Consider the following 107,571-nt stretch of genomic DNA (forward strand, 5'->3'; position numbering starts at 1 on the left):
GGAAAAAGGTAGATCACCTGGAATCCTGAACTCGACTGACTTCCCTCGACAGTCAATAGAAGCATAATGGCGTGACAACCAGTCCATCCCCAAGATAACATCAAAAGAAAGAACGTCAAGTACAATCAAATCAGCACATAATTCTCTACCCTGAATAACCACTGGACACGAAGGATAAACAACGTCCACTACTACACCTTCAGACATAGGTGTAGACACAGCTAGAGGTTCACTCAAAACAGATGGTGTCATACCCAATTTCCCAGCAAAACATGTAGATACAAACGAATGGGTTGCACCCGCATCAAATAACACTAAAGCATCTATAAAAGAAATCGGAATGGTACCTTGCACCACAGCATTTGATGCACGCGCATCCTGAGGAGTAAGTGCGAACACTCTGGCCTGACCCTGCGGCTGCTGCTGCGAACTCTGTCCAGTACCATAACCGTTGGAACCTCTACCGCCGTTACCACGGCCACCAAAACCTCTGCCACCAGAACCACGGCCCCGCTGGCCACCAAAAGATGCTGCAGGTTGAGAGTACCCTACAGACTGTGTAAACGCAGGTCTCTGCTGCTGATAAGATGACTGCGCCACACTGGAGTTAGACATCTGCTGCCCAGATGTCGGACACTCCCTAGAAAAATGACCCGGCTGGCCACAAGTGAAACAACCTCCAGGAGCTAACTGGCACTGACCATAATGCCTACGTCTGCAATTCTGGCAGAACGGTATGTTCGATCCACCACTGTACCCGCGTCCTGAACCACGGTTGCTCCCACTGCTACTGGAACTGTACGGAGCACTCCTGGCACTATGCCTCCCTTTGTTGTGAGTCCGTCGACTCCCCCTGTTGGCCTGAGAAGAGCCACTGTAGTAATTCCCACTACTATGCTGCACTGGGGCCTGCTGCCCCCCACTAGGAAGGTCACTCTTTCCCTTCTGATTCTGGAAAGGGTCAGAGATCGTTCCAAACTGAACCATCAAATTCTCCATCCGTCGCGCACTATCCACTAACCGGGCAAACTCCATATTTGTCCCTATCAGCAAAGGGAGAAACTCCGAGCCTAAACCCCTAACATAACGGTCGTTCACTCGCTCTTGATCACCCTGAAGATCTGTAGCAAACCGCCCCAAACGTACAAACTCAGTAGTGTAGTCTGTCACAGATCTATCCCCCTTCTTCAAATTTAGCAGCTTTTCTCTGAAACTCTCAGTAACAGAGAAGGGTAGATAGTAACCTCTGAACCTGACCACAAAATCAGCCCAAGACAAAGTATCCATAACTGGCCTGATGTTATCGCGATACCAGTCCTTAGCTGGACCCTTCAGCGACATCTCCACAAGCATCACTGATTGACGATCAGAAGCTTGAATCCTCTGACTGTTGTACTCAAATTCCTCCAGAAAGTCAAGAGCATCCCCAGTACTATCAAAAGAAGTCGGATTCAACTTCAAGTAGATCATCACCAACTCTCTGTCTGTTGGAATGTGACCGACACCAGCAAGTCCACCAATACCAGCTACAGCACCAACCTGAGGTTGCTGTTGCTGCGCTAGCTGACCCAGTACAGTACACTGGTTCTGCAGAAGAGCCTGGTTGTTCTGCATCTCGACAATCCCAGCTAAGAAGGTAGTGAAGTCGAACGCTTGCATGTTTGGTGCTTGTTGCACCTCTGGTGCCTGCTGCACATTCGGTGCCTGAACACCTGCTGCACCGCGTCCTCTAGCTCCACCTCTACCAGCACCAGCTCCTCTGCCTCTACCAGCACCTCTACCTCTGCCAGCACCTCCACCTCGACCACGTCCAGCATTAGCCTGAACTGGTGGTACGTTCTGATCGACTTCCATGGAAATCGCATCATCAGCCACAGCATCTTGCTCTGCCGCAGCACGAGCACGAGTACGAACAACATTGTCCATATCCTAAGAATTGAACAAAGCAATATAAATAACACATAATTCATACCCAAGTATGAAACAAAACAATTAATAATCAGGATTTCCCGAGAAATCAACAGCAATAAAATACTCACCCAAGTGAAATAGCATTAACAATTAACAGCATCAAATCAACAAATAATGACTGACTCGACGCAATCCTATTGGTATAGGCAGAATGTTTTAAAATCAAAAGATGACGTTTTTAAAGACATGACAGAATCCTATATCCGCAGTAGTTCCTAAGACACAACCATACTTAATAGAGTAAACACATAGCAAGCAAATGGCCTTGGTTTGAAACCAAAGCTCTGATACCAAGTTTGTCACGACCCATTTTCATGAATCGTGACCGGCGCTAGGGTATGGGTAATGTGGTACCGAAACCCGTAGCTAGCCTTTCATTTAATTCATAAACACATAAACCTGCAGAAAACCAATGCTCGGGGGCAACCGAGACTTCAGCCTAAACTAGCAGTTATGATAATCAACAGTTAATATAACATGCTTATTCAATTCCGGGTCTAAAATAGGCATAACATAAATAATCCGAAATAAATACATAACATGCCAGAGCAATATAACCAGTCAGACCAATCCGACAAACAACTGTAACAATAATAAAGACGTCTAGTCAACTACTGCGGTCTAAGAATAAAATAGTTTGACAGTTTATCAAAATAAATGGAACCTCCGGGGAAAAGTAAATGCGGAGATCACCAGACTCTCTCAGATCATAACCTTGGGAAAAATTGGGAAAACAACGGGGTCAGATATACTGAGATGAGTTCATACCACTATTTACATTTATTAAGTGGAAAACCTTTAAAACGTTTAAAACATTTAATAACGATATTACAGATAATAGTTAGAACCCTAATCCACAATTCTAAATAATAATCATAATCCAATAGGTCTGGTCCCGAGAGCTGAGCTACACCGAGTTACCACTGACCACACTTATACCAGAGTCCCGAGAGCTGAGCTACACCGAGTTACTCTACCTGGTCCCGAGAGCTATGCTCACACCGAGTTACCACATTTCCATATATACCTTACCCAGATCAATACCGGTGCGCACGCAGTCCTAATGACGCCCATTAGGTAGCATGTTCCAACTAAGAGCCATAATATAAAAACAGTTCGAAATATACGTACAGTATATATATTTAATATTAAAATAACAATTTACTTAATAAAGCGGTAAATAGTAAATATAAACTCACTGCTTGCTAATCCACGTGAAATACCGGCAAGCAACTAATCCTGGTTCGCCTCTGAAGCACGAACAGTAGACGGGTCTAGACAAATAAAATAATTATTAAAAACAGACCCTAACTCTAGAGAGTACTAGACACCACATAGGACTAGCACAATTAACACGTCGGAAATAAACAAGACAGAACACACAAAAATACCCATTAGGTAATAAAGCCCAATTAATATACGTCTATTGAGTTCTCGCTTAAAATCCAATTTATAATACATTATTTAATAATATTTAAATAATAAATAATTTTTCAATTAGCGGGTTAGCCGAGTTATCTCTAACTACCAAGCTAACCTCCTTGTCGGGTGACCCAAGTCTAACCCGACTCAAAACGTGTATCAAATATAAACCCGAGTTTATATTTACAAAATAATTCCATAAAATAATAAACCATTTTAAAAGCGGAACTCAATGACTTCAAATTCAAGTAACCCAAGTTATAACCCAAAAACTTAATTAAATAAGTCATAAAAAGTTTAGGGACTAAATTGTACTTTAGCCAATTAGTGACTAAACTGTACTTTTGTCAAAAAAATATCCAAGATCAATTTAATTGCTTTTGTTTACAATTTAAAACAAATTATAACGTTACTAATTAAAAATCCACCTAATTAGGTTTATAAAATAAGTTCAGTGGCTAAATTGTAATTTAGCCACTTTAATCTTTCGGAAACAAAAATAATTATAAAACATTTATTGTTTTTGCTTTACTAATTTAAATTAATCGAGATTCAAAATTTATAATTAAAACAAAATCAAATTTGAAATCAGTTAATAAATAGCTTAAGGAATCAATATGTTTTAAGTCAATTAATCCAAGGACTAGAAAGGGATTTTGGCCAAACAGAATTCAAACAAACCAATTAGGCCATGACACCTAGTCATCTCCCTTAACTAAACAACATAACAGAACACCATTCTCAAACCAAAAAGGAACAGAGCTTCAAAACAAAACCCGAAGCTTAAGCCATTGATTCTCAATCATAAGAAAACCCCAACAATCAACAAGAACACTTCCACACAACAACCAAAACTTATAATATCATCAAACAATCTCATCACCGAAAACAGTGACCATTTCCAAGGTTCAAGGAAAAACCGACGACCAAGAACAAGCGCGAACTCGAGAAATTCGTGACCATTCTCAAACGAAACCAAAAACAAGTAACAACACAAGAGATTAAGGTCAGCAAACAACCAAACTCAAGCCCTAAACGTAATCAAAAACAAGGAACAAGATCACTCAGGTTTGACAGTAGCTTTTAAGGAGGAACCGAATTAAATATCAAAACAATACGATGAGACGGCGGCGACTCAAACGAGAAAATTAACGTACCGTTTTGCGAAAACGAAATTGGAAATCGTAGAGATGTGAGTCTAGAATCTTTAGGAGGAAACGGAATCAATTTCGATCTACAAACGAACAAGAACGATTCAATTAACGGAGTTGCCGTTTTAAAGCTTAAACTGAATTTAATGAAGAAGAACTTACCGAAAGATCACCAAAGTTTTGGAGAAAATTGGCAGCGATTTTAACTCAGGAAATCACAAGTATATGACGGCTAAGGTTATCTGGAAATAGGGTTTAAATCAAAGAATGAAGAAACGTGAAACACCACGTATTTAAAGGACTGAAAAAGGGCGATGTTGTGCAAATCATACAAGGGTCTTCGGGTGCACTGTTGGTCTCAGGTGGTTCTTATATTGAAGTTAAAAAAAGACAAGATTATGGGCTTGTTAAGTTAATAAAGACATGGGCTAATTATGTATTACAAAAGGAGAAAATGGACACGTAAATGCATGATTCATGCATAATTCACATTTCATTTTAATTATCTATTCCTTTTGCTTTTTTTTTTTATATTTTTTTTAAGGTTTAATAATACTAACCCAATATGAATCGAATCACGACCGAATCAACGGGCGATTCTAATAAAATTAAATAAATATATTTAATAAAAATAATAATAAATTACCAAAAGCTTGATGGAACGCAAAGATAAAATAAAATAAAATTTAAAATAATGAAAGAAAAATACGGGATATTACAACGTTATACAAAACTAGTTATATATAAAAGCACGGAGGGGGGAACATGCACTTTTACCTAAAAATCCTTTCTAATCCATTAATTAATTACTGGTTATATGGCCATTATCTAATTAATTATAAAGTTAAATTATTAATTCAATTATTAAAAGTAACGGATTTTAACTAAAACTTTAAATGGAAGAAAATCTAATTACAGCACTAATTGGTATAATCCTATTGTAATCGAAATAGGAATTTCACTTTTCCCACTATTCTCCCCCAGTCCTCCTTACATATTTCTCTCTCAAACACTTGAGTACCTTTGTTTAACCTTTCTTCCTCTAAAATCAATCTCAATGTCTTCCAAGATTAGTTGCTTGAAGTGGGACACGAATTAATTCTATCCAAACAATTAATTTCTTTTCACCGACTAACATAATAGTATTACTATTCGGTCTACCACGTCATCCGTAAACCAAACATATCACATTATGACACATCATTAGAATGATGGCAATCTTATAATATTACTATTCAAAGGTGTAAATAAGTAAAAAATGAATTTACAAGATTGCCATCATTTTAATGACGTGTCATAATGTGATATGTAGTCTACGGATGACGTGGTAAACCAAGTCTACATAAGAATTTCTATCATCATATATTTCAACTGTAATAGGAGTAGATTAGTTTAGTTAATACTCTAAATAAATAGTATATTTTAATTATAATTTAATCTATATAGTAGTAAAATCTAATTACAGCACTAATACACCTTTGTTTTATAATCATTTGTTGTTTAATAAAAAATTAATACTTATATATATTTATTTTTCTTTTTTATATTTATTATTATAAATAAACTATACATTCATATACTGAGTTACATTACGAGCCACGTGTGTGGCACGTAATGCGAGACTAATATATATATATATATATATATATATATATATATATATATATATATATATATATATATATATATATATATATATATATATATATATATATATATATATATATATATATTGAGTTTCCATATATCATACCAAATATATACAATTAATTATCAAAATAAAGTATTTTTTTATACATTAGTCATACAAACATTGATACCAACTTTAGTCCAGTTTTAAAAATTATTTACTCATTAAATTATGATGCATTAAAAAATGTCCATATCACCCTAAAAACTCATGCCCAACATTTAAATTGCAGATGTTATACTCCAAATTTTATTATTTTGTTTCAAAAAATATCTAAATCTGAAAGGTGTTGAGTCTTTGAATTTTTATTTTTATTTTGTTTTTTAAATTATATCTTCACATTCTAAATTGGTGAAATTCATTTCCTAATTTTTTTTAAAATAGCAATAATTTCTTTATTGAATTATTATCGATTATGCGTCCTATCCATCTTCAATCGAATTTATCGATAACTATCAACAATATTAACTAAAGAATATAAAGAAAAAGGACAATAATCAAACAAAATAATATAAAGCCAAATGTAATAAATAATTATCATATATAGTAGCTTTTTTATTCACTTAAATTGTGAAAACACAAACTAAAACACATATAATTAGCTAGGTATAAATCTCACTTGGGATTCCAAGGAAAACAAATATCAAACTTGCTAGTAGCTTCATTAAGCATACAAGGCCCTGGAGATTCAATATTCCAATAACAAATAGTACCCCGTTCCTTATCCCTCTCATCAATATAAATATCAAACCACTCCGTTCGATTTTTATTATTTTCTTCCCATTTAAAGAAGCAAAAAAACTGACTTGTTCTCCAATAATCCGGCCGGAACGTAAACGAATAAGAATCTTTATAAACCAGTTCATGTTCGCCCAGATCGTCATTCTTTGATTTGCAATGCAATATTAAATCCTTGAAATCACCGATATCTAAATCGTTTGTGATGTTCACTGTTTTTTTATGTCGAATGAGGCGAAATGCGTCGCTAAAACTCACCAAGAACATCAACAATGTTATTAGCAGCGACAGTTTTGTAAGCAAATGATGATTCATGTTTGATTGTTTAGGTTGTGTAGTAGATGTGAAGAGAAAATGTCTTTGTTTATTTATATAGGTCTTGATGATATATATGCTATGGCCTATTGTTTCCAAATTAGTTCATGTTTATCCTAGAGTTAAGGTGTTACTTAATTGGGTTCATACGTTAAAAATAAGTGTATTAGATGATCTTAATTGTGTTTGAAATTCTTAATTTTGATGTTTTTCAAAAGATAAAACCAGTTAAATACCCATTAAATTAGGCATAATAGTTAAAAAATTATTCGATTTTTAAGTTGCGACTTAAACCAAACCTTTTAATTGTTTTTGATAATATCCCCATTTCATCATTTCGCTGCAATTCTAACCTTCTTTCCAGTCTTTTACTTTAATACAATATCAATTTACTTTATTTGGCCGATCTTCAAACTTGTTTGTTTTACTACAACCACCTAAAATTAAAGAATTTAAAATTAAAATTTACCGTTTTATTTAGTTCAAATGGTATAAGCGCTAGGCAGAAAACTGCTAGCTCGTGGGTTCAATTCTACTCACAAGCGTTTACCCTCCCAATTATATATAAAAAAAATTTAATATTTGATATATTTATTTAGATTATAAATTAACTTTTAAAATTATAAAAAATGAATTTTGCTTATTACAATGTTAATATATAAATACATTGAAAGTAAAACATTTAAATTGATTAAAAAACTAGTTCGCTTGAATTACAGAGAAATGATAAAATTAGGACAATACTATATAAAATAAAAGGTCATTTAAATTGCAACATTCAAATGTTTGGAATTTTTTATCAATTAGGCCAGTAAATTACCACCTAATGGCAATAACGATGCCAATTTAATTAATTAAGCAAAATAAATTTATATAACAACAACTATATAACTCCTTTGTCAAATATATATATGATTCTACGGTTAAAACTTAAAACTATCCTAATAAGCCTGTGATTTCTAACGCTTATAAAGGATTTAATCCTACAATTTCATAACAGAAATTTTTATGACGTGCTACTATAAGTACATGAATTAGGTAATAAACAATTTAGAAAGGATTAAAATTTTATAATATTAAACTCAAGTCGCAGATGAGTTAGTAAATCTCTCTCCTTGCTTAAGTGAAATTGCGGGTTCCAACCATATTCATGTAAGTAGCCGTTTAAATTTGAAGTCAGAGTCTGCTTTCCGCAAGAAACCTACACTATTTGAATAGATTAGTCTGAACGTGAAAAGTTTAAAAGATGGCATCTCATAATTGAGATCCATTTTATGAATCATATAACAGAAAAAGAACTTTATTATATTAACCATATTTTATTCCATTACAAGGAGAATTAAAATTAACGATTCCAAGGTATAAATATCGAACCACCGGACTTGACCTGGCCATGCCATTTTACAAAAAAATAGCGTAGTCCCCCAAAAATTAGGCCAAAAACTAAATTGATAAAATGAATTGTAACCGACCAATTTTGCCCCTTAAATCAGTATCTTTAGATTTGCAGTGCAGAATTAGATTCGTCGCGACTTCCATACCATTAGTGACGCGAACATGAGTTTGATGAACACCGCCACCATATGTTGTCATTAATAGCACCAACAATTTTACAAGATATTGTCTGGTTAAAGTAACCATTGTTTAGTAGTACTTAATTGTATATATATGTTGATTTTAATTGTTAGGATTGGTTGATTTATTTTATAACTATAGTGTTAAAGAAAAACAGTTTTCTACAAATTTACTTCATATATTCTTATTTGTAGAAATGAGACTTCTTTTTTTTTTAAATGGACTAATTGCACTTTCTATTTAATTGCAAATTGTTTAAAATCTGAATTCCATAAAGAAAAATCCATTTGGATTTCTTTTTTGTCCTATTATTTTATTAAAGAAAATGTGTTTATTATATAAATTTCAATCCACGTAGTAATTAAATAATAAATCCAAACACATTTCATGACAAATAATTTAATGAAAAATCATAAAAGTTTATAAAATTATCTATCCACTTTTTTTATGTATTATTATTAAAATAATTTTGTTTTTATAAAAAATTTGATAAAAAAAATTTCAATAAAATTTATCATAAATTAATATAAGATATGAAACATATATTATTTTTATTTAATAGAGTACTCTTATTATTTTTATTTGCTTCTTGGAGATAATTGTCATAACTCGTAAAATGGATGGTTGGTTAGTAAACTTTAATGTCATTTTAAAAAAAACAATTCAGCGAAATGTAAACGTGTGCCGGCCGAATTTTGCCACATGGTAATGTTTTTTGTTTGTATCTTTTTGAAAACCTGTGAGGTATGGAATTTCATTTCATAGGAAAGTTTTAAGGTCAAATTATGCATACATAACAAGTTTTTAGACAAATATGTAAGCATTTTTCCTGAGATAAAATTAAAGTCTAGTAACCAAACTCAAAAAAAAAATTAAAATTTAACAAATAATTGGAACGAATTACAGTTCGGTCATCACAGTCTAAAAAAAGATCAATTACCCTATACATGTGAGTCAAACTTACCAAGTTAATTGGTCTGATTAGTTTTTCAGATCAATTACCCTATACATGTGAGTCAAACTTACCAAGTTAATTGGTCTGATTAGTTTTTCAGTTATTACCCGTTAAGTAGTTTATTTTATTTTATAATAATCGCAAATTTATATAATCACGAGTTTAAATCAAAGTTAGAGCAAATTTATTTTTAAACAAGATAGTTAGATACTAATGACTAATATCTCAAAAGTATCGAATGCTGAAATTGATCTGGATTTCATGTATATTTTTTCATTTCAGTTGAAGATTTAAAAAGATAACATATATGTAAAAGAACAACTTAATAAAAAATAGAAGTTGATGGAATTTATTGATAATGTTTTATTAATAAGTATATGATAAAAGAAAATAATTAAGATTTCCAAGGATAACAAGTTTGCTTGTCCTTAGGATACAACATACAAGGGCCAGTAGGTTTAACAACCCAAAAACAATTATATCCACATTTATCATTATCTCTATGAGCTATGTAAATATCAATATAATGAGATTGTTGACCCCATCCCATTCTACAAAAGAAGAGTGTACTTAGCATAAAATTAGGCCAAAAACTAAATTCATATGATCCTTTAGGATGAAGTATTTTCATTCCTAAATCGTCATCTTTTGACTTGCAATGCACGGTAAGATCCGAACCCACTTCATTGGTCACACGAACCAAAGTTTTGTGCTTAAGTTGCCCTAAACTTGATGTTGCCATTAGCAACATATAAAACATTGCAAGAAATGATTGTTTGGTGAAGGATTCCATTTAATTTTTGCTTTGAGTTGTTGTGGATTTTATGAGGGAAATGTTATTTGTATTTACTATTTATATAATATTATGGTATGGTGGTAAAATGTGATTTGTGACTTAAAAAGGATTAAGGTTTTATGATTATGGATTTGTTGAGATTTCCTACTAGATTTTTTTACTAATTTTTGGGTTATAGGAATCAATGAGGAACCTTGTATAGACTTTATGTGCAATCCTCAATATATCCTTAAAATCCATTAGATAATTACATTGTTTTTAAAATCGGACCGGCGATTGAAACGGGATAAAAAGAATTCGGCCAGTTGTTCGGCCCAGTTAGATATAGAAACTAAAAAGATAAAAAAATGGCAGAAGGTACAAAAAACTCTCGTAGTTTTCAAAAAAGTACAAGACTGATGTTTAACTTTTTATAGGTACAAATCGACCTGTTAATTTTCTTTTTGAATAAAAAGATTCTTCCGTCCAAAATTTTCGTTAACCAGTCACATGGAACATAATGAAAAAATTCAAAGACATTTTTAATGTTTAAAAAACTTACCAAGTTTATACTTATATATTCTTTTAGCACATTTCAGTCTCTTCTTCATTTAAATATTAATAATTAATAATATATAAAATTGAAATATTTAATAAAACAAATCAAAACTCAATTAAACCAATCGAAATCTAATTAAACACTTTAAAACCCAATTAAATCAACCGGAATCTAATTAAACATATCAAATTTCATCTTCTCCGCCTATTGGCTCCACTGCTGGCCGCCAGAGACATCTACGGAGACAGACCAACAATTTGTTCTTCAAAATGAGAACGTTGTTCAATAACAAACCGTCGAAACTGTTCTCAGAGAACATATTCGGCAAGTTTGTTCTTGAAGAACGGACTAGAGATTTCTTCGGCCGACAACTAGAGATTTCTCTTCCAGATGAGGTTTAAAAAAAATTGAATTCAGATTGGGTTTCGATGTGTTTAATTAGATTTCGAGTGGTTTAACTATTTTAAACACATCAAAATCCAATTAAAAGAATATAATTTTTTTTTAATTGTATTTCGAAGTGTTTAATTAGATTTTGATTGATTTAATTAAATTTTGATTGGTTTAATTTATTATTTTATTTAATTATAGATATTTCAATGAAAAAGAGGGTGAAATGACTAAAAAATTCATAAATATAAATTTAGTAAGTATTTAAACATTAAAGTTGTTTTTAAACTTTTTCTCTATATGTCACGTCATCGTAAACATAGATTTTGGACGGAATGATTTTTTTCTCCAATTTTAAAAGTTCGAGGGTTGATTTGTACCAGTTAAAGGAATGTCTTTTACTTTCTAGAAAAGTTCAAGAGTTTTTTTTTTACTTTCGGCCTAAAAAATTCAGTTTAAACCAAATTGAATCGGTAAAATCTGATTTCAGTTTAACCATACAAATCCGCTTTTCTAATAATAACTCAAAATTAGAAAAGCGGTGAAAGATAAGATTGGAAAACTGAAAAGTCTCTCTCATCTCTCTAAACTCTCTCTTTCTTTTGAGAAACCCTAGCCGCAACAAGAGGGAGGTGATTTTGGCCATTGTTTGGTTCAAAATCACCTCCCTACCTTCTCGTTTTCTCTTTAAATCTCGTATTTAGTTTATTTTACGTCAATAATCACAGATCTGAGATCTGTTGGTTTTTTCTTTCTTTCTTTATGGATGTTTTGTCTTCCTTAGTGGAGTTCTGACTCTTACCCTTTATGGGTTTTGCTATTTCCTTGATGGAATTATCTACGGAACATAGATCTGAAGTGCTATCAGTAGAAATCTTATTTCTAATATTCTCTCAATCGGACTCATTCAAAGACCAAAGAGTCGATTTGTGGTTTAAAATAACCTTCGAGTGGAGCGGACGGATCGCCGAGTTGCACATTCAAAGAGCTCCGTCAATGCGATTGAAGAAATTAGATATAATTTTTTGTTATTTTACTGATATTCTATTATTGTACCTCTTGAATATATTGATATATTCAATATTTGATCAAGTTGTATTTTTATTTCTCTATTAATGAAATGTTCATTATTCTCAAAAAAAAAAAAAAATAACTCAAAATTGATACCATGCGGCTAAATCACTCACCACAAGAAAAATAAATACAACACAATCAGAATAAAGACAACAATAACAATTACTATAAACTTTTTTATCAACAGTTTTCAATATAATTCATCTTTATAAATCATATTCATTGTCCATTTTATAAATTTATTCCTTTTCTTTTTCTCTCTTGAAAAGACGACCTCGTCTTTTAAGGCCATCCGAGAAGAATTGATCAAGAATAAGAAAACCAAACGAACATTTTTAGTTACCGTCAGTCCCACTCATAACAGTAAGCCACCTCACCCTTATCACTCTTAAGATGAAAGGATTTGTGGGAAAAATTGAACACACGACATATCAAAATTTGTTCAGCGCTTATACCATTCGAGTTACTGCTCATTGGTAATTCACATCATAAGTTGCATGTGCCTTTTATTTCATATGTAGAATTAATCAAGAAATAACAACCAACTAAACATATTTACTTAGTGCCCCACTTTAAACATTTACCAACCTCACCATAATTATCCTTGAGCAAGCACAGCCCGTCAGCATGTACCATCCAGAAGCAATCTCTGCAGAAAGTAGTATAAAAGCCCGGGTTATAAATAGTAAAATATTTGAACTGATCTGCCTATGCAAAACTACAAAAAAACAACGTAGTTCCCCAAATATTAGGTTTAAATGAGAACTCATAAATTTCTTGGGGATGAAGTAAGTGATAGCCTAGGTCGTCGTTTTTGGACTTGCAGTGCACTGTTAGGTCTATATTTGCACCAATGTCGTTTCTGATATGAATATGTTGTCTGCCTTCGGATACAGTCACTGTCACTAGTAGACATAGAACTAAGATTGATTGTTTAAAATACTCATGATTTTGTTTGTAATTTGAGTGATTTTTTATAGTATGTTTTGAGCAAAATTTGGAGTTTTATAGCTGACATTGTATTAATATATATATATGGAAATACATTTAGTGAGAATAAGAAAAAGGTAATGAACAACTATAGCCATGATTTTGTTATCAAACAATTTGAATTTATTCAAATTTGTACAATCATGATCACTGTCCTAATATATATATACACACTTGGCGAAAAAGTAAATTGTTTGATCAAATAGAAGTAACATTTTTAAAAAATTTAGTTTAAACTGTATTGAACTGATAAAATCAGATTTTCCGTTTAACCATACAAATCCGCTTTTCAAAAAATGACTCAAAATTGATACTTCATGCGGCTAAATCACTCACCTCAACAAAAATAAATACAACACAATCAGAATAAAGACAACAATAACAATTACTATAAACTTATTTATTAACTGTTTTTAATATAATTCATCTTTATAAATCATATTCCTTGTTCATTTTATCAAGAATAAGAAAACCAAATGAACATTTTTAGTTACCGTCAGTCCCACTCATAACAGTAAGCTATCTCACCCTTATCACTCTTAAGCAAACAAGGTCCGTCAGCTTGTGCCACCCAGAAACAATCTCTGCACATACTCTTATACATACGGTCTTCATAAATAGTAAAATACTTGAAATTTTTTGGCCATGCAAAGCTACAAGAGAACAACGTAGTTCCCCAAATATTAGGTTTAAATGAAAACTCATAAGTTTCTTGGGGGTGAAGTAAGTGGAACCCTAGGTCGTCGTTCTTGGACTTGCAGTGCACTATTAGATCTGTATTTGCGCCAATGTCGTTTCTGATATGAATATGTTGTCTGGCTTCGGATACAATCAACAGCAGTAGTAGATAAGGAACCAGGACTGATTTTTTATTTCTTGTAAAACTGTTCATTTTTTCTGATTGATTTTGTTTATTTGAGTGAATTTTGATGGTAATTTTTGAGCAATATATGGAGTTTTATATATATCTGGCACTATAATATATTTATGGAAACAAATTTGGTGAGCATCAAAAAAGGTAATGAACAGCTAGTTGAGATTTTGCTATCAAATAATTTTGTTTTAGTCAGATTTGTATAATCATAACTATCCTATTATATATTTATATATTGGGAATTTATATTATATATCCTTTTTTTTGAAATTTTAGAAAACTACTTAATTTTTGACAAAATTAGACTTCTTTTAAAAAATAATTACAAAAATATGCTTCTTAAAAAGTATAACAATTTTTGACAAAAAAAAAGAGTATAATACAAAAAATTTAATAATGATACAAAGCGTATTTAAAAAAAATACAATTTTGCAAAAAGATAAACAAGGCGTTTTTTTGCAAAATAGTTTGCCAAAATTAGGAATTTTTATATACATACTTGGTGAAAAAAGCATTTCTCGGTGAACTATTTTGCAAAAATAGATTAAAAGGGTCACAATGCAAAAATACTGCTCAAAAGATTTAGGATTCCATCAAGTTCACTTCAACTTGAAGAGTTAAAATTAATGAATCTGCACCATTCAGTATAATAGTGCAGATAAAAGATGTACAATTTTAATTAGATTAATCTGCACTACTTGAAATCAGTGAGGGCAAGATTTTCGTGACATATTATTACCTGTCACTAATTTTTACTATTAGAAAGAATCATTAACGGATGACGGATTAATGTGGAAAAAAATTAAAAATTAAATTAGTAATTACTGATAATTTCAGGTTAAATTGGACGGATTGTTTCCATCTTTAATTATGTTGCCTAATAGGATTAGAGATGGTTTTTTTTTCCTTTCAGCGACGAAACAATCCGTCCCTCGAAGGCAATTTTCAAGTAGTGATTACACTAAGAGAAAATTGCAAGTAGCGACTATAATAGCCAATGGCGTGTAAAGTCATCGCGGTTTAAAAACTACTCGCTCATTATAATCTATGTGGATTTTATAAATTTAGCACAATTTCAAATCATTTTATATATAGTTTCTACATAACACGTCAGTTTTAGTCCAGATTAAGTTGCAGATATTGGCACAATTATTTTGATCAACCATTATATATATTTATAACTAATGCAAATTAATTAGAAAATTACTCCAAATGAACATACTCCTTATTTAAAATTATTCAGGAAATAACAACCAAATGAACATATTTAGTTACTGTCCCACTTTAAACATGCACCAGGCGCACCGGAATTCTCCTTGAGCAAGCACAGCCCGTCAACATGTACCATCCAGAAACAATCTTGGCAAAAACTAGTATAAAAGCCCCCTTTAAAAATAGTAAAATATTTGAACTGATCTGCCCATGCAAAACTACAAAAAAACAACGTACTTCCCCAAATATTAGGTTTAAATGAAAACTCAAAAATTTCTTGGGGATGAAGTAAGTGGTAGCCTAGGTCGTCGTTTTTGGACTTGCAGTGCACGGTTAGGTCTATATTTGCACCAATGTCGTTTCTGATATGAACGTGATGTCTGGCTTCGGATACGATCACCGACGCTAGGAGACATAGAACCAAAATTGATTGTTTAAAATTACTCAGTATCATTTTTATAATTTGAGTGATTTTTGATAGTATGTTTTGAGCAGTATATGAAGTTTTATAGCTGACATTGTATTATATTTATGGAAATACATTTGGTGAGAATAAAAAAATGGTAATGAACAGCTAGCTATGATTTTGTTATCCAACAATTTGATTTTATTCAAATTTGTACAAATATATAGAAGTAATTAATATTCTTTTTAAATAATTTGTTTCCTTATAAACCGAGTTTTCCCCTGAAACTCCAACAAAAAAAACTAACCGTTTGGATTGAGGGTTTTTACAATCCATGGATTTTAGCAAAATCGATGGATTTTAAATCAATGGAATTTAAATCCATAGATTTTAAAATTCCATCGTTTGGATTGAATATAATATTATTTATGGAAAATAATAAATAGTATAACAATCCATCATCTATAAAAAATGGTGGATTTGAAATCCCACCTAGTAGGTGGGAAATCAAAACCCTCAAAAATGATGGATTGTAGAAAATGAGGGAATTTATAAATCCATGGATTCTATTAATGTTTTTTCTAGGCAAACGATGGATTTTGTCCAAATCCATGGATTGTTTAAAATCCATCGTTTAGAATCCATCAATCCAAACGGTAAAATTTTTTAAGGCGGGTTTTAATAGAATTTTTTTTAGGAAATCTTGAATAAAAACATGAATGCATATGAAAAAAAAAGGATAAAAAGGAATTTGAGAATCCATATTAGTTATTACGATAATTTACATCAATGTAATATTATGAGTTACAATCTTAGCAACTCTATTAATTAATTTACGGGTGATCGTTGATTAGTAGAGTAAATTAGTGAACTTTTTTATTTTTAACATGTGAGAGCCATTTTTCATTTTTGATAACTACTCAAGCCGATTCATAGATTATTTAGAATTGACATTAAGATATTTAAAGTCAATTCTATGTAAATCAAATGGAGCTAGAATTTAAGCTACTCGAATAAACTGCCAATTCAAGAATGAATATGAAATAATCAATCAAACAACGCACATATCCAATCGAGGTTTGATTAATTTTATTTTTATTTTTATAATTTTTATATATTATTCTTATTTTGAATTAAATTTTAAAATAATTATACATGTTATTGAATCGAACCGAATCTAATTTAATTTTAAATTATTTTACCAAATTCGAGCTCAAATTCTTTAAATAAAACTCGATCTAGTTCGAGTCTTTCATACAACCAGTCCTTCCAAAGCTAAAATTGTGGGGAAAGGGCAATGCTCTAATAATAGTATTATCTTAACATGTACACTCCATGCAAAATGCTCATCAGATTTGAAGCATGAACAAACGAACATACCTCACTTATATTTAATTATTTTAATTAACTAAATGGATTAACGTTGCCAAAGATCGAGCTATAGACCTTTTAATCGTAGAGAATTTAAATTATGTCAAACAACCAATTCACTCAATAGATTAAAATGTTGGGCGAGGCTAACAATGTTAACATTATCTTAATGGAGTCGGGTTTTAAACTTCAAACTTTAAAATCGAGTCTAGCTTGAACTCGACACTGTTTCGACTCGACCTAAATAGATTACACCCTTATTTCTCTCTATTGTAATAAAAAAAACACATGTTATTATTTGCAAGCGCCTTTCAACACAAAAACAAAAATCACTCAGTTTGCCAAGTAGCTCTTTGAACCCAAGTGGAATTATCCAAGCTATGATAAAATCCATCTTCTTTCACCATCCAAAACACTTCATGATGATTCTCATCTCTGTCCGGCTGATAAGCATTCCAAATTTGAAATTTATTGTTCCAAAAACAATAGCATTTATAGATTATTTTTTTATCATGTCTTACTCTAAAATCGTAGTACTTACCATAACCAAGTTGTTGCAACTTCGGATCTTTAGTTTTGGAGGAGCAGCTAATCTTCATAACTTTTGATGAGATTCTTGGCAAATCATTGAATATATGAAGAAAAGTTGTATTTTCTTGATTAGGGTTTGTTTTTGCTATAGTAGTTAAAATTGTAAGACTAATGCAGATCAGAAGAAGTGGGTTCCTAGAACTAGTCATATTTTTTTTCAATATTAGAATGGTGGATCCTTTGCTTGACCGATCTTTGCGCTTAAATAAGTCGACTAATGGACTAGAAAATTTATTTATTTTTGACTTTTTGTAGTTTTAACAAATTGAGTTCCAATTGTTTTCATGGATAGCCGATTCGCCCCAATTATTAAAATGTGTTTAATTTCACGTGACATCTATGCAATAAAAAAGATGCCGACGTGGAAATCTATGAATCATAAATTTGGCTAAATTGTAAATATTTTAAAATTTTGGTTAGAAACGGAAGAGGTTGAAAATGTTTGAATTTTTCGGTCCATTAAATCTTGCCATGTCATTTTTTGATTCTTTGACAACGTGGAGGTCACACGTTATTAAAGTTGATTTGAGAGTTGATTAAAACTGTTGTGAACGTTTGAAAATAAATTAAAATTGTAAGCTTTTAAAGCTTTTTTTATATATAATTTGGGAAAGAGAATCTTTGTGGGTGAAATTGAACTCACAATTTTTAACAAACCATATGTAATCAGCTGCTGACTTCATCAAGGCTGCTCTCCGGCTCTAAGATAAATTGATATGCTGACTTGACAATCCAGCTGTATAACAACTCATATCACAGTTGTAATCCAGCTGAATTATAACTGAATGTTTAGTGAGCGTTAAGTGTTAGTTTTTAGCATTAATAGGTAGAATGCATTGTTAATTTTTCAAGTTTTTTAATCTACAAATCTCAATAAAGCTTTGTTACTCTGTCAAAATGTTGATAATTTTTGCATAATGTTATTTAGCGTCTATACTTTTTGGCATTTTAGCTATAATTTATTGGTATAAACCTTTAAAGCTTTAGTTAAAATTATAAAACGTTAAAAAAGTTTAGATGTTCTAATACAAGACTTTATAAGTCAAAGAAGTAGTAGGTTTATTTAGATTATTATCTTAATCAACATCAATTAAGAAGTCAATCTCTGACTAACAAAATATATATACAAAATTGTTTAATAAGCTAAATACTCTAGAAAACATGTTGACGTTTGATAGAGTAATTATTTGAGAAAAGAAAAGTTTAGTTTAAGGGAGATAATTAAATGGCAAAAAGTTTATGGATACAAATATTATAGAGGCACGATCACCACCTAACACCAAGAACTAACTGGGGTCTATTCAACAAAAGAATAAAATAAATGAATAAAAGACGAGAAAGTTAATTAATTAAGGAAATCTTTTTTCACTGGAAATTTAATGAATTATTTTATTATTTTCTGAATTATAGAATTCACTATAAGAATGAGAATTTATAGTAAGTAGAATTGTCCTTATCTTTTGAATAGATATATGCAAATTTGCATGATTTTCTGATTTTGAGGGATTGTTACTATATATTGTATTGGAGCAAAAAGAACTTCGCACAAAATATTAAAAAAATTATTTTAATTTTTTAGATTAAATTACAATTTTATATGTCAAAGTGTATTAAATCAGTCCTTTCTTCATTCTCGCCCACTCTCAACCAGAATTTGAGACATACTCTTTGTAAAAAAAAATTGGTAAATAATTTAAAATAATTTTTAATGTTTTTTAATTTTTTAAATTAGTATTTGAAGATTTTTAAAAAATATTTTTTTTTACAAATTTAGAGATTTTATTGTAATTTTTTTATCCATCCATACCACAAATCCACCGCCGTCGGCAAACAATTCTGGCAGCCACCACTATGAAGTATAAAGTATAAATTCAAAAACTTATAAATTTGAATTTATTTTTAATTTTTTTATTTTTCCTATATTTTTAATTTAGCCCATTTGACCCTTTTTTTTTTGAGTTTGGTAATATATCTAGATAGGTGGCAGCTTAGTCGGTATTTTTTTTTGCCACATCAGAGCATTTGTTTTCACTCTCTTTTCCAGAGGTTAAATAAGAAAACAATATAAGTTGAGATGTCAGATAGATTAAACGGAAAATTAAGGGGTTAAATGAATAATGGATACGATTTCGGTTGTCAAACTATGTATTATGCGAATAGTATATATTTTGGTATAAAAAGCATAAAAATAAATAATATATCGTTCAAGGCCAAAAAAAAATTACATACAATTAGCTGAAAATGTCCGGATTTTAAATGTAATTAAGTTTTTACTACTTAGTTAGTACATAGGCTGGTATGTTTTAGCATAAGATCATAGATCCCTTCATCTAATTGTATGATTCCTAGTTTATTTATATAATTAGGGTATTGCTATTCGCCGCCCCCTTTTGCTTACCACCGCACAGGCAAAAGACATTTTCTGCCCTTTTAGAAAAATTTCCAAAAAAAAAAAACCAAGATTCTCTCAACTTATTCGAACACATTCGGAAAAATATGTAAAAAGCCGAGTAAAATGACGGATAACGAGTATAATTCGTCGGGAAACGAGTATCGACATTCGGAAACAAGTTTTTCCGGCTTTTCTGGGGTAATAATTAAATTTTTTAAATATTTTTTTAAATTTTTTCAAGGGGGACGATTGGATTTCACGTTCCCTCCAGAGGAGGGGACGATTGGATTTCACGTTCCCTCCAGAGGAGAGGACGTGAAATTCAACGTCCTCTCCTCTAGAGGGGACGCCAATTTTGAGCGTCCTCTCTAGAAGAGGGGACGCCCAAAATTGGCGTCCCCTCTAGAGGAGGGGACGCCCAACTCCACGTCCCCTCTTCTAGAGGGGACGTGGAGCTGGGCGTCCCCTCCTCTAGAGGGGACGCCCAACGCCGGCGTCCTCTCCTCTGGAGAGGACGCCGGCGTCCCCTTTTCCGGCCGCGACCGAAACGTCGCGGCCGGAAATTAATTAATGCTAAAAAAAACGTTGAAATTAACTTTTAATAATTACAGTAATTTTTTATTCCATATTATTACGACTTTTTATTACATATTATTTCGATTTGTTAAACGTAAGTATTTATGTTTTGCAGGTTGATTTAGAAGATTATGGCGGTGATGGAATTGATTACAGCGATTGGTTTAAGCTAGATCATGGGTTTGATAGTGATGTTGAAGCAATTACTTGGGCTAAGAGTACTGCTATAAAGATTGGATTTGAATTAGTCATTTCGTCACATAAGAACGAGGGGAAAAAGAAGCTTCTACGATGTGCTCGGGGCGAGCGTTACAGAGGTTCATTCACAGATTCTGATTCCTTCGTACGGAAAAATACGAAGACAAAAGCGTGTAAGTGCAAATTTAAAATTATTGTCAAATTAGGAAAGACTGCATGGTTTATACTTACAGATCCTGGTATTTCGAGTACACACAACCATGCTCTAGCTGTGTATCCTGAAGGATACCGTCAGATGAGTGGGCTGAGTGGCGAGGCGAAAGAAATTGTGCGAGATATGACTGCGGCACAAGCGAAGCCGTGTTCTATCATGGCAGCTTTAAAAGAAAAAGTACCATCTGACAACCCTAGAATAAAGCAAGTGTACAACTATAGAGAGACTTTGAGAAAGTCTAGCTTTGAGGGTAGAGATGTGGTTGGGCAATTTTATCACATGGCTCAGCAAAATGATTATGTACATTGGACTCTTGCTGAGGAGGATACAGGTGTGTTGACCCATATTTTCATGGCTCATCCTGATTCAGTGAGACTACTTCGTACGTACTACTGGATCATCGGCATGGACTCCACGTACAAGACGAACAAGTACAAGCTGCCTTTTTTTGAGATTATTGGAATGACTCCTTGCAACAAGAACTTCATAATTGCATATGCAATTATGAAGGATGAGACTGAAGGGAGCTACAGATGGGTATTGGAGAGACTGAGGTATTTAATTATAATTATGTTATTTGATATTTTAATGATATTCAAATTCAAATTACTTATTAAATCATCGGGCAATAATGCAGGTGCTTGATTGGGGAACATATTCATCCGAGCGCTATTCTTACTGATCGAGAATTGGGGCTTATGAGACCAGTGTCAGAGGTTTTCCCACGTTCTTCTCATCTACTATGTACGTGGCACATAAATAAGGACGTAGAAGATAGAGTGTACAGAATTAGTGGGAAAAACCAAGAGTTTGCTGAAATTTTCAAGAATAGTACATGGAAGAAAATTATCAGAGCGCCAAGTTTTGATCAATATAACATAGCTGTGGAGCACTTCAGAGATCGGTTTAAAGGTTTTCCAGGGTTGATACAGTACATTGAGGGGACTTGGCTGGGACACAGAGAGAAGTTCGTATCTTGCTGGACGGACTTAGTCCTACATTTTGGAAACACCACCACATGTAGAGTCGAGAGCGCACATGCTCAGCTTAAGCAGTGGCTCAACTCTAGCACCGGTGCTCTGGACACAGTCTGGACGAAGGTCGACAAAGTTATACAGTCGCAGCTGATAGATATCCGGTAACATTCTTCTCGAGTAATATTAGTACTTATACAAACTATGTGGACATTGTTATTAACATAAATGTTTTAAAATTACTGCAGCAAAACACTTGAGGACTCCAGACGGACTATTGGCGTACATCGACGCGGTTTTCCATTTGACAAGCTCTCATGCAGAGTGTCGCATTACTGTCTGGATTTAATATCGAAAGAACTAAGGCGTATGCGAGAATTGAGTACCGATGTCTACGATCGCTGTGGTTGTGTGGTTAGATCAACACATCAGATCCCCTGTGCATGTGAGCTGCGAGCGGTGGTCGATTCAGGTATCACGCACCACTTTCATTGAATACTAATATTAAAAATATTAATATTGTTATTGAAAGCTAATATGTGTTATTTGTAGGTAACCCGATCAGCCTTGACAGTATACACCCGTTTTGGACGAAACTTGTTATTCTCGGCGATGGGTTGGACACATATGCGCAACCCGATTTTGCTGGTTTTCAGACTGAGGAACATCAGTATTTTCACGAGGTCGCCGACGAGGTCATGACTAAGGATCCTTCAGTGTTGCGTGATATTTCTCGTATTGTTCGAGAGCGACTTCACCCCGAAGACTTAGGCTACATGGAACCAGAAGTTAAAACAAATGTCAGAGGTCGACCAAAGGGGAGCAAATCAACGAAGCGGGATCCGAGTCGTCATGAGTACAAGGACCGTGTACCTGGTCGTCCTAAATCTTCCAAAGCTCAGAAAAATCGTACATCCGCGTCAGGTAATTATCATCCACTAATATTCGTTATGTACGTCTACTGTAGTAGTATCCTTGTTATTTATAATAATATTTTTTTTATTTCCCGCAGCTGGTTTGCAAAATGCGGAGGTTATTCCAGGATTCCTTTTACCATTCGTTGACGAGCTTGTGGACGTGCGTGGAGACGGCAACTGTGGATTTCGCGTGGTGGCAGACCACATATATGGTGACGAGAAGATGTGGGGAATGACTAGAATGAACATTGCAAACGAAATCTCCGCCCACCCTTATCGATACGAAGGTATTTTCATTGATGGGTTGCAAGCGGCCATTACACGTATTAGCTGGGAAGGCGGCGAGTGTGGCCCTAGCTACTGGATGCAGGTATTTAATTGAATTATATAAATTTATCACAAAGTTATTATATTTTTTTTAAGAAATGATATTTATATTCTGACTTATTAAATGGATGCAGGTATTGGATGACTTGTTCCCTATTGCCACTATCTTCAATGCAGCTGTTATTTACATACAAGGCGGGACGCTACAACAGACGCGGTTCTCTTCGTTTACTGTTCTGCCTTTGCATTCCTCTGAGGTTCACTCACGACCATCGAAGGAGATAGTGATATTGTATATTAGTGGACGCGCACATTTTGTTAGGTTGAATTTGCAGGATAATTTTCCTGTCCCACCAATTCCCACCCTGTGGTTCCAGCACAGGGACCATACTGTTCAGTCTTGGCATACTTTATATGCTAATAGGAGAGAGCAATGGGATAGTTTGATAGGTATGGCAGATTGAGTTGATTGTAAAATGTTTATTCGGTAATTATGCTGATTGTGTGTTTTATTATTATACGTGTAATATTTTTGAACTCCACAGTACGTAATATTTAAAAATGTTCATGAAATTGCATAAAAACAAACACGTACATAATATAAAAAAATTCTCTAGAAACTAACATCTAAAGAAAACAAGTCCATAATCAGAAAAAAGTACTAATATTATAAACATACAACATATACTAACAACACTCAGTCAGCAATGCGCCAAGCGGCAATGATTCTCTCCAAGTCCGTGCTGGCCTCCTCCGTCTCAGTCTCCAACTCCGGAATGCCGTCAAAGTCGCAGTGCTGTCTATGTTGGCCGGTAATCGTGCTGACTTTTTGGATGAAATGCTCGTACCTCGTGGTCACCAGTGTCATCCACTGTAATACCACAAATAGACAAGTAAATTCAATATGTTAAATATATGTAATATTCACTAAATTATAAAATGAAAACTTACATAATCGTTGTTGCTGCGGGGAGGATGTCGTCGTGGAACATCTCTGCCAGGAAGGACACGGGGGTGCGAATGGCGCTCGAACCAGTCCAGGTAAGCTGGATGGCATCCTCCAGCAATAACGTGGGCTTCCTCAAATCCCATTAACGGCAGCTTGTACATGACCGGAAAAGCGTTCCACATGTCAACCGCAATCGTCACACTCATGTCCACAGAGTACTTGATTGACTTCCAGGACCTAACAGCCCCTATTGGCCGACAAATTGGCACAGGTACAGTCTGCACATAACCCAGCTGTCGCAGCACCCTAGACGGCATGTACGGCTCGACAATGTCCCGGTACGCTATCCAGCCATAATATGCAGTGTGCTCTACGGTGGCAGCAGGCTCGCCGCCAAAAGGGAGCCATGTGATCTGTTAAAAAATTACAAAACAAAAATTAAAATATAGCGATCGTAATAAAATAAAATTTAACTAATAGATTAACAAATTTACATACCTCCTCAGCAGTCAGCGTGTCCAAACGAGCTCGCAAGGACCGAAGTCGGGTGGCTGAGCAATCAGACGCAATAGCACTCCAGCTAGAAGCTCGAGGAAGATGAGACTCGATCAACAACCGCTCTCGCTGGGGCCGGAAGCATGGAAAGTACTCATAAATCCATGTCTGCAGCAGTGTCAGACAGCCAGTCAAACCGGAGCAGTCTCCTCTCGATGAGATTCCAAGCTGCCGATAGAGATAAGCTAGTGTAGCTGATCCCCAGGAAACTGTACTCGTATCTGTGACTCCTTCCCGCACCTCCCATATGGTTGCAGGTCTAATCCGATGGCCACTCTTGTCAGTGAATAGAGTGCAACCTAACGTCAACCAGATCCAGGCTATTGCCTCCACCTCTGCAGTACGGTCACGCCTACATAAGCTGATGATCGACTCAATCAGCACACCTCCCTGGGCAAAATGCTTGCTCGTCTTACTCACAAGATCCTCTGGTGAAATACCTAAAATCTGTACGCAGTAAGCCATCAGCTGAGCCTTGTTCGGCTGACCTGAAAACATAATTTCGCAATTTAAATTAATATCACGCAATAGGTACAGTAAATTTCTAGAAAAAATTGGGCAGCACTTCCCCTAAAAATGAGCATCACCCATTTTTCAGGGAAGTCCTGCAAAGAAATTACAATTGGCAAACCAAAACACAATCCACATTAAACAACTAATTTGTCTAAATATTTTATTAAATAACCTAAAACAATTAACTTATTCTAAATAACATTAAATGTAAAAAATATAACAGAATATCGCACCTGAAACCATAGCCCCAGCAACTGGAATCCGAAGAATATGCCACACGTCATGTAATGTGATGGTCATCTCCCCGAATGGCATGTGAAAAGAGTTTGTATCTGGCTGCCATCGCTCCACAAATGCAGAAAGGAGCGGGATATCCAGATGATCAAACATGATAAACGGGAGATGTGATATCTCAGTCCCGTCTATCAGCACCTTAACCTCCTCTGAGGCCGTCTCATACCACTGTCTCAGCTTCTTCAGAGCTCCATGTCTAGTCTGACACTTCAGCACGCCTCTGTCCGCCCCATCCCATAGCCGAGAAGCGACATGCCCGAGAAAACTAGGAATAACAGTGTCATCCTCGGGTCCACCAGGTACTGGACCAGTAACGGTCCACACGTCAACCTCTTCAGGTCGTCTGTTCGACCCTGAAAGTAACAGTAAACATAATTAAATTACATTTAATTTTTTAACAATATTATTAAATTAATTATAATCATTTAATTATATTTACCTGATGACGAGTCGCCAACGAACCGACCACCTGCACCCTTTTTCCGTTTAGAAATGTAAATTTTTTCACTTGGCTCGTCCTCTGGCTCGTCCTCTGAGCTCACAAAATCATCAGACTCTCTAAGATCCTCAACAGAAATGCGGACCTCATCGGGAGAAGTATGCGCTTGTTTCTTCCGTCGAGCCGAGGCAGAAACTTTACGCGTCGTAACGTGACGGGCTCCCGATCCCCCTAATTCTGGGGCCAAAAACGTCTTCCCCATACGCTTTCTGCCCTGCAATTATAATAATTTAAATTATAGAAATAATATATATTAAATTAAATAAATTTGTAAAATTATTTAATTTATTTCAAATAATTATTTATTTTAAATTTTTTTTTTTTTTTTTAAAAAAAATAAATTATATTAAATTACGGAACGGGCGTCCGGCGTCCCCTCCGGAAGAGGGGACGCCGGACGCCCACGTCTCCTCCGGAAGGGGGGACGCCGTTTCCGGCGTCCCCTCTTTCGGAGGGGACGCCGTTCGTCCCCTCCGGAAGGGGGGACGCCGAAAACGGCGTCCTCCCTTCCGGAGGGGACGCCAGCGTCCCCTGTCCCCTCCGGAAGGGGGGACGCCGTTTCCGGCGTCCCCCCTTCCGGAGGGGACGAATGGCGTCCCCTCCGGAAAGGGGGACGCCGTTTTCGGCGTCTCCCCTTCCGGAGGGGACGCCGCACGTTCCCTCCGGAAGAGGGAACGTGGGAAATCCACGTTCCCTCTTTCGGAGGGAACGTGGGATTTCACGTCCCCTCCGGAAGAGGGGACGCCGGTTTCCGGCGTCCCCTCCTCCGGAGGGGACGTGAAATCCCGTTTTCTATTTTTTTAATTGTTTTTTTAAAAAAAAAACCGAAATTAATAAAAAAAAATACTTACCGGAGGTTGTCGATTTCTATCTCGTTCCAAATCCGACATTTTCGTAAAATATGAATTTGTGAAAAGTTGAATGAGTTGAGAGGATTTAGTTTTTTTTTTATGAATTGGTTATCTATTGAAAATGTGAAAAGGGTAAAATTGTCCTTCGCCTGTGCGGTGCTAAGTAAAAAGGGGCGGCGAATAGCAATCCAGTATAATTATACTATTTAGAAAAAGATCATTTGTAATTTTTAAATATAATATTAGTTATATTTTCATTTTAATATTATTTATTTAGATGAATTACCTAATGAGTACAGGGGTTGAGATAGCAATGGCAGTGATAAGATTTGCCAGGCACAGTGGAAACACTATGTATTGGAACATTGCAGAGATTTAACACATCCTTGTTTCCTACACTTTAATTAAAAAATTATACTGCATATCATGATTTCCTCTTTCAGATTTGTCGTGTATGCTTACTAATATATATATATATATATATATATATATATATATATATATATATATATATATATATATATATATATATATATATATATATATTAGAGGTGTTGAAACGGGTTTAAGGATCATGTTTGTGTCATATCGACTTATTTTGTTGATATAGAGTTAATATGAATACGATTCATTCAGTTATCGTATCAACACGAATATAACACGGAAAAAAATATGTGTCAACACATATGATATATTTAAACTGGTCGAATTTAAAATTATACTAACACAACATTGTTAATTTATTTATTTAAATAGATAGAATATGAGTAACACAAATACAATATATTTAACATATTTATTAATGTGTTGGGTCGGGTTGATAAGACACTACACGGTATATGATATGTCTTCAGTTGTATTATAAATAGATTTGAGTATTTATTTCCACACGAAACATTTTAAATCGGTTGGATCGGTTTTTCATCTTGATTCAATTATTTCAGTTTGATTTTTATTGAAACTTAACTGAGTATTTTTATATTCAAAATCGAACAGAACTGGACTTATACTATAATTTATAATATCAAACTAGACCGATCTAAAGTTATCGGTTTATTTTTTTTGGATCGGTTTTTGCACACCTCTAATTATATTGCTTTGGAGTGATTTGTCTATATCTTTGAAAGGTACAATTGGAGAGAGTGAGTGTGCTTTTGGTTTGATGGAAAATGCTTTATATAATAATAACAGATAAATAGTAAAATGGTGACACTTGTTTTATCATCAATTTATTGCGTCCATGGTGCTTCATGACTGACTCAAATCAATTGACCCACCACTCATATTTTGTTTTGGATTGAGACCAACTTGATCAACAAAATTAATTTCATTGCCTATCTCTTACAATGTCACCAAATTTGGATAATAGACACTGAAAATATTCAAATTATTATATTTTTTTTACTTTAGCGACCAATTTTAATTCGTTTTAATTTAATTATTAATTTTAATCTCTATTTAGTTTTATTATTAAATTAAATTTAATTTTAACACGAGGGTTTTCTGTAAAATGCTATAAAGCGATAGTAGAGCACCGACCCCAATTTTATTTTTTAAGACGTTGGGAGCATATTTGAATCTTTCTTGAGGCTCACTTGATCATATAGACAAATCTTAGGGGTATCAATACCCTTTTCCCTATTTTTAACTTCAAAAAATAAGTTTGATTTTTTTTTCATTTGTTGAGTATGATTCCTTGATCTTTGGTCTCATGACCGTACAGAGATGGCTGTTAAAACCCTGGCCAAGAAGCAAAACAAGTTGATGCTTGATCTTGACCTAACAAATAAAGTTAGAACGATATATATGAGACCAGACCAAGTTCATGTGCAATAGTTGCACCAGATTTTTACTGATACTGACTACTCAATTGCCTGGATTAATATGTGGGATCAAACTCAATGCTTTAATTAATAATTTTTGTTGGTATATATCGCTCGGAACCGAACATAGGATTACATAGAATAACAAAAGAACTTCAGAAAGTTTTTAGAAAATACTTCATATTTATGGTTCGCAACCAAAATATCTAATTAAAGAACGAGTCTTTGGATTTAACCACATTGTAGTCGGTTGAATTAATTATGCTAAAGTTTAAATTTTGGGGTTTCTAATTAATATGATACTTCCAGCAAAAAAAAATTAATATGGTGCGGTATATAGTCAAAAATATTTTTTTTAATGAATGAGTGTATGTATTAGATAAAAAAAATAAGTGGTAAATATATAAGAAACTTCACTACTCTGGGTGACAGAATACAATCTGAATTTCTTCAAAAACCGGCCAAGAATAAGGGGTGTTTCTACCATTATTTTGTTTTTTATAAAGTAAATCTTACTTGATCTATTCATCATCGTCAGATGAATATTATCTATCATCTTCATCCAATGGTGAAATTAATAAAGTAGACTAAAAACAAAGTAACCGTAGAAAACGCCAAGAATAAGTATAAGTTATTAGTTCGTTTCTAAAAAGATCCGACCAACAACATGCAATAGCAAAAAAAAAAAATTTAAAAGACATCAATAAAGATAAAATTATATTAATCAAAAACATTGTTTTTCATGTAGCAAACAAACCAAACATGACCTAATTATACTTTTCTTATCTTACAAAGTACAACTCATCATTTTTCCTCCAACAACTTTGCATGAAAACCACTATAACATAAACTAATATATATTAAAAGTAGTACAAAGTTTTAATTATTTTTTTAATTTTAAAATTAAAAAAAAATAGAAAAAAATAAATTAGGACCAAGAAAAATCTTTCTTCCAATTTACTTCATCGTTACTGAAATAAAAACCATCTTCAGTGACCAACCAAGAACATTTCTTGAAAAGACTGCACCGATAAATATCCCTAGGGACCTTAAAGGCGTCAAATTTTCGTCGCCTTTCATCCCATTTCATGGTGCATAAATAATGATTCGTCCCCCAAAAATTGGTCTTAAAACTCCAACTGAAATCGTCACCCTCCTGAAGAGCCCGCCCGCCGAGTTCGTCGCCATTGCTGCTGCACCAAATTACTAGCGGCAACGATGAGTTGTTTCTGAAGCCATTGACGACGCGGACGTCGTATTCTATACCCGCAAAACGTTCTGGTTGATTTAGTGACATGAAAATGATACATATGGCGACGAAAAATATTAGAATTAGAATTTGAGTTCTTTTTCTCATCTTGATAGGTTTTTTGTTGTTGTTGTTTTGAAGGAAATGAATTAGAGAGTGAAGTGTGGGGTTTTGACCTATTTTTATAATTTATTTTCTTCTGTTTTTGTCAAAAGGATCGTTTATATTTTGTACTATGTTTGTATATAAAAGGCAAAAAAGGAAAACAAAAAATATGATCTTTTTTGGATGCTAAATTATTGATTGAATCTGTACAGATATTTTGGGTTGTTTCAAGGATTTTAATTCCGAATTTAATTTTATGTAATTAATAATATTAATTACATTACCTTGCCATGTTTCGGTAATAGTTTGTTTTGGCAAAACCCTATTTGGATCCATGTACTTGTCCATTTTTGGCATTAAATTCTTGTATTTTTAATTGACAACATTCAGTCCTAACATTTCTATTTTTGTAAACATTAGGTACCTTTGTCCTGTAAATTAAGCGTGTGTATTTTACGAGCTGTTAGTGCAACTAGAATAAATTGAATTATTTTTAAAAAAATATATAATTTGATAAAGTAAAGATTAAAAATGTAATTATATAAACATAAAATATATTTGACGGACTTAACTAAATTTTTTTATCTGAATCGACACTTTTAACTCCTTATATGAAGAATGACCTAATCAATGTATATAAAATTAAAAATATAGAAATTGATGGATATAATGTCAAAAATGGGACAAATACAAACCATATATGTATTTTGCCTTTTGTTTTCTATAAAAAGGAGCTATCATAATTTTATTTCAATGGAAATTAATTGCTACAACTATATATTGCAAAATGTTTCCTCTTTCTATAATTTTGTGACGATAGTCTAACAACTTTAATGACGTGTTATAATATGATAAATTTAGTACACGAATAACGCGGTAGACTGGATCTACCAAATAATTTCTCCAAGATAATATCAAATGATTAACTAAAAATAGCACTAATGATTAAATTGGATAAGACCGCTCGTAAAATTCATGAGTATGCAAACTCTATCTCTACTGCATGCATTATTCTTAGGCTAAACATCATAAACTGCATGTATAATCAATTTTAATTTCACTTGGTCCTTCAATAATATTTCACAATTAAATAGTCCTTTAATTATTTATTTTATATATTTATAGTCTTTTTACGGCGGAGCAATATAGAGATTGTAGAATAGGTTTTTACGGTGGAGTAGTAAAGACTTTATGCACTTACTACAATTAGTACCCATATATGGAAATTCCACGTTAGTCGTTGTAATTCTGTTATCCTAATTAAGTAAGTTTTCAAAAAATTATCTGGCTATATTGGATTTAATTTAATGCAAAACTTAAAAAATTAATGTTATATATGGTATATATATATATATATATATATATATAGTTTTAAAATGGCACCGTTTGAATTTAAAAAATTTGAGATCCATGAATAATCCATAGATTTTACAAATTTTTTCTTTTAGATTGAATATGAAATCCATATATTTATAGGAATATTTTTGTAGTATAAAAAAATTAAAACAATCCATTACTATTATTTAACTATTTCAGTTAAATTTTAATATAAATTAAATTCATGAAAAAGTTCCACCGAATCAATTAAGTCGATTTGATTTAATAATCTAAAAGAAATAATTTTAAAAAAGGCTAAACCTATTTTGGGTAGTTAAATTATACAATTTTGGTTTATTAGGTTCCTCAACTTCTATTTAATTTTCTTAGATCCCTAAATTTTTATTTTTTGTTCATTGGGTCCCTAAGGTTTTGTTTTTTTTATTGGATCCCTAAACCTTCATTCTTTAGTTCATTTGATCTTTAAATGGATATCCGTTTAAGTATCTAAAGAATCCAATGAACAAAAAAACGAAATTTAGAGACCACAAAATAGATTTAACCAAAAAAATTTGCTTTCAACAACATGGAGCTAATGCATGAAGATGTGGCCTCAAAGAAAGATAGAATCAAGTGGTTACTAAAATGGAAGCATATCATACAACATTTTTTACTATCTGATAAGGATTTATGATGAATTCCATTTAAAAACATGATCAATTCACTACTTTTTTAGTGCCCACTTTATACAATCAGGATGCATTATTTTTAAATGGCAAAATGCTTTTCTATATATATTCATTAATTGTTAAATATATTTTTAAAATACAATTTAAATTTCTTGGTTTGTTAAATTTTACTAATCGAGACAATATATTTAATTTTTAATTTAAATTTATTTTCAAACACATATATTTATTTCAAATTTAAATAACTTTTTTTAAACTGAAATTCGAAATTAATTGTGTGAAATAATCATTTAAAAAACTATAAATTTATAAAAATATTATAAGTGTTGGGTAACATTCTATCAAGCTCATGTGTTCAATTTCTCTGCAATCTCTTTCTTCGATTATCAAAAATAATATGTTAAAATTGATGAATTAAAATATCCAATTATATTTTATATATTTGATAAAATGGAAAAAATAATAGATATAAATAATTAGTTTTCTTTTTCAATTAAATATAAAATTATAATCCTTTCAAATTAATTGAACATTACATGTTATAAAAATTAATATCCTCTCAAATTAATTGGTCGAACATTGTCTATTGTAATTTGAAAAGTATAAATTGATTAGTTTTTTTTTAGTTTTTTTTATATTTAAATAACAATTTTTCCTCTCAACTTGTAAGAAATGATCAACTAACACATATATTAACTTTATAGAAAATCAATCATAAAATTAATAATTATAGTCAATTAATTCTATTTTGACAAATTAGCTAAACTGTCAAAATGGGATTTGACTATAATGATAATCACTAATTTGATGACCGATTTGTCCATAAAATTAATTTATATGCTAATTACTCATTGCTTATAAATTGAGGGGCAAATTACTACTTAAGTTATTAATTTGCTACAGAGAGCGGAATATTCTATTATTTTTATAGCAAGATTTATATTTTATTTTTATCTTTATTAGTTAATTTATCTACTTATATATGTTGTTGGATCCGGCCCAGCCCAAGAAGAGTTTTATTATCCTAAACTTAATATTCGATCGTCGTCACCATTTAACTGTAACCCCCCACAGAAACTAACTCTAACCGTCATCTTCCTTAAATCAAACAAAACAGTCCTTCAACTCTACTTCAAAACCATTCAACATGACTCGCAAATCCAAAAACTCACGTAAATCTCTTCAACTCTCCTCCAAACACGACTACAATTCCGACAACACTTCCCCATCTCAATCATTCTACGAATCAGACGAAGATTACAACAATTCAGAACCACCCTTAAATATATCAGACTCCGCCGCCAATTCTACTCCCAACACAGACCAATTATCCTTAACCTCTCGTGTCGAAACCCGCCCGGACAACACTTACATCAACGTTGCACCACTGCCAATCTTCCATGGAAATCCAAACGAATGCTGCATATCACACGTAAGCAGGTTCATCAAAGTTTGCAGAGCAAACAATGTTTTTTCCACCGATACAATGACGAGAATCTTCGCAGTCACGCTCGAAAGCGAGGCGGCTTTATGGTACGATCTCAACATAGAACCGTACCCTTCACTTACATGGGAAGAAATCAAGGTATCTTTTCTAGAAGCATATCATAGAGTTGAAGTAGTCGAGCAGTTGAAGTCTGATCTTATGAGTTTGAACCAAGGCGATGAGGAATGCGTACGGTCTTATTTCTTGAGACTACAGTGGATTCTGAAGAGATGGGAGGGTCATGGACTGTCGGATAGTATTCTTAAGGGGGTGTTTGTTGAGGGGCTGAGGGGTTGTTTTAAAGAGTGGGTGATACCGCAGACGCCGGAGTGTTTAAACGAGGCGTTGAGGTTGGCTTTTTATGTTGAGCAGGTTATGAGTGTGAGAGGTGGGGAGAGTGTGAAGTGTGGGTTTTGTGGGGGGTTGCATGAGGAGAGGAGCTGTGTTGTTAGGGAGAAAATGAGGGGTTTGTTTAGGAGAAGTCAGGAGAAGAAGAGGGCGATGATGGGTTCTTTGGAGACTGGGAATGAGAGTGATGAAGTGGTGAAAAGTGAAGGGATTGGGAAGAGTCTGAGGCGGTGTCAGTGTTCGAAGCATCAATGTGGGGTGAAGAAATTTGAGGGGAGTGATAGTGTAAAAACTAGAGATTCTGCTGTAGAATGATGGGTTTGTGTTTATTTTTCTTTGTATTGTTAGCCATTTTTGGTATGTAATGTTTTACTTTTCTTTTCAAATTTTGGAATATTTTGTATGTTTTAATATGAATCTGATAAATTGAAAGGTGTTGATTGCTATTATCGTTTTTGCAATATTTTGTTGATATGAAAGCATAACGATCAATGGATTTCTGAGTTGTACAGCAGTGGTGGCAGATGTACTAAGTAATAATAGTTTCCTAAAAGATCTTGTGGAATTATGGTCTTCAACAAAATGGTCATGGTGAGATGTGAAAATGAGACCACAACTTTTACCAAATTCACATTGAACAGCAGAAATATAATATAACTCACATCAAGTTGTCGTTGTAGTATAGTGGTAAGTATTCCCGCCTGTCACGCGGGTGACCCGGGTTCGATCCCCGGCAACGGCGCATTTTCATTTTTGCTTTCAATTTTTAAAAGCCCATCATGCCTTCCCCCATCAAGTCTATAAGTTAGCTTATGGAAATGAACCTCCTGCAATTTCTATTATAATCACAAAAACGAGTCATCAAATTGGAAAATCACATCTGTTTTTTTTTTTTTGAGAGGGAATATCACATCTGTTAGATTAAGTATTTACTTACATGTACCTATACAATTGAAGTAGTTTTTTTGTTTTTCTAAGCCTCGAAGAACAATACTTCAACATACAAGCGAAAAGTATAACTATTCATCGGTCAAGCTAATAATGCGAGTAATGACATCTTGCAGTTGAGAAAAATGAGTTAAAAACTTATCATGATGTTCAGAGGAATCCATCTGATTCTGCTGCCACTGGGAAAGACCGTCGCCGATCACCTTCAAGCCGCTCTGGAGTATTTCCACTCCTTTGCTGATTCCATCAGGAAGTTTCCTTCTCTTGTTCGATTGGAGGTCGACATCAGTTTCTTCACATTCCATGGCCTCTATCTGAATGCTCGCAACTCTCTGAACCATTTCTTTCAGTACCGCACCTTCTTTCATAAGCAACTCAAGCTGCTCAAAGCTAGGATCAGCGATGAGAAGAGCTGTTTCCTTCTCGAGAAATGATTTTAACTCGGACATAAATCTCTCCACATTTGTGTCATTTCCGGACATAACATCATAACAAAGAGCTGCATTTTGGGGCACAAATCGCCAAAGCTCGTTGCAAGAAGTACGAGCAGCAAAGTATCCAAATGATGCAATTGCGAGATGAACTAGCGCCCAGTGTCGTTCCTTGAATACCATGTGATACAACTCCCACACGGCACAGCTTTTTGCACAATCATCCTTTTCCGATATCTCCATGTCTCCAAGTCCTCCCATGTAAAGCGCCAGATACGGTTTGCATTGATACAACAGAGGATCAGAGGCGGCTGGCCCTGAGATAAACAGGTTTTGAAGCTCCAAGATTACTTCCTCCATCTCATCAGATGTATATAAATGCTTTAAATTCGAGATGATCCCCAGTGTCTCGCTTAAAAGCATGTGATAATGTTGTTTCATTGGTTTATCCACAGCACTTTTCAAGTTGCGAATTGTTGTAACTAAAAAGCTGAGGCTCTTCATGTCAACATCAGATATGCTAACTTGTCTACAAGACATAAAACTTGGCATCAAGAACAAATCATTTGATCTCAGTTATAAAATTGAATAGCCATACAGAAAAGAAGTTGGATACTTACTGTGACTGCAGCGAAGCCGACAGGGCAAAAACTGGAGTCGCCGATAGACTCGAACTGCAGGCAGTCGACAGTTTGTTACCAGAGGTTCCTATGAAGGTAAAATAATCGGTAACGATTTTCTGTTTAGCAACACTCCTCAAGTTATCTGACATTACATTCAGTGGAAAACCTTCCAAGAGCAAGGCTATATACATGACTGATGACAATTGAGATTTGTCATCACCAACGACTGAACGATAGACATGGTCCACCATAGATGAAGACCCATTTGTAAGAAGCAAGCAGATAATTCTTGCTATTTTTCTCAGGGGAGAAGCAGGAATATGAACTGATTCTGGAGATGCCAGTAGCTTCATTAAAGAGAAAAATTTATTGAGAATGTTATTTACCATGTCAGATTCAGCATGACGCAGCAAAAAGCACCAAAGTTCCATTATAACCTCCCAGCAAAGAAAATGTGGATGGAAAAGATTCTCAAGCAGAAAATCCTCCAACTCCATCCAACCAGAAGTTGAAGATACCAAAATCATGAAAGTTTTTATTGCATCCACGACGGAAGAAAAAATAGGCTGCCAAACCAATTCAGCTGTTTTACCAGAACCATATGCTACAGGTATTTGCAAATCAAGAATTGAAGAATACACCTCTTCATTAACTAATACATCCAAAACCCACACAAGCTTTCTTGTTATATTGTTCCGTATGTCTTCCTCGAGACAAACAGAATACCTGAGCAAAGTATGAAATAGTGCAACGCGACCAAGCAGCAATAGCCTATCTTGAGATACAGATTCGGAATTTGCAGAAAATGTTTTATCCACGGAAGTTATCTTATAAAAACTACTTGAATCACCATGACTATAATTTGAGAGGCATTCATCCGTGAACAGCCAGTCCAGAAGTTCAAATTTTTGCTCCTGTTTCACTTCAGCTGAATTCAGTAAAGAAGTAAGGAAATCCATGGAGGTCTTCTCTAGAAGTTCGGAGAACACTTGACTTGCAGTATTCAAAAGCTTTTGAAAGCTTAGTATAATCCTGAAGGTTGAGATCATGAGGACACAATGTGCCACCTCCCTGTAAATGAGTAATGCTTGACATGGATATAAGGTGGATAATTTCATCGCATTAATGAGGTAAAATTTAACTGGAAGAAATGTCCTTCTACAATCAGTTGTAGAAATGGTTTCCTCCACCGAAGACCAAGCCATGGATGTACGTCTAAGAGGTTCCTTGACAAGTGAAATTAGGGTTATAAGAATATCTTGCACGCATACCCTATCAGTTAGCACTTGCTTGCCTTGCTGAAGCAAAGTAACCACACCTTTCCATGACACATTAAGAATCGTTACCAAACTTCCACCGTCATTTGCTGCAAGAATGCCTAGTTTATATAAGTTCTCTATAGTGCATTTTGTGATGTTTATAACATGATTCCTACAGTTGTCCAATATAGGATCTATGCTGCTCTCTTCCTTCCCAGATCTTCCACCGCAGTTATCCCAATTCACAGCTAGGAAATACTCCTTGCACAGTCTGATCACAGCATCAATCACCATTTGTGCAGCCTTCAGTACTTCTGAGCCACAACTGATTCTCTGCTTGGAAAAGTAAAATATACATTATTAATTTATTTAATTCTGCCAACTAAGGAGCGGAAAACTGTTTGAGCAGATGACATGATTATTTATTTCAACAAAAACTTTTTACTTTTCCTGCAAGCTCATCATTCGTAATTTAATAGGTTTACGACCTATATTTTTCATAGCTGTAGAAGATTTATCAATGAGGTTAATCTAGCAAATTCCATTCTTTGTATAATTTTTTTTTAATTATTTGGAAGAGGTTCAAAGAGGTCAGCCTTTATCAGGTCAGAATTAAACAGGGATTAAAAAATTTGAAGCAAAAACAAAGCATGGCTACCTTAGCTTCTGATACTACATCCTTTGTAAAATTTAGCTGCTCCAAAACGAATCTTTCAACAATAACTGCAGAATCAACGTCAGTTGATACAGGGTATCTTGTCAAATTGATCAAAATGGACGCAGAGAGGCTTAGAAATTCCAAAAGCAGCTGCAGGAAAAACAATAATGCTTGTCAAAAAGATAGTAACATCTATCAAAAAGTTGGTGCATTAGTTCTGTGCTTGCTGTTAAATAAAACAAAATCGATCATGGAAATTTAGTTGCAACTTCTCTAACCAAAGATCAGCATATCACAGATTCACAATCCATCAAGACTAAAAAACACTACAATCCTAACAAATTCGCAATAACAGAAAAGCAGGCCGACATAGCATAACAATAATCCTGTTCTAGCAGATCATACATGCCTGAAAGAAAATGCCACTATGTTCTTCTTCTTGAGAATCAGCAGATGACATAAGAGTCATTTTCAAATGCTTCCCGCACCATAGGCTTGCCTAACAAACAAACATTTAGTTTAGAAACTAAACCACACCATTTCACATAATGTAACAATAACAAAATTTTAACCTTAGTGCCAAGATCAGGAAATTGTAGCAGTAAACATCCCGATAAGTCCAAATCTACATATTTCGAAGCCACCTGAATTATAGCTTTGTTTAACAAACACTGTGATACATCCAAGCAAGTAAACTCATCCCAAAGTGTCTTTCACTTATTGTCAAGGAAAAACAACATATTATAGCATATCAAAAACGGTTATTAATTAATCACTTAATCAGGACTGGATGTTTCTGAAAAGTAACTTCACAAAATCTAAATTTAGGTCAATTTGCTAACATTTCTATGTGATTTCATATACTAAACTAGAATTTGATGTTTCTGAAAAACTTCACAAAATCTAAAATTAGGTCAAATTGCTAACATTTCTATGCGATTTTTCTGAATTGAAATGAATAACTACAAAAACTGAATTAGCAAAAGGATACTGTGAGAGAATCAAAAACTAACGCGACGTCGGATTTGTCAGGTAAATCTAACTCAGTGAGTTTAACAATCAGCTGAACCTGGCATTCTACTACCTGTAAACAAAAAAAAGTGCAGGTACTGATTAAATTGAAAAAAAAAACATGCATTGACTGGATTATCTTTCAAAATTTAAGCTGAAACTTACTTCTGAAGATTTGATGGCTTTTAGCAGACTGTGTAAGTCGCTGTTAGAGTTCGGTCTCTCCATTTTTGCTGAATATTTTTTTCTGTTTTAGTCCCTGCGTTATGATTTTTGATTTCCCGCGTCTTGGAGGAGGGATTAAGCTGAGATTTGGATTTCGGGGTTCCAATTATGGGCTACAATTTTTGTGGGCTTTAAGACCTTGCCGAATCCTTCTGTTTCGAAGTTATAACTGATCCAACTAAATTAAAATTTTATTTGTTTAGTTTTCTTTATTCGGTTTGATTTTGATCAATAATTTATAATAATTTGTTGGCAGAAGGTACAAAAAAACCCTCGACTTTTTCTCAAAAGTACAAATCAGTCTTTTTACTTTTTTTGGGCACAATTAAACCCTCATATTTTTAAAATTGAACAATTAAATCCTTGTTATTATAAAATCGATCAAATAAACCCTTTTAGTTTACTTCTGGGACACTTACGCCCTCAAATATTCAGTAAATATTTTAAACATTAAAATTATTTTTGAATTTTTTCCCTATTTGATTATGAGAGACATGTTAGCCATTAACGAGTGTTTCCAATGATGCTGGATGAAAGGGGTTATCTGTTCTTTTTGAAAACAAAACGGATTTAATTATACCTAAAAAAATGGCTGATTTGTACTTTTATGAAAACTACAAGGGTTTTTTATATCTTCTGTCTAATTTGTTTAATTAATTATGTTCATTTTAATTTTTACAAAATTTATAAACAATAATTATTTTTCTTAAACTGTGTGATAAAGGAAAAGTAGACAACTCTATTAGAACGTAGGGAGTAATTAGATTGTTGGAAAAAGAGGAACATTTATCGTAGAAATTGAACCCGGCCTAGAAGGATACTATTTCACGTCATTCGACCTAGAAAAATGTTGTTTAGCGTTCATTGGTATATGTTTAGCACATTTAGTTAAATAAATTATATTAAATATGAACAATTAAATTCTAAAAAGTAATGCAATCGGTAATGTTTTGAATTGTTTTGTTTATAACATGCACTCGTTTAGTTGAAACATTTGCATATTACCATAATTCATTTTAAACATTGGTAGTTTTTTCAAAAGATTTAAAAATATAATACTAATATATTAATAAAATAACATGAGGTGCTTATTTATATTATTGATATGAAAACAATTAGAATTTACTTTTATTAATGTACCTCATGGCCTACATAACATATAACAGAAGAGTTAAACATTATAAAAAATTAAAAGGTGAATTTACTTACCTAAAAAAATTAAAAAGTGTGGTCCAATTGAGGCCAACCCATGGAGCCATATTGAGCACAAGTGACAACTAGCCTGTAATCCATCCACTGTCAAGAGCGGGAGGTGAACGCTGCTCTGTGAAACCAGCCTCACGCAGTACCCTCCGATTTAGGAGCAGAATGGCCCAAGCCTTCGCTCGGACCATAAGGCTCAACTCTCGGCTTGGATTGGGCAAGCCAGTGTCTAGCCACTTGAACCCGACCCAATGGATCGATACAATGTCCCGACACTTCAAAGCCCTCACTTGAGTTACAAGCCCACGCTACCAGGCTCAGCTGAAACATTAGACTTCCTTACGCATATAACAAGTACAAAATTTAGTTGTGTTTTTTCGATGTGGGATAATGTGCTATAGATTTTTTTTTTATTCACGAGATTTTTACAGACATTGGATACCAATTTTCAGAATCACATGAACTATAAAACGTGAAAGTTTTTTGTTATTTTCCTTAAGAAAGTTATGAAATTCTTTATTTCCTGCACTATAAATATAAATGAATGTGTGTGGAGTTATTTCAAACTAATTCATTTTTATATCAGCGAAAAACTAATTAATGGAAACTATGAAGCAAAAGTTCTGCTCTATGGTATTTGTGGTGCTTTTGTTAATGGTGGTGTCCATTTTATTTTTTAAAGCTGATGGGTGTGAAGGGAATGATGATGATGATAGTTATGGCGGTGGACAGAGTAATTGTTTCAATGATGGTGATTCTGGTGTTGGAGCTGGCGGGGGTGGAGGTGGAGGCGGAGGTGGAGGAGGGTCCGGTGGATATGGTGGAGGCTATGGCTATGGAGGTGGCAATGCTGGTGGAGGAGGAGGAGGAGGTGGTGGTGGTGGAGGAAATGATGGTGGGTGAGTTTTAGGTTATTTTAAATTTAAGAATGAGAAAGGTGGCGAAGATTAGTTATCTTTTTTGAATTGCATGCCACTTAAATGTATCGATCCTTAACATCTGCAATGTTTGGTTCGTCTCTTTGCCGTAATAAATTTCATTGAATGCATGAAAAGACAAAATTTTATTCTTATTAGTACTTGTTTTTAATTATCGTATGCATTTTTTTCGTTAATCGGAGATTTCTATTTCTCGTAAATAACTATTTAACTCAAACGATAGAAATATGAGAAAAATATCATTAGGGTTCCTGAATTTGTTGGGTTAAACCATAAAAGAACAAATCGCAATCTGGCGGTCATTCAATGTTGCATGACATCAGGTGGTAGCTACTCATGCAGAAGTTCAGATTTACTCAACACATGGGAATATTGGAAATTTGGAATCTCTTAATAATAGTAAGATTAATTACCTGTAGACTAGACACAATTTACCAAAATAAATATTTTTTTATCATTACATAAATTTACATTTTTTTATCATTTATACAAATTTATAATTTATAACTACTCCTTTGCGTTCTACTCTAATTGATCACATTTTTTTAGTATTCATTTCCCCAGTTGTATTCATTTCCACAATTGGTAAAATTTATAAAATAGAATACTCCATGAGAGTCAGTAAAATTCATTGGACCACTCCATACAGAGTCTTCTATCGTACTTTGTTTTTACATGGTTTATACTTCATAAAATTTAGTAAATCTGTTATTTTTGTTTAAAAAAAAATAAAAATTAACCCAAATGTTGTTAAACAAAATTTGAAATGAGAATTTAAATTATTTTGTATCTGAATATAATTAACTAAATTAAATGAAAAAGACAATTCAATGAAGGAAAACGTACAACGACTAATAACATTAAAACATGAAAGAACATTACATAGCAACAGATAAAAATAAACTCTACCATGTACTCCTCAGTAGAGACTACTAATTCATGACTTAAACATAAATTTATGGACAGTACTTGCCATATAAAACAATACGCTAAAACATTAATACCAACTAATTTAAACCACTGCCTCAATATTGACCCAATTAAGGACATGGCAAAATCCCACCACCAGCACCCCCAGCTGCGCCACCGGCAGCACCACCACCCGCTCCACCGCCAAGACCACCACCAAGGCCACCAAGTCCCCCAAGACCACCACCAGCACCGCCAAGGCCACCTCCAACTCCGGCAACTCCGCCAATTCCACCATACTTGCCAATTCCACCAACTCCACCAATAAGAGGCAAACCCCCAACCATGCCGGCGTAGCCGCCCATTCCAGCAAAGCCACCAACACCGCCGTAAATGAAATTCTTCTTGTCTTTAAGACCAGTACCGGCTGGTGACTCAGCTGCCGGTGCAACAGCATCATTATTTTTCAGTACAGTTTGCTGATGATCGGTAACGCCACCAGCATGATCATCATCAGAAGGCAAATTACGTGCATTTGCATGCAAAAATGCAAACACAACAAGAACAAGAATCAAACACCAAAACTTACCCATTATTTCTTGAATATGCGATGAAATTTACGAAATGTGAGGTGGTGGTGTAGGGTTTGCATGGGGTTTGCATGTATATTTATAAAGAGAATGAAGGGTAGATAACAGTTGAGAGTAGTAAATAAAGATCTCGAGAAGGGAAAGTCTTTGAATTTAGGATCAGAGAGTTAGGTGGGAAATCAAAAGACGTGAGATTTAAGGAAGTCATATGTCAATATCAATTTCATTTATTGAAGTGCATGTGTAAGAATTTATATTATGTCGCGACTTGCATGTCTATTAAACCTTCATTAAACTTGCTAAAAACAATCATAATTACAGTGTTTGATCAGAATTAGGGTTGAGATTGGTTTGACAAAGTTGACTTTGATGAGCTAATTAATGGAGATAAGGATTAAAGAGCTTGCATGGATGCGTTGTTCGATGTGTGGTAAATAAATAGCAGTAGTAATGGCAGCTCTCGTGTCTTGATCACAGCAATAACAGCTGGGGCGGAGGAGGATCCTGTTCAGCCTTATCATCACTTCCACCACTCTGTACCCTGCAGATGAACACAGAGTGATTGTGTAAGTAGACATGCAATATTTATATTTTCATGTATTATACTATACATGAAACCAAAGGAACAAACGACATCAGGAACAAACGACAAAAAAATGAAAGCAAAATGGACAAACGGTAAAAAAATGGATATGGTGCACACTTAAAATGGTTGGAAACGACATAGAAATAAGCCATAAAGTCAACATTTCTTTTTCTTTGTCAAAACTAATGCCTAATAAGCCAAAAATAGTGGAAAAGTTAATGTTTTAACTTCTTTAATATAATAAAAGTTACACTTCAGTCCTTAAAATTTATTTTTTAACAAATTAATTATTTTTGGAAAATTAAAAAAAATAAAGTGTAAATCTTTTATGAAATATTATTTTATACAATTTATTTTGTTAATTAGGAAAGAAAAAAAATAAAATAGTGACTATAATTATATTTTAATTATGAAAGTATATATATTTCATTTTGAATTTTATAAATAAATTTGTTATATATAGATGAATTATGTGTATTTGTAATTTAAAGATATATAGTGTAATAAAAATGAATTAAAACTTCATATATATATGTAAAATTTTAAAAATTAAAAATGATAAAGTGGCTTTATAATTTAAATTTTTTTCTTCATAGTAAAATTTAATTATTAACTTAGATATATAAAAAATAAATCAATTTATATGCTACAACTTAAATATAATTTTTTTTCTATTGCTAATATTTTGTCTTATATTACATAAAAAAATTAAATACAATAAAAGATTTGGCTGCATCGTAACATAAAAAAGTTTATAATAAAAGTATCAACATCATTATATAAGTACTACTTAAATTATTATAAAATAATAATATTTTTTATGCCAAAAAAATATATTTTTAATTTTTATATTTAGTAATTTATTTATTTTTTGGAATATAATTATTAAATTTAATTTAGAATTATTTTGGACAAAATTATTTTAAATTTAAATATTTAATGTAAATTAATAATTTTAAACATGATAAATTTAAATTAAATTTATAATCTATATGAATATTCTTAATTTATTTTATATTTTGTACTTTGATAAAATAAATGTTTACTTATATTGATTTTCTTAATAAAATTCCTATTAAGGTACATAATTATAGATTAATTAATTTATAAAATTAATGTTGTGTGATTATTAAAAAAACTGGAATGCTTTTTATTTAAATAACATATTTGTCCAATTTTGATTATTTAATCGATGATAAAAATTAGAAATTAAAAGCAACGCTTCACCATTTTGGGGATGATGTGGTCGGACTTTGCGTATATCTTTATTTCAAAAACTTAGAAGTTGAGGTAATATAAATAAAACAATTTAAAAAAGTAAAGCGAGATTGAAAACAAATATTCGTTCCCACAATAAATTTTAAAATTGTAATTGAATTTAACTTTACTTTTATTTATTTATTGGTGTGACGACTTTCTATTTTTTTTATAATTTTCATCATTATTCATTGTATTTTTTATCATAAATCTTTTAATTTTAAGTAATTAAATTGTTAAATAGATAAATTATTATATATACTTTATCTACTTTTTTGTTTAGATAATTAATAATATTTTATATGTTAAATTAGTTAAGATTAAAAATAACTAGATTATATTAATATTGATATATTCATAATATGATAAAATATTACTTTCTCCGTTTAAAAGTAATAGTATAGTTTTATGTGATAAAATATTCCTACATCACCAATATTTTTTAATTGATGTTAAAGAAAACAACCTTTTGCGCTTTTTTATTTTAAGCATAAATTACAATTTGTCTCATCATTTAACACAACCTTTCTAAACTTTTTATTTTATAGTTTGATATGTATTTTATGCTTTATTTTTTGTAAAATAACATCGTTTTTTGTTGTGTGGATGACCAAAATATAGTCGTTTTAGACATTTATGCTATATATACCACATAACGAAAAGTTGTTCTATTAGATAAAGACGTTTTGTAATTTGTGCTTAAATAAAAAAGTTAAAAACACCATATTATACAGTAACATTAATCAATAAAAATATTATTAAATTTATAATAATAATAATAGTAATAATATAAATTTTAATAAACCGCGGCATCGCGCGGGTAATATGCTAGTATAGCATGGTTTACAAAGGAATGGAAAATTAATAATTCATTTAATTTGAAATAAAATTATAAAAAAATAATTAATCTTTATTTATTTTAATTATTATCAATATCTATCTAATCTTTTGTTTCAAATGTAACTAATAGCATTATTATACATAGTTTATGATAGCTTAGTTCTAAATTATACTCTAGTTGCCTAATTTGAATTAATAAAGAATTTCAGCAAACACCCAATGAGAAACTAAATTTGTTCAAAAAAATTATAAAATTAAACAATAGAAAATAAAATAAAAATCTAGCAATATTTTAGTACATAATTAATTAGGACAATCATCTGATCAATTGAAATATTTTGAGATTTTATAGTGGGAGTTTCATTTTAATAGACAAATTATATACATTTATTTTTAGGCCTAATTATTTAAAAACCACCCACCTTTTAACTTTTTTTAATTTATACCACGACTTAGGAAAATTTTCATTTGTACCCTATTTTTGATTTTTATGTTTCGTTTGTATCTTAAGAGTAATGTTTTTGATAATTTAATTAATTTAAAGATGAAAATATTAAAAACAAGATACATAAATGATTATCGTTAACGTTTTATTAGAATATAGGTTAAAAATGAAGAACTAATTTAAACTTTTTTTCAAAAGAAAATAGGTCAATTCAACTCATTAGGGTAGAGATGAAACATAAAAATCAAAAATAGGGTACAACTGAAAATTTTTCTAGGTCATGGTATAAATGAAAAAAAATTAGAAGTTGGGTGGTTTTTAAGTAATTAAGCCTTATTTTTATAAACGTAAATTAAAACAATTGTTATTATTTCTGTTCCTATTCACAATGTTGCACATCTATAGTGTGTTTAAGGCGGTTTACACATTACACAGTAACTCTGTTTGGCATTTCAGATTTAATCATTCGAAAATAATAATAACAGTAACAACAACAACAATAAACGATGGTGATGGTGATGATGATGACCACTCCATTTAATTTATTTAAATTTTAAGATTTTTTTGGAGAGAAAAAGAACGTCCACTATATTTACCGTGAAATATTCGTGAGATCAAACTTGACGAGGAACTAGATAAATAATAATTTAAAAATTTCGGACCAAATAAATAGAAATTTAATAATATATGAACCTATTTAATTAAAAACTTAACTCACTTAGTCAAATCCACTTTTTCATTTTTCACGTAATAATAATAGCGAACACGTAAAAATATCCCATAGAAGGACGTATTAAATCAAATCCGTAAAATTCAAGAGTGTAATGAATACAATTTTAAAAAAACAAATAAGTAAAACGGTAAAAGTACAGGGACTTAGCCCGAAGAAAATGATTGGAACTTTCTCATACTCAAGAAGCCCATACTAGATCAGAAGCCCAACTAATGAGATTGGCCTCTTTCTATTTCATTCTTTGATGGGCCAGAAACCCATAAATTGGTGAAGCTCAGAATTCTTTTCGAGAAAATCACACAAAATACCTTCTTAGCCCATATTAATCTCAAACATACGGGTCCAAGTTTCATTTTTGAATATTACGGTGGCCATCTTTTTCCTTGCAAAAATAATCTTTATTATCTCAACTTTATACCCTTTTAATTTGAAAAATATGGTAAAAAGAAATTGGAAAGGATTTTCATATCTTACATTTAGATAGAATTTTAAAGATTCTACCGAGATTTTCGGCATTGATTTCTCCATTTTCTCTAATCCAAAAGAAAAACCTAATACTTATGAACCAATAAACCCTAAAATTCAATTTTGATAAAATCTGCTCTCACTCTTTTTGTCTTTTATCTCGCACCAATAAATTGAACCATTAAGCTGTGGTGACGATGGCGGTCGTGGAAGAGGTGGAAGATTCGATGGCGGACATGGAGGTCGGCGGGAGGTCGTGGCGGTGGTGGGTTATTTTTTTTCTTCTACAATTTATTTTTAAAGTTTTGGAATCGTCTTTATTTTTTTTACATTGAAGTTCATATAGAAGAAAAAGAGGATTTCACTGTCAATGTTGTGAAAAGAACAAACCGATTGCTCCTCCGCCCGTTGATGTCAAGGTAATTGTTCTAAAAATTCCTTATATTAATTGATTTTAGAGTTCATAATTCTGCATCGTATTTAATTAAAATTCCTTTGATCTTATAATAAACAACAACCTTCAACGTTGTCATTGCTGCATTTTTTAAAAATACTTACTGTCAGTATCCATGTTAGTTAACCATTAGATAACTATTAATATACTATTAGTTAATTTATAACAGAAACTTTAATTCTGCAAGCATTTCTAAAGTTTTTGAATCGTCTTTGTTATTTTTTATATTGCAGTTTTTTTCTGTCAAACTGATGAAAAAAACGATGAACGAAGGCGGTTTGAGTTGAACGAAGAAAGTAGTCGTTGGAGTGGGACGAAGATAAGCGAACGATGAACGAAAGCGAATGATGAACGAAGGCGCGGTGGCTGGCAACTGTTGTCTTTTTTATTGTAATTGGGATATTAGCAATGATGTAAAAATAATTAAGGTTAACTATATGTTTTTTAATGGTTAATTAATAGTTAACTAACTTTGTATGATTTTTTATATAAAACATGAATATATATTGATAATTACTTTTTTTAATTACAGTTAACTAATATGTGACTAATAGTTAACTAACAGTGCCTATTTAATGAGTAATAGCATACTATTAGTTAACTGCATATTAATTTCATATTAACTTTATTTTTCAACCTAATGTTAAGTTATTAAGAACAAATTGATATTTTTTAATGATTCGTAGTATACTATTAGTTAACTGAAAAGTAAAATCAATGTCTACATAAAGATCTTCCTTTCATACTCCGTCATATCAGAACTTTCAATGTTGTCATTCTTGCATTTATAAAATAAAAAATTTGTTAATTTTCATATTAGTTAACCATTAGGTAACTATTAGTAAAATTTTATTATTTAAAAAAAAATCAAATCGTTTTTTTGTTGAAAAAAATAATTACAGCTGGTTTAAAAAAATTGTTATTTGTTTTTTAAGAATCATATATTTGAATAATCATGTATTTGCCATTATATATGGGAATTACATTTGAATTTCTTGTTTTGTTGGATTTCTTTTGTTTCTCAAATGCTTGTTGTTTTCATTTTTTTAATTATTTTATTTTTTTTGATTTCCCTTTTGCCGTTTATGGCATATAATTCAAATAATCAGTTGCTATAATTAAGGATTATTAAAGATTCTTGAATATTAATTGCTATATATTTATGCCTTGAGATTTTATAGGAGATTTTGATTCTTATAACCACTTCCTTCCTTTTTTATAGTTGACAGTAATCCTCAAATATCATAAAGTTATTTGTGCAATTTAGAAACTTAAAAAGTATGTCATCAACTTTTTTTTGGTCAACAGTAAAAATCTAATTAAATATAGCCATGTAGGGTACTTATTTAAAGAAGCCATTCTTTTCATCGGAGCAATTTTTCACCGTCTCTGCAATTTCAGACAATACTGGAAGTGAACAAGGTGAGCAAACTTCACCAGAAACACTTTCATTTCTAGTCAGGACCAATAACCTTATAAAACTATGGTCCTTCATAAAATTACTCTTTGTCCAATTGAGTCTTTGTTAAATTTTTGAAAAAATCCTAGGTTATACTCTAGTGTATGAACAGTTAAAATCCAAAATTGGCATGCTTCAGACAAATATTTGGTTAATAAATGAACATGAGTGTAAACTCGCCATATTTCCTTGAGAATTTATTACACGAAGTGGTTAATAAATGAATTTGAGCCTTTTTTTTGAGAGTTTAGGTTTAAACCCTTGTGAGTTTATTCCCTTGCTTCCTAATGATTTGATGTTTTTAAGTGATGATGGTGTGTTATTGGAGAATTATAATGTTTTATGTGATTATTTATGGGGTTCCGAGAAGTAAGATCGGGGGAATTTATAAGGAGGCGTCGGGGCTTTTCGAGTATGATCGTGGCGTTTTTGGTGTTAAAACTTCGAGGTTATGAACAATTGGGGCTTAGTCAGTCTTTTGTTTGTAAGGTTGTTGCTTGTAGTCCTTGTGTTTTGATTGGTGATGTAAATGTAGACTTTGTGGAGGTGATTGAATGGAAGGTTACTATAAGTTACAGCTAGGTTGCCTGTTAAGGAAACATCCCGCGATTTGCTTTGAGTTCTCGGGGGTTTGATTGGTTTTTTGATCAAATCCGTGTCCTCGTTGAGAAATATATGTTCAATGTTTGTGCAGTTTCCTGATATGCAAGTTGGTAAATTTGTCGATAACTTTAGGCGATGCTTTCAGGTGGTGACCGAGATTGAGATGGAGGCAAATGAGGTTGGGAGTATAGTCCGTTCTCACCCGCTTCTGCTCGGTTCATTTACGTTGAAGAAAGCGAATTCTTTGCTAAGTCTTCTGAATGTTGGCAAGAAAAGACTCTGTAAACTCATTCAGGACAACCCACAAGTAATGAAGAAATGGGGATTAGGATCAAGATTCGACAAATTACCTAACCCGTCGGAGGAATCACAAAAGCACAAAACTAACTTTCTGTTGCATACGGGATTAGTTGACAACCCGAACAAAATGAAAGAAGCGCTGAAGATTTTTCGAGGCAGAGGAACAGAGTTCGGAGAAAGATTTGATTGCATCATGAAAGCCGGTTTGAATAGAAAGGATGTTTATAGAATGTGCACTGAGCTCATTACTTACAGTCTCGGAATACTTTTTTGTCGAGCGGTATGTAAAACGACACCCAAAAGGCCTTGAAGTATGGCAGGACTTGAAGAATCAGATTTATCATTAACAAAAGCTATATGTTGCATAAAACGATTTTTTTTTATATAAAAATAGGTTATAAATATATAGTCTCAGAATTCTCAAGATTTTTGTTTCGTTTTTCGGAAATGAAATGTTAAAACATAGTCCTCGAAAAGTTTGTGTAACATAACATTATGGTTCATTTCGAACTACTATGATATTCTTCATATTTAGATTGGAAACAAAATGTCATGCAATTCACCAAAAGACTAGTTCTAGTTGAATCCGCATATTATGCAATTTCCTGATGAAACAAGAGATTATTTTGGAGAAATGACAAGTGTCAAAGTTAACTAAATACCCTCTTACTCAAATTTATACAACTAACAAATGAATTGATCAAAGTTACCCATCAAATAATCAATTATTTGAAAATGACAATTGTAAACATCAGTACGAAGATCTCTAAATTTTTCCTCAATGCCGGACCGGCCGGAGCTGCTTGGAATAGTAGAGCTTTTGTCACTGCTGCTCCTAGACCATTGCAAGTAAGTCGTAGTTACGGCAGGAACGATATATTTTACGAGAATATGTTACAAATATAAAGTCTCGTAGTTTCATAAGAGTTTTAAAAAATAGAAACCAACCCGAAATGTAAAACTCGCGAAAATTTATCGCAAAATTTTGATGAAAATGGAATTGCAGGCTAAAAAAGAAGATAAGGAGACGGCAGAAACATGCCAAAATGTGAAAGAAGCAGCAGAAGCAGTTAAAGAAGGTGCAAGAGAAGTGAGGAAGACCACTGAATTGATTCAAAATTCTGCTGCTTCAGCTGCTGAATCTGTAATAAATTTCTTATCACCTTTTTTTTAATTTCTTATATGGACATATGAATTAAGGATTTAATTTGGTAGATTAATTATAAAATTATTGGTGCATTTTTATAAAAATTTCAGGTTACAAAAATGGCTAAGGATGTGACAGATAAAGTAACAGAAACAGCAGATAACATGACAGAGATTGCTAAAGATTCAGTTTCAGGTGCTTTGGGAACTGCCAAGACAACCACAGAGAAGATCAAAGACAAGATCATGGGCAAGTGAAATGAAGAACACAAAGAGATTTATCTTTGTGTTTATTTTTTTTAATCTATCTTTAATAGCAAGTAAGCATAAACAAACATTATGCTCATGCTTTTCTTAATCTTACCTTGCAACATTAATTGTGATTTTTTCTATTATCCTTCACATTCTTGATTTTCACAGTAAAAACGGGTTAAAAAAATTGCGGTTATCAAACTGTAGTGTTTTTATAGAACATAACTTTCAAATTTTTATGTTTTGGTTACCAAACTTCAATTTAAGCACTAATCGAATCACACGAAAAAAATATTTAATTAAATGGGTTGACGAAAAATCATATGTATTTCTAATCTTGTTATGTCATGTAAAAATCATTATATATTTTGAAGTGAAGTCTATTAGTGTTGTAATCTCAAAGTGAGTAAAAATTCAGCAGAAATCATTTAGTGACCGGCCGTTATTAGTAACATTAAAATTTTATTACCGAATAAAGAATTTAAAAGTCAATAACCGTTCTATAAGAATACTATAGTTTGTTAATTGCAAAGTTGTTAACCACATTAAACTTGATGTTCCACTGCTGGAAGAACATGGGTTAGACTATTATGTGCTGAATCTTAAACTGTATAAAGAACCAAAACACTTGAAAGCTTTTGCTTGTTATGTTATGTCATGTCCTTTTTTTTCTTTGGTTGCAATAAGTTGAAATGTATTAAGATTCAGGAATAGTTTCTGATTAAAGGTCAAGTATCACAAAAACAATACTACATTGGAATAACAAAAAAAGGCAAAACTTATGATCACTTGTAAGAAAATGAAATTTGGGTCCATGTGGAATGAAACTTCAAAATGTGTGAATACTGTTTCATCCACTGTAGGCTTTTGTCTTATTGTTTTAGATCATTTCATTAGGGTTATTACGTACAAATTTACAACTATACGCGTTTTTGCAATTCAATCACGTTTTAAGTCGTTTCTTGGAAAATCGATACAATGATTAAAAATTCGATAAAAACTGATTTGTAGAAGCCGGATTTTGCCACGACATTCACACATCAAAATGTAATGTTTATAAAATTCAGCTCCATATTAGTAATTTTTGTCGAATTTTTAATGGTAGTTGATGTATATATATTAATCAACTTTTATAAAACATGATTAAAGTGTAATAATTGTATATGTAATCCTTATTACTAAAGCACAGTTCATAATAATCAGTCATAAAATGAAATATTCATCAATTATTAGGTCATGCAAACATTATAATTTGGTAAGTACAAGACACATGCTGAGACTTTTCTTACTATTGAAATAGCCTTTTTATAGCAGAAAGTTCTGTGCTTTATAAAGTAGCACAGCAGTCTAAGATTCTTTGGAAAGGTAAAATGAGTTATGCCAATTAGGAATCAATTCTTTCATACTTATTACCCATACTAGGAAAAAATATGCATTCAGTTCGAATCGAACCAAATCAAACTGAATGGATATTAGAATATGTTATCGAATCACTTCGGTTCGGTTTGATTTTTGCACACATCTAAATACGAATACAAGTTTGAAGTCAAAAAAACAGTGACAAATTGTCAAGATCTTACTGTCAAGTTATATGAGAATCAACTTTTTATAAACTTTTGAACAGATTCTTTCTTTACATCCAACCCAAGATTTGCTTTAGTTTGAACAGAGACTAGAAATTAAAGTCCATTATTAATTCTACTTGTTTTGCATTAAGTTAATAACTAAATATATCAAACATTTTTCTTTACATTAAAACCAACAAACACTAACCAAACTGAAGAAACATGTAAGAAAACAAAAAGATTAACACTATGAAACATTTGAAAAAAAGAAAATTTATCACTTGAAACCCAATTTGGCATTAGAAGAGTAAAGTAATGAGGAAGCAGAGAAGCTTGAATTATTGCTTTTAGGATACAAATTTGTGATTACTTGAGACTTTGATGATGATGATGAACTAGTTGCTGAAACTCCATTACTTGAATTCTTGATTTCTGGTGAACCTTTAAGGAGGATCTCAACTTTTGCATACTCTTCATTTTCATGTTTGATCTCTTTGAGCATTGCAGCAACATCTTTCATTGTTGGTCTTTCATCAGGAGATGAGTTTACACATAATAAGGCTATGCCTAGTGCCTGCATAATCTCGTCGATTTCGGGTTCGGGTCTAGTTAGTAGACTTGGATCAAGCACTTCAATGCCTCCTCTCTTTTGTCTAACCCAATCCACTAAATGGACTCCTTCGGGTATCGTTGGATCGATTGGTTGCTTGCCGGTTAAGACTTCTAATACTACTACTCCGTAGCTGTATACGTCGCTCTTTTCCGTGATCTTCATCATATAACCATATTCTGAATACAACAGTTAAGTTAGTTAAGAATTGCTATACAATACATTGAAGTACATAAAAAGGAGAGTTGAATAGTATTTATACCAGGAGCAATATATCCGTAAGATCCTGCGACTGTATTGGACGAACGAGCAAAATCACCATCATCGACGAGCTTAGCAAGGCCGAAATCTGCGATATAAGGCTCGAATTCGAGGCCAATGAGGATGTTATTGGCTTTGATATCTCTATGAACAATTGGAGGAACACAGTCATGGTGTAAATAAGCTAGTCCTTGTGCTGCACCCAACAATATTTGGTACCTAAGATCCCATTCCAATGCATTTCCTGTTCTTTCATGGAGGAGACTACCTAAACTTCCATTCGGCATATAATCATACATGAGAAGTCTCGTGTTTCGATTCCAACAACAACCCAAGAACCTAACTATGTTCTTGTGTCTGATGGAACCTAATGTTTTTATTTCTGCTGAGAAAGAATCACGAACACCGCATTTTTCATCGTTGGGTGATCCGTTGGCTGCAGCCATTGTATTAGGCCAGAGCTTCTTCACAGCAATGACATCACCGTTCTCCATGTCAGCGCGATAAACAACGCCGGAACATCCTTTTCCAATCACATTAGTATCCACAAGAGATCTTAATATCTCATCAACACAAAAATTCAGCTTCTGGAATGGAGTGAATTGCCAGGGCCATGAGTCTCCCAACTCAGACTCATCATCGTCTCGAATGGCTGTTCGCGCACGGATAATTGCAAACGTCCCCATAATCACCATTGACACTGTCAATGTGATGAGCAAAGCAATTGCCAGCTTAAGTTTTCTCGACTGCCTTACGTCATTTTCATTTCTTCCCAATCCCGTTCGGCTAACATCGCTCAAGAAACACGAGTCCTTGAGTGACGAGCATAGCCCTCGGTTACCAGCCAAGTCAGCTGGGGCTAATTGTCTGAACAGCTTATTGTCAGGAAGATAGCCAGTGAAGTTATTGTAAGACACATTGAGAGAAACAAGATTGTCAAGGCTCGAAAGTGAAGTTAAATCTCCGTCGAGCTTGTTATGCGAAAGATCGAGTATAGAGAGCTTAGCGAGCGCAGATATCTGAGGTGGAATCTGCCCTGTTAGTGCATTATAGCTGAGATTGAGTGCAATTTCAAGAGCTTCAATTTCACCCAATTCCATTGGAATGCTGCCAGTGAGATCATTGCTGCTGAGGTCAAGCAGTTGAAGGCTCGAACAGAGGCCAAGGGAAGTAGGTATCGAACCCGAGATTGAATTCCTGCTTAGAATGAGCTTGTTCAGCGAGACAAGGCGTCCAAAACTCGCTGGTATTTCGCCTGAAAACTGATTACCTGAGACATCTAGGACCTGCAGACCACTTAAAGATGACAATGAATTAGGCAGAGGACCCTGTACAGAGTTATTGCTGATGTCTATCATTTGCAACTCTGTGCAGCTTCCTATCTCATCAGGAAAAGACCCGGAAAGGCGATTACTCGAAAGATCAAGAAAATTCAAGCTCTTAAGACCCTTGATTTCCTTAGGAATGCCACCGGCTATCCGGTTGTTACCAAGTCTTAGTCTCACAAGAGAGCTACAGTTGCCGATTTCCGGTGGTATAAACCCTGAAATGTCATTAGATATCAACAGAAGCTTGGTAAGATTCTGAAGCTGAAACAAACCAGGCGGTATGCTTCCGGTGAGCGAATTATGAGACAAGTCTAATGCTTGAAGATTACTACAAGAGCCCAAACTAGAAGGAATGCTTCCTTCGAGCTGATTTTGCCAGGCGAAAAACACGTTAAGCTTCGAAAGCAACCCAATCTCTGGCGGGATTAAGCCCGATATTTGATTAGTATCAAGCTGCAACTGCAAAAGATTAGTTGCATTTGAAAGATTGGATGGAATTGAACCAGACACATTATTATTACTAATCATAAACTCTTCAAGCGCGACAAGACCTCCTATCGAAGACGGTATGATACCAGATAAAGAATTCAATGAAAGATCAATCATTTTCAAGCTAACACAATCCCCAATCTCCTCTGGAATAACACCTACAAGACTGTTCTGCCATAGCAGCAATTGCTCAAGCTTCTTAAGCTTACCAATCTCCGGAGGAATCGAACCAGAGAGACTATTTTCGTAAAGAAACAAGTTGACAAGCTCAGAGCAATTACCTATATCAGGAGGAATCGAACCAGACAGCATAGTTGTATAAATAGACAAAGTTTCAAGCCTTGTCAGCTTACCCAATGAAACAGGTAATGAACCTGAAACCCTTGTATCAGCAAGCCCCAAAACAGTCAAGTTTCTGCAATCTCCAAGCTCATCAGGAATCTTCCCGATAATGTCTTTATTCCCACCAGCTCTAAGAACCTCGAGACTCGACAACTCGCCTAACTCGGTCGGAATATACCCACTCAACCGATTATCAAACAGAACCAGATTCTTTAAACTAATGCAATTCTTCAACTCAACCGGGATTTTCCCAGTTAGTTGATTGGAGTTCAGAATCAAATCCTCAAGAATCCGAAGCCGGCCGATACTCTCAGGAATGGAACCGACAAGACTGTTGGAACTGAGGTCAAGAACAGTGAGTGTAACCGAGTTGCCAATATCAACCGGAATAGTCCCAGTAATATTAGCATCAGAAATCACAAGCTTTTCCAAGAACTGAAATGAAGAGAGATTGAGTGTAAAAGGGAGCTGAAGAGGAACAGACTGGATATTGATTTCAGTAACAAAACCTTGAGAGGAACATGTAATGGAAACCCATCTGCATGGAGATGAATCAAGATTGTTCCAGTTTGTAAACGAATGGAGCCAAGAAAATAGAGCCGAGGCTTCATGGTTTTGGTTCTGTGGTGAAGCTAGAGAATAAGTTGACAGAAAAAGAAAAATAAAGAAGAGGAAACAAGAAGACGGAAGGATTTTTCTCGAGGTGGGGATCGACATTTGCCTCAAATTCCAAAACGGAGATGATCTTCACGGATTTGCATAACTTGGTTTTGCTAAAAACTAAATATTACTTGCTTTTTTTGAACTCCAACTCGAAGAAAAACCCTCAAAACATGAAGAACAAGAAAGTGAAGTGTTTAGTGTTTAGTGCAAGCAAAAATGTTAAAGAAATGTAATACTTAACATTAAAGAAGAGAAAAAACAATTAAAAAAAGACAGTAATTTGCCTAGAGATCGACAAAACTGCACCACCACCACCTCCACCACCACCACCACACCACACCTAGGATCCTGTCTCTCTCTCTTGCTTCTTGTGTTAAATAATGGAAGAAAATACTAGGTGAGTTCACGCGCAGAGAAGAGAGAAAATGTAGACATGAATTATATAATCTTTTTTTTCCTTTAAAAGGAGATAAATTTGTGTTATTTTGTTGTTTCAGCAGAAAACCAGGTTTGTATTATTATAGTTAGGAGTGTGTAAAAACAGAATAAAACATAAAAATCAAACTGAATTGTGAAATTGGGTTCGGTTTAACTTAATATTATAAAATGATTTTGGTTTTTGAATTTGATTCGGCTTTAAATATTGGAAAAAAAATCAGCTAAATATATAATTTTGACTTTTGTATTAAATTTATTTTTAACTTCAATTTTGATGATTTCTTTTAATCGGCTGCATAGATGAATACGATTTGAACTCGCGAACTCACTTAAGTCGGGAGAGTGTCTTACGAACTGACTTACGCCTTGGGGTTTGATAGCCTTGGCGTTTGATTCACAATGTTATTTTTAATGTTAAAAAGGTTGATTTTGTATACAATATTTTAAACTTAAATTTGTTAGATAGAAAATTAAATGTAAAAATTTAATATATTTTATTTTACTATTTAAATTACATATTGAATACATCCAACCTTGATATATTCGGTGTAGATATATTGATACCAAAAAAATAATTATTCAAACAACGGTTACTTCACGTTATTCGTATAATAAATTAATACTAAAACGTTTACAAAATTAAAATATTTTGTGATAAAAAATAAATATAATTAAATATTTTAATATTATAAATATTCATTAATTATTATAAAAATAACATGATACAATCGCCACGTAACTAAAATGAAAGTCTCCTATTTCATTTTTTTTTTTTTTTGGAATCCTATTTTTATTTGGAGTGTTGTATTTTTGGTATGATAATAAATGTGAAACTGATTTGTTCAGAAAAGGAAAAAGAAAGATGACAGAGACAGTGGGCTTACTGTATAATTATTGGACGCTTGTTGGGTTTCGGTTACTTCTCCAAATATTTTTGGCTTCTTTCTCACACTTAGTTATGTGGTGCCACAATTGTTTTAAAGTCTATGTTTGTATCATAAAGTTATATATTTATAAATGAACGACCAAATTTTAAATTTATTAAGTGAAATTTATATAAATTAATTTATAATTTTTTAAAATAAATTTAATCATGTCTACTTGTATAATTTTAGAAAGCGATAAAAAAATAATCATATAAGTATTAAATTCAAGAATTAAAATTATTTTCAAAAGCATTTGAATTATAAATCATACTGATTTAATATCATTTTTCTATAAAATAGAATGTGCATATTAAATTAGTTTAATTTATATTTTTTAACCTATATATTTTATTGCCTAAAAGATAGTTAACATTTTTGTTTAGCATGATCTTTCATGTTTCAAATGCTAAAATTGACATAAAATAATAATTAGTTAGGTTCTTATTTACTTTTCACGTGTTCTCAAAATACATAAATTAATATAATTGGTGTTTTTTGAAAAAATTATAAGTTATATTGTCAAAATAGCCAACTTAATTTGTATAAGTTCATTTAGAAATTGTTCAAGAAAAAACGTTTAACGAAAAATCAAAAAGTGAGATGAAATAACCGTTTCATTTCAATTTTTTAATTTTAAACTTTACTCATGTATGTAGCTATTTAAAATTCCACTTTAAAGTTTTGCTTCCGTAAAATATTTATCTCACTTGAATCAAAATTAATATAAATATAAGATTTAATTGTGTAATTTTATACTCCCTACTAAAAAAAGAGGCATAAGGTAAAAAACCCTCGACTTTTTCTCAAAAGTATAAATAAGTCCTTTTACTTTTTTTGGGCACAATTAAGCCCTCATATTTTTAAAATTGAACAATTAAACTCTTGTTGTTTTAAAATCAAACAAATAAACCCTTTTAGTTTTTTTTGGGACGCTTACCCCCTCAAATTTTTGGTAAATATTTTAAACATTAAAATTATTTTTGAATTTTTTTCCTATATGATTATGAGAGACATGTCAGCCATTAACGAGTGTTTTTAATGATGCTGGATAAAAGGGGTTCTTTGTTCTTTTTGAAAACAAAAAGGGCTTAATTATATCTCAAAAAAGTAAAAGGGCTGATCTGTACTTTTATGAAAACTACAAGGATTTTTTTGTACCTTCTGCCAAAAAAATACTAGCCATTTATTTGCACTGAATTTTGGGGACTGTATGCACGGAATGAAAGGTAAATTATGGGAAGAAAGTTTATTTTATGTATGTATAAGTAATTTAAGTTTATTTTATTTATGTATAAGTAATTTTGTCAGTAGATAAGTTTATGTCCTAAATAAGAGCTACTGAATTTGGAAATACTCCACAAAAGTTACCAATTTAGGCGTTGTTGACAAATATACTACCAAAATCTAAATGTTGTTCATTGAACATCCACCCAACAAAATTGCAATGCATAATTGCCTTAAATATCACGTCTTTTGGGAATTGGAAATGCTGTTAATCAATTGCCATTGTACTAAAAAATTCACTAACCCCGTATGTTACTACTATCAATTACTCTCTCCGGTTCATACTATTTATCATATTTAATAGTAGTAATTTTTTTGGTCCATAATATTTACTATTACATTAGAGTTTCAAAAAAATATTAATTGCTATTTTTTGAATTTATCCTTAACAATAAATAACTTAATAAGGTTAAAAGGACTAGTTAATTATAAAACTAGTGATAATTAATATAAGGATAATTTAATATAAGTATATACAAATTAAGATATATTTATTAGTTTTTTAATCTATGTGAAATGGCTAAATGCGATAAATATTGTGAACCAAATATTTTATAAAATTATGGCATCGCACATATTTAGGTTTCTATATTTATATTGTTTTTGACATTGGATCCATGTACTTTATATATAAATGTTGAGTTTTTATACTTTTAATTTTATAGACATCAAGTCCATCTATTGTAAATATGGTGTCAACTAAGACCCAAAAAGATCAATTTAGAGATTTAATATCAACAAAAATAAAAATGTAGAGACTAATTTATAAAATAAAAATATAAAACGAATAAAAAATGAATCCCGATCGCACTAACAATGGGTGAAGTACTTGTCTTTTCCGTGAATAAGGGACTTAATATCTATAAAATTAAAAATTTAATAACTCAATACTAACAAATAAAAGTGCAGGGATTCAACATCAAGAATACATTAAGTGCTTGTATTCAAATCTGTATTTTGTATAAAATTATATAATCTCATGTTTGCACATATCCTAATGATAGAAACATATTGTTTAAAATTTTATATATTTTATAATATTATATTCATAAATCTCGGTTTACCAACTGAATTATATTTATTTATTTATTTATTTATTTTTATATAAAATAAGTAATGAAAATGTTAAATTAAAACAAAAAATGTTTAAATGTTATCTAGTTATTTACAAAACTGCTTTTGATATATTTGTCAAATAACTAATTTTTCAATGGCTGTGTGCACATGAAAATTTGCTAAGAGCATGATCGGGATTAATTATTAATTAAAAAATAACTCCATGCTTAACTGTTAAATAAGACAACAGTTTGCAGTTAATAATTATAGAGCTGACAAAGCATAATGTTTAAGGCATCCTTCGAACCAAGAGATTAGGTACAGGTCGCTGTTAGATCCAACTTCTGTCTAATTTATATTCTCGAACTCAGCCATTTACCAGAAAATTAATCAAAGAATTTCTTCTAGGCCAAGACATTTTATTAACGTTAATTTTCGTACCATAATGAGACTATTTTAAGGAGAGAATCACTACATTTAAAAATGTAATAACAATATTGTCACGACCCATTTTCATGAATCGTGACCGGCGCTAGGGTATGGGTATGGTTGTACCAAAACCCGTAGCTAGCCTTGCGGATAACCAACTTATAACATTTAAAACAATAAACCTGCAGAAAATCACATGTTCGGGGGCAACCGAGACTTCAACCTAATCTAGCAGTACAATATAACAACATATATTTGAAGTACGCTTATTTCAAAATAATGTCTAACAGCATGGTAATATATATAATTCCATAAACAGTGTAATCATGCCAAATCTGATAAAATAATAGTTGGACAATCCAACAAACAATAGTCTAAAATATAAATAAAAGACTAAGACATGAATAACTGATACTACTACTGCGGTCTAAGAGTTTAAAACAGTTCGACTCTTTTATTCTGAAAATAAAATAAAAACCTCCGAGAATGAAGAAACAGAGATCGACCAAAGCTCAAATCATAAACCTGGAAAATTTGGGAAAACAACGGGGTCAGATTTACTGAGTAGAGTTTATATAACCATTTACATTTATTAAGTTAAAAACCTTTAAAAACGTTTAATAAAACATTTTCATTATGGATTATCAATGAAACCCTAAACCACAATTCTAAATCCATTGTCGTGTCGGTGAGACGTATCTCAATAACCGATCCCCGACTATTACTTAATAAATAGTGAGCCCAGGAGACGTATCTTCCACCGGTGCCCTCACTAAGGTGAGACGTATCTCAAACCTACCTCAATACCATAATCATTACCGGTGCGCACGCAGTCCCAATGATGCCCATCGAGTAGCACGTTCCAAATCAAATCCACAATGCCGAAAACAGTTCAAAAGCTGTTTATACACATATATATATATATACAAAATATAATACTTTCTTAATAAAGAGGTAAATAGAGATATAAACTCACTGCTTGCTAAATCCACGTGACCTTGACAAGCACCTAACTCTGATTCACCTCTGAAGTACGAACAGTCGACGGGTCTAAATAAAATATTAAAATCATAATTAAAATCAGACCCTAACTCTAAAGAGTACTAGACACCACATAGGACTAGTACACACAACAACATGCCAATGTATAATCAAACACATAAGATTAAAACGTATTAAAACTATAACCCGAGTTATAGAAATCAAACCATATAAGTTATATATATTAAATTACAATTCAAGTAATTTATTAAACAATTTAATTTTACTCAAGTTAAAATCCATACCAGTGAGTCAGCCGAGTTATTAAAAACTACCAAGCTTCTTCCCACTTGTCGGGCGACCACAGTCTAACCCAAAATAAAACTTATTACATTTATAAACCCGAGTTTATAGATTAACATAATTTAATAAAATAATTATCCATTTTAAAATAGAATTCAATATCTTGCAAATTAAGTAACCTAAGTTACAAACCAAAACTTGATCAAATAAGTCTTATAAAGTTTAGGGACTAAACTGTACTTTAGCCAATTAGGGACTAAACTGTACTTTAGCCAATTAGGGACTAAACTGTACTTTAGCCAAATTGATACCCGAAATCAAATTAATAACTTTTGTTATAATTAAAACAAGGTATAAAGTTACTAACCCAAAAACTTACTTAATTAAGTTATAAAAAAACGTTCAGGGGTTAAATTGTAATTTAGCCAAATCCATGACAATTCGATATTCGAAATTAATTTAATTATTTATTCTCAATTTACTAAATTACAAATCAAAACAAAGATCCAAAGATAAAACTTATCTTGAATAAGTTTTTTTTTCTTTTTTAAAACTTTAGGGGCTAAATTGTAAATTAGCCAAATTGGCATATTAGTCGAAATTTAATATAATCACCCGAGTAATTATAATTTAAGTTGTAAAATACCTATTGTTAATTATCAAATTCCAATTTCAAAAGTTTAAATTAAAATAATAACATAGATAACACAACTTAAGGAATTCAAATGACTTCAATTAAAACATCCAATGACTATTTTGCCAATTGGCCATCTTCCCCATTAATCATTAACAATTTCCCGCCACCATTCAATTTGAAAGAACAAAAGTAACAAACAGAACCTTTAATTCATGACAAAATCAAACCATAAGCAACTTCAATCTTAAGCTTTTCAAATAACAAACTTCTTGATTCTTAACAACCCATGCTAATAATATCATATTCCACATACCAAAAACAAGAACAACACGGAACCAACGAAATCGAGAACAACAATCAACGATGGATCCGAGTCGACATCGGGCATGGTATACGACTGACGGTGGATATCAAATTAGAGTTTCATATAAGCTAAACTAATAGGAAACAGAAAACGAACAATGGCAGCGACAACTCGAGAATACGGCAGCAACTATAAACGTAGTGACGACGATACGAAACGGCGATAAATGGAGAAATCTTTACGCACCTTTATCGATTCTAATATGTGAGATTCAAAGAGATCGTTGAGTCGATGTGAATCGTCGAAGAACAATCAAGTTAAATCTAAAACAATAAGTTAGAATTCAAGAACCGTATATTGACGATATCGAAACGACGAACAAGTTAACCGTGAACTTACCGATACTAACGAATGAAGGAATTTGATGATTGATGATGGAGTTTCAGATGTCAAGGAGGAATGTCGGCTGATGTTTTATGTAAAAGAGAATGAAATTTTAGGTTAAACGTGATGCAGAAAACAATATATAGGGGGAAAGGAAAGGCTTCATCTGCTGCATTAAAAATGCAACAAAAATATGATGTATTCATATAATAGAAAAGTGGTGGGCTTGATAAAAATATGGGCTTATCATGCATTTGAATTAAAAGCCAACGTAATGGCTTACTATGCATATTTACATTTCAATTTAATATCTCTTTTTCTTTTGCCTTTTCTTTTTCCTTTTTTTTCTTTTAAAATTTAATAATACACACTAAACACGAATCGAATCACGATCGAATTAACGAGTAACTCAAATAAAAATTAAATAAAAATATATAATAATAATAATAAATTACCTAAAACTTATCGGAATGCAAAAATTATAATTAACTTTTTTTTTAAAATACGGGATATTACAAATATATTAGCGGTAATAAACTGTAGAGGCAAATGATTTTTTTTTTCCTTAATCAAAGGTCTTGAATTCGAACTCTATATATGAAGCAACTTTAAAAAATTTATGATAATGCTTCATCGTCTAAATTTGTCCTAAAGCTGAGCAAAAATCAAACTAATTAGATCGAGAAATCAAAGCGAACTGGATCAAAGTTCGTTGTTGATTCGGTAATTCAATGTAAACTTTTCAATTTGGAGATTTTAAATTGAAATAACCGAAAAATCAAAGCAACCGAATTTCTCAAAACTAAGAAGGTTTTTGTTTGATTTTGTATATAAATTTTGGAGTTTTTCTTTTACTTTACTTAAGTTTTTAAGTTTTTTTTTATTTTATAGATCAAAAATTATGAATGGAGTTGAAACCGAGAATAAAAACAAAATCTGAATTAAAGTGATCGAAAAGTTCGTACAATTTTTTTTTTTTAGAGAGAAAGACTGAACTTTATTAAACGAAGAAACGAATTAACAAAGTTCAATGACCGGGAAATGAATTTCACCGTCACTAATACAATCTTTGCCGAAAAAAACGCCCCATTTACCTAAGGCATGAGCCACTTGATTACAATGTCTTCGAATGTGCTGAAAATGAACATCGCGGGAGTCCAATACAGTTGTACAGTCGTCAATTATAGTCTGTATTGGGTCTATGGCGTTATTGGTTTTAGATAACCTGCTGATCACATTTGCTGAATCCGATTCCACATGCAGCAAAGTTCGTACAATTTTATTTGGTGTTCAATAAAAAAATAATGGTTTAGTTGACCGTTTTTAAAATTTCGGCAACCGACCAATGCTCCACCCTAGTGGTCCTACTTGATTCAGTCCAGTACTGATATCAAACATCATTCGATATCCGCTCTACAAAATGTAATAACAATCGGCGAGACTGAAATAAAGCGGCAATTAACGACTCTTTTCCTTTAAATTAGTGGTCTCAAATTCGAATTTTGTTTATGGAGCAATATTAACAAATTTAAATTAGAGTTTTGTAGCTCCGGTTTAGGTAAGGTCTCTGCAGTTTGCAGTGGCATGCATTTTCAACCCTAAAATTAATATTCTGCAAGAAATTTCAGAATTCTATTTAAAAAGTACGTTAGTCACCAACAACTTTCAGTATAGCCTAATGATTTTTAAAAGTCGCTCAGTTTTGATTGGAGGGTCAACAAATTCAAAAACATTAGTACTATTAGATTACTACTTACTACCCATAACCCACTTTTCATTTGTTTTTCAAAATGTTTTATATTGAATATTATAATAAAATGAGTTATTGGTTTGTAAAATTTAGGAGATCTTTTTATAATTATTTGATATGCAGCTTTCTATTAGGGATTATACAAATTTAAATATAATTTAAATTTTAAATTAAATACGACTATACAAAAATTAAAGTTTTATTCTAAGTAAAATTTAATAAAAGTGCATATTTAAAATTTAAATTTAAAATTTATGATTAAAATTAAAAAAAAATTACTTAATTGTTGATTTGACTAATCATCTTAGTGATTTTAAATATTTTAGGAAGAAGTTCTTACGATATATAGACAACCTCAAGATTGGCTAATAATCACCCGTGGCACCTCAACTTTGGGGGTGCGGGCGCTAAACCCCCTGATGTTTAAAAACGGGCAGTAAACTCCCTGAACTTTGAGGCGGCGCTCACAAAACCCCCTAAGACCAAATATCGCCGTTTTTTTCGTTTTCTGTCGACGTGGCATCCAATTTCTCGTCCGGACACCAAATGCCGGCGCCTGTCCCCCCTGCATGCATGTCTGACACCTGCTGCTTGTGTAAGAATGCGTCAGTTGACTTTTTATTAAAAAAAAAAAAAAAAAACTGAAAAGTAACCGCGGTAATTTATTTTTTTCTCTCTCCTACTTTTCCTTTTCCCCACTCGCTCCCCTCACTTCCGTTTCACTATTTTCGTTTCAAATATTTTCGCCACGCTTCGTCTTCTTCCCCTCACTGCCGCTTTTTCGTTTCTTCGCTGACACTGACCTAGGGTTAGTTCCTTTCCCATTTTTCTCTCAATCTTTCTCATTTTTCTCGCATTCTTCCCCATTCTTCCTCCATTGTTCAACATTGTCTTTCATTTACCGAAGTGTTTTTAAATTTTTTTCTTGTCTGTCTCTGTTAATTTTCAGAAAATGGAATCCAAAAAAACGACGAAATTGGGAAAAGAAGAAAGAGAAGGGAAGAAACGAAAAGGTATGATTTTTCTGGTCTCTGTTATTTTTTTTTTATTTTGAATTTTGGGGTTGATTTTTTATGGGATGTTGTTTTTTGCGGGTATTTTGTTTCTAGTTTGTCATTTGATGTTGTTTCAGTTTGGGTTTTACTTGTTCAGTAATTGAAAATTGTTTGTTTGTTTTTAAATTTGTTGGTTTGCGCAGCTACTAGTGAAGAACGTTTTTTTGAGGTCTTTGAAATTATTCTTAACTACAATGGAGACTTTGAATGGTTTGGTTATTTTAATGAGGATGTGGCTGTCAGAAAATTTCATATTGAGGATATAGGATTAAATAGTCTAGATAAGTGGTTACTTGAATTGAAGGTTCAGGGATTGCTAATGTATTATTGGAGGCGGGCTGGCATGTATACTGAAGAATTAATTCCTATGGAAAACGATGACCATGTCATGGACATGGCACTGGCTGGGGCACAAGATGGTAGTGTTGATGTGTATGTTAGGAAGTTAAGCTGTGATGACGTGTGCAACCTAAGGCCTGTATTTGGACAAACATTATTTGAGTTGAAAGAACTTGAAGATGGGGATGATGCATTGGAGCTGCAGGCTGTTGCTGAGGCTGAACCAGTGCAGGTGCTGCAGATTGAAGGTCCCGGTGAACCAGTGGAGGTGCTGCAGATTGAAAGTCCTGGTGAACCAGTGGAGGTGCTGCAAAGTGAAGTTGTTGATGAACCTGAAGTTGTTGATGAACCCCTGGAGAAGCAGCAGTCTGGTGGTTCAGACTGAAGATTGACACACTTGAGTTACCTTTTTTGTGCAAAGTTATGCTTCAACAGTTGTAACCTTTTAGGTTAATATTTATTTTGCAATTAGTATTAATACTGAGAATTTATATTTTTGCACTGGTTGATTAAATGTTGGAGAAGTATTGTTTGTTTGCTTATGATATTCCCGTTTATTATTGTGAATTGGTCGTTATTGTTTGTTTGCTTATGATATTCCCGTTTATTATTTGTGTTTGTACGTGTTGGTTGGTTTGGTTTTTAGGAAGCTAAACTTAACGATCATACGTGGACCCTGAACTTTAGGACCGTGTTCAGTTGTGGACCTTAAACTTTATTTACTTGTTCAACCAAGGACCCTGATCTTGTATTATGTAATCAAGTAAAGACCCTTAAAATAATATGTTAAGAAACATACAATAATTAGTATATTACGTCTATTTTAAAACACATACTGATCAAAAGTCTTACATATTAAACAAACAGAAAAGGTTACTAAAAAAAACTAACTTATATATTCTCAGTTTTCTAAACAAAGTTACGACACAAAAACTTAATACATCATCAAGACCTAGAATTTGACTTCGGGCAGCATCCTTGTCATTAAATGTCATCCTCCGAACCAAACTCCCATGATCGACATACACAAAGCTCCATCTTTACCAACCCGTCAGGAAAAAAATCACGATCACTGCTATCAATAAGTAACCCTGTCAACGAACGGTAGTAACTGTTGGTGTCTTGAAAATTCTTCGTAGAAGAATGAAACCTGTCAATGGAGGATTCAGTAAATTTTATTTCGATGTCATAAGGGCAGCGTCCGTTTGACATTGGTCCCAGACAAAAGACAGTTATAATATTCCCATAAGAAGACGTTGTGTTGTTCAGAACAAACACAGTGTCTGATGTGTCCTCTTGGAGAAGTAAGCCCCTATCATCCAAGTTCAGAGAAACACCGAATCTACGTCCAAAATGAAATGGTATAAAAGAATCTGTATGCATCTCTTTGCAGTGACCATAAATCATTTTGGACGACCCTTTGACGGTGCAGTCTGGAAGCGGGCATGAACACGGTACGAAGGAACAGTACTTCTCGTGTTTTGTCTTTGCGTCGTAACTGAAGCTTTCAGTGCATCCATAAATTTTGTTCTGGCAAAACACTGTAACAGCCTCCACGACCGCTTCCATCGCCCGATTTCTCATTGATCCTATGGGCAAAGTGCAAGAATGGCAATTTTTAACCTTCACAGAGCATGTGCTGCAAGTTGTGTGGCCATTCTCACACTGAAGAAAATAAAATGTTATATGATACACAATAAACTAATCAAAAAATTCAAAAAATGAAAACATATAAATGAAATGTAAAAAACATGAATAATTGGAGGAATTAACGGTTCGCAGCAGATGGGGCAATCCATAACTTCAAGATTAAATGAACGAACTATATTATCAGACATAGCTTTGTTTTTTTTTAATATGAAGAATGATCTTTGTAAGAAGCAAGTCGGTTGTAATTAAGCATGATAACTTGTTTAAATAAGTTGGATACTTGTCTTTTCATATTCAACCTAACCATCGTGTTGTTTCCCAAGTCAGTGGATGTACTTAATGGGGGTAATCAAATGGTATATACTTAATGACCAACGGATGGGTTTGTTGGGTTTCGTAAACATAATTAATGATGAGATAAGTCAGTAGTTATAATAATTACTGTAGTAAATTAATAATTACTGTACAAAATTAATGATAAGACAAGTCAAGTTTTTTTCATTAATAATACGCAACATTACATTAAAGGAAACAACATTACATCTGTTAATATTTTTATCATTTTTTCTTCATGCAATGAAAGGCTACACTGCATCCTGCAACTGCACAAGCAGCACAAAAACCAAACTTCATGATCCTGGTTGACCTCTTCAAGTCTGCGCACTTGACCTCCATGTCCTTGATCTGGCCCTTCAGTATGTCTATCTCCATAAAAAGTAGACCGCTTTCCTCAAACAAGATTCCATTTTCATCGCGATACATCTCAATGGACTCCTTCAATCCCTGATTTTCGTCTATGTACATTTCATGGGACTCCTTCAATCCCTGGAACTCGTCCTTTTTAGCAGCAAGCAAACTTTTGGCCTCCTCCAGTTCAACAGTCATGACATGGAGGTCAAGTTTCAAGTTTCGGACCACCGACATTTGGTAAGGCATGTCATTCTCTAGCCAGGCAAAAAAATCACACTGATTCTGGCAAATTTAGGTCGAAAAAATAAAGGCTTCAGACATGCAACAATTTGAACAAAGAAATAAAGGCTAAGTACATGCAGTAAAGCACATCAATTACTTACAGTTCTGTTTGAACAAGTGTAAAATCTTCTAGTTGGGTTTCTATCCGTTGACGAAATTTGTAAACGACATGGGATGCCGCACTCGCAAACCACTGGTGGAGATACCCGTTCCATTTGCGGACGTGTTAAAATACAGTTCGGAATTTTGCAACCCTAGAAGTCTAAGTAGTAAGCGATGGGTGAGAGATGGAAACGAAGAACGAAATAAGAAAACCAGCTACTTATTGACTATTTATGTGGGGCGCTGTTAAAATTCAAAAGTAGGCCATGCTGATATCAATTAATAACTAAAGGGCCATAGATGATCGTATATCTAAACATTAGGGTCCACGCGTGATGAAACGTATAATATACAGGTCCACGGTGGATAAGTTATATACTATGAGGGATGAACATTTTATTAACCCTCTGATCAAAAGTCTTACAAATAAACTTAAGGGCCATGGATAACAATTTATCAAATCTCAGGGTCCATGATTGATTAGTAATATTTGTTTAGGGTCTGCACTTGAATGGCAGTATTCCTATCTACTCACTAACATCATCATATATCACAAAACGGCAAATTAATAGACAGAAATATAATTTACATAAATAGACAAGAAATTCACAGATGTTCCTTGTATCTTTACATAAATAGACAAGAAATATAATCTACATAAATAGGCAAATTAATAGGCAGTATTCCTATCTACCCACATGTTCAGGACAGATTCAGTTACAGTATCTGGGCACAAAATATAAGGTCCAAAATAAACATTATCTAGGCACAAAATAAATCTAGCCCTGCCTAGGTCTTTTCCTCAGATGTTCCTTGTATCTTTCAGACGCTTCTGTACTACTCTTCTTCTTGCGCTGTCTTTTGGGTGGAGCACCATCATCAACTGCACTCGTTTGGCTGTCAAGATTACAAGCAGCTTCTGTTTCAGATGGCAATGTCTGGTGTGCTGGGGACGCATGCGGCACTTCAGTAGTAGCCTACAACAAAAACACAATTAGAAGGGAGATTGTACTTACACAGGCAACCGAAATTTCAGAAAGTTACTTACTTCACTCTCTGCCATTGGTCCTTCACCTTCATTTACAGATGGCTGCTGTTCACCTCCACCCGAAGCTTGACCTCTTTCCTTTAAATGTTTCCTGATATTGTGCCCAAACTGTCCACATTCGCTACACTTAATTCGCTGACGCCCCTTTCGTGATAACTTGGCCCTCGTCGCTTGTGCGTCGCTTGCTTTCTCGGCAGCCTGCTTTTCAAGCTCCTCAGCCTCCAGTCGCCTTACCGTTGCCTTTCTCCCTCTCTTCTTTTGTTGCACTGGTGAGGGTGGGAGTATGATATTGAAGGGGTTTGGGTCTGTTTCCCACATATCAGCCCCATTCATGGGATTGATAACAAAGCTATAAACTCGCTCGTACACCGCTTTGCTATAACAGTCATCAATGTACCGCCGTGGGTGTTCATTGTTCTCATGAATAGCAGCACAGGCATGGACGCATGGAATCCCAGTCAGGTCCCATCTTCTACAGGTGCAAGTTCTTTCAGGCAAATTCACCACAAACTGCCCCCCGGGACCACTAACTTGAACTTGTGGGCCGCCGGTAGGGGTTGCGGTGTACTTCCATCCCTCATCGATGATCTTGTCAAGCTTCTTTAAAATTTTAGGGCACACATCAGTCTGAAATTTACTCCCCAAAAGTTGCTTGTCAAATATCCGCTTCATGAGCTGGGTTCTGATCATTTCGAACATGGTCAAAATTGGTTTCACTCTGGCAGCCAGGATGTACTTGTTGAACGCCTCGGCCAGATTGTTAAGGAGAATGTCACACTTCACTTCTGTACCAAAATAGTACCTAGACCAATGCTCTCTTGGTCTAGCACTAAACCACGCGTATGCCTCTGCATGGCTGTCTTCCAAAACCTTCATTGCCGCAACAAATTTGGATTTGTAAGAAGCTATCCCAATGTTCCATATCAGAGGCTTCAAGTGTTGATGGTGAAATGTGGACCTATAATTTGACCATAGATGCCTCCAGCAGAACCTATGCTCAGAATAGGGAAACAGCTCCTTCACGGCGTTGACCAACCCCTGCATGTGAACCATCATAACAGAATGATCAACTATGGACCCTGGATTACAAATTTCAAATCAGCAGTGGACACTAAACATTTTAAACTCATTAAGTGTGGACCTTTAACTATGAATATGTCATCTACAAATATCCCTAGAGTTTATCCTAACATCAACTGCACATTATACACCAAAGAGAGCAAGAAACAAAACAAGCTTCTGGATTAAAGAAATTACCTTCTGTTTATCAGACATAAAAACTGTGCTGTTGCCCAAGTGCAGATCTGCCTTCAGCAGCTCCATAAACCACGTCCAAGAATCTGTGTTCTCCACCTTCACCCACGCCATTGCAAGGGGGTACATGCAATCATTCGGGTCAATACCGGTTGCAGAAAGCAACTGACCCCCATACTTTCCCTTGAGCCAACAACCGTCAAGGCACACAATCTCCCTAAGGCCATTCCTGAAAGCCTGCTTCATCGCATCAAAACAGACATACATGCCTTGAAATTTCCCTCTCGGCTCTTTAAACTCGACAGTGCTGCCAGGATTTGTTCTAAGGACCTCCCTCCTGTAGTCATACATCTTCTCATACTGTCCATCTTCATCCCCCTCCAACTTATCCAATGCCTTCCTCTTAGCTCTTCTTGCTTTCTGGATTGGGATGTTCTGTTTCAGCTCTCTTTGGATCTTGCCCTTAAACTGCTCAGGGGTATAGTCGGGATTGTTTCTGAACTCCTCCAAAAAACTATCTGCCAGATACGCACTTGTGACGTGGAAGTTGGTTGTCCTCTTAGGACAAGTGTGTTCCAAGAAAAAGCTCTTCACTTGGAATGTCTCGTCTTCCGGATTTGCCATATCTAGTTTTGAAGCGAAGACGAAAAAACCACACTTGGCATAGCACTTGCACCTAACCCGCGTCTTCTCATTAGTGGGGAACCAAACTTGATACCTGTTGACTATTCCCCACTCCCTGCAGGCCTTCTTGAACTGGTGCCTATTATCAAACAACATTCCTTCGGTGAACGAGGGATTGGCTCTCGCAGCCTGCTCATCGAACCTGTTAAACCGCGCACCCGTTTGACCATCAGAATCAGAGGCTGTGTTGTTGTCATCCGATGCAATATAGTCCGACTCAGCTTCATTCAAATCCGGATTTATGGTTCTTTCTACACCACCTGGCCCAAATTCTGGCTGTGAACTACCCCTTGGTCTGCCACCAGACCTCTGTGTTGATTGAACATCGTGTTCATCCTCATCTTGAACTGGAACTGATGACTCTCCGTGTAGTTGGCCTGTTGATCTCAGCTCTGTCAAGAGATCGTCGTCATCATCCCATATATCGTAGTCGGGGTCAACTATGTAATCATCAATATGCTCTTCATCCCCATGCCCTCCCTCCTCTTCCACATTCTGCTCTGCATCCCCATGCCCCACCTCCTCTTCCACATTCTGCTCTGCATCCCCATGCCCCCCCTCCTCTTCCACATTCTGCTCTGCATCCACATGCCCCCCTTCCTCTTGCACATTCTGTTCTTCATTTACAACTCCCTCAGGAACATCCTTCTCTCTTTCACTGGGCATGTCGAATAGCACCCGAAGCTCAGCTGAAAGGCCATCTAACAACTCATCGAAGTTCCCCCATTTTTGCCACTGGTCCTCAACCTGACTTGGCCTCTCAGGTTCCCATTGCAGATCAGCAGCAGGGCCCCTCTGATTAGCTTCTTGATTGACCTCGCCAAGGTCCCCTTCGTTCCACATCCCATCACTAGCAGGTAACCCATCATAAAGCCCCTCACTAACCTCATCTATTCCCATCTGCCCATGCTCGTCGTCGTTTGGCCCCTCCATTTGGCCCTCACTGACCCCATCTTTCTGCCCCTCGTTCAGCTCCTCATTTAGCCCCTCCTTTAGCCCCTCATTCAGATTTTGATTTTCTCCCTCATTTAGCCCCTCGTTCAGCCCCTCATTTTGCACCTCCTCAAACCTCTCAGCTAGATTTTGCCCCTCACTAGGCCCCGCCCTCATCAGATCTTCCATAGTTTTTTTCATCCACTGGCGAACCTCTGATTCACCAACGGCTGTGTACGGAGGGGGGGTTCAGGTTCCCATTGGCCTTCAATCATTAGTGGTCCTTGACTTGCTGACCTTCTTCTCAACCATGGCCCCTGGCTCCCTTGCGTTTTCACCCCTGGCCCCTGCCTTTGCACCATTCTGATGGCACCTGGCGCCTTTTTTCTGAAGCCACGATCCCCATGCTTCTCCCAATTTTCCTGACTCAACACGAGGCCCAGACTAGGATAACTGAAATTGTCCTTCGGTTCTTCAATTTCCTCTAAGACAACTGCTGATGGAGGGGGAGGACTAGGACTTCTCTTAGGCTGTAATTTCCTAACATCCCCAACGGAGTACTCCCTAACGTACACCTCAACACTCCCCGCCTTTGACCCAGCCCTAGCCATTTCCATAAAATCATCCTCATGGCTGATTGGTTTTATCCCCACGTTATATTCTACGGCTGTCTCTTTCCAATGGTAGTCAACAAGCTTCTTGGGTAACAGTTTTGCCACCCATTTATCAAACTTACCCATTGTAATGACATCAAGGTTATATACCCTACTCTTCACTTCCCCGTTATGATATCCCCACTCCCCAAGTTCCCCACCAATGTGTAAGTTGATGGTAAAACAATTTAATTCTGCAGGGGAAACTGAAAAACAGAAAAAAAAAGCAACACTAAATTCAACCAACAAACCAACCAACCATCATTAAGTACACAAACAATAATACTTAATTATCTAAAACAGCAGTTCCAACACATAAAGACATATTAAAAACTCAACTATCACAATCACCAAGCATAGCAAGCATATTCTATTATTCAAAAAGCATATACAGCCAAAAAGAAATGGTCCCAAACCAATCAACCAATTTATCTCTAAAAAAAACAATTTGACATGTTTGGTAATTAAGTGGTCCTACAAATTTATCAACTTTTACAGTCATCAACCCCCGCCAATTTCTTAGCAAAAATGTCCTATAAAATAGACTACAAGCATACCTTCAACAACATCATCGCTGCTGGAACTATCCATCAAGCCATACCCAGCAGTTCCAGGAGGCCCGCTTCTGTAATCACTCTTTTCTTTTCGTTTTCGTCTACTGAATCCTTTTCTCTTCATTTTTTGCAGCCACACAAACTAAAACCTGCCAACATGTTAGTGGAGTTAACATTTCTAACCAACCCACAAAAAATCAAATAACGAGTAACTTTAAATTTCTAACTTTTAATCACTTTCTTGTTCTTTGTTGCAGAAGTAATGTTCTCTTTTAGTTAGGTTTTTCAGCGATTTTACTTATATTTTTTACACTTCGGTAAATGAAAGACAATGTTGAACAATGGAGGAAGAATGGGGAAGAATGCGAGGAAAATGAGAAAGATTGAACGAAAAATGGGAAAGGAGCAAACCCTAGGTCAGTGTCAGCGAAGAAACGAAAAAACGAGGGGAAGAAGACGAAGCGTGGCGAAAATATTTGAAACGAAAATAGTGAAACGGAAGTGAGGGGAGCGAGTGGGGAAAAGGAAAAGTAGGAGAGAGAAAAAAATAAATTAACGCGGTTACTTTTCAGTTTTTTTTTTTTTTTTAATAAAAAGTCAACTGACGCATTCTTACACAAGCAGCAGGTGTCAGACATGCATGCAGGGGGGACAGGCGCCGCCATTTGGTGTCCGGACGAGAAATTGGATGCCACGTCGACAGAAAACGAAAAAAACGGCGATATTTGGTCTTAGGGGGTTTTGTGAGCGCCGCCTCAAAGTTCAGGGAGTTTACTGCCCGTTTTTAAACATCAGGGGGTTTAGCGCCCGTACCCCCAAAGTTGAGGTGCCATGGGTGATTATTAGCCTCAAGATTGTGACAGTTTATGAAGTTTTATAAGGCAAATAAAATAGAGTAATATATATATTTTCATAAATTTATAAGATTGGACAAGATAAATATTTAAGATGGATAAAATAAAAAAAGATGAGCAAATTATCTTATTATATTTATATCAATAGTACTATTTAAAAAAAAATTATCATGAGCAAGATATAAAAATAAAGACATTTGATATATAAATATATTTACTATGATGTCCATTACTCTCTCTATAGACAAAGTTAATGATAATATAATAAATTATTAGCAATAATTTAATTATATATTTATAATTTTATAAAATTTACATAAGATTGTTTTTGCTAAAAGGGTAACAAACATATGGCTAATAACTACAAATGGGTCAGTAACTATAACTCAAATAATATTTATATTAAACAGCAAACTATAAACTGTTAAGTTATGGGTTTAAAATTCCAAACGCTCTCTTCTTTTCAATTAGTAAAAAAAATACAAATTAGTCAATTTTACATTCCCATAATAATCATAAGAAGGAAATAAAATTTGTCAAAAAAGGACACGAGAGAGAGTGAACAAGGACATTGACATTACGGTTGTGCATTTAGTTTTTTTGTTCATTATGAAAGTATAAATGTGCAAACCGTTCAATTATTTTAAAAAACCAAACTACATTAAAAATTTAGATAAAATTTAGATTGGTTTGTTTTGGTTAAATTGAAATAAACATACAATTGTTAACTTTTTTGTATTTTAAAAATAAAAATAAATAGTAAATAAATAACAGATTTTAAATTTAAAAATAAAATTCAAGTCAAATTATAATGTTATACATTTTAACATTTAAATATATACAAAAAATATTGAAAAATAATGATATTTTAATAAATAAAGGGTTAATGTCAAAAAAAATCATGAACTTTACATGTTTTCTCATTTTAATCACGTAGTTTAAATTTTCTCATTTTTATACACAAACTACCACTTTTTCTCAAATTTATACACGGTGCTGAGTTGACACTCATTCATTGGTGTAAAGTGACATCCACCTCAGCAAATTACACCAATGAAACCGTGACACCTCAGCACCGTGTATAAATTTGAGAAAAAGTGATAGTTCGTGTATAAAAATGAGAAAATATAAACTACGTGATTAAAATGAGAAAACATGTAAAGTTCGTGAATTTTTATGACATTAACCCATAAATAAATGATATAAATATAAAACCAAACTAAACCGATTTATAAAATAGTTTATAATTTATAATTAAAAACCGAATACTTTGTTACTATGGGATTTCACAGTTATATCATAAATTAACAGTTTAATATCTCTTATTTCAAATTTTTACTTAATGGTCCCTCATTTTCAATTTAACAAATAGATTCTTAATCTTCCGTCAAGTTCCACACTTACTTTTCAACGATTTGGTATCCTACTTTCAATTTTATTGATGGTTTGATCTCTTATTTTTAATTTTTTTTAAATGATTTGATATCTCACTCTAAAATAATTTGGTCCTTCACTTTTAATTTTATTAACAGTTTGATACTCTAAATTAATAGAATTGGCTAATAGTTAACGAAATTAAAAATAAAAAATCATTAGTAGGATTTTTAAACTAATTACTAATATATGTGAAAATCCTCGTATGTAATCCTAAACAACATGATCCAATTTACTGGGCTAATAATCACCCACGGACCCTGACTTTAGGGGTACCTTACGCTAAACCCCCTGATAAAAAAAAACGATCAGTAAACCCCCTATTCTTTGTGACGGCTGCACGTAAACCCCCTGAGCCCATTTCTCGCCGATATTTTGGCAAAATGATGACGTGGCACGATATATTCACTGACGGCTCTGCAAGTCACTCTGCATGCATGTCAGACATGTGTAAGAATGTGTAAGGCTGTGTAAGGTTGTGTCGGTTGACTTTTTTAAAAAAAAAAAAAAAAAAAAAAAAAAAATCATTTTTACCGCTCGGTTAAAAATCACTTTCTCTCTCTAACATTTTTAACTTTTCCCTCTTCTTCTCCCTTAGTTTATTTGATTTTATTTCTGTCCCAAAAAAAAACGTCCTTTCTGTTCTTTTCGTGTACCTACTTCGTTTCTTCTTCGCCTTGATCGTTTCTTCGTCGCCTTCTTAGTTTCCTGTTAGGGTTTGGTTTCTTGATCGTCTTCTTGGGTTTTCTTCGTTTCTTAGCAACTGGGTATGTAACATTTTATAATTTCTTGAAAATGGAAATTTTTTTGAATTTTTGAAAATGGGTTTGTGTTTATGTTATTTGGTTCGTGTAATGTATAACTTTAACAGGCTTGTGGTTGGCAGGTGTAAAGGGAAAAAATGGGGAAAAGAAAACGAGAGCGAAGGGAGCGGGAAAGGCAAAGTGAAAGAGACAAGAGATGGGAAAAAGGGTCAAATAGTCGAGATAACCCTTTACAACTCCATGATACTGATAGTGAAAGCAGTCAAGAAGTAGTCGAAGGTACGAAACTTGTGTAAATGTTGACCTCATAACCTCTAGGACCACTTATGTTGAACTGGTGTGCTGAAAATGAAGTATGATTTTTGTGGGTCCATTTGTGATAATATTTCTTTATATGCTTGCTTTTGGTGAAAATTTGGATTTTGTGTTGGCTTTGTGAATACTTTATTGTGGTGTGTTGGTTTTATGAATAGTTTATTGTTGGTCTGTTCCTGTTTAAAATTAAATATTGTTGCTGTGTTGGTTGTTTAGGATATAGAGAATTTATTGTCGTTGTTATGTTGGTGGGTGTATCCAATTGTGCGGTTTGTTGGTTTGCTTTAGAAATGAATGCATTGGTTATTCTCTTTTTGCAGTTTCACCAGGAGGGGGCAAATTATTCCAGATTAATTTACATCACCATGGGGATCTTGGTGACTTGGCCTATTATGGTGGGGAAGTTCAAAGTAGGATATACCATATTGGTGAGATTGAAATGTCCAACCTTGACACATGGTGTAGGAGGCTATACGGCGGAAAAGCCATTGTTGATTACCATTGGTGTCCGAAGGGAATCGAATACCGGGATGGGATAAAGGCGATAAACCATGAACAAGATTTCAGGGAAATGGCTGTGACAGGATTAAAGGCAGGGTCTGTTGAGGTATACGTAAGGGAGTATTCTGTCAAGGACATTAAAGAGTTACATGAAAAGATTAAGCTTGACTTGGAGCCTCCTCCTCTCCCCCCTAGTACTGTTGTTATTGAGGAGCTTGTGGACCCGGAGGCTGGGCCAGGGGTAGAGGCGAATATACCAGTTCAAGATCAGGGGCCACCTGTGATTTTACCAGAAATTGAGGGGGTTTTGTTGATTGAGTGGCACGGCAACAATGTGCAGGCACCAGTTATAGATGCATTAGAGCCGGAGGATGCAGTAGCGGGGCTGGAAGAGGGTGTGCAGGCTGCAGTTGTAGATGTGGTGCAAGAGGGGCTGGATGAGGTTCAGGAGGGGCTGGATGAGGTTCAGGAGGGGCTGGATGAGGCGCAGGAGGGGCTGGCAGAGGGTTTAAATTTAAATGAACATGAAGAAGTGGTTGGGACAGAGAAAGAGTCTGAGGCCAGATTGGAAGAGGTTACTGAAGAGGGGGAGGTGCCAGAAGGGGGGCCAGATTGTCCCCCTTCAACTCTAGAGAGGATGGCACAGGGTCTATTTGATCATATGGCTGAGGAGCTAGAGGGCATGGAGGGGCTGTTTGATGACGATGACCAAAATGAGGTTCAAGCAGAGGAACACTCCGGTCAAAGGGGGAAGAATGAGGGTGAGAAGCCAACTCTTGACGACGTCGAGCTAAATGTCGAAGATTACATCGTCGACCCAGACTACGACATATGGGACGACGATGACGATTTGATAACGGAGCTTAGATCGACGGGCCAATATTTTGAAGAGGGACCAGATGCCCAACATGAGGATGATGTAGATGTTGGATCTTCACAGAGATCTGGTGGGAGACCAAGGGGAGAGAGTCAGGCAGAATTTCGCCCGGGGGGCGTTGATAGAACTATACATCCAGAAGCTGACGAGCAGGAGGAGGAGGTAGACTCGGACTACATTGCTTCAGATGATAACAACACGGCTTCCGAGTCTGACGGTGACGGTCGGGTGAAGTTCAGGATGTTCAACGAGGAGAAAGAGATGGAAAATCCAACCTTCAAGAATGGATTGCAATTTGTGAACAGAGAGCAATTCAAGAAAGCATGTAGGCAGTGGGGCATCAAACACAGGTATCAACTGCATTTTCCTGTCAACGAGAAGACCCGTGTCAGGGCTAAGTGCTTTGACAAGAGTGACAATGTACCTAAGTGTCGGTTTGAAATATTTGCATCCAAGCAAAACATGTCAGATCCGGATGATGAAACATTCTTAGTGAAGACCCTGAACTTGGTACACACTTGCCCGAAGAGAAGATCGAATTTCCACATGACCAGTGCCTATCTGGCTGAGAGTTTCTTGGAGGAGTTTAGGGCCAATCCAGATTAACCAAAATCGTCATTAATGACATCCACTCACTTGGGAAACAACACACCGCTTAAGTGAAGAATATGAAAAGACATCTATCCAACTTCTTTAAATATGTAATCATGCTTACTTACTAACACACACAAAGACACTTATCATTCATACTTAAAGTGATCCACTTTCGCCTTCATCTTCAAAACAACGCAGCAATGCCTGAAAATAGAGTCCGTTCGTTTGATCTTGAACTCATGGACTGTGCCGTATGCTGTGAACCTCTACGCCCTCCCATTATTCAGGTTTGACCCCACATCATTTATATATTTATTCACTTTAGGTTATTCTTAATTTTCTAACTTTTCCTTTTCTTCAGTGTCAGAATGGACATGCAACATGCAACTCCTGCTCTGTAAAGATGGGTAAATGTCATGCTTGCACTTTGCCAATCGGACCGATGCGCTGTCGGATAATGGAAGCAGTCGTGGAGTCTTTAACGGTTTACTGCCAGAACAGAGTATATGGTTGCCAAGAAAGCTTCAATTACGACGAGAAGACAGATCACGAGAAATACTGCTCTTTTATAGAGTGTTCATGCCCGATTCCAGAGTGCAATGTGAAGGGCTCGTCCGAAACCATTTATGCTCACTGCAAAGAGTTGCATCAAGATATTCTCACACTATTTAACTTTGGACGTAAATTTGCAGTTTCTGTGGACATGCATGATAGGGGTTTGCTTCTCCAAGAAGAACAATCAGACGTTGTGTTTGTTCTGAACAACACGAAGTGCTCTTATGGGAATATTATAACAGTGTTTTGTCTCGGCCCATTGTCAAACGGAAGCTGCCCTTATGACATCGAAGTGAAGTTTGATGAATCGTCAGTGCACAGGTTTCATTCTTCTACCAAGAATTTTCAAGACACCAACAAGTATTACCGTTCATTGACAGGATTCCTTCTTGATAGTAGCGACCAAGAGTTTTTTGCTGACGGGTTGATCAAGATGGAAATTTCGGTATATCGATCGTTGGAGCTTGGTTCTGCAGATGATGTTTAACGCTGCCCTTAGTCAACATGTTTTCTGGTTTTCTGTTGTAATTTGGAATATTCTAGTATAGGTTTTATTTTTTTGCTTGATGAATATTGTAGTATCGTTGATGAATATTATAGTTGTAATTCGTAGTTGTTTTATTTTGGAAATTTGTTTATATAATGGTTGATTGATATATGTTGTATCTTTATGGTTGACTAATTTTCATTATTGATAGGGGTTAATGTTGTTTTAATAAATTTCAAAAGTGCGTATTTATTGAAGGGTCCACAGATGATCAGTAAGAATACATGAGGGTCCATGGCGGATTATAAAATAAAAGTATAGGGTCCATATGTAATTATCAGTTTCATGGAACATGTAGGTCGTTTCAAACGAACCGAACGACGATAACTACAAACTTTACTCAATTTCAATAACAATAACAACCAATATTAAAAACAAAACAGCAATAACATAAGCAAACAATACATTCCAAGTTTGTAATCAACATTCATTTTGATCTAAAATCCAAATTGTCACTAATAATATAAAATGCAACATACATATTAACCTAAAAGGTTACAAATGTTGTTTCATATGGCCCAAAAATAGGTCAATCTAGTGTCTCGGCCTTCAGTCTGACCCACCAATCTGCTGCTGCTCCTCCGAGGGTTCTTCAACTGCTTCAATTTGCAGCAAATCCAGTGGTTCACCTTTTTCTTGACCTTCAATATGCAGGACCTCCACTGGTTCACCGGGACCTTCAATCTGCGGCACCTCCACTGCTTCCACAGGACCTTCAATCTGCAGCACCCCCACCGGTTCAGCCTCACCAACACCCTGTTGCTCCAATGCATCATCCCCATCTTCAAGTTCTTTCAACTCAAATAATGTGTGTCCAAATACAGGCCTTAGGTTGCACACGTCAACACAACTTAACTTCCTAACATACACATCAACACTACCATCTTGTGTCCCAGCCAGTGCCATGTCCATGACATGGTCATCATTTTCCATGGGAATTAATTCTTCAGTATACATGCCAGCCCGCCTCCAATAATACATTAACAATCCCTCAACCTTCAATTCAAGTAACCACTTATCTAGACTATTTAATCCTATATCCTCAATATGAAATTTTCTAACAGCCAAATCCTCATTAAAATAACCAAAGTCTTCAAACTGTCCATTGTAGTTCAGAATAATTTCAAAGACCTCAAAAAGACAATCTTCAGTACAAGCTGCTCAAACCAACAAATAAACAAAGACCAATTTTTAATTAATGAACCAATGAAAACCAAACCAAAACAACAGGCAATGACGAACAAGAAATAAAATACCAATAAAATTCAAAAACAATCACCAACGAACCAAACACAACTCAAAAAAAATTTCTTCCGGCGAAAAAAAACACACATACCTTTTCGTTTCTTCCCTTTTCTGTCTTCTTTTCCCATTTTTTTCATTTCTGTGGATCCCATTTTCTGTTAAAGAACAGAGACCTCGAAAAATATTTAAACGAAGAAAAACGAAGAACTGAATAGGGGCGAAATAACACACAAGATGGAAGAGAAGAAGATGAAGACGATGGACGGCGATAAGAGTGCAGGAGTAGTAGACCTAGGGTAAGGAACGAAAAAAAAAGGAACAAGACGAAGACAGGATGAAATATTTGAAAATATGACAATTAAAGAGAATGAGGGGGAACAGAGGGAAAAGTTAAAAATGTTAGAGAGAGAAAGTGATTTTTAACCGAGCGGTAAAAATGATTTTTTTTTTTTTTTTTTTTTTTGAAAAAAGTCAACCGACACAACCTTACACAGCCTTACACATTCTTACACATGTCTGACATGCATGCAGAGTGACTTGCAGAGCCGTCAGTGAATATATCGTGCCACGTCATCATTTTGCCAAAATATCGGCGAGAAATGGGCTCAGGGGGTTTACGTGCAGCCGTCACAAAGAATAGGGGGTTTACTGATCGTTTTTTTTTATCAGGGGGTTTAGCGTAAGGTACCCCTAAAGTCAGGGTCCGTGGGTGATTATTAGCCGACAGAAATAAAATCAAATAAACTAAGGGAGAAGAAGAGGGAAAAGTTAAAAATGTTAGAGAGAGAAAGTGATTTTTAACCGAGCGGTAAAAATGATTTTTTTTTTTTTTTTTTTTTTTGAAAAAAGTCAACCGACACAACCTTACACAGCCTTACACATTCTTACACATGTCTGACATGCATGCAGAGTGACTTGCAGAGCCGTCAGTGAATATATCGTGCCACGTCATCATTTTGCCAAAATATCGGCGAGAAATGGGCTCAGGGGGTTTACGTGCAGCCGTCACAAAGAATAGGGGGTTTACTGATCGTTTTTTTTTATCAGGGGGTTTAGCGTAAGGTACCCCTAAAGTCAGGGTCCGTGGGTGATTATTAGCCAATTTACTGAAAATAATTCTTTTAGTAGAAATAAATTAAATAAATTAAAAAGTATTTTTAAAAAGGGAAAGAAATAAGAAGAGCACATCCCAGATTTTGAGGCAATATCACGTGAGGATGAGAATCAAATAATTCTTTATCTTCTTTAAATTAAACTTTCTTTGCAACCCACTAATTGCCTGTCATCTTTCACTAAATCTTCCATTATACTAATCTAAATTTAATTAAAATAAAGCAAACTATTTTGTTGCGATTACTACTAAAGCTAAACGGCGCTGCTTCATGCCCTATTTTAAGGGTCGTGGTGGCCTTGGGAATTCCCCAATGGAATCTACACACGTGTTAACTTCGTCACCTATCCAACTAAACATCTTTACCATTAGAAAAATTTGAAATAGATTAAATAAATAAAACAATATGTGCGAAGAAATACCATATATTTAACACTTATTTTGATTTGAACTTTCATACAAAACTTTATGGGTTTGGTTTCAAAACTATTTTTTTTTTATAATTTGCGGAGGTGGTGCGCTTGTGGGAGGAATTGAATCCACAATCTAGCAATTTGTTGCTCAACGATTATACCATTTGAACTATAAATTCATTGGTAAAACTATAAAATTTATTTATCAATAATGTAACTGTATTTTTGTAAAATATGAGAATTAATTCAATTTATATCAAATAAATTAATAAATAAACTCATCTGAAAATAAAATAAATAAATTAGATATTATAATCAAACAAAGGTTTAAACTCTCAATAAAAAAAATTTAATAGATTACCACTCATGATTAGCCTACTCGAGTTGTTCTTGCCTTCTTGGGGTATAAAGTATAAACACAATATTTTGATGTAATGTGCCATGAGTTCGATATAAAGTATAAAAATTAAATTCATTTCTATTATCAAATGTACAAACTTTTTTCTTCTGAAAATTGAATTTCAATATAAGCTACAAATCATTCAATATAGTTCTAAACTTCAATTGTGTTTCAGCAAGTAAATTCAAGTGTAATTTGAATGATTATTTATCAATTTATTGCTGCTCCATCTATAATCTATAGCGACAATCAATCATCAAAAACATGGTTATAATTACGGCTGCCAATTTTCTACACCACCCGTTTATACGATTCGACACAAAGTTAAGAGTGATCGGGTTGAATTTATATGAGTTTGGATCATAAACGGGTCAACCCGTTTACGACACGGTTAAATAATGGGTTAAATAGGTTAAAGTCGTCTAACCCGTCTAAGTCTAAGACACGTTAACACACGTTTAAACCTATTTATTAATTATATCAGTTGATTAAATTATTATATGTGACCATATATACTCATATAATACATATAATTTACTAATTGTTGTTATTTGTATTAAATTTATGGTTATTTTTGTTGTTTGATTATACTTATTTAATTAAAAAAATGTGTTAAATAGGTTAGGTTAGTAATGAACATGTTAAATAAATTAAATGTGAACTATTATGATATGTTTTAGTAAAGGGGTTAAACAGTTCGACATGTGTTAACCCGTTTAATAGGATCGTGTTCGGATTTGACATTTTGATATGATTAGTTTAACGGATTGTGTTCGGATTGGGAAAATCTGTATATTTTAAACGGGTCAGTACACGTTTATGACACGATGACAATAATTTTCGGAGCTAGTTATAATCTATTATTTCATGAGTGCACCAAGCATACTTTGTTATGATTGTCACCTCATTTTTTTAGAAATTCAGACACACATCATTCACTTGCTTTCAAATTTTTTTTCTACTCAAATTGCAGATTGCAGGCCAAAAACAATATCTCCTCAATTTTTTTATATAACTATTTCCAAACTATACATGTCTATTATATATAGTCTTTCCAGTGCATTTCGCCTCCTGACTCGAAATAAATGTGTTTTCGAACCTTTTCTTTAAAATTCAAAGAGTATATTTCCGCCTGCAGCTTGTAGGAATATTATAGTTCATCACCTTATGATCGGTCTACTCAAAATGTGCTCAAACCATTCACTCTGTTAAAGTTGTTAATGCAATTGTTTTTTCAAATGAGGATTAAGAATTTCATTCCTATCTTTGTAATGACTCGAATCCAGAACTTATCGGTTTTAGAAGGGACACTTTTACCACCCGAATTAACCCATCTCGTCTGTTCATGCATATTAGACTATGCATATTAAGGGTAAAGTAGCCTAAAATTTTGAAGCTTAATTTTAGTTCTACAATGTTGATTATGGCTCAAAGTTTAGTGGAGCATTATGCCACTTGAATTTGAACATTAAGAATTGAATCCAATCAAGCACTTTGCAAATTGTATTTAGATACAATCCAAGTTTAAACTTTTTTGTAAGGTTATACTTCCACTTTAGCTATAGTTAGGGTTTAAGTTGGGCCTAATTTGAAATGTAAATGGGTTTAGATTTCATGCTAAGTCTTATACTGAAGTTGGCCAGTTCTTCATTGTATGCTGGTCTTATGTTGTGTCATTTGCTAATTGCTATAATATGAACTAATGGAGATATATTGACCTTTGAAAGTGGGCTGGTTTTTAAGGTCGCACTATAGCCCTATCCCCATGCCCACATCTAGAGATGGACTTTTTTTTTATTTAAGCCCATAACCAACGCATTACAGCCCAACATTAAGGTTTTCTTTTAATTTTAATTAAAAACAAAACAACTTATTTTGGCTCTATCGAAATACGAAATGTACCTTTCCAAAAAAATAAAGAACTATAAACAAAACTAGTGAACACATTACATTAATCTAAATCAAATTGTAATATATTATATATATTAGTATTTAAATACATAAATAAATAATAATATTTTAAAAAATTATTGTACTATATGTAATTAATTTGTTTTTGTTTTTTTTAAATGAAAACGAAACATATTAAAACATTTTAAATTTTACAAGTTGTAAATCAAATTTTTCGATTTAGTTGTTCATCAATTTTTTTTTCTATTTATAAACACATATCAACTAATTATTAGTTTTTTGATTGTAATTTAAATATTGGTTTCCTATCTTATTTATATAGATAACTAATAAATTATTGCTTTAAAATTGTTTGATTTTATTTATTTAAAAATTTAGTCATATCATAAATGACTCTTTTAAAATTATATGTGTAGGTCCACCATCGAATCTTACGTCTTACTATCATTTCACCCACCAAACAACAAACTTATGTTGAAAACTTAGGGCTTTAAGCTCCCAACCTCCACAAACTTATAATCAGTTTTTTTAAAGGTTTAATTACTTAAAAACCACTCACCTTATAATTTTTTTTCATTTATACCATGACCTAGGAAAATTTTCAATTGTACCCTATTTTCGATTTTTATGTTTCGTTTGTACCCCAAAAGTAAATTTTTTGATAATTTAATTAATTTAAAGATGAAAATATTAAAAACAAGATACATAAATGATTAACATTAACGTTTAATTAGAATATAGATTAAAAATGAAAATTAATTTAAACTCTTTTCTAAAAGAAAATAGGTCAATTCAACTCATTAGGGTAGAGATGAAACATAAAAATCAAAAATAGAGTACAATTGAAAATTTTCCTAAGTCATGGTATAAATGAAAAAAAGTTATAAGGTGGGTGGTTTTTAAGTAATTAGGTCTTTTTAAATCATTACGACCTTTTTACATATTAAACATCTAGAAGATATGTAGTTTGGTACTTAAAAATGTCAATTATATAAAAAAAATACTAAAGATGAACAATTAGTGTGAATTTCAGAATTTGTAATTTTCAATGGATATTAGAAATGGAGATAAAGAGAGAGAGGAGGTGGAATATGATGGTGGGGTCAGGTAGCGGTGACGAGGCGCCGCATAGTAAAATAGAGTGATGTGGATATTTTTTTGGACTACAAATACAAATTGCTAAAGTGACATTGGTATTTAAGTCAATATCATTTTTTATTCAAATACTACTATTTAAGTCAATATCCTGTCAACAGAAAAATAAAAATTTATATAATTTATTTTAAAATTATTATTAGCAACAAATGGAAAAATTCATAAAAATAAAAGTTCGAATCCACCCATAAACTGATAGAATTTTTTTGAGTTTGGATTCCGACCAAGCTTGGAACAAAAATCACCGTCCAAGCCCTGCCAAAAGGCATATGGGCCAGGTGGTTCGAGTGGACATCCAAACCCAAAAATAGGCCTACTTTGAAATATTAAGTGTTAACAATTTTGAGAAAATTACACCATATAACTCAATTGTTGAAATCTTTACGTTAGCGACTCAGAATTTATTTTTTTGCAGAAATCTCTCATTTTTTAAAAGTTGTTTTCATAGTATACCTCATTTTAATTTTAGACTTATTTACCCTTTCATTTAGGAATTACAGATTAGAATATGAGAGTAAGCAAGCTATAATAGGAAGATCGGAGGCAGCGGTGGTTGGATCACCGGCGCAACAATCTCATCTCTCATCAACCATTTTCTGCTTTCTCCGCTGTCGTCATCAGTAAAAAAATTAGTTGATCGTTGTTTCTTCCTCTCTAGAGCTTCTATTTATTAAACTCCTTAACATATTTCACATCTATCTTCCCTTACCATTATTCCTGTATATTTGCTCGGTAACGTCGACATTGAAAGAAAGATTATAGAGAGAATAATGAGTAAGATTACTGTTTTTTCTATGAATTTGATTAATTAATTATTGTGATTCAAACGAGAATAAAGTTGATTTGAAGTCAGACCCAGCTGTAAAAAATGAAGATTTATTTCAATTCTCCATGAAATTAAATTATGTTCATTGAAATAATTAAATTTGTGTTATGCAGCTCTGAAAGGCTTGCTTATGTGTAGTATTATTGACTCACAAGTTGTTTCATGGTCTTTGTTGACATTTTTGATGGATAAACGATGTGGATGTTTGATGTTTAGCTTTTTCTTCTTGGAGTTATGCTTGCAGACCGTTTGGATTTAAACCGATCAATTTTACAGCCTTTAGAAACTAAAATGTATACAAATGAAGCTTAAAACGTTTAATAGGGATTAGAAGATAGTTGAGTTAAATTAATTAGTTGGTAGACTTCAATTTTTCATGATTAACACTCAGTTCTCATCATGTTGGCATGAGTACTGTTGTTTGTTCATGAAAGATGTAAATTGCAATAGTGCCTTTATTTTTCAGATTGGTGAAGCAACATTTACATCATTATTGCTCCCTTGATTGCTTCTAAAAAGTGAATGATACTCCCCAAATCAACGCCAATAAAAAGTGTGCACAAATAATAATTTTCATTTTGGTCTTTATGTTTAGCCTTATCTGCTATTATAATGTCATTTAATGAAGGCAGTGACAGTAAAGATCAAAGAGAAGTAAGATGGTAAAATATACCTTTCCAACATTTTTATTGTTTGCATTATTTGTTATTGAGGGAAGAGCAATATAATAAGTATGAGATGTGGTTTGAGGTCGGAGGTCATAGGCTGAAATTCAGTATTGAGGAGTTTACTTTAGTGTAAGGTTTAAAATGTTACAGTGATGTCAATACATACGGTTACCCAATAGTGTCTAATGAAATTTTGGACAAGTATTTCATTAAAAAAATTTGATATTGTTGATTTCGATTAATTGAATGATTACCAGTGGGGTATTGATGTTTTTAAATGTACTTTTGATTGTTTGTCTCCTAAGGCTATTTTTGGTCCGGATAGTCTTAAGGAAGCTGAACATATATACACTTACCGTCTTCAGAGTTGTCCTCTTGTGTTTCTTTATTGGTTTTATGAGTGTAGTCCGGAAGTGAAGAATTCCTTCCTTCAGTTGGTTAATGAAGTTGTCATTTTTCGCATTTTAAAGTGGCAAGCTTTACTTTTTCCAAAATCCATCCCTGTTGACAGAGAGATTTTGATGAAGTTGCGTCAGAGCAGATTTGTCTCTATTTGTATTAATTTCTGTTTCCATTTGTTATTAATAAACTGTGGTCACAAATGGTTAATATTAGGTTCATATTTGGTTTCAGGTGAGTCTGTGGTCCATTGTTCTGACATCTGCTGAATGGAAAGTCATTCATTTAGATGATTTTTTTTCAAAAATTAGAAAGAAAATGGCAAGTCTAGTGATGGTCTTGGATCTAGCGAAGAGAAAGAAAGTGCTGGCAAATAATGAAATTGTTTGTTATCTTAGTGTATGGTTTTACGAATTTAATGGTTTTAATTTTATTTTGTAGCTTTTATTCCAAATGATGTTTACGGTTGCTTTATTTTTATTATAGAATTGAGTAACTATTTTAATTGAAATGTATTTGATAGTCTATAAAACCGAAAATCAACCTGATGTGAACCTAATATTAACCTATATCAATTGTATCTTACTGCTCTTTACAATTTTAAATGACATTTTATATCGAGATAATTTTGAGATTTAGTGTAATCTACTAATTGAATATCTCTTTTAAGTGAAATGTATTTGACAACTATAAAACCGAAAATCAACCTAATATGAACCTGATGTGAACCTATATCAATTGAACTATTTTAATTTAATTTTTAATCAAATTGGTCTTACTAATCTTTACAATCTTAAATGACATTTTTTATAGAGAAAATTTTGAAATTTTGTATAATATAAATTAAATATTTCTTTTAAGTGAAATGTAATTGATAGTCTATAAAACCGAAAATCAACCTGATGTGAACCGGATATGAACCTATGTCAATTGAACTACCTTAATTTTTTTTATATAAAATTTGTCTTACTGTTTTTTACAATTTTAACTGATATTTTATATTGATAAAACTTTGAGATTTAGTGTAATAGACAAATTGAATATCTCTTCTAAGTGAAATGTATTTAACAGTCTATACAACCAAAAATCAACCTAATGTGAACCTGATATGAACCTGTATCAACTGAACTACCTTAATTTATTTTTTTACAAAATTTGTTTTGTCACTCTTTACAATTTTATCTGATATTTTATATATAGAGAATTTTGGTATATGATTTATTATAAAAACTGAATATTTTTAAGTGAAATATAATTGACAGTTTATAAAACTGAAAAACAACCTGATGTGAATCTTATATATACCTGAAATAATACGTCATACGGAATTTTTGGGTAATTTTTAGAGTTACTAATAAAAATAATAAGCAGAAGCAAAATAGAATTGTTAAGTGTGTATGGCGTAAATGCAACGTAAGATAAAGTCTACCATTCATTCAAAATTTCAACTTCCATAATTGATTAATTAAGCTTTTGTAAGAAAGTGTCCACGGTTAAAACTAAACAAGTATATCATACTTCTTCAAATAATATAGACCGCCATTCTTACACACTAAAACCTTCTCTATATAAGCCAGACGCCCATTTTCACACTCTCATATCTCAATTACAACTATTTCTTGTATTCTATAAAAGATCAGTCAAAGGGTTTTTTTAATCGATTAGAAGAAGGTAATACAGATTTATAAGAAAAATGTCAACTTTATAAGGAAAAAGTTGTAGACAAGTAATCTGAATCATAGATACAATAATTTATATCTTGATTTCCATGAACATGAACAAAAACATAACATAGACACACAAGAGAGAGGGACAGAGATAAAATTTGCCTTACCATAGTGAGAAACCTTTAGTTGCTTTTGGAATTATTTCTACTCCAAAAAGAACATCAATCAAAGTCCTCAAGAATTTATGAATAAGCCTCGACTACTTTTTCAAAAACATCAAATTAATGAGAAACATAGAAAGATATATAAGTTGCAGAAACATTTGAGCATACACACAGTTACAATATTTTAAGCTTTTTAGTTACAGTGCTTGTATTTGCATCAAACTATAGATTTTGATGTAATTATAGTTAACACACTATCAATTTCAATTGTGAATTGAGGCTCCCACAATTGAAATTCAATGGTCAGTACAATATATGTTTCTAAACAAAAAAGTTACAAAAAAAGATAAAGTTTGCTAAACATTTCCTGAATTAAAACAACAAATTGATTGAACTAAAATCACTTGAACTTGAACTGAACATTAATTCTTTGTTCACTAATAATGCTGCCTTTATGCATTTTTCACATACTATGCTCTATTAAACCTTTCTTCTTGACCATAATCCGAATCAAAATTGAAACCCGTACAGGAACTAAAACCCAGACCCATATTCATCAAGTACCGTTCCTTCTCCAATCGCAGCTCCTTCACCCATTTTTCGTAATCAACATTAATAGCAACACTGTAGCCATCACGTCCTAAAACAATCATGCTCACCGGCGGTATTAGAGGCAGCGACGACGGAGGATGATCATAATATTCGCAAGACATAATCTCAATAGAATTAGAATTTGTCGCCGCCGATCACTCTGGATCTTTTAATTAAGAACAACAAGGATCGGTCTTTCTAGCAAGAGATTGCCGAGAAATCAACTTTCCCGGTGATCAGAACCCTTAAACAGTGATGCAGCCTCGTTGGATTGGACTTCTTGCTGTATATTCTTCTTCTCTCATACGGTAGGTAAAAGGGGGGGTATAGTTGTCCAATTTTATTATAATAACAACTAATTTTGGGTTATGAGATATTTATGAAAAGTTTTCCTTTTTTTGAGAGATTATTGTCAAAATAAAATTCTTGAGGTAGAAATAATAGAAATGACCTCTTTTGAGTGATTTGTGTAAATTACCCAACAATTTTTGCTAACTAAATGAACTAATCAAATCAAATATTGATCATTTTAAAAAAAAAAAATCAAATCGATCAAATTATATTTATGTGTATTGATACCCGTAGAAAACTTCAAGGTCGGGTCGGGTGATTTTTCTGCACGGAAAATAAGAAAGTCTAAAGGGTCTCACTCTAGTGTTGTCTGAAAGTTATTTTGATACTTAACTTAGAAAGGTTTTTTGGTAACTTGATGAATATATTGAATATTTACGTCTAAGAAACCGTTACCTTCCTCGGCATTTGTCGAGTAGTATTTATAGGCCTCATGGGCTTATGATGTTTAACTACTCAAGACATGGTTTTGCTTACGCTCTTCTATAATTAGTGCGTACGAGTCAGACCACGATGGCCGATATTTACGCGTAGAGAGAAAGCCGGCGTCCATCGTTCCTTATTGGTTCTTCGGGCGAAGTAGGAGTAGGAGGCCATAAGGAGGACTCCTATTATGGGAGCTTCCAAGCCTCAAGCGATTTATGTCTCGCTTCAGATTCGGATTTCATGAAGTCAATATCATATATCATGCTATTTTTACAATTTTTTTAAAATCAAGTTATTTTGCAATTTTATTGATTTCCCCTCTAACTTTATACGTACGTAATAAAAAATCAACATCCAAATCATTATTTTCTATAATTAATATCAATAAAATTCGATTAACTAAAATAACAAATCAAATCAAATAGTTCAACTATAACTAATTACATTTTTTTTAATTATAGTTATAAAAAATTTAATTACGGTTATTTCAATACGGTGATCGAACTGACCTATGCCCCGATAAAGAGGAATTATTAATTAAAAATGAAATACTCCATTTCCTAATTCATGAGCGGAAGAAGAAGAAGCTAAGAGGTCTTCTTCTTCTATATAGGTGAATAAATGTATATTTATTCGTGAAAAAAAAAAACCAAACCAAACCAAAACTTTAAATTTTTATCTATTTCCCATAAAACAGAACTCCATTAAAATAAAAGCAATTAACTTCGAATTTGAACCGATTCTCTTCCCTTTCTTATTCCTCCAATCCCCTTCCCTTCCTTCTTCACTACTTTTACTAAAGTTGACCGCTCCAATTACCCATATACCCCTCTTTCACCAGCATCAATTCCCCAAAACCAAAATCCTCACACGCGCCATAATTCCCACGCTTCGATGTAATCAAGCAGGGCTATTTTCGGTAATCCATAATATTAATTTACCACTAGTCACAAGTCTTTAAAAATTCCACTGTGATTCTTCATTTTCATTACTCAGAAACTAAAATCCACTCCCACTCTATAAATTCATCTCACAAATTTTAACCTAATCAAGTTTGAAAAAACGTTTAAGTAAAGCAGAATTTTAATCGGAAGTAATATGGCGGCGAAGATTTTGATTTCCAGTCCGGTGACTTTTGTGACCGGAAACGCTAAGAAGCTTGAGGAAGTCCGCGCTATCATCGGAAAATCAATTCCTCTCCGATCTATGAAAATTGATCGTAATATTTGCTTTCTCTCTCTAAACTCTTTTTTGTTTCTCTCTAGAATAATAATAATTTAATTTTTTATTTTGAAAATTTGAACAGTTCCTGAACTTCAAGGTGAGCCTGAAGAAATTTCCAAGGAGAAGGCTCGTTTAGCTGCTGCTAAGGTATGTATAATACGTGTATACTATATTGTATTCGTTATGTTATACTGTTTATAGTTCTGTCTACGCGCTTGTTTCGCCCGTGGTATTAATTTATCTATAATTTCGCTTGTTGGAAGGTGAAAGGACCTGTGTTAGTGGAGGACACGTGTCTCTGCTACAATGCATTGAAGGGACTTCCTGGTAATTTAATTTTGTTAAATGAATATTTCATTTGTGTTTTTTTTTGAATTATGGATGCTGATTGTGTTTTGTTTGATTTTGCAGGTCCATATATGTAAAAAAAATTTCTTAAATTGTTTAGGATGTTTTTGTTTGTAATTTAATAAAGTTTGTTTAGTTCATGAAATATAATGTTGTTTGTTAAATTATGTGCAGCAAGTGGTTTTTGGATAAGACTGGTGTTGAAGGTTTGATTCATTTTTATTTGTTTTTTTTTAAGTTTTTAGAGTTTATTTGTTTGGAACATTGAAGTTATTTTGTGTGTTTTGATTTAGGGTTACACAAATTGCTGGATGGATTTGAGGATAAGTCAGCTTATGCATTGTGTGTGTTCTCTTTTGCACTTGGGCCTGATTCTGAACCTATTGTGTTTGAAGGCAAAACTATGGTATGGTTTACTCTACTACTTCAAAGTTTTCTAGTAACTCTGTATGAAGATATTTAGTTGTCCTTGCTTTGAATTGAAAATGAAATGAATGCTTTGACAATTGTTTACTTGATCTTCAAGCAATTGCTATTTATGAGTTTGGCTTTCCATTGTGACTGTAAAATTGAATAATGTGATGCATGTAACAGTAATATGCTGCCATTGAAGATTTTTCTTGATCTGTCAAATTGTATGAGAATGTGATTTTCTAAATTTAAAAATTAATTTAATGTGTAATTTCGTATAAGGTATTCCTTAGTTTTAGTATATTGCTTAGTTTTAGTATAAATGTATTGGTTAATATGTATAACTTTTTGTTTCTTTAAGAGCGATGAAGTTGAAATCTATCTGTAAAAATCAAAGCAGTAGCAGTTGAAATGTAGGATGAAGCCTGCAGATGTAGATTACTGTGATGACATTTCTTGGGATTAGGACTATTTGTGGTATTTGTTTGCATATTATATATATTCTTTAACAGATGAGTTTTGTTTAGGTTATTCAATTTTCTGATCTTGTATAGTAAACTATTTGTGCGATTTCAAGTTAATTATTAATTGATCGTTTCTTGTAGCTTTGTCAACTTATTTTCATCATTTTTCTATTATAGGGTAAGATTGTTGCTCCTAAGGGACCTAGGGATTTTGGATGGGATCCAGTCTTTCAACCCGATGGCTATGATCTAACGTAAGAACATAATATTTTCTGACGCTGTTTAGCGGCTCTGTAGTTTGGCATTGATACTAATTTGTTTCTGAGTTCAATTGTTATCTTGTCTGTAGTTTTGCTGAGATATCCAAGGAAGAGAAGAACAAGATTTCTCACCGCTACAGGGCACTTTCTCTGGTGAAAGCTCATTTTGCTGATGTGGGATATGAATTTGAAATAGAGGATTCTAAAGAGAGTGACCAGAATGATAATGCTGCGCCTGCACCTGACAAAGATCAAGCTAACAAGAGTAAGCTGTCTCTCATATCATTTTAGGTTTTTAGTCAAACTTATAATTGTCGGTTCTTAATATTATAATGGCCTATTTTCAGGGAAAAGGGAGGAGGATGGAGAGTCGAAGAAAACCGAGGAGGAAGCTACTACAGAGAAAAAGCTTAAGGAGGACGAGAAGGAGAATAACTGAGGATCTTTGTATAATCTGCTGCTATTTTGCGTTAAGAGAAACGTAGCTTCTCCGTCTAGTTTAAATATAGATTTTTGAATATTAAAGTAGTAGAAGCTTGGTTTCTTTCTTTTTAAGCTATTATGAGCCTACCTGAGTATTAGTAGAGCAGTAGAACTTTATTCTATCAACTTTTTAAAACTTATTTAACTTATTTAAATCATGTAGTTTTAATGTTAATTTTTTTCTATGCTGTTATGGAATTTGGTTTACTTTTTTTTCTTTTAATATTTAGATTATTTTACTACTCTCTTACAATAATATTGTTGTTGAGAAGGAGCAGGCCATATTGTTTAGTGTAGTCTGATTTGCCATACGATGCTGGTATTGGATCGTTGGTTCACAACTGTTTTAAATTTTCATTCAATCTAAATTTATGAATCATGTATTTTTTTTGTACATTTGTGATAGAAAAATTAAAGATTACCTCATAGTTGATTTCAGGTTGACATTGGTTTAATTTCTGAATTAATTTCAAGCATAAATTATTTAAATTATTGTGAAAATTAGAGTTTTGCATAATCTTCTTATAAATCACAAATGTAAGTTTTGCAAAACAAAAAGTGATCGAGCGTAAATTCTTTAAATTTTTAATGTTGAAGCACTGGTGAAATTCCTGGTCCCATATTTTGGCATCATTTCGTACTAAAATGGGTATTGGGGATAGGCCAGTTTTGAAGTGATGGGCATTGGGCTCGTTTCATACTCGCACCTAAAAGTAAGTCAGCTTGAAAATAAGTGGGCTGATATTCACTTCTACAAAAGTTCGGGAAATGAGATGAGCATCATTGAGATTGGAAGTTATGGTTTGTTGCACTTTTAATCCGATAGAAGTTCATTTATGACTCAAACTTGATATTAAAATAAGATAAAGTTCATGGTTCCGAATTAAAATATTTTTAAATTGAGCATTTTGGCTCGTTTTAACTTTTCATCTTCAAATTATTTGATAGTCTACTGCAGTGGTGGGTTCGGAATTCTTTTTCAGCCTGAGCTAAATTTTTTTAGTTTATCACTAACCTTCAAACAATGCTTAACCTTAATCTAGTCTCAAAATTCACTATAAATCCTTTTATATTTTTTTTGTAAGAAATTAATGTCAGCCCGAGTTGGAGCGTACCCTAATCTAAGAGTAGTTCGGCTGCTGGTTTTCTTCAACCACAACTTCAATTTATACATAATGCTTTAATCTCATTTGAAGGGATTAAACGAGCAAGAATATTAATTTTAAAAGTATTGTGATTTTAAAAGTAGGAATTTTTTGTACAAGTGAATGGACAAATAACGAACCTTGATTTTTAAACTTATATATGAACATTAAGTGTGAAAACAACAAAGCCATGAGCCTTATAGAGAAGCAATTTCGTCAAACCAAAGTGTTAAATGGTAGAGAAGCGATCAATAGAGGTGAAAATGACATCTCTTCAACGTTCATATGTATAGACTATAGTTAGATGTGAGAGTTGGGTGAAGTATTATATCATATGGGTCCCTAACTCACATGCAAATTACTAATCTTCCATGTGAATTAAACATTTGAAGCACCCTCTGCTTTCTTCTTCATCACATGTTTGGTGTTTGAGCACAAAATCAACATTTATTTCTTAACCTAATACACCTCATACTCAACTCAACATGGATCACATCCTTATCAAACTCGCCATTTATGTCTGTGCTGCCAAGTCTGAACTATATAGCACGAAAACAAACCCGACAACAAGAAATGTCTATAGTAGGGCGAACCTAGGAAGAGCTTATGGTGGATAGTTGCCCGCCTTATTGTTTTGAGTCTTTGAAAAAAATACTAATTTTCCGCTTTAAAATTCATAGCATTGCTGGTTAAACTGCATGAATTATTGGATTTGTTTAAAGCCCTTGGTCAGTGATGTATCTTATCTTATTCTTTGATGGTTTAAGAGTTGGTTAGTTACTAGCTTTAACATTATGTGGATGAGGCAGATGTGCACATGAAGATGATAGAAGATTAATTAAAGTAACCAGAACCTAAAAGTAAAAGATATAATGTTGCTTCCATTAACTGAGTAAAAAAAGAAAAAGCAAAAAAGATAATAAAGATCATTCATTGCTATATCTATTCATTGTCTATTACAAAGATTTTTTCTTGTTCTTACATAACTTCAAATTCAAATCCTTGCTATTTTGCTTCTATCATTCACTACACAAATTGACCACAAATTCATATTTCAAATCCTATAAGACTCAAAAAGCACTACACAAACCGACACTTTTAACTCGAAAACGACACATTTTAATGGTAGTTAGAAGGCAAATGGGATATGAAACTTAAAAAAAATAGGCAACGCTTCTGCACCTGCCTCTGTAAGAATGATATTTGGGGTGTTTTGAAGCAGGCCGAGGTTGAAAAATAACAGATGGCTTGGGGAAGAAGATAATAATATTGGGTATGAAAATATAATGACAATGTGTAAAAAAAGTACACTTGCCAATATATTTTTGGTAATGACACATATAGACTTAAGGGTAACTAAACCAGAAAAAAAGGAAGTAATAAGAAAACAATTGCTGAGATAAAAAAAAAGCAGGAATTGACTGGCCTGTTTTGGCCACTTTAATGGACTATAAAGAATATTAGCATTGGCGGCCCCTGCGGCAACCGAGGGCACCGGCATTAGCTGTGATTGTTCCGACCATTGTAGATGACTTGGCTCCTAAGCTTGAGGCTCGAGCATAGCTGGCTGATGCTCCAGCTCCTGATGGAGTGAAGTATGCACCATTTTCTAGTAGGTCTCCTTCTGATCTCCAGTTCCAATTCTTCCATTGGCCAGCTGGTGTTTCTACTCTCTTTGTCACCTGTTTTAAGCAATTTGTAAACAGTATTTAGCAAAACATTTTGATTGAATTGAAAGAGGATTTTAGGGTGATTAGTTGTGTAGTACCTCCTTAGCAAAAGGGTTGACTGGTGCATTGTATCTGTTACCCTGACTGTTAATGGTGGGGTTAGCACTTCCTCCAATTGCATACATTTCCCAGTGAGTATAGTCATTGTTCACCACATGGAAATATCCATGTCTACATCTGCAATTTTCATCATCCATGAATCCATGATTAGACAGCGGAAAACGGTGTCCTAAATTATGTCTGAAACTATGCAACTTTATACTAATAACATGTTTTCTGATTCTATGTTTCGGTTTCCGTTTACGTTTTCTTATTACCTTGGCATTCTCTGGATAAGTCCTTCTCCAAAATGGTTGTAAGCAATGGTGACTTGCATTAGCTTGTCTCTAGTGTAGGAATCACTGTGGCCTAATAGCATAACCTGTGTTGGATTGGAAAAAGTTAATGATTAGCTTTTAAGTAACAAGCAATTGAATTAAAACTCAACCAAAGAGAAAATGCAGGCAATTCATATTAACCAACCTCATTATGATGAGTTAAATGGTTGTTAGAGATGGTAATGGCAGTAGAACCCATGACAGCATCAACAAGGCCATCAGCACAATGAGAAAGTGAGTTATGGTCAATCCAAACATGACTAGACCCAAAAATAGAGATAGCATCACCATCAGCCATTGTCCTCCACCCGTAGTGGCTAGGTGAGCTTCTAACCATAGCATTGCCGGTTGGTTTACAGTCATGAATATGGAGACCATGAATAATCACATTGGTCACAAATTGGATAGTGATACACGCTCCATTAGCTATATGAACATTGGACCCACGCCCATCAATTGTCTTGAAGCTGTTCATAATAAGTTCCTGCTTCAATTGAATCACCATATCCCTTTTGAACACAATCCACAAGGGCTCATCTTGGATAACAGCATGACGTAAAGTTCCGGGCCTTGGGTTCACAGGGTCATCATCACCAGCATCAGTAACAACATAGAAACGACCATCACGCCCCCCGATCGCATTTCTGCCGAAACCAATACCACACTCAGCTAGCCTCTTCCGATTCTTTAGCCAATTGGGGTCACAACGCCAACAATCGTCAATAGGATTCCCCGTCCCACACGAGAAATATCCCAACTTTCTCCTTTCTGTACTATTTCGGATGCTCCTACAACATTTAAACAAACTACAATTAGTACAAAGTACAAATCATTCATGTTTTTTTTCCAAAAAACATGACTTTTCAACATTTTGCAACAAATAATTGCAAGGTAAAAAATCAATAACTTTCTACAAGATGTAGTGTCGGTGGTGTATAGTTATGGTAATTTAGCCATACTACTACTCCTTATAGCTTCCAAGCAAAATTAAAACATAACAAACATACAAAGAAAAGAAAAAGGGAAGCTGACATTTTGTCATTTAGCCAAAACCAATAGGCAATTTCAGTCTTAACGGATAGAAATCCAAAAAAAGGTATATCTACTGTCTTCTTCTTTGGACACACATGGTGTAAATTGTCACATTATTAAAAGAAATCCAAGGAACCAAGAACATGGGGGGAGCCTATACAACCATGTGTTACACTAATTAGGGAATGGAACTCCAATTAGCAATAACATACTGTAAAAAAAGCTAATGATTGGGACAGTTACTCCAAGGAAATAAAAATCTAATGTCAATTCTAAAGCAAAATTGGTGTAAAAAAGGTCATAATCACAAAAATAAGAAACTTAAACAAAACACAAATGAATGAAACATTATGCATATTATTGTTGGACAAAGAATAGTCAAATAAACATACATAATTGTGTGAAAAAGATGAAATGTACAAATTTCACAAGAAAGGAAGGGCAATAAAGTAAAAATTAAATGTTATCAACAGAGAACGAAACAAATCAACAAAATTAGTAAGGTAGATATTAAATGGAAATGGGTCAGTTAGAAAGCAAATGTTTATACCAAATAGGCAGCAACAGTATTAATGGCCACCTTCCTCTTTATCAACTACCCTAACCACCCAAATTCTTACTTTCCAAACTATAGTCAGCACATACACTTTACTCAATCAACGTTTTCCGGTTTCAAAACATATCATGCATTTTACATTTCGGACACGAAACTTCATTTTAAAATAGAAAACCTTAAAATAACGCCATTTCGTCGTGTCTATGTCCAAATGTGTAGTTTTCTAATGTCCGCCCGTGATTTAAATATATATAAAAAAGTTAAATATGTAAAAAAATAAGAAAAAATCATACATTTCAACCATAGAGACAACTTCTTCAGGGTCATTAACAGCATGTTCATTTTTCCATTCCTCAGTTTCTGCTGCTTCTCCATTACTGTAATAAAAACAAGAAAAATAATTAATGAGCAACTAAAAAATAAAATAAAAAGGACACGTGGAGGGACCCAATAAGCGAGTAGAGTAGGGACAGAAAAACAAAGTACACTCTCTGTGTCTGTGGCTGTTGGTGTGCACTGCTCAATAAAACCGTTACTAAAAACTAACCAATCGAGGCGAACCGTCGGCGACGATTTTAATAATTTCTAATGACTAATATACCCCTCACGTGGGTTTCCTTTTATTTCATAGACTACGAGCATTGTGTAAGGGTAAATTAGTAATGTTAACGGAATGTCGTGAGGAATCCTAAGAAACTGACAATAACGATATAAACGGTCCAGATCTAAAGATCCCATGCAAAAGACAATCTCAACGGCTGTGAGTGAAACGGTTACTAGAAAGGAGAATCTCAACGGTTCAACTAATGTCACTAGACTTAAACCAACGGCTGAGATTATTTTGTAATTCTATTTTTTATTTTAGTACCTGACCGCCATTGATGAGTTTTTCAAGCTCTGCAAATGCTCTGTTTCCATTTCAACATTCCTGTAACCAAAACAACAATAATTAATAAATTATTATAAAAGACTAACAAATGTGAAAATACTAAAATTAAAATCTGTACTATATTATAAAAATTTTAAGCTAATGTCAGAGTCACTATAAATATAACACAAGAAAAATAATTCTTTAAACTAATTTTCAGCTAATTTTAAGCTAAATACGAAATGCTCAGACATATTAACGTAATAAACCTTAAAAAACCAGAGATCCCGTCGTTCCGTACAGTCACCATAACGCCGACGAACATAAACACAACAACCGCCGCACAAACGCCGCCCCATTTAACATTAGTCATTGCCGGAATTTTCTGTTGACTCTCAGTTTTTTCTTCTGTGAGTAATATTTGCAGAGAAGAAAAAAAATGGAGAAGAGAGTGAAGAGAAGGAAAATAGACAAGTGTGGGTGTCAGAGGTGAGACCCCTTTTTAAAGACCTAACGTTGTATTTTAACGTCGTTAATTAACTGATTCTTTTTTAATTTGTTTCCGTTAAGTGGTTATTGGTTAGGTTTAACTTTTAAGGTTAAAACCTAACCCATCAGCGTAACCGCTCTCGTTAACTTTACCGTACCACTGTAATGCCTTGTTTGGTTTATTATTAATCCGACATGGAAGGTTCTTACTTTTTGTATTTTTTCCATGTTTGGGGATGGTGGTTAAAAGAATTTACACTACTAATTAATTTTATGCCAAATTACATGTTGGCCAGATTAAAATAAAAAGAGAGGAAATATTATGGTAAAAATGTGCTTGTCTTTAATCTTTTATTTGTAAAATTTATCAAAAATATGAGCAATCTATCAAAAGTGTATTTTTGTGAAATAAAATAAACAGGCAGTACCTCTATTTCAATAGAATTGTCTATTTTACATTTATCACACAGTTTAAGAAAAGCAATTATTGTTTATAAATTTTGTAAATTTTTCTTTACTTTTCTTGTTATACCCCTATTTAATATAGGACCACTGGCAATTTATTTTTACTTTATTCATTAGTGCATTTTATATAGGCGTAATATAGGAAAATTGAGTGTAAAAGTTGGTTACTTTTTAAAAGTGGACAAGAGTTTTTGGACAAAAAAATTTCTCAAAGTGGACAACTCTATTGGGACGGAGAGAGTATATTTTTGCAAATTATAATTTAACAAAACGAGAGATTTTTGAATTTTTTTTTGGCAAAGGGCCACAACAACCTTTAATTATACGCATCAATTTATTAACTCAAGTCACACCTAAATATTTTAACAATTATAGATAATACTTTATAATTTTAGATTAATTAACTCTCAAAATGTATTAAGTAAACACAATTACAAGTTGCAATCAGGGGTGTAAATGAGTCGAGTTGAGCTCGAGTTAGGTCAAATTTGAGTTCGAACTCGAGTGTGTTATACAAACTCGAATCGGCCTTAATTTTTAAGTCCGAACTCTAACAATATCCGAACTATTCGAGCTCCACTTAAATTTAATAAAAAAATTAACAAAATAAGTATATTTGATGTATTTTAAGTTTTTATGGAGCTCGAGCTTGATTCGAAATTTTTGATCCAATCTCGAGTTTTTTCCGAGTATCTCAAGTAACTTACAAGTAGCCTAACTCGTTTATATCTCTAGTTTCAATGACTTAATTTGGAGGTTAGTTGACGTAAATAAAAAAAAAATTGTCTCTAATTGATTAATATTACCGGGTGTGGAAATTAATTTTGATGTACAAATTCAGGGACTAGTATGATCCTTTGTTAAAAAAAAATTAAGTAAACTATAAGTAACCATTAACGATTTAACTGTAGAGATGCCATGTCAGCTGAAAAAGGCAGATGTCACGGTTTCTTGCTGATTTTGCGGCAAATGGATAAAAGCTTGCAACTTCGCGTACAAAAAAATTCTTGTTCGAGATTTTTGTTTGGGTCAAGAGAATTGATTCAAAAAATAAATGGGTTTAGTATAATTTTCTGTTCAGAGAGAGAAAATAAAAATAATTTTCTTGCCTTTTTTTCTCTTTGGTAAGTTTTACTTTCTCAGGCGCCAATCACGGCATTGTAAAGCATTTGACCTACCAACAACAAGCTTCCCACTCATTCATAATAAGAACCCATGAATTTGCATTTTCATAACAAGAAATTTAAAATCTTAACTCTTTTTAATAAAATCATTAAAGATGACACGTTATAATAATTTTTTAATGTCTCATTAGCTTTTCTAAAAAAGATTGATCCATTTAATTTACAGAAATTTGTTACTTTTAATGACAATATCTAATGATGACGACTATCAAATCTAAACCAAAATGGGAGAGTAATTTCACATAAAATTTGTCATTGTTTAGAAATGAATGAATTTAGATTTACAGTCAAGAGGAGCAGATTTTAGTCAAAATGATGATAGAATTTGGAAATTCTGGATGGATTTGTCACATGGAAAGATTTCATACTCAAGACTCAAGAGTATATTGAGGTATATAAATTCTTAGTAAAATTATACCAATGGTGTCTAAGTTCTTCAAAAACAAATGTTTCGTATTTAAATTTAATCTATACTATATATAAAAGCACGGAGGGGGGGGGACAGACAAATTTACTGAATAGTCCTTTTCAGTTTAATATTAAATAAAGGTTTTATAGTCATTAACTAATTAGTTATTTAATTAATCATTATTTGTAATTAAAGTCCTAATTAGAATAGGTAGCTAAATTATCTCCAATTTAGTTTTTAGTATGTAGAAAATAACTAAATTTTCTCCAAATATAGTAGGAATATCTATCTTTTAGTTTGATTGAATTACAAAATTAAAATACTGCATTTGGTCGATATATTATTATTTTTATTTTTATTTTATTATTTTTAAAAATATTAAGTTAATTATTTAATTATGGTTATTATAAAATCAAAGGAAGAATAAATTCAGTATAAAAAAAATTAATAACTGAATATATTATATTTACTTTTATAAAAATCCTTAACTAATTTAATATTAATTATAAATAAAAAAATTAATATAATTATAATAAATTTACTAATTTGTTCATTGAGTAGTTACGTTACGAGCCACGTGCATAGCACGTAATGCGAAACTAGTCTATTAAAATTTATAGAGTTTTACCTTTCAAAAGAAAAATTAAATAAGTGTTTTTAGCTACATCTAAACACCAACATGCTAAAAAAATAGAAATAAACCTCCATTTGCTTAGCTTCACGGTTGAATTAGCAAAATAAGATATTAATAATATGTACAAATGATACATTTATTTATGTGAAATTAAAATGTAAAATCATACAAAATATATAAAATTTGTTTTCAGCCTTTTTAACTGTATAGTGATAAAACAATTAATTAAAAATACTTGTTTGATATGGTTTTAAAAAGTTAAAATATATATTTATAAAGTAAAAATTAGAGTACTTGAATCGCATATTCAAAAAATTCACATATCATTGTATATGTTTTTGAATTTTTTTATACATACTGGATTAATAAATGTTTCCGGTAAAAATAGTGTTAAATTTATTTACATATTATTTTATAACTTTCATATTTAAAATTTAACATTTGATTTAATTGATTAAGTTTGTACACCGATTCAAGCAATTTTATATTGTAAAACATTCTATTGAGATTACGTGATCAAATCTCACAAGCGTTAAAATCATTTTTTCCCAAATGATATAAAAAATGTATTTTGTATTCAAATATCATACATTCCAACTATACAACTATTTTGATATATTGTTAAATCCAAGGAGATTAAAAGGAAAACTAATTGAGGATTTAGCATAATAATTTTGTGCATAATTTCACTATTACCTTTGGGGAGACACATATTACTTATGGAGGGTTGCAACATAGCAAGTGGCTCCCATCATGGCAGTTTCTCACGCTTTACTCAAACATCTATTTATTTACAGTTTTACCATTATGATGATCATCAACATGTAATAAAAGTACACTCATACATTATGATGGTATTAACAAGAATTACAACCATTGATTATGTGGACCATTCTACTATTGGATTAAAGTGTTAGTTAAGGGTTTTGACTTTTTAGGTTAAATTTTAATCATTAAAATTTGTTAGTAAATTTTTTATCATTGCATGGACAGCATGGGTCGTGAAATGGCAACATCAAGTTTTACCTAAAATTTAAGTCAATGGACATGCTTAATTTCTTTGATTTGTTAATTAGGTAGAGTTTAGGATAATATATGGGTTGAATTGTGCTAATTTAACCATATTTCTACTCCAACTACAATTATGTAAATATTTGGATCGATTACGAGTTATTACATATGTCATAATTTAAGTATATTTCTACTTCACATATATCATAATTTACAATTCTGTATCTTTTATTTGAAAATCAAATGAATTATTATATCACTCTCAATTCCGTTAACAATTGGGGGTTTCTGTTAGTTCCGTCAATACTTTAGTATTCACTTTTAAACGATTTGATACATCACTTTCAATTATATTAATAATTTGGTACCTCACTTTCAATTATATTAACGATTTGATACCTCATTTTTAAATTTTATATTTATTGTAAACTGTTTGTCAAATTAAAATGGATGGTATAAATATAATTATGGTTATTTTAGCTTAATTTGTTTTCTTGTATTGTGGGTTTTTGATATTTGAGTGCCTAATTTTCGTTGTTGTGCCTCTTTTGGAATTAATTTCAAAAGAGTGTCTGGACCCACATGTTCCGCATTCTAGAAATGCGGAACATGTGGGGTTCCGCATTCCTAGAATGCGGAACACCACTAATTTTGACCCAAACTAGTGGTGTTCCGCATTTTAGGAATGCAGAACCCCACATGTTCCGCATTTCTAGAATGCGGAACATGTGGGTCCAGACACTCTTTCGGAATTATTTTCGAAAGAGGCATTGATCCGGAAATTTGGTTGCCTTTGAGGCACCCAAATATCAAAAACCCTTATTAGGGTAATATTATAGAGAAGGCCCACAAAACCCTTAAAACGTGAAGCCAATTTATTTACCTTGATATGCACGCGAGAAACAGGAAGAAGAAGAAGATGCCTTTAACACTTTTACTCAATTGCATCTTTACAAACCCAAAAGGAAACCTCAATTGGATTTTGTAGGCCAAGTTTTGAGGTTATTTTCTGGCAACCAAAATACATGGGGCGGGTCTTAAATAGGAAAATTACTCTGTATACCTTATTTTGAAGAAGAAATTCGAAATAATTTTTTTTAACCTCTAATCTACCACTGAATTACTAATAATCTACTAATAAACTACTAAAACGGGATATTTTTTGCAAAAAATTTTAAAAATGAAATATTTTTGAAAAAAGCCCTCCTAAATTCAATATTAATCTGTCGGGTTATGTAAAAGTTGAACCAAATCGAATAATCAAACTGAATCGATAAATTTTAAATTAAATTTAGTTTAATTTGATATTACAAACAAAATTATTTCTTTAATTCGGTTCAATTTTAAATATTAAGATTTTTACTAAATTTTAATGTAAAAAAGAACTAAAAGAACTTAACCAAATTACAAAATTAATCAAATAAATTTATTCAGTTTGATTTGATTTGACATGTTTTCATTAGATTAATTTTAGAAAATAAAATGTCACTTTAATTCGGTTCCGTTTGAACCGAAATGACAATCCTACTAGTGTTGTTTTCTCTTCTTCTTTTTTGGTAATGACCATGAGACGTTCTGAACGAGTTCTAATTATAAAATGTATTTTTAAATCTTCCACATCTATATCTATATCTATACTATATATAAAAGCACGGATAGGGGGGGGGGACAGGCAAATTTACTGAATAATCCTTTTCAGTTTACAACTAAATAAAGGTTTTATAGTCATTAACTAATTAGTTATTTAATTAATCACTATTGTAATTAAACTCCTAATTAAAATAGGTAGCTAAATTATCTCCAATTTAATTTTTAGTATGTAAAAAATAACTAAATTGTCTCCAAATTAGTAGGAATACCTATCTTTTAGTTTGATTGAACTACAAAATCAAAATACTGTATTTGTCAATATATTATTATTTAAATTTCTATCTTATATTTTTAAAGATATTATTAATAAAATTAAGTTAATTATTTAATTATGGTTATTATAAAATCAAAAGAAGAATAAATTTAGTATGAAAAAAAAGTTAATAACCGAATATATTA

At 33.2% G+C, this 107,571-nt stretch overlaps 20 protein-coding genes, 1 long non-coding RNA gene, 1 other non-coding gene and 1 pseudogene across 23 annotated transcripts; 10 read left to right on the top strand and 13 right to left on the bottom strand.

Moving 5' to 3' along the window:
* Positions 1-6,849: 6,849 nt before the first annotated feature.
* On the bottom strand, positions 6,850-7,287 carry LOC126667360 (S-protein homolog 19-like). The gene has a single exon (XM_050360316.1). It carries the CDS (start codon positions 7,285-7,287, stop codon positions 6,850-6,852), a length of 438 nt encoding a protein of 145 aa, XP_050216273.1.
* A 2,924-nt stretch (positions 7,288-10,211) lies between these two features.
* On the bottom strand, positions 10,212-10,610 carry LOC126667365 (S-protein homolog 5-like). The gene has a single exon (XM_050360319.1). It carries the CDS (start codon positions 10,608-10,610, stop codon positions 10,212-10,214), a length of 399 nt encoding a protein of 132 aa, XP_050216276.1.
* A 4,451-nt stretch (positions 10,611-15,061) lies between these two features.
* Positions 15,062-16,145, bottom strand: LOC126667369 (S-protein homolog 5-like). The gene is made up of 2 exons (XM_050360323.1): positions 15,755-16,145; positions 15,062-15,111 (listed from the first exon to the last, which is right to left on the bottom strand). Exons 1-2 carry the CDS (start codon positions 16,143-16,145, stop codon positions 15,062-15,064), a joined length of 441 nt encoding a protein of 146 aa, XP_050216280.1.
* A 4,301-nt stretch (positions 16,146-20,446) lies between these two features.
* Positions 20,447-24,194, top strand: LOC126667372 (protein FAR1-RELATED SEQUENCE 5-like). Its single transcript, XM_050360327.2, has 7 exons — positions 20,447-20,649; positions 21,143-21,993; positions 22,077-22,577; positions 22,662-22,885; positions 22,966-23,337; positions 23,426-23,700; positions 23,792-24,194. Exons 1-7 carry the CDS (start codon positions 20,575-20,577, stop codon positions 24,119-24,121), a joined length of 2,628 nt encoding a protein of 875 aa, XP_050216284.1. The 5' UTR covers positions 20,447-20,574; the 3' UTR covers positions 24,122-24,194.
* A 12-nt stretch (positions 24,195-24,206) lies between these two features.
* Positions 24,207-27,443, bottom strand: LOC126666607 (protein MAINTENANCE OF MERISTEMS-like). 2 transcript variants are annotated; one of them, XM_050359426.2, is made up of 6 exons: positions 27,319-27,443; positions 26,408-26,681; positions 25,908-26,321; positions 25,105-25,649; positions 24,609-25,019; positions 24,207-24,528 (listed from the first exon to the last, which is right to left on the bottom strand). In XM_050359426.2, exons 1-6 carry the CDS (start codon positions 27,355-27,357, stop codon positions 24,355-24,357), a joined length of 1,857 nt encoding a protein of 618 aa, XP_050215383.1. In that variant the 5' UTR covers positions 27,358-27,443; the 3' UTR covers positions 24,207-24,354. The 2 variants fall into 2 exon arrangements, with proteins under 2 accessions (XP_050215383.1, XP_050215384.1); XM_050359427.2 differs by having other exon boundaries at positions 26,408-26,676; positions 27,319-27,427.
* A 2,626-nt stretch (positions 27,444-30,069) lies between these two features.
* LOC126669719 (self-incompatibility protein S1-like) lies at positions 30,070-30,498 on the bottom strand. Its single transcript, XM_050363264.2, has one exon. The coding sequence runs from the start codon at positions 30,496-30,498 to the stop codon at positions 30,070-30,072; it is 429 nt and encodes a 142-aa protein (XP_050219221.1).
* Positions 30,499-35,005: 4,507 nt separating this feature from the next.
* On the top strand, positions 35,006-35,077 carry TRNAD-GUC (transfer RNA aspartic acid (anticodon GUC)). Its single transcript has one exon. It is a non-coding gene; the product is annotated as a tRNA-Asp (tRNA).
* Positions 35,078-35,204: 127 nt separating this feature from the next.
* Positions 35,205-39,625, bottom strand: LOC126666641 (uncharacterized). Its single transcript, XM_050359472.2, has 7 exons — positions 39,431-39,625; positions 39,246-39,338; positions 38,827-38,964; positions 38,664-38,753; positions 38,255-38,404; positions 36,335-37,929; positions 35,205-36,243 (listed from the first exon to the last, which is right to left on the bottom strand). Exons 1-7 carry the CDS (start codon positions 39,491-39,493, stop codon positions 35,355-35,357), a joined length of 3,018 nt encoding a protein of 1,005 aa, XP_050215429.1. The 5' UTR covers positions 39,494-39,625; the 3' UTR covers positions 35,205-35,354.
* A 1,668-nt stretch (positions 39,626-41,293) lies between these two features.
* LOC126667380 (putative glycine-rich cell wall structural protein 1) lies at positions 41,294-42,050 on the top strand. Its single transcript, XM_050360336.1, has 2 exons — positions 41,294-41,588; positions 41,974-42,050. The coding sequence occupies exons 1-2, from the start codon at positions 41,294-41,296 to the stop codon at positions 42,048-42,050; spliced, it is 372 nt and encodes a 123-aa protein (XP_050216293.1).
* A 436-nt stretch (positions 42,051-42,486) lies between these two features.
* LOC126669770 (glycine-rich protein 23) lies at positions 42,487-43,196 on the bottom strand. Its single transcript, XM_050363321.2, has one exon. It carries the CDS (start codon positions 43,131-43,133, stop codon positions 42,672-42,674), a length of 462 nt encoding a protein of 153 aa, XP_050219278.1. The 5' UTR covers positions 43,134-43,196; the 3' UTR covers positions 42,487-42,671.
* A 4,638-nt stretch (positions 43,197-47,834) lies between these two features.
* LOC126667037 (uncharacterized) lies at positions 47,835-48,434 on the top strand. Its single transcript, XR_007638053.2, has 2 exons — positions 47,835-47,875; positions 48,144-48,434. It is a non-coding gene; the product is annotated as an uncharacterized LOC126667037 (long non-coding RNA).
* A 431-nt stretch (positions 48,435-48,865) lies between these two features.
* LOC126667381 (transcription termination factor MTEF18, mitochondrial-like) lies at positions 48,866-50,782 on the top strand (annotated as a pseudogene).
* A 147-nt stretch (positions 50,783-50,929) lies between these two features.
* LOC126666863 (uncharacterized) lies at positions 50,930-51,820 on the top strand. The gene is made up of 3 exons (XM_050359745.2): positions 50,930-51,121; positions 51,279-51,416; positions 51,530-51,820. The coding sequence occupies exons 1-3, from the start codon at positions 51,008-51,010 to the stop codon at positions 51,674-51,676; spliced, it is 399 nt and encodes a 132-aa protein (XP_050215702.1). The 5' UTR covers positions 50,930-51,007; the 3' UTR covers positions 51,677-51,820.
* A 1,581-nt stretch (positions 51,821-53,401) lies between these two features.
* LOC126670376 (LRR receptor-like serine/threonine-protein kinase RGI1) lies at positions 53,402-57,188 on the bottom strand. The gene is made up of 2 exons (XM_050364089.2): positions 54,108-57,188; positions 53,402-54,024 (listed from the first exon to the last, which is right to left on the bottom strand). The coding sequence occupies exons 1-2, from the start codon at positions 56,980-56,982 to the stop codon at positions 53,513-53,515; spliced, it is 3,387 nt and encodes a 1,128-aa protein (XP_050220046.1). The 5' UTR covers positions 56,983-57,188; the 3' UTR covers positions 53,402-53,512.
* Positions 57,189-66,338: 9,150 nt separating this feature from the next.
* On the top strand, positions 66,339-67,381 carry LOC126667383 (uncharacterized). Its single transcript, XM_050360338.2, has 2 exons — positions 66,339-66,433; positions 66,619-67,381. Exons 1-2 carry the CDS (start codon positions 66,373-66,375, stop codon positions 67,197-67,199), a joined length of 642 nt encoding a protein of 213 aa, XP_050216295.1. The 5' UTR covers positions 66,339-66,372; the 3' UTR covers positions 67,200-67,381.
* Positions 67,382-67,798: 417 nt separating this feature from the next.
* LOC126667387 (E3 ubiquitin-protein ligase SINA-like 10) lies at positions 67,799-68,652 on the bottom strand. The gene is made up of 2 exons (XM_050360343.1): positions 68,566-68,652; positions 67,799-68,479 (listed from the first exon to the last, which is right to left on the bottom strand). Exons 1-2 carry the CDS (start codon positions 68,650-68,652, stop codon positions 67,799-67,801), a joined length of 768 nt encoding a protein of 255 aa, XP_050216300.1.
* Positions 68,653-70,248: 1,596 nt separating this feature from the next.
* On the bottom strand, positions 70,249-71,699 carry LOC126667373 (uncharacterized). Its single transcript, XM_050360328.2, has 2 exons — positions 70,587-71,699; positions 70,249-70,515 (listed from the first exon to the last, which is right to left on the bottom strand). The coding sequence occupies exons 1-2, from the start codon at positions 71,640-71,642 to the stop codon at positions 70,318-70,320; spliced, it is 1,254 nt and encodes a 417-aa protein (XP_050216285.2). The 5' UTR covers positions 71,643-71,699; the 3' UTR covers positions 70,249-70,317.
* Positions 71,700-73,552: 1,853 nt separating this feature from the next.
* LOC126667392 (uncharacterized) lies at positions 73,553-74,809 on the bottom strand. Its single transcript, XM_050360351.2, has 2 exons — positions 74,668-74,809; positions 73,553-74,316 (listed from the first exon to the last, which is right to left on the bottom strand). The coding sequence occupies exons 1-2, from the start codon at positions 74,786-74,788 to the stop codon at positions 73,655-73,657; spliced, it is 783 nt and encodes a 260-aa protein (XP_050216308.1). The 5' UTR covers positions 74,789-74,809; the 3' UTR covers positions 73,553-73,654.
* A 2,917-nt stretch (positions 74,810-77,726) lies between these two features.
* On the top strand, positions 77,727-80,015 carry LOC130015070 (uncharacterized). Its single transcript, XM_056104565.1, has 2 exons — positions 77,727-77,995; positions 78,352-80,015. Exons 1-2 carry the CDS (start codon positions 77,854-77,856, stop codon positions 80,013-80,015), a joined length of 1,806 nt encoding a protein of 601 aa, XP_055960540.1. The 5' UTR covers positions 77,727-77,853.
* A 188-nt stretch (positions 80,016-80,203) lies between these two features.
* Positions 80,204-81,045, top strand: LOC126670692 (E3 ubiquitin-protein ligase SINA-like 10). Its single transcript, XM_050364504.2, has 2 exons — positions 80,204-80,290; positions 80,365-81,045. Exons 1-2 carry the CDS (start codon positions 80,204-80,206, stop codon positions 81,043-81,045), a joined length of 768 nt encoding a protein of 255 aa, XP_050220461.1.
* Positions 81,046-81,491: 446 nt separating this feature from the next.
* LOC126667458 (uncharacterized) lies at positions 81,492-83,065 on the bottom strand. Its single transcript, XM_050360433.1, has 2 exons — positions 82,442-83,065; positions 81,492-82,262 (listed from the first exon to the last, which is right to left on the bottom strand). Exons 1-2 carry the CDS (start codon positions 82,500-82,502, stop codon positions 81,655-81,657), a joined length of 669 nt encoding a protein of 222 aa, XP_050216390.1. The 5' UTR covers positions 82,503-83,065; the 3' UTR covers positions 81,492-81,654.
* A 10,151-nt stretch (positions 83,066-93,216) lies between these two features.
* LOC126670322 (inosine triphosphate pyrophosphatase) lies at positions 93,217-95,797 on the top strand. Its single transcript, XM_050364025.2, has 9 exons — positions 93,217-93,651; positions 93,739-93,803; positions 93,920-93,983; positions 94,068-94,077; positions 94,179-94,210; positions 94,298-94,410; positions 95,057-95,133; positions 95,229-95,404; positions 95,487-95,797. Exons 1-9 carry the CDS (start codon positions 93,531-93,533, stop codon positions 95,576-95,578), a joined length of 750 nt encoding a protein of 249 aa, XP_050219982.1. The 5' UTR covers positions 93,217-93,530; the 3' UTR covers positions 95,579-95,797.
* A 1,887-nt stretch (positions 95,798-97,684) lies between these two features.
* LOC126668864 (probable pectate lyase 8) lies at positions 97,685-101,808 on the bottom strand. Its single transcript, XM_050362077.2, has 7 exons — positions 101,600-101,808; positions 101,331-101,390; positions 100,756-100,839; positions 99,020-99,662; positions 98,815-98,918; positions 98,536-98,674; positions 97,685-98,449 (listed from the first exon to the last, which is right to left on the bottom strand). Exons 1-7 carry the CDS (start codon positions 101,701-101,703, stop codon positions 98,228-98,230), a joined length of 1,356 nt encoding a protein of 451 aa, XP_050218034.1. The 5' UTR covers positions 101,704-101,808; the 3' UTR covers positions 97,685-98,227.
* Between the last annotated feature and the right edge of the window lie 5,763 nt (positions 101,809-107,571).

The sequence above is a fragment of the Mercurialis annua genome, linkage group LG2, assembly GCF_937616625.2.
Source record: "Mercurialis annua linkage group LG2, ddMerAnnu1.2, whole genome shotgun sequence".
In the NCBI taxonomy this organism is placed as follows: Eukaryota; Viridiplantae; Streptophyta; class Magnoliopsida; order Malpighiales; family Euphorbiaceae; genus Mercurialis; species Mercurialis annua.

Bases quoted from the DNA above. Each gene is read 5' to 3' on its own strand.
- LOC126666863 (XM_050359745.2), top strand. From the start codon at position 51,008: ATGACAATTGTAAACATCAGTACGAAGATCTCTAAATTTTTCCTCAAT. The intron at 51,122-51,278 runs GTAAGTCGTAGT...ATGGAATTGCAG, and splicing joins CTGCTCCTAGACCATTGCAA to GCTAAAAAAGAAGATAAGGA. The intron at 51,417-51,529 runs GTAATAAATTTC...TAAAAATTTCAG, and splicing joins CTGCTTCAGCTGCTGAATCT to GTTACAAAAATGGCTAAGGA.
- LOC126667369 (XM_050360323.1), bottom strand. From the start codon at position 16,145: ATGATACTGAGTAATTTTAAACAATCAATTTTGGTTCTATGTCTCCTA. The intron at 15,112-15,754 runs GTAACTAAATAT...TGAATGGTGCAG, and splicing joins TGCATGTTTAAAGTGGGACA to ATTCATTAATTTTAACTCTT.
- LOC126669719 (XM_050363264.2), bottom strand. From the start codon at position 30,498: ATGAGAAAAAGAACTCAAATTCTAATTCTAATATTTTTCGTCGCCATA.
- LOC126667365 (XM_050360319.1), bottom strand. From the start codon at position 10,610: ATGGAATCCTTCACCAAACAATCATTTCTTGCAATGTTTTATATGTTG.
- LOC126667373 (XM_050360328.2), bottom strand. From the start codon at position 71,642: ATGATGGTTCACATGCAGGGGTTGGTCAACGCCGTGAAGGAGCTGTTT. The intron at 70,516-70,586 runs GTAAGTAACTTT...TTTTTGTTGTAG, and splicing joins GACCAATGGCAGAGAGTGAA to GCTACTACTGAAGTGCCGCA.
- LOC130015070 (XM_056104565.1), top strand. From the start codon at position 77,854: ATGGGGAAAAGAAAACGAGAGCGAAGGGAGCGGGAAAGGCAAAGTGAA. The intron at 77,996-78,351 runs GTACGAAACTTG...CTCTTTTTGCAG, and splicing joins CAGTCAAGAAGTAGTCGAAG to TTTCACCAGGAGGGGGCAAA.
- LOC126667360 (XM_050360316.1), bottom strand. From the start codon at position 7,287: ATGAATCATCATTTGCTTACAAAACTGTCGCTGCTAATAACATTGTTG.
- LOC126670692 (XM_050364504.2), top strand. From the start codon at position 80,204: ATGCCTGAAAATAGAGTCCGTTCGTTTGATCTTGAACTCATGGACTGT. The intron at 80,291-80,364 runs GTTTGACCCCAC...CCTTTTCTTCAG, and splicing joins TACGCCCTCCCATTATTCAG to TGTCAGAATGGACATGCAAC.
- LOC126666607 (XM_050359426.2), bottom strand. From the start codon at position 27,357: ATGTCGGATTTGGAACGAGATAGAAATCGACAACCTCCG. The intron at 25,650-25,907 runs GTGCGATATTCT...TTATGTTTTCAG, and splicing joins TGCTGGGGCTATGGTTTCAG to GTCAGCCGAACAAGGCTCAG. The intron at 24,529-24,608 runs GTAAGTTTTCAT...GTGGTATTACAG, and splicing joins CCCGCAGCAACAACGATTAT to TGGATGACACTGGTGACCAC.
- LOC126667383 (XM_050360338.2), top strand. From the start codon at position 66,373: ATGGAATCCAAAAAAACGACGAAATTGGGAAAAGAAGAAAGAGAAGGG. The intron at 66,434-66,618 runs GTATGATTTTTC...TGGTTTGCGCAG, and splicing joins AGAAGGGAAGAAACGAAAAG to CTACTAGTGAAGAACGTTTT.
- LOC126667458 (XM_050360433.1), bottom strand. From the start codon at position 82,502: ATGGGATCCACAGAAATGAAAAAAATGGGAAAAGAAGACAGAAAAGGG. The intron at 82,263-82,441 runs GTATGTGTGTTT...TGGTTTGAGCAG, and splicing joins AAAAGGGAAGAAACGAAAAG to CTTGTACTGAAGATTGTCTT.
- LOC126667387 (XM_050360343.1), bottom strand. From the start codon at position 68,652: ATGTCTGATAATATAGTTCGTTCATTTAATCTTGAAGTTATGGATTGC. The intron at 68,480-68,565 runs GTTTTTTACATT...TATTTTCTTCAG, and splicing joins TAATTCCTCCAATTATTCAT to TGTGAGAATGGCCACACAAC.
- LOC126666641 (XM_050359472.2), bottom strand. From the start codon at position 39,493: ATGGAGAGACCGAACTCTAACAGCGACTTACACAGTCTGCTAAAAGCC. The intron at 38,965-39,245 runs GTATCCTTTTGC...AATAAGTGAAAG, and splicing joins TAGTTTTTGATTCTCTCACA to ACACTTTGGGATGAGTTTAC. The intron at 37,930-38,254 runs GTAGCCATGCTT...TTTTCCAAGCAG, and splicing joins ATGTAGTATCAGAAGCTAAG to AGAATCAGTTGTGGCTCAGA.
- LOC126667380 (XM_050360336.1), top strand. From the start codon at position 41,294: ATGGAAACTATGAAGCAAAAGTTCTGCTCTATGGTATTTGTGGTGCTT. The intron at 41,589-41,973 runs GTGGGTGAGTTT...CTACTCATGCAG, and splicing joins TGGTGGTGGAGGAAATGATG to AAGTTCAGATTTACTCAACA.
- LOC126667392 (XM_050360351.2), bottom strand. From the start codon at position 74,788: ATGAAGAGAAAAGGATTCAGTAGACGAAAACGAAAAGAAAAGAGTGAT. The intron at 74,317-74,667 runs GTATGCTTGTAG...TCTGTTTTTCAG, and splicing joins CAGCGATGATGTTGTTGAAG to TTTCCCCTGCAGAATTAAAT.
- LOC126668864 (XM_050362077.2), bottom strand. From the start codon at position 101,703: ATGACTAATGTTAAATGGGGCGGCGTTTGTGCGGCGGTTGTTGTGTTT. The intron at 98,919-99,019 runs GTTGGTTAATAT...AATCCAACACAG, and splicing joins ATTTAACTCATCATAATGAG to GTTATGCTATTAGGCCACAG. The intron at 98,450-98,535 runs GTACTACACAAC...TGCTTAAAACAG, and splicing joins TCAACCCTTTTGCTAAGGAG to GTGACAAAGAGAGTAGAAAC.
- LOC126667372 (XM_050360327.2), top strand. From the start codon at position 20,575: ATGACGGATAACGAGTATAATTCGTCGGGAAACGAGTATCGACATTCG. The intron at 20,650-21,142 runs GTAATAATTAAA...TATGTTTTGCAG, and splicing joins GTTTTTCCGGCTTTTCTGGG to GTTGATTTAGAAGATTATGG. The intron at 22,578-22,661 runs GTAACATTCTTC...AAATTACTGCAG, and splicing joins TCGCAGCTGATAGATATCCG to CAAAACACTTGAGGACTCCA.
- LOC126669770 (XM_050363321.2), bottom strand. From the start codon at position 43,133: ATGGGTAAGTTTTGGTGTTTGATTCTTGTTCTTGTTGTGTTTGCATTT.
- LOC126670376 (XM_050364089.2), bottom strand. From the start codon at position 56,982: ATGTCGATCCCCACCTCGAGAAAAATCCTTCCGTCTTCTTGTTTCCTC. The intron at 54,025-54,107 runs GTATAAATACTA...TGTTGTATTCAG, and splicing joins TTACGGATATATTGCTCCTG to AATATGGTTATATGATGAAG.
- LOC126670322 (XM_050364025.2), top strand. From the start codon at position 93,531: ATGGCGGCGAAGATTTTGATTTCCAGTCCGGTGACTTTTGTGACCGGA. The intron at 93,652-93,738 runs GTAATATTTGCT...AAATTTGAACAG, and splicing joins CCGATCTATGAAAATTGATC to TTCCTGAACTTCAAGGTGAG. The intron at 94,411-95,056 runs GTATGGTTTACT...TTTCTATTATAG, and splicing joins TGTTTGAAGGCAAAACTATG to GGTAAGATTGTTGCTCCTAA.